The sequence below is a fragment of the Monodon monoceros genome, unplaced genomic scaffold (genome assembly GCF_005190385.1).
Source record: "Monodon monoceros isolate NGI ecotype Baffin Bay Population unplaced genomic scaffold, NGI_Narwhal_1 Super_Scaffold_11, whole genome shotgun sequence".
In the NCBI taxonomy this organism is placed as follows: Eukaryota; Metazoa; Chordata; class Mammalia; order Artiodactyla; family Monodontidae; genus Monodon; species Monodon monoceros.
In genome coordinates this window covers 24,095,899-24,240,077 of record NW_021703767.1, presented here as the reverse complement: position 1 = coordinate 24,240,077, position 144,179 = coordinate 24,095,899, and the positions used below count along the sequence as shown (strand labels likewise).

At 34.7% G+C, this 144,179-nt stretch overlaps 1 pseudogene; it reads right to left on the bottom strand.

Annotated features, from left to right (window-relative positions):
* Positions 1-61,537: 61,537 nt before the first annotated feature.
* On the bottom strand, positions 61,538-142,518 carry LOC114890227 (annotated as a pseudogene).
* Between the last annotated feature and the right edge of the window lie 1,661 nt (positions 142,519-144,179).

Genomic DNA, 144,179 nt, shown 5'->3' with positions numbered 1-144,179 from the left:
TTGCAATTCTAATGAAACCAGTATTGCCTAGTCGAGGGTCATTTCCATTGGCAAACTTATCAATTTATTATGTTTACTGCTGAGAAAGATATACTGATGTCTTAAATAATACTGATTAAGGCATTTAATAGTAGGGATTAAAATCTAGCATATTTTAAAGAAGAAAATTTATCTACAATATATTAATAGGATTTGGACATAATGGAATAGAAACTCTAAAATGCTAGGACATATACGAAGAAAAAATAACAACTGAAATTCAAAAATCGTCCAATTCTAAGAGATTAGACATACACAATTTTCTGATGAATACAGGTTTTTCACTTAAATTCTTAGGCATGAAACAGTAATTCCAAACTACTTGAGAATATACGTGTTTCATTAGAGCTGCCTGCAAACTGAATAAATAGCTAAGACATACATGTATGCTTATCTTTGAACATTCTCAAATCTTTATAAGATAAAATGTAAATCTGACCAATATCCTGCTGCATTTATGATGCTTTTATCTCAATCAATGTATACAGAAAGTATAGCTGCTAGTTAAGAAAAGATATGCAAGATAAATGACAAGAGATTATTTTGAAACAGGATACTTGGACACATGTTTTGTGTATAATTTGGAGGACGGGGATACACATTATAGAAGGTAACTGATTTGTAATGCAGTGGTCCATGTTTGAAAATAGAGCTGCTTTTTTAAGACATATATGTTAATGCATCAGAGAAATATCTTATTCAACAGTAAATTTTAAACTTTAAAAAAATTTCATTGATGTAATGTATCCTCATTGTTTTAAAAACATGTGTCTATGAGTCTTACAATGAAAACCTTTACTCACTTTCTCTATCTCTTCTCCATATTCATACATTTTCAAAGCAGCCATCCTTGATTCGAATGCTAACTTTCCATAGAACTTATCTCTATATTCTAGATTCCCCGATTGAAAGGCTATTTCGTGATTTATGTATTTTATACATAATCTCATGAGAGTTGCAAGGTAGATGAAATCTTCCTACCAACATTTTCATCCTTATCATCCCTCATACTTAAAGTATTTGGTTAAACAGATAATCTCTACAGTATGTCTACATAAACACTGATCAGTAATGAGTCTGAGAAATATAATATCAGCACAATAACTTTTCCTTTGCATCTCTTTTTCTTTAACTATTGTCTTATTATTTTGACTTACATGATTTTCTATGTGGTTATTATTAACTTTATACAAGTAAACAATTCTGCCACTTGCCTTTCAACAAAATAATTAAATGTTCAAACATGCCAGTTCTATTTGTTTTTCTTTTAAAGACCTCTATCTGGAATCCACCACCCTTGGACTGCTATTTGGATTGTATGCTCTCTGGGTCTGTAATATGGAAATCCAATTGTGGGTTCTTTATATAATCATTTTGGGATTTCCAGTGACATATCTCCTGCATAGATACACTGTCACAAGAATTCCTTGTTTTTATATTTGATTTACATTCTATTTTTCTGGAGCACATCTTTCATAGCTTCATTAGCTTCTTAAAAAGGGCTAGAGATTTATAAACTACTATTTAAAAAACATAAATCTGCATGTAAAAGCACATACAGGGCATTATCATAAAGCATTATAAGGACGAGAGAAAGGAATATTAGCAGTAAGTTAATCACTTCTTATTGTTAAATTCACCAAAAATGCTTCTCACATAGTTTTTGCACTTTGGGGGGAAATAAGTTCAATTTCTGTAGGAATAATACATTTAATATTATCTAGAGATAATATATGGTTGCCACTTTTAAGGTAGCTTGAAATATCTTACTAACAAGAGGCTAAACATTTTGTTAGGTTTTCTGTCATCATATTTTTATACATTATTATATATAATTAGCTTTATCTTATTTTGTGTCATTATTATTCAATTTGGTGAAGTCTTTGGTAATTATTTGCTAAAAAAGTGATAAGTGACTTATTAAAGGACTGTTTGAGGCTTATTTTCCTTATCTGTAACATAGTGGAAGGAATACATAACTTCTAGGATTGTATATGTTTTTTTTTAAATACACATGCAAATATAAACAATTAGAATTTGTTGAGCGCTTACTAAGTGTCAGGCACCTTTCTATATAATCTCGATTAAATAATTCAGTCCTTACAGTAACCTTATTACATTGGTACTGTTTACGTATTTGTAGATGAGGAACAGGCTTAGGTGCAGAGAAATTCAGTGCTTTGATCAAGGTCACAAATTCACAGCGATAGCCATGTACTTAATAGTTACTAGACAAATGATCATTTGTTAGTATTGGTACCAAAACATCTACTTAGCTTTTACAAACATACAAATTTGGTATAAGTGCCATTATTTTCCCCACAGTCATATTTATTAAAATATGTATTGCTTTCAAAAAGTAAAATCTACATTATTCTTACCTACATATTGCAATTCTATAGTGATACAGACAATAACATGTTTTATTTAAATTTGCATTACCTTAGTGTGAATATAAATCGTGTTAAGAGAATCATTCTGTCATTCTTTTGATCAAATATTCTGACCAATGGAATAATAATTTAGTAATTTTAAGTAGAGTTTAGCCTTGATTAGAATATGCTATTAATGTTAAATTTAATCTAACTTGTAAAGTAACTATAGTTATCTTGCATTTTCTTAAAAGCTGGTATAATTTCTCACAGTTACTTTCAGTCTCTTACTAATAAGGAGAAAGAAATGAGAAATGTTTTTAACAATATAGAGAACTCTCAAGGGAAATAAGAAAAATAAAATTTATATTCTGGGGCTTCCCTGATGGCGCAGTGGTTGAGAGTCCGCCTGCCGATGCAGGGGACATGGGTTCGTGCCCCAGTCTGGGAGGATCCCACATGCCGAGGAGCGGCTAGGCCCGTGAGCCATGGCCACTGAGCCTGCGCGTCTGGAGCCTGCACTCCGCAACAGGGGAGGCCACAACAGTGAGAGGCCCACGTACCACACACACACACAAAAATTCTATTTGTATAAAGTTATGGTATGTTTAATAATTGCATTACTTAAAATACATATGTATTTGTGGAAATGAATACATTACACAGGTAAATGAGATAGCAGTCTACTCTTTTGCATGCTATACTATTTCTGAAACCAAGTTTGTATTAATAGAAGGATAAAAACATTTTAATAAAGAAATAACTGGATTTTTGCCAGAAATTTGCAGTTTGCTCACCATACTCCTTCATTCATCTGACTGGATGTATGCATAATTGGGCCACACTTACCACATTTCCTTGTATTCAGTGTAACCATGTGACTGAGTTCCAGTTAACTGGATGAATATACTAATGACGTATCCAGGCCACTCATATACCAAAAAATTCCCATATGTAATCCTATTTCTTGTTTCTCATTTATTCATCTCAGTGGTTAAGACCTCAAGGTCATAAGGAAGGATAGAGCCAAAGGTGGATGGAATCTTGGTCTCTATAATGGGTTTTATATGAATAAAAATGACAATACCCATGTATAAGCCAATGAGATGTTTGTGTTGATTGTAACCACATATTGTGTACCCTGACTAAAGAAGTTCAAAGAAATCAATCCTTTCCCACTAAAATAAATATTCTCACGACTTCCTAAAATATCTACTAAGTCTACGTTAAAACTTTTCAGTATATCCACCAGACACTCACTATTCTAACAAAGAGAATTTTGAAGTGTTAAATTTTACTGAAATTTTCCAAGTCTGCAGATTTATTTCACTAAATAAACACTAATACATTGAAGTGTTTTACATTAAGTTGAAATTTCTGAAATCAAATTAGATCAATCCTCTATCTAAAGTATATAACCAATTTTTAAAGTATGAAATGTAGTTTATCAGATAGGGTTTATTATTTTAGGAAAAAAATGAAACTTGCATATGAGATATGAATTGACTAAATAAATAGCCACTCTCAAGAAAATTATAATCTCTACATTTCTCCTGTTTGATTTACTTATCTCCAAATAAGCTTGTTTTGTTTAATAGGAAACAGTATTTCATTGAATTCACAAAACTGTAGCTAGAAAATAAGTATCTTCTATAAATTGACTGGCATATTGGTAAGGAGGACAAGATAGTTTGTTTTAATATAGTTCTGTGTTCACTTGTTCCTTTCATTTAGTTCCCTTCATATGATAAATTTCAAATGATGCAAGATTGTTGATGTTTTTGAGATGTTATTGTGTTCCTGTCTTCAATTTGAATCATACAATAAATTTGTTTCAGCAACAAAATAACTCTAATAGATTTGTCTTTCAGTCTTACTTACCTGGCTTGATAAATTTCAGCTTAGACAATTATGTCATCTAGGCTAAGTGAATCAAGTGCATTTTTTTTGAATAGCAGAGCAAAATTTGTTTTAAAAACATAGTTCATCATAGATACATCATGAATGTGTAAAGGACAGATTTATGTGCATCGTCATCTTTATGGTCAGAAAAATCATGACTCGATTTTTGTTCAACGATCTTGAATTTTATATGCTTTCTGTATCATTACTGTTCACCTGGCTGCTCTTATGATTAATTCTAGAAAGAACAACAAATCTTGCAAAAAAAATACTTTAAGAGCCTCGGGGCACTTCCTTGGCTCCTCTGGAAATGAGATTCGAAAGGAATTTGCTCATGAATCATAGTATTTAAACAGATTAAAATAAGTTAGCAAATGGCATTAAATTCTGCTGTGCTTTTACTGAGAGACAAGAGGTATATTTTAAAGCCACAGTAACATTTTATACACTATGCTATTTATATATTTTTTTAAATCTATGCATACTGATAGGAGCTCAATAATCACACTTCAGTTCAATGGACAGGTGGTAAAAGAAATGTGTGTGTGTGGTGGGGGAAGGGGATTGTGTGTGCATGAAAGTCAGAAAAGTGGAAGGTCAGCTTTTGGCCTCAACAGTGTATCAGGGCCATGTATATAGGGCCATGGACATACAGTATTGAACAAAATAGAGTCCCTTTTAGATAAGACAGAGTTGAAATGAATACTTTTCAATTAATTTAAGTAACAAATATATAAAAGTGCTTAGAAATGAAAATCAAGTCTCTTATAACAAGAAGATACAACTAACCATGTAGGCCTCCATAAGAGAGAATATATAAAGGAGATAAAGCATAATTAAAGTTTAAAGGTACAAAAGGAATTAAAGAGTCAAGAAACTAAGAAAAGTTCATAAGTCAACAAAATGGTAAACATAGCACACTGAGAGTCAGCAGATGTGGTTAGAGAGAAAAATAGGGGCCAGATTATACTAACCCTAGTGTCTATTTGAAGGATGACAGAATTTGTTCTAAGAGCAATAGAATACATTTATTTATTTGAGTAGAATAAAATATATTTGTTAGATGCACAATGTTGTCTTCTCTATCATATTTCTATCTTATGCCACTAAAATTTTTGGCTGATAATTTGTCATCTTTATTGATGGTGTATTATTATCCTGATCCCAATTGTATGTTTTAGCTAACACTGAAATTGTATTAGTTGGCTGCTATGATGAGAATGCAGAACCAGAAAATTCCTCAGTCCATTCATTATTCTCCACTAAGAATTTTATACGTAACAACATTAGTCAATCATAATGGTAAATAAAGGTCTTTTTTCAAGGGCACAACAATTTTAGACTTTTAGATCTCAAGAACTATTTTTAAGAAAACTATAAATAAAATAATCTTTACCAGAAAGGGAAGAAAACAAATAGAAAGAAATTTGTAGGGTCTGTGGGCAAAGAATGACACTAATTTAAAATAAAGAGTTAAGAGAGTTGTCACTAAGGAAAACAGAACTGGTAAGTTATTTTGTGTGTTTTTTTTCTTGAAGGAGAGAAGTGTTCCAGTTTTACAGTTTTCAAATTAGTGAGTGTTTATATGCAAGGAAAAAATCTAATGGAATATATAAATTATTGATTCTGAGTAAACGAGAACATTATATAAGTTAGGAAATATAAATGACTTAGTTATTAATATTCATATAATAGAAGTTAAAAACACTGAATATTGTTTCAGATATAGTTTTTAGTATAAGGATATTGGAAGGATAGAAAAAGACAGTATCTTTGATGGGAGATGATATTATAAGACATCTAAATTTTCTTCTTCTATAAGATTTAGGCACTAGATAGCATTAAAAAGTTAAGAATTAAGAGATAACACGATAGGTACATTAAACAGATAAAAGCAAGTAGCATAAGAGAAACTTAAGGGTTAAAATTTGTTAGATCTGGTGATTCATGTGCATGTAAAAGAAACTCTGAATAAACCTCATAGTATCTTTTGACGAAACAGTATGCACTTAAGCATTTGATTTTCAAATTTAAACTAAAAAGAAAATTTATGGTACATATCAATTCTTCATTTGTTTAAGAGGTGAAGGGAACCACTTCCTTTACCTATCTACAAAATAAGAAACAGAGAAAACTTGCAAGGCTATGTTCCAGGTTGTATTAATCTTTCTTGATAGAAAAATCAAATGAGAAGAAAAGAAAAAAAACAGGCTTTGAGTGTCTTATTTAAGTTGTCCTCTGATTTTTTTAAAAGGACGTATTAATTGTTAAAACTGGATTAAAATGAGAGTTGCTGGGGTTTTTTCTCAAGATAGCATAGAATTATGGATTGTTGATGCAATACACTTAGGCAGACATACATACATATACATACACATATGCATATATATGTATATTATGTTTCTATTGATTTTGAATACATAGTAATAGAAAATATCTGCAAAAATGCTTATTGAAAATTTGTTTTTCTGTTGCTTTGCACCAGTTACCTTCATAACATGTGGGAATTTGATTAGTTTGTTGAAATGTTCTGATTGAGACACCTCAGGTGTAAATCAAAATTTACTTAATTTAATTTCCATTTGTGATTTGATTAGAATCATATTGCAGCTAAACTTATGCAGATGGGCTAGAATTGACAATTTTTTTTTATTACTTGAATTTCATTTTTGGAAAACTTAATCCCTGAAAAGTATTAAGTGACATTTAAAGAGCATAAGTTTCATACAGCTACTGACTTAACTACTTGGTTTATTTGGAGAATATTTTCTAATGCTTTCACTTTTTTTAGGTTTAATTTTTTTTTTTTTTTTTTTTGCAGTACGCTGGCCTCTCACTGTTGTGGCCTCTCCCATTGTGGAGCACAGGCTCCAGATGCGCAGGCTCAGTGGCCATGGCTCATGGGCCCAGCTGCTCTGCAGCATGCGGGACCTTCCCGGACTGGGGCACGAACCCGTGTCCCCTGCATCGGCAGGCGGACTCTCAACCACTGTGCCACCAGGGAAGCCGTAGGTTTAATTTTTTAGCGTTATATCTCTACATCCAATGTTCTAAGAATTTGTCATTTTTTGTTTCATAATTTTCAAAGTCTGTAGCTTCCAGTGCAAAAATGTTAAAATATTCATACTCCCAAGGAACTTAGACTAGAGATATGATTACTGTAAGAAATTACTCATTTAAGCATTGGGTTCTTGAGGGAACTTTTTTGCTAAACGGTGAGGGTTACATGTTTGTGGACACTGAAATATTAATTAGACGTTTCTGACAAAATCCTCCTATATTAGTTTTCTGTGGCTGCTATAATAAATAACCACAAACCTGGTGGCTTAAAACAATACAACTTTTTCTCACAGTTCTGCAGTACAAAGTCTGAAATCAGTATCATCGGGAGGAAATCAACATGTCAGCAAGGCCTGGCTCTTTTGGAGGCTCCTTCCTTGCCTCCTTCCAACTCCTGATGTCTCCTGGAATTCCTTGGCTTGTGGCTGCATCACTCTAATCATCAAGGTAAGATCTTTAAATTTCTTCCTGCTCCATCCTTACATAGAGTACTCCTATGTGTGTGTAAAGTCTCCCTCGGCCTCTTTCTTATAAAGATACGTATGATTTAGGGCCCACCAGGATAATCCAGGACAACCTTTCCATCTCAAAATCCTTAACTTAATCACAGTTCCAAAGACTCCCTTTGTGACATATAAGATGACAGAGTTTCCATGATTAAAATGTGAAAATCTTCTAGGGGGACACCTTTCAACCTCTTTTACAGTCAGTTGGGCCCTGAGTCTCTAATTTCTCTAGAGCAAATAGAGAGTCACTTAAAATTACAACCATTTAAAAATTGCACGTTTTGTCTCCCTGTCAGAAGCTATTCTGCTCTGATAATGTCTTGAATCTTGCTACTCAGCATGTAGTCTCTAGATTAGACCAGTAGCATCAGCATCATAAGAGACATGGTTAGAAATCCAGAATTGAGTGGATCCATCACAGACCTAATGCATCAGAGCTTGTTTGTTAACAGGGTGGCTCATATGTACAAGCTGTTCATATGCACTTTGGAGTTTGAGAAACACTGTGGTGTGTGTATGAACTTGTGTGTCTTTCTAGACGTAGTCTAAGAAAAAAAATCACAAACTTTTAAAAAAGGTGAAATGACTTACAGAAAAATATTAATGAATCAACATACGTTCCTGTCTCAGCAGTCTTCAGAAAAATGGAATCATAGATAATCATGCAAATAATTGGCAAAGTTATCATTGTAAATAAAAATAGTTTCATTGCCATTTCAGAATAAGTACTGAATAATTTTCTTAAACATACAGCTTCACTAATGAAAATGGGCTTTATTTGTATTTCAGATAACCTGTTATCCTTTGTATTATTTCTATTGTGAAATTTTTATCATAATTAGTTTTTCTTCAGGTCATGGTACGTTAATTTCCATCAGCATACCAAAATATATTTTGTTTTGACCAAAGTGGAACTAAGCTGCAAAATGTTTAGGAGAGCAAAAATCTTTGCTCAGTAGTACTAAATGTTCACACCATGCTTCTCATTTATGAAGATTATCCATAGGACAATTTGTATGTTACAACAATATGTTACTATTAATAAATCATCAATTTAAGCATTTTCCACCTACTAATATCATATTACTGACTTTTCTTAGATGAACAAATTACAAAGACCTGTAAAATATGGTGCCTTCACTTAAGTTTTAATCTAATAGGTGAAATATTGAAATTTGAACTAAGAAGTCATTAAGAAGTACAAAAGTTCAGATAAATATTACAAAAATGTAGAAAAGAAAATTTTCATGGGTATGTTAAAGTATGCTTAGTAGAAAAAGAATTCCAAATTATCTTTGTAAAAATGGAAACAAAAGTGAGTAACAAGATATTCAAGGTTCAGATACTGTTTGGAAAAAAGGCAAAGGAAAGAAAACGTAATATATTTAGGAGAGAATTAAGAAGACACAGAGTAATACATTTTCTATACTTTTATTATAATGTATGAATTAAATTCCAAATTATTTAACAAATATCTGCATATGTTTTACCTTCTTATAGGTGTGGTAACTTTTTATGCAGTATAATACCAAATGCATGGTCGAGTTAAATAAGTTAGTTAACAGCTTAAAAACAGTATGAAAATTTTTAATGATAAGTGTTTATAAAACTAATGTTGTATTAAAAGGGCAACACATTTTGAATTAGGAATCTTGAGGGTTTATTGTAGCTGAAGTATAGAATGGCACTTGGGAACTGTCAAAAATTTTAGACTGAAGAAAATGGAGGCCAGATATGAAGATTTCTTATGTACTAACCCAGGCTTCCAGAGTGCTTACTATACTTGACATTCCTTACAGCACTCTAGGGAAATTATTTAAAACTTCTGAAATACTATGATGTAGGTACAATATGAGCCTCATCTCACAGAAAGGAAGCCGAAAAACAAAATAGCAAAACATCAAGTTCTTAAAATGTTAACTAATGAATGAAATTACTGAGATTCAATCCCAGAAATTCTAGCTCCAGCAGCTATGTACTAAGCCACCATGTCATACTGATGTCTGTTATTAGAATGAAGTTCTACTAGTTGGAAAAACCTAGTTAGTACTGACTGATATGTTACTTGATTTAGAGTTAACAAAGCATCAACAACTGGTGGACAAGATCTTTTGTGTATCAGTATAGACAGTTATATCGACTTGGGTATTAGAATACAATTGTGGTGGCAGTAGTGTCGCTGTGTACATTTACCACTTGAATATCAACTGTCTAATTGACTCATTTTATCCAGTTATCAATCTGTAGTAAAAATTTTGTGAAATTTTTGTGGGACACAGTTTTTCAATCACGTAGTAAAATGAAATTGTATTTAAATTAAAATTTAATTTAAAATATCTACATTATCATAAAGAATAAAATAAATTTATTTTCATCCATGCAAAACCAAACTATAAGCAAACGTACAAGTGTAGGTTCAATATGTATTCAAGAAATCACATTATGTACTCATAGATTATAACTCAATATGAGTTAAGGATTTTTATAGGGGGCCTGAAAGTATTCTCAAACTTTGAAGTAGTCATCATAAAAGATCAATATTAAATTAACTTATAGACTATCTATGGATCCTATATATGCAAAAAAAGCACAAATGACACATCAGCATGTTGATCAACATGACAGCCTCAACTATGGAAAGCTTTATGATTCAGGGGAAGATAAATATATTAATATTTACTATAATTTTATTGTTTTCAAAGTAGTTTATCTCATGAACTCACCATGTGTTAACATTTCTTTGTTGTACAGGAAAATATGATGTCACCATATTTTGCTCTTAACCGGTAATGTAGAAATGAAAAATAGTTTTCACAGCCTTAATTTAACATATTAGGTTGGCCAAAAAGTGCTTTTGGGTTTGTTTTTTTTTTTTTACTTTTTGGCTGAGTTGGGTCTTCGTTGCTGCGTGTGGGCTTTCTCTAGTTGTGGCGAACTGGGGCTACTCTTCGCTGAGGTGCACAGGCTTCTCATTGCAGTGGCTTCTCGTGGAGCACAGGCTCTAGGCACACGGGCTTCCGTAGTTGCAGCACATGGGCTCAGTAGTTGCAGCACACGGGCTCTAGGGCGCACGGGCTTCAGTAGTTGTGGCTTGCGAGCTCTAGAGTGCAGGCTCAGTAGTTGTGGCGTGTGGGCTTAGTTGCTTCACGGCATGTAGGACCTTCCTGGACCAGGGATCGAACCCGCGTCCCCTGAAATCAGCAGGTGGATTCTTAACCACTGCGCCACCAGGGAAGTCCCTGCCTTTGGTTTTTAAGTAAAAATAAAAGACACATTTTTCAGTTTCACCAGGAACTTTATTGAACAACATATTCACCCTTTTGTTCCACTACCTTCTGCGATTTTCCAGGCAACTTCTTAATTCTATCTTCCCAAAACTTTTTATCTTTTTGAGCAAAGGACTGTTCCAGGTGCCTTTTACAGTCTTCCAGGGAATTGAAATTTTTTCCATTAAGAGAATTTTGTAAAGACTGAAATAAATGGAAATCCAAAGGTGCAGTGTCCCGTGCATACAGTGGATGAATCAGAACTTCCCAGCCAAGCTGTAACAGTTTTTGCCTGGTCATCAAAGAAACATGCGGTCTTATGTTATCCTGATGGAAGATTATGCGTTTTCTGTTGACTAATTCTGTACACTTTTCATCAAGTGTCGCTTTCACTTGGTCTAATTGTGAGCAGTACTTGTTGGAATTAATCGTTTGGTTTTCCCGGAAGGAGCTTATAATAGACGACTTACAATCCCACCATATACACAACATCACCTTCTTTGGATGAAGACCAGCCTTTGGTGTGGTTGGTGGTGGTTCATTTCACTTACCCCATGATCTCTTCCATTCCACATTATTGTACAGTGTCCATTTTTCATCGCCCCTCACAATTTGTTTTAAAAACAGAACATTTTCTTTACGTTTAAGAAGAGAATCGCACGCGGAAGTACTGTCAAAGAAGGTTTTTTTCACGTAACTTACGTGAAACCCAAACATCAAAGCGATTAACATAACCAGGCTGGTGCAAATCATCTTCAGTGCTTGATTTGGGTATTTTTTGAGTATGTCGGCTATCTTCTAAGTGGTATAATGTTGACTGTTCTCAGTTAATGTCTTGATTTGATTGCTATCAACTTCAGCTGGTCTGCCCGACTGTGGAGCATCCTCCAGTGAGAAATCTCTAGCACGAAACTTCGCAAAGCACTTTTGACCTGTTTGATCAGTCACAGCACCTTCTCCATACACTGTACAAATCATTTTTTGCATTTCAGTTGCGTTTTTACCTTTCTTGAAATAATAAAGCATGATAGGCCGAAAATGTTGCTTTTTTTCTTCCATCTTCAATATTAAAATGGCAACACAAAAGTTCACCAATTTTGATGTCTTTTTTTTAATTGCACACTAATATGACAGCTGTCACATACAATCTAACAAAATTGTTTTGAATGAATTTAAAGACATCTAAGTGCTACTAGAGCCATCTTATGGAAAAAACCAAAGCAAACCTTTTGGCCAACCCAATATTTAGTTAACTTGATGAAGGAAAGTATAGAAAAAAAAAAGTTTAAAAAAACTGAAGCAATGTTATATGGGGGAATTCTGCTCTAAAATTTCTATCACCACTTACATTTTTAGCAACTAGGTTACCACAGATCTTCATGTGGACCTTGAATAAAAGAATCATTCCTCAGCTTTAAAATTCTTAAAAAACATATGTAAAAATAAACTAGTCTGGCCAGATGCTGAATAATTTTGTCATAGAAGAGAGAGTAGCTTGTTATGATACAGAGAAGGTTTTGCATTCCAACTTCCTTTGTTAAGTTATCTGAGCCTCTCTTTTGCATCATATATCACTTGAGGACATTAATAACTTATTAGCCTGGTCAAAATAATTTCCTTGAAATTTCCATCAGATCAGATTTAGAATTTCTATTAAATTCTTCAACCAAATATGTTTTCTTAAAGTATGTCAATGATGTTGAAAATGATGAAAGTTTATGAAAGATAAGCTAGTCTTCATTGCAGAACATTTGAAATTCTTCACTGTGAAAATATATTTTATACATGCTGAATGTCCCAAGTTTTGTTTACTTCTTATTGCTATTCATATGTTGCATAACACAAACTGTAGATCTTAGGTTCGTCTAGAATATGATCTTTTATTTTGACCTTTCTCTTTAAGAATGGATATGAGGTAGATGAGCATTTTGAGCATTAATATGGTCAAATGATGGTAATGCATGAAATCTGGTGTTTTATTGTCCTTGGAATTATTTCCATTTGGAAGTTGGTAATGTGTACCATCATGGTTCAATGAAAGTTTTGCCTTTCAGAATCACAGTATGATCTATTACTTAGCAATAATTTTGTATATGTGTTTACTTAGGAACGATTCTTGACCTTAAAGTAAAACTCCTAAGACACTTCAGTTTTCAGTATAGTGGAGATTATCTGAATAATTTGAAGTTACCAGAAGGCAAGGAGAGGTGCATTTTTTTGGAATTCTTACTTATCCTGTTAGATCATAGGACAGAAATTAGGTATCCATAAATATAATATTGTAAGGACTATCAAGGAAGAAAATAATTTATTTGAATAAGATTATATATTCTAGACTATGAGAAAAAAGACTAAATAATATTGAAAGGCTTATATTGAGATGTTTTAAAAATTATTAATTTTTAGGGAAGTAGTTATATATATGCTTAGCTCTACAAGTTATTGGTCAGTATATTTTCTCAAAATCTCTTTAGAAGATTAAAGACATATTCTTCATGCAAATAAGGCACCAAATTTTTAAAAATATTTATTTATTTTTATAAATTTATTTTATTTATCTATCTTGGCTGTGTTGGGTATTCGTTGCTGCATGCGGGCTTTCTCTAGTTGTAGCAAGTGAGGGCTACTCTTTGTTGCAGTGTGTAGGCTTCTCATTGTGGTGGCTCCTCTTTGTTGTGGAGTCTGGGCTCTAGTCACGTGTGTTTCAGTAGTTGTGGCTCGTGGGCTCTAGAGCACAGGCTCAGTAGTTGTGGTGCACAGACTTAATTGCTCTGCGGCATGTGGGATCTTCCTGGACCAGGGCTCAAACCCGAGTCCCCTGCATTGGCGGGTGGATTCTTAGCCACTGTGCTACCAAGGAAGTCCCAAGCCACTGAATTCTGTTTCTCTCCATATAGGGCTCCTACTCAGATCTTTCAAGAGATTTTGTCTTCAAGATAAAATGTTGATCTATTTGTATTCTTTCCTAACAGAGCAACCACATGACCCATTCCCTAAGCGCCTTAACTAAAACAAGGCAACCTTTTTTTTTTCCAAAGAGGAAAATTTTACATTCAATGGCAGTGTTACCAGTGCTCATTTTGTATCTGTTTATGGCTTTTGCTTTCATTTTGTGATTATTTTTTGGTTGTTTATTTCAATGCGATTGTAATTCAGTTTCTAAGAAGATCAGCTAAGTCATTCAACAGTAAATCATTTTTATAGCAGGATATTGTAGATAAGAGTCATATAATTTTATCCAATTTATACATCCACCTATAGGTAGACTTATTTCCTTTATAATAGACAAAGCTACTCATGGAAAACATTTCCCTAAACTATCTACAAAATATCTCAATATCAAATTTTAACTTCATAAAATAGTTTAATGTCGAATTAAATAATTCTAGCAATTAAAATCAATTTGTTCTTTAATTTAGATTGAAGATATTTAATCAACAGTTCTTTCATGACACTTGAATGTTTTCCATAGGTCCATATTCAGAAAAATAAAATATGTTATTTGATTCTGCTATAAATGTTTACACGTTTTTATTAATTTATTAACTATAAGAAGTTACCCAGATCATTATATCTGATGACTATTGAAAGTTTAATCCTACTCTTATGTATAAAGTTCCCACTGAGATACCTGAAAAAAAGTTTCTACTAATCAGAACAGTAATCTAATTTAACTCAAACATTTGTAAGCAAGTTGGTCATGCTGTATCAAAGGGAATATTTTGGGTAAGCTAGTCCATTCGTTCATAAACCCATCCCAAGTTTCTAACATATATATATACACATATAATAAATATCTAACTAAATATAAAATATACATAAAATAAAAATTTGTAATAGTCCTAAATGTAAAAGGGAAGAGTCTAGCATGTACCTGATTCTGATCTCATGTAGTTATTATTATTTTTTTAATGTTTACTTATTTATTTATTTATTTTGGTTGTGCCAGGTCTTGGTTGCGGCAGGTGGGCTCCTTAGTTGCGGCTCACCAGCTCCTTAGTTGTGGCATGCAAACTCTTAGCTGCAGCATGCATGTGGGATCTAGTTCCCTGACCTGTGATTGAACCTGGGCGCCCTGCATTGGGAACTCAGAGTCTTATCCACTGCACCACCAGGGAAGTCCCTTATGTAGTTAGTTTTTGAACAACAGCAGGAGCCATGAAAACATCAGGACAAAGAAGAGAAGGTCTTGGACAATATTAACTCCCAACTTTATTTATGGGAGAGTAAAATGTCACTCACTTGGGTAAGAGGTTACTGGCAAGGATAAAAAATTTATTAGAATGTCCCACTTGGGTTCTACAACCAATAGTGTTCAGACTTAATTTAACTTCTGTATATCAGCCAGATTAAATTGTTACACTCTGGCTGTAAATAAGATAAACCACAATAGTTCATTAATCCATTTGCACATACTGTTATTTCAGTGTGAAGTACTGAGCATACAGATATAAAAAAGGCACAGACCTTGTCCTTGAGGATCTCAGGCTAACTGAATAGAGAGAGAGAGATCCTCAAGAGTATTTCAGTATTACAAGATGAATGAAATAATAAGAACATGCATATTATAGAGCAGAATAAAATGAGATATACTTAGAGCTAGATATGTGTTTGCTTTTTACTAAGGAGCTGTCAATTTGAGATATAAATATGGAAGTAATCATTAAATACTGGATAGTTAAAATCTGTTATACAGAAAAGCTAGGGGTGCTTAAAAATGTTTTAATATTATGGATAGTGAGAGGAAATGAACACTTAGTTCTCTTTGCTAAGTGCTTTAACTTTCAATGATGGACAAAAAATGGTTTAAATAAAAGATAACTATTTTTCATGTTATCCAGACATTAAATACGGCTATGAAACCAAATAAATAATTCCCCAAATATTTTAAATGGATTCCATACATTAATAGAGTGAAAAACTTGACCTACATAAGAATATCAGTGAACACAGCAGGTAGCATAGTCCTAATTGTGTCAGGTGCCTGAAAGCCGTGGTGCTGGTGCCTACAGAGTGAGGGGAGTTCCCATGGGACGTGTGCTGGACCTGGAGTCAGAAGTCTTGGATTGGATTTGGAAATCTGTTATCTGACATTACAGTGGCACTTAACCTTCTCTGAGCCTCTGTATCTATGTTTGAAACTATATGTTTCTCTCTTTCATATAACTGAGAATTAAAGATCACTATTTATTGAAAGCATTAAGCAAAGAGCTGTTACACAATGGCTACTTAGTAAGAGTATGTTGACTTGAATTATGGGTAATCTCTACTGTGTCTATATGTTTGCCTTTACAATTAAATAGAAAGACATTTTAAGTTAATGATATACATTTCAAGTAGCATTTATTCATTACTGTTAGGCATATGTGTTTGTTTAAAAGTGTAAAGCAGTTTAATTGTCATCTTATTTATTCTAATGCTGGAATAAGAGTTAGTAGAATTTTACAGTGTCTTATATTATGATTAGAATGTGGTTAGAGCATATGGTGTGAAAAAAGTATTGTAACTGTCACATGTGTTCCTTTTAAGACATGATTATTATCTTTTTGGAATTAGATGATAGGAAATATTATAGTCATTCTTCTTGGGTTTTTGTTTTCCTCAAAATTTCATGAGTTAACAGAAATTGTCAGGCTAGGGAAAATGAAACAAAAGTAATTTGTGTTTAGACATGTTTCCTGTTTTTCGGCCTTCACTGCAGAAGGTGTCACAAAGTCTTAACATATACAGTTGCTTGCCTGCAGTTGAAGCTGTAATAGGTCTCTCTGCTAAGCAAATTTCTGTGTGTCCTATGTCTTATCCTGCCCAGGTCAACAGATACACAACCATTGTAAAATTAATTTGTTGTATTTCAAGTGAAATTTTCTGAAAACCAGATATTTGCTGAGGTTGTTTTAGATTATTTGTTTTATATGAAATTTCAGTATTTTTGTCCTTAATACTTTGAATTTTCATTTGCACACCTTTCCTTGCTGTTTTCTTATTTTATAATAAATTAAACATATTAGAATTTATGTGACTGAAGTTTTTCAAATCAAGGTAGGTGCAAACTGCAGCAAGATGTGAATGTGTTTTTAATTCATTTTTGAATCAATTTTGAGATGTTGAACAACTGTTCTTTACAACATTATGCAACTTATTCTGAATTTTTCATTTCATGTCAGAGGTGAGTTCCATAATTTATCCATTTATATTTTCCTTAAAGTGTGTATGGATTATAGAAGGGAGTTCTGTAGTCTAAAATCAATTTCCTTGGCATTAACTTCTTGATTTATACATGAAATAAAGACTTTTGCTTTATCAAGAACGTCAGTGAAGTAGTAGAATAAAAGAATTAATCTGTGCATATTCCAAACACAGAATAATGAATTGGCCCTTTGAGAATTTCATGCTCGTTAAAATTTATCACCATGTGAATCCAGAATGCTCTCAGTAGCATACCCTAATCATATGAAAACCCTATACATTCTTTGCAAGACTCTTTAATTTTAACTCTTTCATAACTACCATAATATCTTTCTACATATTTTCATAGCCAATTTCACAAATGTTCATATGTTTTGATTCAGTTTTGTATAAACAATTCAATTTGTTTAATTTATATAACTTTTACCTCTTTATCAAAGTAATTTTTGTTTAAAAAATAAGTCCTTAGGTTTCATTTTATTTTTGTTTTTATTTTCATTACGCTAGGAGGAGGGTCAAAAAAGATCTTGCTACAATTTATGTCAAAGAGTGTTCTGCCTGTGTTTTCCTCTAAGAGTTTTATAGTCCCCGGTCTTACATTTAGGTCTGTAATCCATTTTGAGTTTATTTTTGTGTATGGTATTAGAGAGTGTTCTAATTTCATTCTTTTACAGGTACCTGTCCAGTTTTCCCAGCACCACTTATTGAAGAGGCTCTCTTTTCTCCATTTTGTGTTCTTGCCTCCTCTGACATAGATTAGGTGATCATAGGTGTTTGGGTTTATCTCTGGGCTTTCTATCCTGTTCTATTGATCTGTATTTCTGTTTTTGTGCTGGTACCATACTGTCTTGATTACTGTAGCTTTGTAGTGTAGTCTGAAGTCAGGGCTTCACAACAAGGGAAACATAAAAAGTTGAAAAGACAACCATCAGAATGGGAGAAAATACTTGCAAACGAAGCAACTGACAAAGGATTAATCTCCAAAATATACAAACAGCTCATGCAGCTCAATATAAATAAAAAACAAAAAACAAAAAACAACTCCATCAAAAAATGGGCAGAAGAGCTAAATAGACATTTCTCCAAAGAAGACATACTGATGGCCAACAAACACATGAAAAGCTGCTCAACATCACTAATTATTAGAGAAATGCAAATCAAAACTACAGTGAGGTATCACCTCACACCAGTCAGAATGGCCGTCATCAAAAAAATCTACAAACAGTAAATGCTGGAGATGGTGTGGAGAAAAGGGAACCCTTATGCACTGTTGGTTTGTAAATTGATACAGCCACTATGGAAAACAGGATGGAAATTCCTTAAAAAACTAAAAATAGAACTGCCATATGACACAGCAGTCCCACTACTGGGCATATACCCAGAGAAAACCATAATTCAAAAAGATACATGCACCCCAGTGTTCATTGCAACACTATTTACAGTAGCCAAGACATGGAAGCAACCTAAATGTCCATCAACAGAGGAATGGATAAAGAAGATGTGGTACATATATACAGTGGATTATTACTCAGCCATAAAAAGGAGCAAAATTGGGTCATTTGTAGAGATGTGGATGGACTTAGAGACTGTCATACAGAGTGAAGTCAGAAAGAGAAAAATAAATATCGTATATTAATGCATATATGTGGAATCTATAAAAATGGTATAGGTGATCCTATTTGCAAAGCAGAAATAGCGACACAGACAAAGAGAACAAATGTATGGATACCAAGGGGGAAAGAGGGGGTGGGAGGAATTGGGAGATTAGGATTGACACAAATTCACTATTGATACTATGTATAAAATAGATAACTAATGAGAACATACTGTATAGCACAGGGAACTCTACTTAATGTACTGTGGTGACCTGAATGGGAAGGAAGTCCAAAAGGGAGGGGATATATGTATATGTATAACTGATTCATTTTGCTGTACAATAGAAACTACCACAACATTGTAAAGCAACTATATTCCAATAAAAATTAATTTAAAATTGAAAAAGAAAATTAAAAATAAGCCCTCATAACAGATTTCTTCACACATGATATTATGTATAACACTCTTAATAACATGGAATGATTATTTAGTCACTCCATTATGATAATTATTCTCAGTCCTCCATGGGGCTGTGGAAAAATTAGGAAAGATAATTAGTTTGGTAAGGCTGAGAAAAATAAAAGTGTTTTTTAGTATACTGATGCATCTGAGTTTGGCTAAGAGGCTATCAATTTTCCCTGAATTTCCAGTCTACCAAAAAAGATAGAATAGTGTTTTTTATAATAGTACAGAGGAGTTTTGCTAAAATTTGAGTGATAATAGTTATAAAATTCACCAGTACTGTAAATACTATCTGTAATGACCTGCATATTTTTGTCTGCCCAAATTTGCATGTTGAAACCCTAATTCCCAATATGGTGGCATTAGGATGTGGGGATTTGGGGAAGTAATTAGATCATGAGGGTGGAACCCTCATGATGGGGGTGTCCTTATGAGAAGAAACAGGAGGGATTTGCTTCTCTTTCTGTTCTCCACCATGTGAATATCCAAGGGGAAGGCCGCCATCTGCAAGCTGGAAAGAGAGCCTTCACCAGATACCAGATCTGCGTGCACATTGAATTTGAACTTCCCAGCCTCCAGGACTATGTAAAATAATGTTCATTTATTTCTCTAGTTTATGGTAATTTGCTGTAGTAGCCAGAGCAAATTAATACACCACCAGAGGCTCAAAACAGTATTTCTTAGGAGTTGCAGAGTGAGAGGCTATAAAAAGGAAAGTTTGAAATGTGGGAGAGCAACATTCTTCTTCTTATATCCTTGAGTGTTATGATAAGTTGATTCTTCTGTAATAGATTAAAACATCTGCATTAAATACGAGTAAGAGATGAGTAGAGATGAGTAGTAAAGTTGTATTTTATTTACCACAAGACTCACCAGTAAGCTGGGAATGCAGTGTATTGGTGGATATGAACATTCCTGAAGGTCCTACATTTCCCAAGGAGGGGCATGACTGACAGCTCAGAAGTAATTGATTTATAGAACCATCTCCACTTGGGGATGGAGAATCACCGTGGAGTTCAGGAAAAAAAAAATGGAACTGCAGAAATTGGTAGAAGGGAATATGTGGCCCTTCGATGAGAACAAGTGGTTTCCCCACAGGTATGACTGCTTTATCTGGATATAGAGAAGAGAGCTTTTTAATGGGGTCTGGTACAGAGAACTACACTGCCTCATAATTGTGCTGTGGAAGCGGTTGGTCCCGTGGAGGGTGATGTGTGAAACTTGAGTATTTTGGTGAAGCTCCTAGAGCTATTTAGTGAACAGGTAACCTAGCACCCAAACTAGTACACTTTTTTTTTTAACTGAAGTATAGTTGATTTACAATGTTGTGTTAATTTCTACTGTACAGCAAAGTGATTCAGTTATACATATATATCTATATATATACTTTTGAATATTCTTTTCCATTATGGTTTATCACAGGATGTTGAATGTAGTTCCCTATGCTATACAGTAGGACCTTGTTGTTTATCCATTCTATGTAAAATAGTTTGCATCTGTTAATCCCAAACTCCCAATTCATCTGTTCCCCTTGGCAACCACAAGTCTGTTCTCTATGTCTGAGTCTGTTTCTGTTTCATAGATAAGTTCATTTGCGTCATATTTTAGATTCTGCATATAAATGATATCATATGGTATTTGCCTTTCTCTTTCTGACTTCACTTAGTATGAAATAATGTCTTTTGCAGCAACATGGATGGACATAGAGATTATCATACTAAGTGAAGTAAGTCACACTAGTACACTTTTGAGAGTAAAATGGGGAATTATTACTATTAATGATTATGCTAGGATAACCAGCATAAACCAGAACTAGGCTGGGCAAGCTGTAATCTCTATGCATTCTAAGTTTAGAATAAGATTTCTTTGCTCCAAGATGACAAATAATATTTAAGCAAAAGTAGAAAAATAGTCTTACTTAATTCAGTGTAAAACAATGTTCAACAAACAAGATCAGGAATCTCTTAGACATAGGATACATTTATTATTGACCCTAGAACCATATATCCCCAAATGAGGTAACATACCTGTGTTGATCAAATAATGTATTGGCTAGAACTCTGCATATCCTGTGTAAAATCAGGTTCCTTATATGGAGTTAGTTAATTTTTTTCTCTTTATGAGTGGCTTATTTGCATCTATGTGACCTAGGCACTATAGAATTCATTGCAAAATAGAGTGATTCAGTTGATGAGAATCCAAAAGACTGAGAGTACTTCTTCATTTAACAAAAGTTAAGATAATTTTCAGCATGGCCCTCAAACTGTGAGATTAAACAAAATTTTATTGAAACGCCAGGAACTCTTTGCTTGGAAAAATAACATATAGATTGCCTAGTTCACATTTTTGAAGGCAATAAGTTATGTCTCTGCATCTTCATATGTAGGAAAGAACCATGGCTCTCTATTATGTTTGGGAACAGAAGAGCATATTGGAGTATTCTCCCTAAAACAGAACATTTCCATTGGGTTTATTGTTTGCCTGCTATTGCAATTCACATGTATAGGAAAATAAATACTCTGATACCCAGATAATGGATAGAAATTGAGATTGGTATTCAAGCCTTGGTATGAAACTGGGAGCAGTTATGCTAACAGGCAGTGGGAAAGGACCCTAACATTTGATAATGGATAACAGAATAGCTTCCAGTTTAGAAATTACTGCAAGAAGATATTGGACCTACAAGGTAGTACATCAAGCCAACATTCTAAGCCCCTGGAAAACTAGAATGGAGTATTCCCTCAAAACAGAATGTTGAGTGTTAACAACATGATCACAGGAGTGTACCTTGTTTTCTTTGTCAGTGAAGAGCTGCTACTATTATTATTATCATCTTGCCTAAGGATAAAAATCATATAGACTGACAGGATAAAATTTGATAAAGAAATAACCAGAAGTGTCAATAACCTTTTTGTCCCATTGGCTGGCATGTACATGGTCTTTATTAACTGATTCTAAGATGTTTCTAATAGTGACATATACCTTCTCACCCTTTTATATGTTAAGGGATTATACAGCAAAAATGTGACACACAGGCAGTCAGACATAATATTTTATTTTCAATTTATTTTTTGAACATTAACACTGGTAAACATCACGAACATGAAGTTGGGGGGGTTCACGTTTCAAACATGGTATGAATGCTTGCCTGCTAAATACAGTGGGAATGCTGGATAAGTTGTTTAGTGTTAAGATATTTAAAGTACACCAGGTATTAAAATTCTAGAGTTTCATGTTCTAGCCTCAGCAAATATTTTCTGTAATGAATTTTAATACTTTGTAGGTCTCTTTCCTTCCTTAATTCACTTGTCTAGGGAGGTCATAATCTGTTTATAAATACATAGCCTCTTGTGCCTTTTCAGAATCATCAATGCATGAAGAAAAGCAAAAATGAAAACACAATTTAATTTATCAAGTACAGTTTTTTTTTACAACCCATGAATATTGAAAGAGAATTTCAATTTTATTTTAAAATAAATAACTGCAATTAATTTTCTCTTGTTTTAGTATTAATTAGGAATTTAATTAGGTATTTTCTGTGAAGTTATATTTAAAATTTGACTTCAGAAAAGTGTTTTCAATATATTTTACGTATTATAATAAAGTAAGAATTCAAGGCATTTTGGAAAACTGGAAAAACTAGCCAAATGGTGTCAACTTTCAGTTTATCCTTCTATAGAAAGAACTATCTCATATTCCATTTTGTGTTTCTTCATATTTCAAAGTTAAACTTATTTTATATTTTAACTTAGAAGTTTTTGACTGTAGAAAAAAATGGATTGTATCTGGTTCTAAAAGGCTTTTATTTATGTAACCTTAAAATTACTATTTTATTATTAAGATATGGCTGGTTTAATTTTAATATGAAAAACTTGTTTTTAATATACTCTCTTAGGAAAGCTGCAGTGATATCTTGGGTATTGTTGAAATGGAATAAATAAGATTTTGATTAAAAACCCTTATGTTTGGGGCTTCCCTGGTGGCGCAGTGGTTGAGAGTCCGCCTGCTGATGCAGGGGACACGGGTTCGTGCCCCGGTCCATGAAGATCCCACATGCCATGGAGCAGCTGGGCCCGTGAGCCATGGCCGCCGAGCCTGCGCGTCCGGAGCCTGTGCTCCACAACAGGAGAGGCCACAACAGTGAGAGGCCCGCGTACCGCAACAAAACAAAACAAAACAAAAAAACCCCTTATGTTTGAAGCTTATTTATTATATGTAATTTAAATTTTGTATAATTTAAATGATATATTTTTAAAGACATCAGTTACCACATTTGTGTTTTTTTTAAACTGGAAGTTTAAAAGTTTTCATATTGTAGACCTTGAAATATCTACAAATGGACCACCTCTCAAGTTCCTTTAGATAAACTTGATTGGATCATAATCGTCTCCATTTGGCTATTAAGTATGATATTTGTAATATGTTTGTAGAATCATTACAATGATTTTCCATTTGAATCACTTACTTTCTCTTTCTTGAGGCTTCCTCTTCTCTGGAGTCCTCCATCATCTTATTTAAGCTGTATGAACTTTTAAAAATACATTCTACCCGTCTCCTTGGATTATCTTAGGTTGGAATTTTTCCTGTTGTTGGAATTTCCTATCTGTGTAGTATGTAACTTTCTATTTCTATTTTTAAAGCAACCTCATAGTTAGCTTGAAAAAACCTACTTGGGTCCCTTATTTGCCAAGTTATCTATTTGCATCACTCTTCTTTCTTTCATTTATCTGATAAGAATGGGGCACTTAACAAGTATTCATGTATGATGAGAATATCATCCATATATGATATTCCATTTATGGAATATTCTTTAAATTCTTAAGTTAGGGCATGTGGTTACAATCAGGTCAGCCCTAGTTTACATGCTCGAAATTACATTGGAGTAGCTTTTCCAGTAACTATGGCTATCAGGAACTGGACTTAAGGTCTAGAAATCAAAAGTGTTTACTTTTTATTTAATCTGCTTTGCATTAGATTGGACTCTTACTTCCAAAGACATGTTTTTATGTTCTTTGAAAAAAGCCAACAGTCTCAATATGTTTCAAATAGTAGAAGATAATAGATATTTAAAGTGTAGGCAACTATAAAAAAGTTCTCATTTTATTTTTTTGGAATGACTGCAGTTTGAAATATTTTTTTGAAATTGTTTTGTAATAACAGATCTCTGTATTATGGAATTCATTTTTTCCTTACATTCTATAATACAATGATTCTGACAATATTTCTAAGTTTTGGACCAATGAGTCTTAAGTGTGTTCTTTGTATATCCATTTGACTATACGACCCAGAAATACAATATTTCAATACACCTTTAACAAAATCAATAAATATATGGCTACCTAGAGGATAATTTATCAAGGCTATTGCATTTTCAACTTTACATGAAGAATTTGCACAGGAGTTGGATCCATCACATTATGATAGAATACTCTATAAATGTATAGTAAATTAGATATTTCTGTTTTATTTTAGTTATGGCATTAATCCTTAATGTTTTTCCTGTAGGCAATAGGAACATTTTTAAGATTCAGAATACTACTTTTAAGATAATAAATTATATTTTAGCTTATTATTTAGCTTGTTTATTTAGCATATAATTTAATCACTACATTTTATTTCTACTTCCAACAACTATAGTTGATCATTTCAATAGGGAATGAGATTTTAACCACACTAATATTAATTTTACCAGCTGAAATTTTAACCCAGCTCAATGCTAAAATGTAAAACTGGATTGATTTTGACAGATGAAAATATGTGGTAGTTTACAAATTATTCTCAAACATTCAATGTCAAATAATCTTCCCTTTAAATGAAACATAGATTATATAGATGTATTTATACACAAAAGTAGTTTGGCAATGAAAAATTATTTTTTTCACATAACTGGTTATTGTGACAATATCCCATTATATGTATATATATGTATATGAAATTTCTATTACTAATCTAAATAATTGTATACTTGTGATGATTCATATGTTAAATTCCTTTACCTATTAAATGGTTTTTCTTTAGTTTTAAGAATTCCGTCTTGACAGTCACACATTGTTTTCTTATCTGTTGAATAAGAGCAGCTTAACAAAGAGCAGCTAATATCTCTTTCACAAGGACATCTAACCTAAGATCAAACTCAAGATCCTCAATTCCATCTTCCATTTGTTGACATGCACAGGTGGTGAATGAAGATGACCACTCATTTCTGAAACAACAGATTAACATTAAGTTGTCCAGGGCCTTTGACACCCAAATTTCCATACCAGGTATAAGATGACTAGACAACCATCAGCTAGTTGGCAAGGAATCCTTGACAAAGCTGTAAGTCTCTTAGGATTTTCCTCTGGTCAGTGCTGTTGCCAGAATCATGGCTACATTATCCTCTGTCCCATACTGTGTAATCTTATAGTACTCCTTAGCTTTTGAAGGTAACATAAATTGTTCTGAGACAAAGTCTTTCTTCATTATTATCTGTTCACTTATACAGGCAAATCTTAAGTGGTTAATATAAAGCACTGTCTCCCTTCTCTAAAACCTATCAGTAAAAATATTGGGTTGGCCAAAAAGGTCGTAAAATTTCTGAAAAACACGAACAAACTTTTTGGCCAACCCAATGTATTGGCGATGCCTGGGGAGGTGATACAACGTCTGCTTTGGTATATAGCTGCAAAGTTCTGACCTCAGACTAGAATTCATTGACCCAACATCATGACTACATCATCTCAAGCTATTCTCAAATTCTTAAAGCTCATTTGAGCATCTCTGAACTAGTTTCTTGCATATTCTAACCTTTTCTTTTTCTTGTGTAGGAATTAGAATATTTGGAAGGTCTTTAAACTTTAAAATGAACAAAGAACTGTACTTTTTGAAGAAAGACAGTGATTTGGCAAATCATATTTTAAATCAAAGCTAAATTTTTGATTGATGCAGATATGTGCTCAAACAAGAATGATCAAGTTTTGCATCATACAAATGAAGATTTGTATCATATGAGAAGAAAAATGTGTAGCTGACATGTCACAGAAAAAAATTAAAAGTATTTATTCATTTATACTGCTGCATGTTAAAAGCTCAAGCTATAATTTAAATGTTTTCAATGTGGACCGATTTCCTATTAACTGCAATAAGCCCTATTTTTTATTTGCAACTCTTTGTAAAGTCCTATGTGTTCAATTAAAAGAAAGAGTATTACCCTTAGATTAGAGAATGACAGGTTTTATACTGGTATAACTGGACTATCAATTGAGCCTTTGAAAGAAGGAGTCCAAAATAATCTACTGAGACATTTTTATGTCATATTTCAGTCTCAAATATGTGGTTTCATTAAATCATTTTAAATAGGTTCAACCTTAAACACAGTATCACACTTTTTTATTTGAGACATTATAAAAGTAAATACAATAAATTTTAACATATTTTTGTTTTAAGGGCATCTCAGTCCTTGTTTTAAAAATAATTTGTGACAAAGTATTCCAAAGAGTGAATAAGTTAGCAATGGATCACTGCTGCAGAAAGTTTGGAACTTGTTTTCTACTGACTGTCTTACCTATTTAACTTCAATTTCAATATAGTTATTATTGTTTGGGGAATGATATGCCACAACTATTTATTATTTTACCGTGTGTTATAGGGTTATTTCAATGTTTTCATTTTAATTCAACTTAAAAATATTAAAGATAGAATTTTAAAGAATTTTTATCCTCAAACTAGTTGGTCAATAATAAAAAATAATAGCATTGTGTGTTGTACTAAAGTTACAAGCATTATGCTATCCATATCTCTACACCAGATACAGTTTGATGTAGTATACTGTTGTACAAAAGATGACATAGCAAGAATGCAGCTCAGAAAAGCTAATTAGCTTGTCCATGGTCAAGCTTCTAATAACTAACAAAGTTGCTATTCATAGTCACATCTGTTTTACTCTGCATGTCTTATGGTGCCATGTCCTTTCATAATTTCATGGAATTATACTATCCAACATACCTTGAATAATCTGATCTACTGATATAATGTTTGTGGATTCTATTCTGTATTATAAAGCTTTAATATCCAACTCTTTCCACCACTGGGGTCTATACAAACATGAACATCCCCATTGAACCTACTGGTGGGAGATAAATGAAAATCCTATATGCTTTAGAGATTTCAGAATTTTAATACCAGATAAAGCAAAACTTTGCATAGTTTCATACAATATGTTACCAAAACTTTCTCACTCTCTCAGTTTTATATCTGGGATTCCCAGTCATTATATAACTCTCAAATAATGTATTTGCTTTTATAATTCTATAAAGCTCCTTCCTTTTATTTAAAGAATGGCATTATAAAATTTAAAATGATTGAATTATTTAATAATGTCTTAGGATTAGAGAAATTTTAGAGTAATTCAAACAGGTAGATGACAGAGACTTTTACTGCTGCCAAATTTCCATTTATTCCCTCTCCACTGATTCTCCATTCCTTTTAGATATAGTCATGTGATCAGTTGTGTCCAGTGGACATTGACAATAAGTGTGTTATTCCCAGGCAAAAGCATTTAAGATCTAGTGTGTGACCCTCCAGCTTTCTTTTCCTCTGCTTTGAAGAACTCTGAAATTGTATATTGACACACGAGACTTATGTATACACCCTGAAAATGAGCAATAACAGAGCTTAATAGTGTTATGCCATGGAGATTTCAGGGTTCATGTTTTACTGCTGCATAACTTAGCTTGTTGACTAATACAGATTTTTGTTTGTTTGTTTGTTTTTGTTTTTATAGATTATGTTATTGTTTAGGAGAGGAAGAACTATTTTACCTCTACCCAACTTAGGTTTATTGGCTGGGGCCCAGAGAATTGAAAAGGATTGACAAAAGACAGGTTAATAAGGGGGAAAAGAAAAAGAAGTTTATTAACATGTGCATCTTCATGCACGTGGGATTACCCAGTTGTGAGTAACTCAAAGGGGTGGCCAGCACTTGGGTTATATAGAATCTCAACCTAAGAATATTATGTCTTATTCTTAAACAGGGAGAAATTACACTGACGCAAGAGAAAATAAATCTCCCCTCATTACACAACAGTGATTTTCATTTTAAATCTATTAATCCTATTCATTTAAATTGGTCAGGAATTTTTAAGGCATGAAATAACTAGAATGTCCTAAGTTTAAAGGACTTCTTTATTTACCTACTTTTTGTCCAACTAATTATTTAATCCAATCAGTAGAATTTTTTTAACCATCGATTGAAGGTATATTTAACTGTATTATATGCAATATTTCCAGGTAAATTTTAACTTAGCTCTTCGTAAGTAAATATAGAGAGCTTCGTTTTATTTTCCGAGATATTTGAAGAAATTGAAAAACTATTCAGTTACTTGTAAACCATGCACATTTCTTATGAAAATAAAATATATATCATCATCTAAACAAATTTATTGTGAAGCTCATCCTTTAATGTGATGTGAAGATAATTGGAAGAAAAAGGATATGTTTATGAAGAGAGATACCAAAGGTGAGGTTAGACTAATGCTGAACTGTGCTTACAGCTCTTTTAAAAACTAAAACCCAAGTTAAAACTTTCATGTAGCTGCACTTAGAAAATTATTTTACAAATTATTCTATAAAGTTGGGCTTCCCTGGTGGCGCAGTGGTTGAGAGTCCGCCTGCCGATGCAGGGGACACAGGTTCGTGCCCCAGTCCAGGAAGATCCCACATGCTCTGGAGAGGCTAGTCCCGTGAGCCATGGCCGCTGATCCTGCGCGTCCGGAGCCTGTGCTCCGCAACGGGAGAGGCCACAACAGTAAGAGGCCCACATACCACAAAAAAAAAAAAAAAAAAAAAAAAATTATACAATGATCTAGTTAAAGATAAATTTCTAACTTTATGGCATCAAATACTCCCTTTTCTTAGAAAGAGAAAAAAGAGATGTTTTCACAGAAAAGTAGTCATAATCCCAGGAAAATTGAAAGTGTATTACTCATAACAGGAATGTTAATTTACTTAAGCTTGCTCCAAATAGTGGTATTTTGTCTTATTAAAGTAAATTATTAGTAATATTTATATTCTAGCTTATGTTCAATTAAACTGTCATTCTTAAATTACTGGTTATATTTTATAGGACTAAGAACCAGACCCACTTCTTAATTATTGTTAATTTTTTTGCTATGTAATCTTGTAAGATTTGTATGGTCATCTTTTGAATACAGCAACAAAACCCTTCCCTGTAATGCCATTTAGCATTGTGTTTTCACATTCCAATTTCATCATGAGGTCACAATCAACTGCTTCTCTGCATGCTGATGCAAACAGTCTTTCCTTGGATAATATAACTAGTACATGTCGGTATTAATATGAGCCCTTGCCCTATCATACTAAATAGTACTTCAGGTTTTCTTAAATGATCAATTTCAGACTAGGCTATTCTCCTAATCCATCATGACTTGGCCTTATAATTATAAGGCCTGATATGGCCTTATAATTATTGTGAGTAATCAGTCTTCCAGGAATGAACTCCCTACATAAAAGTTCAATGCACCTTTCATGCCATGCACTTCTTTTGGAAAAGGTATTAATACTCTAAAAGTCACGTAGGCACTGTTTGTTCTATACAACCACACAGTCGTTGCACATCATTTTTTTTTAACATCTTTATCGGAATATAATTGTAATAAAATGGTGTGTCAGTTTCTGCTTTATAACAAAGTGAATCAGCTATACATATATTTCCATATCTCCTCCCTCTTGCGTCTCCCTCCCACCCTCCCTATCCCACCCCTCTAGGTGGATACAAAGCATCAAGCTGATCTCCCTGTGCTATGCAGCTGCTTCCCACTAGCTTTCTATGTACATTTGGTAGTATATATAAGTCCATGCCACTCTCTCACTTTGTCACAGCTTACCCTTCCCCTTCCCCGTGTCCTCAAGTGCATGCTCTACATCTGCATCTTTATTCCTGTCTTCCCTTAGGTTCTTCATAACCTTTTTTTAAATTTTTTTTTTTAGATTCCAGATATATGTGTTAGCATACAGTATTTATTTTTCTCTTTCTGACTTACCTCACTCTGTGTGACAGACTCTAGGTTCATCCAACTCACTACAAATAACTCAATTTTGTTTCTTTTTATGGCTGAGTAATATTCCATTGTATATAAGTGCCACATCTTCTTTATCCATTCATTTGTCCATGTACACTTAGGTTGCTCCCATGTCCTGGCTATTGTAAACAGAGCTGCAATGAACATTGTGGTACTTGACTCTTTTTGAATTAAGGTTTTCTCAGGGTATACGCCCACTAGTGGGATTGCTGGGTCATATGGTAGTTCTATTTTTAGTTTCTTAAGGAACTTCCATACTGTTTTCCATAGTGGCTGAATCAATTTACATTCCCACCAACAGTGCAAGAGGGTTCCCTTTTCTCCACACCCTCTCCATCATTTATTGTTTGTAGATTTTTTGATGATGGCCATTCTGACTGGTGTGAGGTGATACCTTATTGTAGTTTTGATTTGCATTCCTCTAATAATTAGTGATGTTCAGCATTCTTTCATGTGTTTGTTGGCAATCTTCTTGGGAGAAATGTCTGTTTAGGTCTTCTGCCCATTTTTTGGTTTGGGTTGTTTGTTTTTTTGATCATGAGCTGCTTGTAAATTTTGGAGATTAATCCTTTGTCAGTTGCTTCATTTCCAAATATTTTCTCCCATTCTGAGGGTTGTCTTTTCACCTTCTTTATGGTTTCCTTTGCTGTGCAAAAGCTTTTAAGTGTCATTAGTCCCATTTGTTTATTTTTGTTTCTATTTCCGTTTCTCTAGGAGGTGGGTCAGAAAGGATTTTGCTGTGATTTATGTCATAGAGTGTTCTGCCTATGTTTTCCTCTAAGAGTTTTATAGTGTCTGGCCTTTCATTTACGTCTTTAATCCATTTTGAGTTTATTTTTGTGTATGGTGTTAGGTAGTGTTCTAATTTCATTATTTTACCTGTAGCTGTCCAGTTTTTCCAGCACCACTTATTGAAGAGGCTTTCTTTTCTCCACTGTATATTCTTTCTTCCTTTATCAAAGATAAGGTGTCCATATGTGCATGGGTTTATCTCTGGGCCTTCTATCCTGTTACATTGAGCTATATTTTGGTTGTTGTGCCAGTACCATACTGTCTTGATTACTGTAGCTTTGTAGTATAGTCTGAAGTCAGAGAGCCTGATTCCTCCAGCTCCATTTTTCTTTCTCAAGATTGATTTGGCTATTCAGGGTCTTTGGTGTTTCCATACAAATTGTGAATTTCTTTGTTCTAGTTCTGTGAAAAATGCCAGTGGTAGTTTGAAAGAGATTGCATTGAATCTGTCGATTGCTTTGGGGAATATAGTCATTTTCACAATGTTGATTCTTCCAATCCAAGAACATGGTATATCTCTCCATCTGTTTGTATCATCTAATTTCTTTCATCAGTGTCTTATAGTTTTCTGCATACAGGTCTTTTGTCTCTTTAGGTAGGTTTATTCCTAGGTATTTTATTCTTTTTCTTGCAGTGGTAAACGTGAGTGTTTCCTTAATTTATCTTTCAGATTTTTCATCATTCCTGTATAGGAATGCAAGAGATTTCTGAGCATTAATTTTGTATCCTGCTACTTTACCAGATTCATTGATAGGCTCTGGTAGTTTTCTGGCAGTGTCTTTAGGATTCTCTGTGTATAGTATCATGTCATCTGCCTACTGTCTGTTTATATTTTCTGTTTCCTCCTGGTTCAGTCTCGGAACGTTATGTTTTTCTAAGAATCTTTCCATTTCTTCCAGGTGTCCATTTTATTGGCGTATAATTGCTTGTAGTAATCCCTCATGATCCTTTGTATTTCTGCAGTGTCAGCTGTTACTTCTCCTTTTTCATTTCTAATTCTATTGATTTCAGTCTTCCTCCTTTTGTTCTTGATTAGTCTGGCTAATGGTTTATCAATTTTGTTTATCTTCTGAAAGAACCAGCTTTTAATTTTATTGATCTTTGCTCTTGTTTCCTTCATTTCTTTTTCATTTATTTCTGATCTGATCTTTATGATTTTTTTCCTTCTGCTAACTTTGGTTTTTTTTTGTTCTTCTTTCTCTAATTTCTTTATGTGCAAGGTTATGTTGTTTATTTGAGATGTTTCTTTTTTCTTGAGGTAGGATTGTATTGCTATAAACTTCCCTCTTAGAACTGCTTTTGCTGCATCCCATAGGTTTTGGGTTGTCATGTTTTCATTGTCATTTGTTTCTAGGTATTTTTTTTTATTTCCTCTTTGATTTCTCAAGTGTCTCTTGGTTATTCCACAGATGCAGGGTACATCAAGTTGATTGTGGAGATTTAATCTGCTGCTCCTGAGGCTGTGGGAGAGATTTCCCTTTCTCTTCTTTGTTTGCACAGCTCCTGGTGTTCAGCTTTGGATTTGGCCCTGCCTGTGTGTGTAGGTCTCCTGAGGGTGTCTGTTTCTGCCCACACAGGACAGGGTTAAAGTAGTAGCTGATAAGTGGGCTCTGGCTCACTGAGGCCAGGGGGAGGGGCAGAGGGAGGGGTATGGAATGCGGGGCGAGCCTGTTTCGGCAGAGGCCAACATGATGTTGCAACAGCGGCTGTGTGTTCTGCCTGAGAAGAGTCCCTGGTTCACAGGACCCTGGCAGTGGCGGGCTGCACTGGCTCCTGGGAGGGGAGGTGTGAAGAGTGACCTGTGCTTTCTCACAGGCTTCTTGGTGTTTGCAACAGCATCCTTAGCATCTCATGCCCATCTCTGGTGTCTGTGCTGATAGCTGTGGCTCCTGCCTGTCTCTGGAGCTCGTTCAGGCAGTGCTCTGAACCCCCTCTCCTCATGCACCCTGAAACAATGAGCTATTATCTCTTAGGCAGTTCCAGGCTTTTTCCTGGACTCCCTCCTGGCTAGCTGTGGTGCGCTAGCCCCCTTCAGGCTGTGTTCACGCAGCCAACTGCAGTCCTCTCACTGGGGTCTGACCTCTGAAGCCCAAGCTTCAGCTCCCAGTCCCCACCCATCCTGGTGGGTGAGCAGACGAGCCTCTCTGGCTGGTGAATGCTGGCCGCCACCGATCCTCTGTGCAGGAATCTCTCCACTTTGCCTCTGCACCCCTGTTGCTGTGCTCTCATCTGTGGCTCTGAAGTTTCCCCACCACCACCACCCCCACCGTCTCCACCAGTGAAGGGGCTTCCTAGTGTGTAGAAACTTTTCCTCCTTCACAGCTCCCTCCCACTGGTGCAGGTCCTGTCCCTATTCTTTTGTCTCTGTTTTTCCTTTTTTTCTTTTACCCTACCCAGGTACGTGGGGAGTTTCTTGCCTTTTGGGAGGTCTGAGGTCTTCTGCCAGCGTTCAGTAGGTGTTCTGTAGGAGTTGTTCCACGTGTAGATGTATTTCTGATGTATTTGTGGGGAGGAAGGTGATCTCTGCGTCTTACTCTTCTGCCATCTTGATGGTCTCTCCTCCCATTGCACTTCTTAATGCAAGTTTTTTCATGTAACATTAGGGTGAAATGAGGTCATAAATAAGCAAAGGGTGAGTTTTTTATAAGCTTGTGAGTTCTAGACATAAATGTCTTCTTTGTGCCCTGTTAGGTATCAAATTATTCCTTGAGACTAAAATATTGCCCTTACTGACCTTATTCTATGAACCTTATTTAGGACTTTTTAATTTCTCCAGACCAATAGGCCAGTGCTGTATACTTGAATACTCAATTAATTTCTCTGAGAGTGATTGCCATGCTTCCAACAGTACATGAAAACTTTGCATTCTGCTGCAGAAATAGGTATGCTTTTACAGCAGATTTACCTCCCCTATTTTGAATATTACAAGAATCAGTGAAGTCACAAACAGGAAAGGAATTTGCTAACGCTATGAGAAATTGAAGATTCTGTACACAAATATTTAATTTTTAAACATTGAGGAGCACTTTCAAACTGTTTTTATTGACAAAATTTTTTACATAGTTGAATTCCTCTAACTGAACAATGTATGGAATGGATTAATAAGGGGATATTTTAAAATGTGGATATTAAACCATCACACAAAACCTTTGAAATACAAAGAAAATATGGCCTATAAGAGGCCAGGAATGTTTTCCTCAGCCTTTCTACTCTATGTATAAGCAAATTCCTAATGTAGATAAATTTGGTTTAGAACGAAAGGAGTGAACAGTGATAATATTTTTCATGGCTTTCTAACCTTCAAAACAGTTTGAAAAATTATCATGTATAGAGTCATAGAATAAAGGTCTATTTGGTTTGTTTGACTTCATGCTACTTCTAAATAAGACACTCAAAGTAAATATAGCTCCATATTTTCCAAATCATCAAAGAGTTGCATCCAGTGTTGTGCTGGTGTTTCATAATCTAATTTCTAATGTAAATTTATTGAATTTTACCCTTTTCCATTTTATGTATATAAGTTCCCTCCCATGACCGATGTCATGCAACCAACTTGACGCCTCTTCAGAGTTGTGGCGAGATAACCTCAAATGGGCTCTCAGGATGTGAGAAACATCTGTACCAGCCCAACAGTGGATTCAGTCATGATGCAAATTCATTAGAATATCATTGTTGTGATGGCTAAAGTCGTAATTAAAAGATTTACATTTATTTTTTTCCAGTTTATGTTTTCTAAACCCCCATGTCAACATTAATTTGGGGTCTCCTCCATACTTATGTCTGTTAACTGTAACATACCTTTATTGCATTTATATTTAACAGTCTGTCCTATTGGGAAATGATACTACTATGCAACTGCCAAAAATGCATGGAGTGGAAAATACCTTTCCAGTAGCATTAGCAAATTTAAATGAATCAATCCACAATTTTAAATATATATGTGTGTGTATATATATATATATATATATATATATATATATATAGGGTTGGCCAGAAAGTTCGTTCGGGTTTTCCCGTAACATGGAATTTATATATACATATATATTTAGCTTGAAGTATTTTTCCCAATGCTGTATTCTTCCAAGCAATGGAGTGACTCACCTCATTCCAATGACTTCTTTCTGAATTGTAGTCTTTATAAAGTTTGGCTTTATAAAGTTCTGGTTCATTTTTACTTTTTAAATGTGTCCTCTGGGATTCCATCTGAGTTTTGTTTTTTGTATTTCATTTTTCTCTTTATTTATTTACTTGTTTGTTTGTTTAAATTCAGGACCACCCTCCTTTCAGAGTCCTAAATTTCAATTTTTGTTTCCTTAGCAACATATGACTGCTGAAAATTCTGCTTTACCTTTTTTTCTGTTACTTTTTACTTGGCTTTCTTCCCCATGTCCTTCTAAGTTCAGGAATCAGCAAATGTCTCTGGGAAATCCAAGTACCTGTCTCCCTTCTCTGCTTCTTTTTTCTATCCAAGACCTTGGATATTTATGTCCTAGCACTCTGGAAAGCCTGGAGTGCCACTTTTAATGTCCATGTGACTGTGATTAATCTTGTGATGTACTCTGCATATTAGCAGCTATCTCCTTTATAGCTTGTAAGACAAGAGTTGGCAAATTCTCCAAGAGGAAAAGCAGCGTGCAGAATACTGCGCTCAATTCAATAAGTTACTCTTGTTTGTTGGATCTTCCTTTAAAATACTGTGTGAACACATTGCTAGGACCCACTGAAAGATTCCACTGCAAGGAAAGAGTCTTGAAACTTAAGATTTATTAACTTCATAAACCCAGCTGTGATTGAAATAAATATTTTAGTAAATTTCCCAATGCTCCCTAAATGTTGATAGGTTCCATAAAATGCTATGGGGAAAAGGGTAATGATGCAAATTCAGAGTTCAGTAAGGGTTTTATATTAGAGGTCATATTTAATTTAAATGTTAAAAATCATTAACATATAGAGTTAAAGGAGTTTGAAAAGAGGGTTGAGTCTGAAAGAAATAGCAGCCTGTGTAAGCCTGAAGAGGTGTGAAGCAGTATGACCAGTTGCTCTATACAGCTGGAGAATAGAGTATGACTGGGAAATGGGTGGGAATGATAAACAATAATGATGGACAGTGAGCCCAGAAGGCAGATCACAAAGAACTTTGTATATTATGATAAAAGTGTGGTTCTTTAGCTGTTCTTAATATAATCATAATAGTAATAATAATAGTAGTAATAGTAGTAGTAGTAGTTATTATTATGAAGATATTTAAAAGTGTTAAGGGCAGGTAAAACTAGTGAATTCATTGTTTGTTTGTTTTTTTAAACAAAGATGAGATAATGCTGGAGGACATGGATATCACAGTTGATTATTTTGTTTTTAGTCATTTGAAATAAGGCAAGCTGTTTAATGTCTTTGAGATCTTGTTCCCTATCTAGGATAGTGTTATTTTTTCTTTCTCTATTCATCTCATCTCATCTCATTATATAATGTTCTATTATGGACTAAAAGAAATTAAAATATACCTAAGGAACCACATAAATGCAAGGCCTTAGAGAAATACGTTGGGCTGACTGCACAAAATTTGATTGCTTTTTTATTAGGGGCTAGACTCTCACTAAAAGACAGTGAGTTTATGGTAAGTGTTACTACGTTAGATTAATTGCAGAGGAACTCAATTCAGAATCACATATACTTGAGGATAATGTGCATACAGCAGTCAGAAATCATAGGATGTTTACATATTTAGCAAAGACAAGGTCCAAATTCATTTAAAATGCCTTGTCAGTGCTCAGATGCAATAATCCCTCATGCACATTGTAGGGAAGGTCATTGAAAAGAGTAGCTCCAATTGCCTTATTAAAATGGCAATGAAACCAGTCAATGTTGCCAGACAAATGAGAATTTGAAGAAGTGTTTAAACTTTCACTGGAGCATGTCCAGATGTTATGTGCCTACCTCAAATAGCTTGTGTTCTGATTTCATTTCATTGACCCTCGGGAATATTTTCACTTCGCCACAGCTCTTACATTTCAAAGTGGCACAATGTTAATTTGTACTTGACTCCAGTTAATTGTGTGGTTTCTGTCTCTTAAATCTCTCTCTCATCTATTATCTCTAATTCCTGCTTATATTGTTATCATCTTGCCCTTAATTTTTTTGATTCAGTAGATTATTTCTTGTCAAATATGTACTTTTTCAGGAAAAACATGCCACGTTGTGAAAAAATATATAGTTCTTCAATATATGAAAGAGGATATTTTTTCTTTGCTACTTGCTCTTTAAAAATTAAGTCATTGTGGTTTTTCTTCTCTATTGAAGCTCACCTTGTTAATTTCTGTATTTAAATTTCTATATTTACAAGTAAGATAATCTAGGCAAAATGATTTGCTATGAAATCTTCTCAGTGGACTAATAATGAATAGGCTAGTTGAACATCTATCTGATTTCAGAAAGTTGAAGGATGATTGGAGCATAAAACAAATTAAAAATATATATTGATAATCATACAATATAAATGTTTTAAAGTATTATTTTATGAAACAGTAATATAAAATGTAAACATTGTTTCTAAAATGAATCGTTTTCATAATTGTATCATGTAGTAAAAATTATAAAAACAAATAATGAGTAATCAATATTAGGCCTATAATTAACAAGGAGAGACAACAAGTTATCAAGAAAATGAGAAGAGGTCGTTCCAAAACAAATATGAGAAAAGGGAAAAATGGCTGATTATCTTCTGAAAACATATTTAACCTAACTAATAGTTTAAAAAATAAAATTATAACAACAGTGTGGTATTATTTTCAGTCCAAATCACCCAAACTTAGAGTCCCTTTGAAAATGATAACCCTCCACTTGGCTTTTTTACAGTAAAACGGTCATTTGTATGAAGCTAGTGGAAATTTAGATTTGCATAATCTACTTGGAATGATATTTGGCAAAGTACATTTTTTACTTCAAAGGCATGAAATAATTTATGGTACGTCTATTGGCTGCAATATAATTCAGCCATAAATATTATCCTCTGAAAAATGGTTGATTGACATGGGGAAATTATCACCACATGAAGTTTATTAAAATAATAGCTACATTATATTAAACATAACATGATCATAAATATATAAGAAGCCCTTGTTCATCTCTGTCTCTTCAGCCATCCATCCATTCATCTATTTGTCCTCCATCTGTCTGTCATCAAGATAGAAGAAGTAACCCCAAGGCATTCTTTTTTTCCAGATGGTCATGCTGCATTCCTTTTGTTGCATTTGTTTTTTCTAGAAAGGCATGTATTTTTATAGCTTTGTTTTTTTTCAGTTAAATTTTATTGTGGTAAAAATACTTAAAATGAGATCTACCTTCTTAGCTATGTTCAGTGCTGTTCAGCAGATCTATAGAACTTACACATTTGTGTGATTGGATTTTGTCCATTGATTAGCAAGTTCCCATTTCCCCATCCCCAAAAGCCCCAAACCACCATCCTATTCTCTAATCCTATGAGTTTCACTGTTTTGCATACCTTATATAAGTGGAACTGTGCAGTGTTTGTCCTTTTGTGACTGGCTTATTTTACTTAGTGTAATATATTCAGGGTTCATACATGTTGTCACATATTGCAGGATTGTATTCTTTTGGTAAGACTGAATAAATATATACATATATAAATATATATAAATCTCACCGTATTTTTTATTAATTTAGCCATTGATGTGCATTTACATTGTTTCCACATCTTGGCTATTGTGAATAGTGCTTAAATGAACATCTCTTTCAGATCCTGATTTCAGTTCTTTTTGGATAAATACCAAGAAGTAGGATTATTGGATAATATGATAGGTCCATTTTTAATACTTTGTAGGTATTTTTTAATTCAAAAAGAGATAACTGTACCCTAAACATGTTTAAAAGTTAAGCAGCAAAAATACATTTAAGAATCTTCCTCCTAAGCTAAAATTTCTAAAAGTGGAATTTCTGAAAAAAAGAGGTATTACAGTTTCAATTTAGAAAGATATTGGTTCTTTGCCATCCAGTGAAGCTTCACTAATTTAAACTCGTACAGTGTGCGCTTGTATCTACGTCTTATTACACTTGCTAACATTATTATCAAACTTTTGAACTTTTCTACTGTGGTAGGTAACATTTCTTAAATTCATTATGTCTTTAATAATGTATGAGGTTAAGCACTTCATGTTGTAAGGCTTTTGAATATATTTTTCTTACATAATGCCTATTCCTGTCTTTTACCACTTTCAAGTTGGCTGCTATTCTTTTAAAAAATTGATTTAAGAATTGATGACTCGAGGACTTCTTTCCAGCATGTGTTCTGTCTCTGCTCAATCATTAATTTCTCCTTCTCTACAGAATTAATACCAGTGGCATCTAATGTACTTTGGTATTTCTCTTCAAAAATATTTCCTCAACTTCACATTCCATCAGATTTACTTTCCCACCAGCCACCATGTTTATGGTGACATTTATAATAGGCATTTATAAATCCTGTCTTTGCCTTCCCATCACCCATTCTGTCCATATGTAATTCAATACTGTGTCTCATATCTTCCAGTCGACTGAAATATCCCCTGTCAATCAAACCAACTTTATCATGGCTTCTTTCTATATATCTTATTCACATTCAGTCTTCTTCTTAGAGGACCACTCATTCTTCCTAAACATTTTCTTAATTTGTGTTTAATAATATCATATTTTGTTGGTTTGCTTCCTACTCCCAAACCTTTCAGTCTCCTTTATTGGATCTTCCCTTTCAGACTAATCTCGAAATATTTCTTGATCAAGACTCAATTCTTATTTCATCTATTCTCTTTCTAGGTGATCCCTTCTACTGCCATGAGTTTAGTCTCCATCAATATGCTGATAATATCCAGGGTCCTCTGTCCATTGCTGACTTGATATCTCCACTAAGATGTCTAAAAAGCACCTTAAATTCAGCATTTCTGAAATAAAACTGACGCTGCATCCAAACATGCCCTAGTCTTCTCAAGCTGAGTTAGTAGAATTACCATATATTTGCTTGCTTAAGCCCCAGAGACAAAAAGCTATCCTTGAGTACTCTATTCATTCTCTAAGCCAAAATCATTACAATAACCTAAGAGTCCTAGCAGTATTTTTTCCAAAATATGATGTGACTTCAAGCCAAGAAACTACCATAGCTGACTGGTATCCTTGTGTTTTAGTCTGCTTGGGCTTCTGTAACTGAATGCCATAGACTGGGTCAATTAAAAAACAAATTTTTATTTTTCACAGTTCTGGAGGTTGAGAAGTCCAAGTTAGTATTAAGTGTCTGGTGAGAGTATTGCTTCCTAGTTCATAGACATCTGCTTTCTCACTGTAACCTCACATGGCCAAGCAAGATAGGGATCATCTCTATCATACCCTTTTTTATAAGGACATTAATCCCTTTAAAATGTCTCCATACTTATGATTTAATTACCTATCAAGTGTTCCACCTCCAAATACCATCACATTGGGTATTTGGAGTTCAACATATGAATTTGGGGAGGACACAGATATTCAGTCCATAGTGCCTTGCTTCTACTTCTAAACCCTGTAATAAACTCTTCATCATATAGCCTTTAAGTGGGTTTTGTACAACTTAAAAGAAGACAGCATAGCACAGTGATTATACATGCAGCATTTGGACACAGAGTGTGGTGTTCACTGAATACATTGCCCTTTCAGTTCCTTCTGTCAGGAACATTTTTCCATCAGTTCTTTGCATGGCTCTCTCCTTTCATTCAGGCCCCAGATGAAATGCCATTTCCTTGGGTGGTTAAGTCTTGACCTCCATTTCTAATAGTCATATCCCATGACACACTATTATTTTACACAGTTTCATGTGTAAAATAAATCATATTACCATCTACAGTTAACGCTTATTAATCTGGTGATTGTTTTTTGCCTGTGACCTCTAAGAGTCTAAACTCAAAAGACAGCAGGACTTGTCCACCATCTACATCATCTGTTCCCTGGACTAGAGTGGTGCATGTCATATTGTAGAACCACCATGGATTTTTGTTGAAAGAATTGATATATAAATGAATAGCTTGATGAATAAATAGATGAATAAATCTCCTCTACTAAAACCTTGAAATGAGCCTTTATGACCACCTTGTCCAGTTCTCTGAGATCATATTCCTTTATTCAGGGGTTCTGCTACACCCCACAGTTTCCCTTTTTCAACTGTTTAGAACCATGCCCACTTCTAAAGATGATTTACTGCGTGTATGAGAGATTTTATCTCTTTTGGTAAATTCCATGTTAGCAATATACCTATAAAATTATGCTATATGAACTTTAGAAAAGTACTATTGCTAAAATAACTAATTTACCAATCTATTTACTTGAACAGGAGTGTTTCAGATAATGGAAATAATTTTTAGATGCATTCTTTCTTCAATTACTAATTTGTTGTTTACAGAAAAGAAAGCCATCTATTTACAAAAAGAAGAACATAAAAATTCCGAGGAAAATACATTATGCTGTTGTAAATTAATGTTAATGTTTATTGGTACAAAAGGTCAGGTTTTATGCTGAGAGACAGTATACTTTTGTATAGAAAACATTTAAATATTCTACTTTCTAAAATATACAGAAATGTCAACTTTTGATTCAACAGGAATAAAAGGCTAAATATTTCTACTGGTTATGGTATTTATTCAAATGCTAATCTGTTAAAAAAATCTGTGTTTATGTATATACAGTTGTACAATAATTTCCTGTACAGGTTAGCCTTTTGGGGGTGGGGGTCTTATGTGCTTTACAGAGACTATTTTAGCATACCTAGGAGTTTCAAAGAGTATAAACAAAGAAAGAAAATGTGTTCTCTCTAAAGAAATTAAAATTCCCATAATCAAGTAGCTTTAGAAATAGACATGAGATTAATTTTGCTTACCATGAGATTGCTTTGCCAGGGTTCCAAAGGACACATGTCACTTTGCATAATAACTTAAGTTCAGAAACACTACAGAAAAGGTAGCACATTAGCAAACTTTCATGTTTACCTTTCTATAATGTTTCTCCATTTCTAACAGTAACTAGTTCTGGACTCCTGTCATACATTTAAGTTTTCAATAGAAATAATGCTCTGCAACTATGTCCTTTTCTGTTGTTCTCTATGCAGTATAACTTGCTTTACTAAGAAAAATAAGAGTTAATTATTTAAAAAGAATAACATATCTTTAGTATCTGGATTTGAAAACTAAAATATGATTATGTAATCTGTCAATATTCTTGGAAATCAATTTACTTAATAAGTTTCCAGTATTAAAAAATATAAAAGAATTACTGGCTTGCAAGAACAATATACTGAAGGTGTTGCTTAGTAATTTGAATTAATAAAATAGTGGGATGAGTTTTAAAATGGCATACTATGCTCTTGTGTTCACTAATTGTAGATATTCTGTTAAATTACTTTCTCTTTGTTTTAGGAATTTAAAATCAATAAAAGAAGTGTATTGAGGTTCTTTGTCAGGGGTACTATATTTTAAGGTTATAAGTGCTATCAAATCATATAGAACAAAGGATTTGTTTTTATATGTTTATGATTTTTACTGCTTGATTCATACTTTGAAACATCATGAAATGTTTTTAAAAAGAAATGATTGTCCAAAATATCCACGTTACTGCACTGTGACTATTTATGAAATAACAAATCATATAGACCCGACTGTTTTTCTGAAGTGCTTAGTTGGAAAGGAAATCAATGGCAAAAAAGTACTCATTCTATACAAAATTCATATTAAGCACGGTAATTTCACCACAATGTTGTGAGTTAGATGTCATTATTATACACATGTAAACATAGGGAAACTGAGGTACACTTGCCTAACTTTACCAGGATGATATAGCTTGAGTTTAAATAGAGTTGGAATCTGAGCACAGTCCTCAATGTGTATCTGGTATAAGCATATGATATAGATATATATTTTTTTATCTATTATATATATTTCTGTAAAATTGTACACATGCACATGCATTTTCTGGGATATATATATATATATATATATGAGAGAGAGAGAGAAGGAGGGAAACATAATTTTGAAATTATGTGTACATATTTAAAAATAAAGGCAAAAATAATTGTTATATTTTACAAAGTTTACAATGATTATTTAGTTATTACTCTACAGTGGAAGATAGAATATTATGGTTATAAGCTTCAAATTTAATTTTCAAATGAACTACAATTTAAATCAATTATTAAGCAATCTATTGATTAGCTTGTCAAATACTTATAAATTTTAACTGTCCATGATAATGCTATCTACCCTAGAGTAATGGCTTTTCAAATTACTGTATCAATCAGAAGTTAGCTGGCACAAATCATTTGGTGGGGCATTCTAACTGCTACTTTTCTTCCTTTTTTTAAGCTAGAAAGATTATTCAGCAAACCTATCTATACTGAATATGCTGGATGAAAAACTGAAAAGTTTTCTTTATATATGTATTATTTTATTACATAATTCAGCAATAATTATTAGTGATGGCAAGTAGAAAATAACAGATATTTTTTCTTTAAATACTTCACAGCCACATATGTTCCTTTTAAGCTTTTTCTATTTATATGTTTAGATTTGTTAATATTTCCTCTCAATCCCTTCCTTCTTTTCTTCCTTCCTTCTTTTCTTTCTATCCCTTTGTTTTGTGTTTCTACATACTTTGCATGTTTGGTTATAGTTCTTTCTTACAATTTGTTTTTAATTTAAAGAGAAGTATGTATTCTCTGAGTAGTATTTTAGATTTTGAAAGCACTGAAGCTTAGGGGTTAGTAATTTACAGGAAGAGAAGATACTGGAAATTATTTATCACATATATAGAGAATTAAAAAATACTCTGGGATCTTAGATATAATTCCAGTGAGTTTTTATTTTTTTATTATTTTTTATCAAAAAAATAATAACAAACATATTTTTAAAAGGTGCACTATAAAATGTTACTTTTGAAGTTTGATGATTTAGGAAATCCTTACAAATAATGTTAGATAAGCATGCAGATACAAATGTAAATGTACAAATTATACATAGTTTTATAAAATTATTTTACTTGCTTTAATTCTTGTCCCCAACCTGCCCCTAACCCATGCTCCCACTACCAAACATGACCCATTCATTCTCTTAATCCATAGAGGAAAAAAATCTTGATATAAACTAAACTGAAGATGCTAACAAACAGTGAATTTATTATAGGGATGATATTGAATTTAAATTTATTTTTTAATTTGCAATATGCTATAATTGTTAGCCATTACAATATGAAAGAAATTTAATGAAAATTAAGAAATGAGATATGATTGATTGATTTTAAACTGTGTTCTTATTCTAACAATATATTTAATGCTTCTCTCTTTTTTAAAGTAGTTTGTATGGTTTAAATGCATAATCAACACTGATACATTGTTACATAGTGTGTGTAATATCTAAGAACTCAAGCAAAATGATAAACAATCAAGTTACTATTATACTTATATAGTGCATTGTTGTCAAACAAGATACAAACAAAATAAAAATAATTGCTATCATTCTAAAGATTTCTATTTTGGAATACAGATAAAAATTATGGGTATATGAGAGTATTTTTAAAAATATATGTTACAGGAGCCCTTAAATATATTTGTTTCAGTAATGATTCATACACACACAAACACACACACATGCATATATGTGTGTTTTGTTTCTTTCAGATCTGACCTCGACGGTATAAAGACTACCAGTATAAATCAGATATATTTTTGGAACTCAAAGAAATTACATCCTAGTAAGAAATCACACAGTACCCCTATGAAAAAGAACATTAAATGTGCACGCACTCACACACACACGTACACTTTATTAACCACCTTGATGGTGCTTCCATGTTAAAAGCATGGTGTATCTCATGATTACACAGTAGGATCTTCTTCCATTATCACTCTCTTTAGTGCTGCTATGAGCTCGTATGTTATCTCTGGAGCAAAAGTCTCATCCCTTGCTTCTAGGACAGCCAGAGAGACTCTTGGTTTGGAGAGGCCCTTACATTTAAAGAAAAGCCATAGCTCCATGCCATGCCCAGGCACAGGCTTCATTTCAGGCACCCTGCTTCCTGAGTGTGCTGATGATGGCTTATTACTCAATACTTCCAGGACCTACTGTACTCCTGATTCTAATACTTTGTGAGATTATTAACTCCATGTTAATAAATATATAATTTTAATTTTAAAGAATTATTTTCAAAATGTTTCTTTGATATTATACAAATAAGTAGAGATGCAACTGCTTCATTTGGGTAAAATGATCTAACCACAGTATTTGACTTAGAAGCAACTGAAAAAGCTTCTTTATTTTGTTAATATGAATTTTAAAATGGAAGGGATAATTTAAAGTTAAAAAAACAACTGTTTCATAATCCAGTTTCCTAGATTGTTTTTAATCAGAATTTTGAAGGGCATTGGTTACAGTGAATGCTTATGTCCATTAGGATTTGCACTAGTATTTGTTCTAATTATACCTGAGGTTTCCTGTCATATCCTGAGCTTTCTCAGAGGAGAAAATTAGCAGATTGTCTTCTGGAACAGAAATTTGCTCAGCATTATTGTATTTTCCTAAATAATCATTAGGGAATATCCTAACGGTAGTTGGAAGGAATGGTAAACACAACTACCCAGTAGCATTGTCAGTGTCAGTATTTAATTAATTATTACACTGGAAGTTTCATTGGTCTTATGAAAAATATGCCTTATTAAAAAATAGAAAACTTTACATAAAGAAAGGATGCCATCATTCTTTCTCATCAAAATATCACCAATTTATTTTCTTATATTGGGTATTATACTGTGTTCTGTATAGTTTTTATAGGCTTAATGTTATTTAGATATAGTATATGAGTTTAACTTTATTATATATTATTTAAACCTTACAAGAAATTTTACTTTAAAAATTATTCATGGATCAAAGAAACTAAAGAAGTCAATCTTTTTTTAAAGAGTCACTTGTAGTCAGTTGCTAATTCACCTTTATATCATGTTTTTATAAATACATAATTTTTAGAATTATCCACTTCAGATTTTTCTTTGAAAATCTTTTGTTAATTGTCAGAATTTGATTTACTGTAAAGAAGCTGCCTATCAATTGGCATTGCTTGATTGATGAGACATAGGAATGATCTTAGTTGTTGCTTAAGGTAGTGGTATAATTTTCAGACTCCCTTAAGGTAACTAGAAAAAGAATAATGTAGCTCTCCACTTACATGAATGAGAAAGGATTGCTGGAATTGGTCTAGTATGTTGGCTTTTTTAGCATGTTTACGTGCTAGAATAATTTCACCATGATGTTACCTTTTCTTCCTGGAAAGGAAAATCATTGTATTTTACACCTCAAGTGACAGACTATAAAAATGGTTACTTCAAAAAGTAAGGGCTTAATGAAGGGGTAAATTATGTTTTTGAGCATGGAAACCAAATTTAATATTAGGCAGCAGGCATCTGTGAAATAAAATTTACTTTTATGTAATTTTACAAATGTACTTTGCCAGAGTTGTGCAGTCTGCCTTCTGTCACTAACTCAGGCCCTGTGAAGGCATATTCAATGTTGGAACAACAATTGCTCTCTTGACCTTTTTGTGCAGTTGCCCGTCCATCAGGAATCCTTCCCACTACCCCGTCCACCCCTGCTGTGTTCTTTCACTACCACCCACTCCTCAGAAGTGCATGTGCGTGATGTGCCAACCTGTTATCTAAGCAGGCAGGGAGCCCTGGTTCTCTTGGCAGAAGGTAGTTGAGTGAGGAGGTGTATGTGTCCTTTTCTTTGATAGTTAGCTGTTGTTCTACCAAGTTTTGGGGTGGGTGTGTTTTTCATTTCAAACTCAAATCATCATTTTACAAGTATCTTCAGTTTCCCCTGATATTAATATGTGTGAGTAAAAAATGGATCAAAATGAAATAGTAAACAGAATCAAGAATGGGAAATGGAAATTTAATTATGCAAAACTGTCGTCTTTAATTTCTTAGCTACACTGCTAACTGGGCCTTTGTGATCCCAGCAGTCACAAAGATTGCACAGGTTTTTGATACTATGCTGAATAAATACCCCTAAATAATCAGCGTGTGATCTTGAAACACTGTTTCTGTTAGATTATAAATTGTTAGCACTTTGACACAAGAGGTACTTGATATTTCAGTCAATGACCGGTTCACTGAAGACTGTATTTTTCATCTTGTCGTCATGTTGTAAACTGTTTACTAACTCAGGCAATAGTCGATCTCAGTAATGAGGCTATACACTTAACCATTGAGCAGCAACCAGAAGTGAGGGTATATTTCTGTTAAAACACTTGAATGTTGCTCATGGAGAAATGAGTCTTAATATCAGTTCCACCCTTGATGTAACAAGTGCTCTTTGGTGAGCTGAACTCCTTTAATGAGATTATTTGTAAGCATAATGGGGAGTATGGAAATGTGCCAATTGAAGAGTCAGTGGGAGAGGAAAATAGGGATAATGAGTGACAGGGAGAGAAACAGGCCAAGCAAATCAGGCACATTGAAAACCTGTAACATCAAGTGGGTGAATTATAGCTGTAAGAGGATGTCTAATGGTAATCATTGATGTATTTTATACTCAAGAGTGTGAAAGTCACTTTATGCATTCTATTTTTGATAATTAAGAGATTACTCTTATAGGTTTGCCACCTTTCCTTTTGCAAATGGCAAGCCTCCAGATCATTTCTGTACTATCACACTGTAGAGGGAAGTGGCAATAGAACAAGCTCTCAATAAGCACACTAAAATTCCTAAGTTATTGCTATTAAATAAATATTTTGTAAAATAACTCTGTTATATTTTTTCCAAATTAACATATTTCTTTTTAACAGAGACACTGAAGCTACATTTAAACAGAGTTGAAAGTGGTACAGGAGTGAATCCTGTAGCTATCCAGATATAGAGAAGAGCAAGTACAAAAGCCTGGAGGAGTGGGAGAGTGGTTAGCAGGTTTGAGGAACATCAAGGAGACCGGTATAGCCAGAGTGAATCAGTGAGCAAGGAGAAGAGTAGTGGAGAGCAAGTAGTAGGAAGGGGGCACAAAGCCAAGGCCTTCATCATAAGAACTTTGTCTTATACCCCAAATACATTGTGAAGCCATATTTCTTTATGAAAATATAAAGAGAAATCTAACATTAAGAGAATAGGGGAATGGATATCTGAAATAATAATTTTACTATATATATATATATATATATATATGTTTCTCTTCCTATCTCCTGGATGTCTATGCAAATATATTATTGAGAAATATTTATTGCAGCATCTCCTTAGCACTTGTATGTTTTCTAAATGGTTTTTCTTTAATTGTTGTTTGTCAAACTATGATTCCTTTCCCTTCCTACAACTCCAAATTATGGCATGTTTTAAGCTGTTGATAATTAATATAGTTTTATATTTTAAGCAGTAGACAGAGGAGGAGGTTTAATTGACAACAAGAATCAGGAATAAAGCATGTTAGTTGACTGCTGTTGAGAAAATATGGAAGATGTATCTAGGGTAGAGAAGCAATGCCGACGTGAAGGAAGATTTTGTCAGTTTATAATCTTCTCTAAATATTTGAGTACTTTCAATGGAGTCATATGTTAAAAGTTAAAATCCTGCTTCTGATATTATACTAGAACTTTAGATGAATGGCTTAATCTTCATGAACTTTACTTCCCTTTTCTTTAAAATGAAAATTATACCTATATTATAGATTTGATACTTGAATATAAAATGAGGTCCTTGACTTCCATCCTTCTCCATATACTTCCTTCTCTCTTGCCCTGCTTCGTGACCCGTCATGCAATGACCCTAAAGGAGATTGCCCATAACAATTTGACAGATGTCATCATCATTACCTGTGTCCCATGCTCTTACTGATCTTGATGCTCAATTTATAATAATGTATTTCTATCAACATGTAAAACATCACATTATAAAGGGATCAGCCAGCATAGACACACACACACACACACACACACACACACACATTCTCTTCTACATGTCTTTTTCAGAAAAAAAAGAAGTTTCTCTCTTTTTTTTTTTTTTTTAGTTAAGACCATTTTTAACTTTATTTAAATGGAGTTATAATCTATGTATTCTTTTGTGTTTGGTTTCTTTCTCCCAACATGGCATGTTTAAGATTCAGCCATTTTGTTGTGAGTAGCTAATAGTTCATTTATTTTATTGCTGAATAGAATTTTATTATAGGAATATGCTCAAATTTATTTTTTTGAATTTTATTTTTTTACACAGCAGGTTCTTATTAATTATCTATTTTATACATATTAGTGTATATATGTCAATCCCAATCTCCCAATTCATCCCACCACCACCACCCCCTGAAGTGTTTCTCTTAGAGTGTTTCACTTAATATCTTATTAAAAGCATAAGGATGTGATGATAAAAATGGAACAATACAGAATATGTGGAATAAATCTTACTCTAGGGTTCACAAGAACAATCTTGAAGTCAGGTGAGTCCCCATATGCAAATGACTCTTGTATTTTTTTGGTGGGGCCCTTACATTTGTTGCTGCTGTTACTTAAATCAAGTGCAAAGGCAGACCTTCTCAAATTTAGAGTTACAGTTTTCATTTGGAAGACAATTACATAAAATAAGACTTCAGTTTCTTAAGTTAGTATTTGAAAATTGGAAGTGGTAGACACCTGGGGGAACTACGTTTACATTTAGGGAATTTCAGAAATGTGTCCCTTTAAAATATCCAATATTATTAAAATACTCTATGCTATTCATGTTTGAAATATACTTCTCTAATTGGTTGCTTTTGAATAATGCCATTAAATATATGCTAGTTTCATTATAAATATTAGTAATCTGTATATACCACCTTAAGTAAAGTTAGTTTGTCCTGTTGCTGTTAAATTTGGATCACAGTTGCACTCCGTGTTTTTTTCCTCTTCTCTTTCAGTATTCAGCCCTCTCAAAGAATGAGTGTATGTCTGTTTGTTTTTAAAATGCCACCTGTAGACATTCATTTTCTTTCAAGATAGAGGTCAAATAGCCCAAAAGTATTTTAGTACAACAATTTAAGAAGTGTTTTAAATTAATAAAATTGGGAGGAGCACATGGCATCTTTATACATATAATATTTCCTATGTTTTAAAGATTAATTTCACATGTTTTACCACAAATTCAGTGTTTTAAACCCTATAAAATGATTTGCAATATAAATTAAAAACTAGAGTTGAACTTTCAGCTTTTGAAATAATACAAAATACTGTTATTGACAATGAAATGATAATATCATTTTTCTGTCTGTCCACGAAACATTTCGCCCATCTTTAAAAGTACTTGAGGGCTTCCCTGGTGGCGCAGTGGTTGAGAGTCCGCCTGCCGATGCAGGGGACACGGGTTCGTGCCCCGGTTCGGGAAGATACCACATGCCGCGGAGCGGCTGGGCCCGTGAGCCATGGCCGCTGAGCCTGCGCATCCACAGCCTGTGCTCCACAACGGGAGAGGCCACAACAGTGAGAGGCCTGCGGACCAAAAAAAAAAAAAAAGTACTTGAAATCTGAATGTAATAGTTTTAATTCAAAGGGATAGAGCATATTATTAAGTCTGGAAGACTGATTTATCATATGCAGTTATAACAAGCATATCAGATCATTTCATTCTTTCAACCTGTTCAAAACAATATTTTTCATAAGTTCATTATGCTTCCTTACATATTATTTTTCTGAACAGCCAGTGTGAGCTTAAATCTCAAAACAAACAAACAAACAACAAAACAAACAAGAATGTGGTGCCACAAAAGGCTGAAGGATATTTGAACTGTATCAGCTACATTATTTAAAAAGCCTTTAATTAAAATAATCTCTCAACTTTTGTAAATTTATCATTCTGAGCTTAAGTTAACATAAAATATGAGATCTTAATATTGAAAATTCTTTATCACATAAAAATGCCGTTTAAAACTTTTAAAGTGACATCAGAATCCTTATATATTCTCTGAGGAATAAAAAGGTCAAAACACCTATATCTTTTTTTCCATTGGCATATATTGCTATAAACTTTCCAATTAAATAAATCATTTATTTAACTATCATGTAAAGTCCATTACCTTAATTGTGGAAGAAAATGAAATTTTATTAAGGATTGGCATGATTGCAATGACTGGATATAATAATGAGACCATCAGAATAATTTGTCATGAAATGTCATCATCCACCTTCATGTTCCTATTTATTCCCCTTACCATTGCCTCTTGGTATATGTGGGAGGACAGTCCCTACATGTGGAAAATGCCAGTGTAGGTGGGCAATGGCTGCTTTACAGTTGCACAGAATCATTTCATCAAAGAAAATGATATAATCATTATATTTCAGTATAGTTAAGTGTAATATCTAAAATGCTTGTGTTCTTTTCATTTATTTATTCAGATAACTTATTCAAAATTATTTTCCTAAGCACTCTTGTAGATGTTTGATAGATAATCAGTAAACTGAGGCAAAATATCCATTTATATGGAACATCTGGTTGACTGCTGTTCACATGTATGCTCACTTATGTTATAAGAAGGAAAATCAATAAAATAGGTACTTTTTCTGACTTTATAATAATATAAGTTTTAAGGAGCATTAAATGAGTTTATTTAGATGGAGCATTTTAATTCCTTTCTTGGTACATGTTAGGTGTTAAAAAACAATGTTTTATATCATTATAAATATTCATCAAAGATTTCTTAGTGAAGGTAATGAATTATTTGACAATTTATTTTTGATAACCTGTTAATTTATTTCTACTATTTTTCTGCTTTTGATTTTCAAAAAGCAAAGTTGATTACCTAACTTTAGTCTAATACTCACCTTTACCATCACTCTTATGTGGGCAATTTTTTAAAAAAGACTCTTTTTCATCACAAAGAAAAGAGCTAGGAGTTTCAGATTCTCTTAGAGTAAATTGGATAATAAAAAAAAGCCATATCTACTCCAAAATGTTTAATCTTTTATACTTTGAACCTGAACCAAAATTCAGGGCACACTGTCCCAAATATTTATTTTCTTAAATGACTTCCTCAATATTTTTTCAGTTGGTGTTTTTCAAACTATTCAAAACCGAGCAAGTAAATCATAAATTGAATTAAAAAAATAAACAAACTCCAGCCACGGCAGCAACATCTTCACACGCACTCACTGACACACAAAGATTTGAAATGTAGAGATTCTACCATGACTGAATAACTTTATAGACATGCAATATCAATGCTAAGAAATGATAAAACCTGTTCTTCCTTCCTCATACAGTATGCATCTTAAAAAATGAAGTGGAAAACCGAGTATTTAGTCAGGCAATTTTATCAATAGCCTTAACCTAAGTAGATGACTCAGGCTTTAAAGAGCTCTTTTCAATAACAGATGGCCAGTTGTAGTCTGGGTGAAACAGTTAAATTCCCCAAGCAGTGCTCTTGGCTTAGCCAGTGTATAAACTGTCTTAGTTTCTTCACAAGAAAAATGTACCAAGTGCAATTTACAAGTCTACAGATAAGTGGATTTGCTAAGAATACCATATTTTCCTGATTGGATCCAGAGCAAGGAATCAGATAAAGCTATAGGGATGTTGCATATATAGTCCTAGTCCTTTATACTTCAGTTATCACCCAGGAGTTGTGTGACTTTATTTGGTCAAATTTGCCAACTTTGTGAGAACTTATCCATGGATTTCTACATGAAAGCAAGAGAAGGGAATTATTGGAATCACTTTATAAAGTTGTGACTTTTCCATAAGCAATATTATTTAAATGTAAGTGTAATTCTCCCTGGAGCCCTCATGAATCAATTATGGGTATGAAGGAGTTCAGATGAGAGCCAAGCATAAATGTACAAACCAAAGTATTAAGGTAAAGAAAAATTACCTGGGTCATAAAGAAAGGACAAGATTTAAGTTTGGGGACGTTTAAAATTTAAGAACAACTGTTAGAATGTTCAGAAACCATCTTGTCTTTAAATATAATATTTAATCTAGACATAATTCATGATAAAGTTTAGCATTGTCTTCTTAAGGTGGATAATATTTATATTTTCTTCTATTAAATAACTTTTTTTTTTTTTTTTTTTTTTTTGCGGTACGTGGGCCTCTCACTGTTGTGGCCTCTCCCGTTACGGAGCACAGGCTGTGGATGCGCAGGCTCAGCGGCCATGGCTCACGGGCCCAGCCGCTCCGCGGCATGTGGTATCTTCCCGAACCGGGGCACGAACCCGTGTCCCCTGCATCGGCAGGCGGACTCTCAACCATTGCGCCACCAGGGAAGCCCATAACTTTTGTTTTAAAATTTAAATTATGAGTACTAGAAAGTATGATAGTATTGCTCATTTCATTCTATATAGCAATTCCAGATAGTTAGATAGAAAAGATCAGGAAAGTTGATTTACAAAATGAAATACGTGGGAGAACAGGTGGAAGGATACATAAGTACAGTATGGATTTTAATGTTTTATGATAAGTTTTGTAAAGTGAGCTATCAATATTTTTACTTAGTTTGTATTCTAAACAAATGCTGTAGACAAAAGTGTAGGTTTCTACCAAAACGCTACTTATATTTTTGTTAAAGACCTGACAATATCAATTATTTTTTATGTTGGAAAGGAATTAAAACAACCTTCCCAGAGAAATTTGTTTTGCTTAATTCCTCTGAGTGGATATGCATGAGACCACTGAATATATAGTTCATCATCCAATTTATAGAGGGCCTGAACTGAGTAAAAAGGTAAAGGAAGAGTGGAAGTCTCACTTTCTCTTCTTAAGCTGAAACATCTACCTTCTCCTGCTCTTGGACATTGGAGGTCCTGGTTCTCAGACTTTTGACTCAGACTGAATTATACCACCAGCTTTTCTGGTTTCTCAGCTTGCAGGTGACATGTTGTAGCATATCTCAGCCTCCATAATTGCTTGAGCCAATTCCCATAATGAATCTCCTCTTACATGTTTCTGTATACCCTAATCATCCTGTTACTCTGGAAAACCTTGACTAATAAAGATATAGCTACTGAGAAGTGGGGATGCTGCTGTAACAAACACCTAAAAGTGTGGAAGCGGTTTTAAAACTAGGTAATGAGTAGAAGCTGGAAGAGTTTTGAAGTATATGCTAGAAAGAGTCTTTATTGCCATGAATGGACCAGTAAAAGCAGTTCTCATGAGATATCAGAAGGAAGAGAGCTACAGAGAAAACCTACATTTTAAAGAATACTTAAGTGTTTGTGAATAGAATGTTAGTAGAAATATGAACCGTAGAGGCTATTCGTACGAGATCTCAGGCAGAAATGAGGAACATGTTAATGAAAACTGGAGGAAAGGTGATCCTTTGCTATGAAGTGTCAGAGCCTGGCTGAATTATGTTTGTGACCTAGTATTTTATGGAAGGTAGAGCTTGTGAGAGATGAAATTGGCTATTTGGCTGAGAAAATAAGCAAAATGTTGAAGGAGCAGCTGGCTTCTCTTGAATGCTTATAGTAATGTGAGAAGAGAAACAATTTTAAGATGGAGTTGTTAATCAAAAAGGAAGCAGAACTTAAAATTTTGGAAGCATCTTGGCCTATCCATAGTAAAAGGAATTTAAAAAAAAAGCTTGTGAGTTAACATGAAGGTTGTAGCCAAATTTGATAAGAATCTTCTGGATTGGCCATCTTAACAGCAACTAGGAGCTACCTCAAGAGAGTGGGAGAGATTGGTCAGCCGTGTAAACAGAAGTCTGGGCCTATTGTCCAAGACAACGGAAAAATGGCCCCACAGGCATTTCAGAGATCACTGGGCTGCCCTTCCTGTCACAAGCCTAGAGTGCTGCAGGGGTTTATGGGCACAACGATTTTGAAGGAGGGGCTGCATCTATTTGATGCTTGCTTACATTGTGAACTCCACTCCCTGCATTCCAGCACCACACTCCTCGGCCACTGCAGGTGCAGCTCCAGCGAGTCCTGGTATGGCTTGCACTGTATCAAGCAAAGCATGGGGGACCTGACTGCCTTCACCTAGATTTCAAAGGTTGGAGCCACGTGGAGCCACTAACACATAGCTGAGGCAGAGGACCGCTGCAAGTGTGGGGCCATCACAGAGAATCCCCACTAGAGTAATACTAGTGGAGCCTTGCGGATGGGGCCACCCCCTCAGCCCCAGACCAGTAGAGCCACCAGTTAGTGATTCCATCCTGGGATAGCTGCAGAAATTCCACTCCAACCTGTGAGAGCTGAGGAGTAGACTGTACCCAGCAAAGCTGTGGGGATGGGAATGCCCAACCCCTGCCCAGTGTGTCCAGAAGGTGGGTCATTGAGCCAAAGAGCATTGTTCTCAAGCCTTGGGATTTAGTGTGGTTTGTCCCATTAGATTTTAGACTTACCTTAGACCTTTTACTCTTTTTTATTCCTTTCTGTTTCTCTTTTTTGGAATGAGAATGTGTATCCTCTGCCTGTCCCATCATTGTATTTTGGAAAGACACAGCATGTTTGATTTCACAGGTTCACAGCTGGAGAGCAATTTGCCTTAGACTCAATCATACCTTGAGTCTCACCCATATCTGATCTAGATGATATTTGGATGAGGCTTTGCACTTTAGACTTTTGAGCTAATGCTGGAACAAATTAAGGCTTTGGGGGCTATTGACATGGAATGAATATATTTTGCATATAAAAAGCATGAATTTTGGGGGCTAGGGGTAAAATATTATGGTCTGAATGTTTGTGTTCCCTTAATTTTAATTCCCAAAGTGATGATATTAAGAAGGGGGGCCTCTGGGAGCTAAATAGGTCATGAAGGGGGAGCCCCTCATGATTGAGATTAGTGCCCTTTAAAAGAGGCCCCACAGAGCTCCCTAGCCCTTTCTTCCATGTAAGGATACAGTAAGAAGTCTTCAACTTGAAGGATGGCCCTCACTGACCATGCTAACACCTTGACTTTAGACTTGCAGACTCCAGACTATGAGAAGTAAATTTCTGTCAGTTATAACCCACTAAGTCTGTGGTATTTTGTAATAGCAGCCCCGACTAAGAAACCAATTGGATCCATGTTTTTCTTAATACAGTCAGCCCTCTATATCTGCATATGCTAAATGCACAGATACAGAGGACCTATATATGTTACTTTATATCAGGACTTGAGCATCCATGAATTTTGGTGTCTGTGGGAGGTCCAGGAACCAATCACCCCCTGCAGATACCAAGGGGCGACTGTCCTACAATGTTTACCTATAGTAAAGGGCCAAAATATCTCAACTTACTCTTAGGATATATCTCTAAAAGATCATCACTATACCTAAGGTCATCTAGATTTTATCCTATGTTAGTCATAAAATAACTTGCCGGGATTTTTATTAGGATTGCGTTGTATCTATAGATCAAATTGGGAACAACTTGACATCGTGACTATATTGAGTCTTCCTGTCCACGGACATGGAATATCTCTCCATTTATTGGGTTCCTCTTTGACTTAGTTCATTAGAGTTTTGTACTTTATACAGCGTTTTATAAGAAAGTCCTGAATGTCATCAGTTTTATTTCATATCATGCAGTGGCCAATTGAAAACATAATACCAATATATTGTTTGGTGTTTTATTCTTACTTTTGTCTCTCCCTTTTCTCTCATTCATGCCAGGATTGCTTTGCCTAATAAAATACTAGAACATATACACATTTTTCTCAGGCTCTACTTTCTGGAGAACCCAAGCTCAGACAATTGATAACTAAGTATGGCCCTAGAAAGCAGACCCTCAGATTAAGAGCAAGGAGCTTAAATGCTTATAGTTCTGATAAAGACCACATTGCTGAGAGTAAATATAGTGATTATAACTCCTGGCATTCAGTAGCACCAAAAGTATTAATAATGCTTTGAACAAGTTACAGGTGGAATCTAGGGCATTAGGATATGTGATGTTTGTGGTGTTAGGACTGCACTGGGCTATGGCAGTTATATGAATGAGGGCACTCTCAACAGCTAACTCTTCCAGTACCTGGGCATCAAATACTACCTCATGGCATACTGTGAGTAGCTTCTATAAAGTTTTTCAGAAGCTGCAGTATCAGGACAGAGCCTAATTGTAAGGGTCTGTATAACATAATTAAGTGTGAAATCTCAACAAGTCTCATTTGTCAATGTTAGGACTTTGATAGGAGAAGAGTAGAACTGTGAAATTTATGATGAGGAATATGGATGAACAAGTCTGATATATTTGAATTCCCGAATTCCACTGAATTCATTATTTCAGCAGAAGCTGTCCCCATCCCCTTGTTAGAGGAAAACAGCCTCCCCTTGAATAGTGACTTTGAAATGACCTCACTTGAATCAGATGCTTACAGAGATGAAAATCGTTTCCATAAAATAAATTTCCCTGACTCCCTTCATTGACGCTAAGGCAATTACACACATCAGATTAAGCACGGTCCAAACAGGGAAATAAAATCCCTCTTCCATAAGGAAGAAATAAGGAAATAGTGTACACATTAAAGGAAGTAAAGAACCTAGCTAGTTTTTGCTGGCAGGAATTATTGGACAATATTTAGGCATAGATCTTGAGTATGCATCCAGGGGTTGGAAAATATGGTTTAGAAGGGGACAACTTAATTACTTTTGAGAGTTTATTTCCACTGTAAAATATCCTAATGACCTATTAATCTGGCTACTTAAATCCTGCACTCAATTACAGTAAATTGGGAATAAATGTTGTTACTTCTTTGACATAGTAGTGAGAATGAAATCAGAAGACTCAGAGAATATGGGAAGGTAAAATGGATTTAATATTTAAGAACCCAGAATAGCCTAGATAGTACTCTCTTCAATAAAGCAATAAGAAATGAATTTAGAGGGGGTGTTATGCACCTAGTATAGACTATTCTTTGCCCAGGGGGTAGGCACAAAGCATGTGGATCTTTATTTTCCATGATTGGAGCTGTCCATTTTGAGGTGTGTTTTAGTGTATTCATTTTGGCATAATGCCAGGTAGGATAGGAAGGGTTTATTGTGAACTTAGAATGTCACGGTAGAGACTTGTCTCAGGCAGATCAAATACATATTTAAATTACATGAACATGTAACCCTGCTGCCCAAGTTACCTGGCTCTGTACAAATGAATTTCCTTCAACTCATGCTATGAGTTGATGGGGGTTCCCTTTGACCAACTGATGGAGTAGGATAAATCTCAGCTTATTCACAGATGGATTATTGCAGTATGTTTGTGTTAGGTGAAAAGGGACTGTTGCCTCACTACAGCTTTGTATTACAAAGGGGTGGTACTAAAGTATAGTTATGAGGGACATTATTCCAGTGGGCCAAGATGTGTGAGGTCACCTTGTTGTCACTTTCTGTGGATGAGAAGTGGCCAGAAGTATGGGTATACATGAAATCTGGGACAGCAGTAAAAGGTCTGATTGATCTGGATTTGGAAATTAAAAAAAAAAAAAAAGAAGGAAGGAAGACTGGAAGGTAGAGTTCTGGGGAAGAGACATGTGGGTAGACACATGGGAGTGGGCACACAGCATAAGGATCTTTTTTTCCATGTTCGTGCGTACCAGAATGACTAATACTATGATTTTCATAAGCCTTTCTTATCCCACCCAAGTTTGGGCAGTAGTCCAGGAACAACAAAATTATGTAACTGATGAAATCAATGCATGGGAGTCATAATATATGCACTAGTGCTTGTAGGCTGATCTAGCTAATTGCTACTGCTGCACAACCACACTGCCATTAGCAGAGACCAATGATGGGTCTCAGGATGACATCATCCCTCAGAAAGACTAGTTATATGGTTAGTGCCATGTCACCTATCTTAAATATCTTCATGCTCTGAAAAGGGCAGCAGTACATACTCACTGGTATCTCTACTTACTCTGGATATGTATTCATCTTCTTATCTCATAGTCTCTCTGTCAGCACAAGCACACAACCTGATTATTAAAGTGCCCTCTTATTGGCTCTCCTTCTTTCTCTCCTGTCTTCTTTTTTTCCCTCAACCCAGAACCCTAGGACTGCACTACCTATAAAGTAGTAGCGCATAGCTTTTACTCAGGTTCTGTGTCCTGGGGAACCTAGAGTAAGACAATAAGTACATAATAATTTTAATCATTCTTTATCTGACATCCATATCAAAATCTTTTTTATGATATATATCAAAATCTTTTATTTAAAGCCACAGTTTTTCTCTTTTAAGTTATTTTGACAACCCTTCTCTGTAGTCTTTATTTTGCATTCAAATTTATCTTCCTATAACTCAGATGTGATAGTTATCCTGCTCAAAAAACTTAAAATCATTATATGATTGCTCATCACTGCAGGTTAAAATCCAAAGTTCACAGCAGAGCATGCATAGTCATCCAGCCTTCAGAACAAGTGCAAGTTAACCTCTCATACTCTTTTCCCCTGTCAGTGACTCTGAGCCTTACTCAGTTTTAAGCCTTGTCAGTGATACTACTCCCTTTGTCTAAAAAAAGCCTTTATACTTACAATTCCTGGTTTCCTACTCTGTGATTTTTCACAACTCAGATATAAGAAAAAAGAAGGAAGTGCTGAAAAGACCAAGTAACAAAATGTGACACAGACAAAGAGATTATAAATGAGGAAAATCACAGAAAGTTGAGAAGTGTAATATATACACTTCTCAGTATATAAATATATATACACTTCTCGATATATCTTATTGCCTTACAGATATTTCAAGACTGACCTAAGATTTGGAAGTACTTTAAATTAAGTATATCAAGGCTTACACTATGAGGTATATACTAATTATCTGTATAGGTCCCAGAGTGTTTAGTTCTGGTCTGATACATAAAATACTTTTTGAATGCCAAGATTTTAGTCAACTCAGTTTACAGAATAAAACTCAATGATAGTTATGTTAACTGTGTATTGGTTTCTGTAAAATTATATGTATAATTTAAATGTATTTATTGCATCATATATTTATGTGTGTGTGTGTAATATATATATATATATATATAAATAAAGAGAGAGTGAGAATATGGTAGAAGTTTTTTGCAAATAGGAAGCTATGTAAGAAAAATATGCATTGCCTCTCCTGATGGATAGCTCTAGGAGACCAGATAATCTCTCCATCTTCTGTCATGATTTGTTTGTGGCAAGAAGCCTGAGACATTTCTTTTTCAGACATACCTTCTGAATCAGTCTAACAAATAGAGTCTCACAGATTATGTGCACCAACCACTGGTCACTCTCAAAGAAAAGGAACTTGACAATACACATTACTAGAAACATTTACATCTTTCCTTTTAAAACAAACAAAACCAAAATAAAACCAAAGGCAAAACAAACAGACTCTTGAGCAAAATTTCAGAAATGAAGGCCTGATTGAAATAAAGAGATGTTTATTTGGGGTTTGTTAGGACTGTATCTCGAGAGACAGATTCAAGAAACATTTGAATTGTGTTCTGCCAGACTACAAAATGAATGAAGCTTACAAAGGCAAAAGCTGAAAGGCTGCAGTTAGCTACAAAAGTTGTTTGTCAAGAATTGTAATTGGAGCCACCAAGAAGCAAGGGTGCTTGTTAAGCAAGGATTGGTTGGGGTCTGAAATGGTTGCATAGCTACAAGGGGGAGCCTTGAGACCATAAAGTTGCAGCTGACAGATGTTCCAAAACACTTGGTGTTGTCCTTGGGTTTGATATAGTTCAGAGAAAATTCGAGTTCTCACTGGTGCAGGAACATGTCTGAGACCAGATCCTCAATGGCTACCATTTTTGTATGCCTGAACTACAATTACTTTATTATAATTTCAATTTGTCATCAAAACAAATGTCTATTTGAGCAATTCCAATACTTCACTCAGGAAATAAAATAACAACAACAATGATAACAGTAAGTAATGTTAGTAGTAGTCTCAGTAGCAGAGCCCACAAGAACAGTAGTATCTGAGGAGTGCTGCACCCACAGGCTGTGTGCTCAGGAGATAGGACTTGGGGAGTTGGACAAGGAAAAGGCCGGCGCCACCACGTCGTCTGCCTGCTCCCCACATGGAGGCCCCAGCCCAGTCAGCCACCCCGTGGTAGCCAGTGAGCATGGAGGTGAAAACCCGCCTGTTGTTCTGCTGCTCCAGGCCTCCGGTGTCTCCCCACCACCTGGAATGCAACCCACCCCGACCTTGGCCTTGAGCATCTGCAGCTCCCCAAAGGCCCCCAATACTCTTTAGCCCACAGCTGCCTGCAGACCTGCACCTGGCCTGTTTCCCCCCTCCTGGGGGCCTTTCTCACTCTCACCCTGGCTGGCTACCTGGCCTGGCCAACCCTCCCCACCCTTGGGAAGCCCCCCTGACCATCCAGGCCTCACTGGGTGTCACAGCCCCCTTGTCTTGGCCTCTTTGCTGGATGCTTGTTTGCTGCCCATGCCTTCCACTTCTTCTAGACTGAACCCCAAGGTGATGGCCAGAGCCGCCATGCTGTTACTCTCTCCAGTCTGTCTCCACGTGTGGCACACAGTAGGTGCCTAATAAATTTGTGTAGAAGAAGTAAAAACAAAAAACAAAAAACAGTAGTATTCATAGTAAGAATATAGTTAGTGGCAGTAAATTACTTATATGTGGAAGAAATTTTAGGTGTCTTACAAAATAGGAGATAATATTTCTTTCTGACCTCAGCACTCACCCATTTAGTGAGTGAGTGGGAGGAAAGGAATGATTATTTATAGTGGAGACATTTATTACAGAAGTTAATTGTCACAAATTAGTTCACAAAATATATTAATGGGTAAGCCCAAGAAATAAAAAAATCTCACAAATTGTTAAGTCAGATGCTTCAAGAATCTTTCCTCTCCATAGAATGAGTAGTTAGTGCTACATTTAAAAAAAAAAAAAAGGGAGAACAGTTAATCAGGTTATTAAATGGAGAATTTGGCTCTATTCAGTTTATTCTGAACAATCTACACTACATTAAATACCTTAATCTTGGTCGCTATTTAGCCCTGTTCCTGATTCTCCAGGCGTCCTACAGATCCATCAGTCAAAAAGTTATCAAGATTGCAAGTAAAATTAACTAGCAAATGTATTCAGTAGCTTCTTCCACATAATATTCAAATTGAATTCATAACTTGAAGAAACAATGCACTGAGGTTTTCACTTCAATTTTAAGATTGAAAGGAACTTGGCTAACCCCCTCTCTTTCTTTATGGGTAATCCATTCATACACTCTCATACAGTATTGAAGGAGTACTTATTTGTTTGCTTGTTTACTTATTTATATACTACTTTATGGACTTTTTCAACAGGCTTCTGTTCCCAACCCATTGATTGGGACACTGTGGATATGAATTAAAGTAATTTTTTATAAATGACTTAATCTGTAAAATACCTATACTATTTGCATGACACAATGATACAGGAACACTAAGGACACTCACAATGAGCATTCCCCAACTCCCTGTGTCTCAGTCAGAGACCAGATCTCATTTACTGAAGGTCAATTCATTTTTCTCAGCTTGGAGTACCTATTTCTCCATAATCACTTTCAGCTCTTTCAAGATCCTTTTAAATCCTGTTGATGTTGACTTAGAGAAACAAATTTCTTAGTGTCTACTCTTCAACCATAAGATTTTCCTTTTTGAATGGTCATATCACTTCAAATATTTAGGCTATGAAGTGAAATTATTCTATGAAGCAGCTGTACTATGGAGTAACATCTACGCTGTTTGAAATTTTGAATGATTCAGGCCAACTTCAGTGGGCTGATGCCAGTTCACTGACTCTTAATTGTGTTGGGTGAAGAAAGAGGCTAGAGAAGAGAAAGGGTCAAAATGCAATTCCCAGATTCTCTCAGGGGCTAAAATATAGCTCTCATTCTCCCATTTTGGCAGTTGTCAAAATAAATATCTGGAAGCATTTCTGGAGAGAACAGGGCGTTTTGTCTCCTAATCCCAAAGCACCAGAGAAAGCAAGTTGTATTTGCAGTTCTTCAAGGTACTTATGAAAGGTACATTTAAGAATAGCTTTGAGTTATCCAGGTGTGCTCACATGAGGTATGATTGTGAGCATATCACTAACTGATTCACAGGATGGGGTTAATACATTACTAATGACTGAAAACTCTTAAACAACCCTCAGAGTGTTTCGAGTCTTTCATCTGGAAGCATTTAAACATGAGATGAAATTTATTTGCAATTTTAGGTGACAAAAATTACATCAGTATTCTTTTGGAGAAGATGAGATACAGAAAGACTAATTATTAGAAGAAATGACAGGGGGGTGGGTAAGGGTGTTAGTAAGGGTAAGACCAAGGCCACCATAGTAGGCATAGGCAGCCGTATGTTTCAAATCACTCTGATGCCCTTGCTCCATGTTAATGCTTCTTACCTCAATAAAACCATAATAATGATAAAACTCATAAAAATGTTTTATCCTTTTCTGAAAATTATAAGTGAACTTGATTTAACTAATGTCCATGTTCTTTTTGTTGTGAAGAGATTATTGGGTAGCTGTAGCATAATTCACTCAACCCAGCGTTTGAAGAGGTTTATTTTCTTCATTTGGGCTGTAAAGTGAACATGGTGAAGGAACCTAGTGATATTCATTTGGAAAAGTAATGGGGATGTGCTCATTCCCTCTCTCAATGAAGTTTCAAATTTCAAGCTTCCTCAGAGATAGTTTAAAATAGCACTTCAATGAAATGATTTAGCAAACATTGCTGTAATATTTCATGGTTGACTAAAAATTTGAATTTGAAATGGAAATCAAGTTTATTCATGAAATCCTCTTACAGTAATAATATATCATTTTAATAGCAGAGTGTCTAGACACCTAATGTCAGATGAGATGATGATAATTTCGGTGCTTTATATCTGCCATATCCATCAGTATAATTATACTTTTTTGGCCATAATTGAGTATGTTAAAGAAGAAATCTGATGACTTAAAAGGAAATATTGGAAAGGGGCTCAGGTGAAAGACCAGTTTATAACCTCTATTTTAAGGAAATATTTTTAAAATCTGGAATAATACCTAAAATATTTTAACACACACTGATCTACCTAATATAATTTTAACAAGTGTTAGTTCATTTGCCATACTTTCTTCCGAGTGTATTTCCTAGTAAATAAAATAAAACTAACACAGTTGGAAGTCACCTTTGCATCCCATGCTGGTCCTGTTCTCCTTCCCTCTGCCTTAGAGTAACTGGTATTTAGACGTTGCTATTTATCTTTCCAGACCATTTATTTCAGTTCCACTATGTATGTATGTATGTCAATCAGAATATCAGAACCACCAGCAGGTGGTATGTGAGTGGGCTTTAACACAGGAAACAGGACAGCTGTGTGTGAAGAGCTAAAGCCAGGGAATCAGTGAAATAACCATTCCCTGTACCTTACCCTTGATTTTGCTGTGAACCTTAAACTTCTCTAAAAATAAAGTCTTTTTAAAATAAATTATTATTAAGTTAGCCTGAAGCACTGGCGTGAGAGTGGTGGTGGAGAAGTTGCCAGTCAAGGGAAAGACCTAGGGCAGCCTGAGATGTTGCTGGCCCTCCAGTGGTCACTGGGAACCATGTATGGACAATCTGAAACTACTGGTTACCACTTTACTTCCAGCTTAAAAATCAGTGAGCTCCTTTCTTTGGTAGACTTTAAGAGGACACATTAAGAGGGTTATTCTAGGAAATGTAGTCCCCAGGTTTCAATAACATGATGGTGGTGCCAGGTTGACAATGGAAAATACAGCACAAAGTGCATCCACAAAATAAATGCAACATGGTTTGTTTTAAACTTTTACATAATTGGTCTCATAATGTTCATCTTACTTTCTTTAGTTCTTTTTTAACATCTTCATTAGAGTATAATTGCTTTACAATGCTGTGTCAGTTTCTGCTATATAACAAACTGAATCATCTGTACATATACATATATCCCCATATCTCCTCCCTCTTGCATCTCCCTCCCACCCTCCCTATCCCACTCCTCTAGGTGGTCACAAAGCACCAAGCTGATCTCCCTGTGCTATGCGGCTGCTTCCCACTAGCTATCTATTTTACATTTGGTAGTGTATATATGTCCATGCCTCTCTGTCACTTCGTCCCAGCTTACCCTTCCCCTTCCCAGTTTCCTCAAGTCCATTCTCTACGTCTGCATCTTTATTCCTGTCCTGCCCCTAGGTTCTTCAAACACTTTTTTTTTTTTTTTTTTAGATTCCATATATATATATATGTTAGCATACGGTATCTGTTTTTCTCTTTCTGACTTCACTCTGTATGACAGACTCTAGGTCCATCCACCTCACTACAAATAACTCGATTTTGTTTCCTTTTATGGCTGAGTAATATTCCACTGTATATATGTGCCACATCTTCTTTACCCATTCATCTGTTGATGGACACTTAGGTTGCTTCCACGTCCTGGCTATTGTAAATAGAGCTGCAATGAACATTGTGGGACATGACTCTTTTTGAATTATTGTTTTCTCAAAGTATATGCCCAGTAGTGGAATTGCTGGTTCGTATGGTAATTCTTTTGTTAGTTTTTTAAGGAACCTCCATACTGTTCTCTGTAATGGCTGTATCAATTTCCATTCCAACCAACAGTGCAAGAGGGTTCCCTTTTCTCCACACCCTCTCTAGCATTTATTGTTTCTAGAATTTTTGATGATAGCCATTCTAAACAGTGTGAGGTGATGCCTCATTGTGGTTTTGATTTGCATTTCTCTAATGATTAGTGATGTTGAGCATTCTTTCACGTGTTTGTTGGAAATCTATATCTTCTTTGGAGAAATGTCTATTTAGGTCTTCTGCCTGTTTTTCTATTGGGTTGTTTCCTTTTTTGATATTGAGCTGCATGAGCTGCTTTTAAATTTTGGAGATTAATCCTTTGTCATTGCTTCATTTGCAAGTTTTTTCTCCCATTCTGAGGGTTGTCTTTTCATCTTGTTTATGGTTTCCTTTGTTGTGCAAAACCTTTTAAGTTTCATTAGGTCCCATTTGTTAATTTTTGTTTCTATTTCCATTTCTGTAGGAGGTGGGTCAAAAAGGATCTTGCTGTGATTTATGTCATAGAGTGTTCTGCCTATGTTTTCCTCTAAGAGTTTTATAGTGTCTGGCCTTACCTTTAGATCTTTAATCCATTTTGAGTTTCTTTTTGTGTATAGTGTTAGGGAGTGTTCTAATTTCATTGTTTTACATGTAGCTGTCCAGTTTTCCCAGCACCACTTATTGAAGAGTCTGTCTTTTATCCATTGTATATTCTTGCCTCCTGTATCAAATATAAGGTGACCATATGTGCGTGGGTTTATCTCTGGGCTTTCTATCCTGTTCCATTGATCTATATTTCTCGTTTGTCCATTTCTTTCAGGTTGTCCATTTTATTGGCATATAGTTGCTTGTAGTAATCTCTCATGATCCCTTGTATTTCTATAGTGTTATTTGTTACTTCTCCTTTTTCATTTCTAATTCTATTGATTTGAGTCATCTCCCTTATTTTCCTTGATGAGTCTTGCTAATGGTTTATCAATTTTGTTTATCTTCTCAAAGAACCAGCTTTCAGTTTTATTGATCTTTGCTCTTGTTTCCTTCATTTCTTTTTCATTTATTACTGATCTGATCTTTATGATTTCTTTCCTTCTGCTATCTTTGGGGTTTTTTTGTTCTTCTTTCTCTAGTTGCTTTAGGTGTAAGGTTAGGTTTTTTTATTTGAGATGTTTCTTGTTTCTTGAGGTAGGATTGTATTGCTCTAAACTTCCCTCTTAGAACTGCTTTTGCTGCATCCCATAGGTTTCAGGTCATCGTGTTTTCGTTGTTATTTGTTTCTAGGTATTTTTTTGATTTCCTCTTTGATTTCTTCAGTGATCTCTTGGTTACTGAGTAGTGTATTGTTAAGCCTCCGTGTGCTTGTATTATTTACAGATTTTTTTCCTGTAATTGATATGTAGTCTCATAGTGTTGGGGTTGGAAAAGATACTTGATACAATTTCAATTTTCTTAAATTTACCTGGGTTTGATTTGTGACCCAAGATATGATCTATCCTGAAGAATGTTCCATGAGCACCTGAGAAGAAAGTGTATTCTGTTGTCTTTGGGTGGAATGTCCTATAAATATCAATAAATCCATCTTGTTTAATGTAACATTTAAAGCTTGTGTTTCCTTATTTATTTTCATTTTGGATGATCTGTCCATTGGTGAAAGTGGGGTGTTAAAGTCCCCTACTATGATTGTGTTACTGTTGATTTCCCCTTTTATGGCTGTTAGCATTTGCCTTATGTAATGAGGTGCTCCTGTGTTGGGTGCATAAACATTTACAATTGTTATGTTTTCTTCTTGGATTGATACCTTGATCATTATGTAGTGTATTTCTTTGTCTCTTGTAATAGTGTTTATTTTAAAGTCTATTTTGTCTGGTATGAGAATTGCTACTCCAGCTTTCTTTTGATTTGCATTTGCATGGAATAGCTTTTTCCATCCCCTCATTTTCAGTCTGTATGTGTCCTTAGGTCTGAAGTGGGTCTCTTGTAGACAGCATATATACATGTCTTGTTTTTGTATCCATTCAGCCTGTCTGTGTCTTTTGGTTGGAGCATTTAATCCTTTATATTTAAGGTAAGTATCAATATGTATGTTCCTGTTACCCTTTTCTTAATTGTTTTGGGTTTGTTACTGTAGGTCTTTTCCTTCTCCTATGTTTCCTGCCTAGAGAAGTTCCTTAACATTTGTTGTAAAGCTGGTTTGGTGGTGCTGAATTCTCTTAGCTTTTGCTTGTCTGTAAAGGTTTTAATTTCTCTGTCAAATCTGAATGAGGTCCTTGCTGGGTAGAGAAATATTGGCTGTAGATTTTTCTCTTTCATCACTTTAAATATGTCCTGCCACTCCCTTCTGGCTTACAGAGTTTCTGCTGAAAGATCAGCTTTTAACCTAATGGGGATTCTCTTGTATGTGATTTGTTGTTTTTCCCTTGCTGCTTTTAATATTTTTTTCCTTGTATTTAATTTTTGATAGTTTGGTGAATATGTGTCTTGGCATGTTTCTCCTTGGTTTTATCCTGTATGAGACTCTCTGCGCTTCCTAGACTTGATTAACTATTTCCTTTCCCATATTAGGGAAGTTTTCAACTATAATCTCTTCAAATATTTTCTCAGTCCCTTTCTTTTTCTCTTCTTCTTCTGGGAACCCTGTAATTCGAATGTTGGTGTGTTTAATGTTGTCCCAGAGGTCTCTGAGACTGTCCTGAATTCTTTTCATTCTTTTTTCTTTATTCTGCTCTGCAGTAGTTATTTCCACTCTTTTATCTTCCAGGTCACTTATCTGTTCTTCTGCCTCAGTTATTCTGCAATTGGTTTCTTCTAGAGAAATTTTAATTTCATTTATTGTGTTGTTCACCATTGTTTGTTTGCTCTTTAGTTCTTCTAGGTCCTTGTTAAACGTTTCTTGTATTTTCTCCATTCTGTTTCCAAGATGTTAGATCATCTTTACTATCAGCACTCTGAATTCTTTTTCAGGTAGACTGCCTATTTCCTCTTCATTTGTTTGGTCTGGTGGGTTTTTACCTTGCTCCTTCATCTGCTGTGTGTTTCTCTGTCTTCTCATTTTGCTTAACTTACTCTGTTGGGGGGTCTCCTTTTCACAGGCTGCAGGTTTGTAGTTCCCATTGTTTTTGGTGTGTGCCCCCTGTGGCTTAGTTTGGTTGTGTGTTGTGTAGGTTTCTTGGTGGAGGGGACTAGTGCCTGTGTTCTGGTGGATGAGGCTTGATCTTGTCTTTCTTGTGGCAGGACTGTGTCCGGTGGTGTGTTTTGGGGTGTCTGTGACCTATTATGGTTTTAGGCAGCCTCTCTGCTAATGGGTGTGATTGTGTTCCTGTCTTGCTGGTTGTTTGGCATAGGGTGTCCAGCACTGTAGCTTGCTGGTCATTGACTGGAGCTGGGTCTTAGCGTTGAGATGGAGATCTGGGAGAGCTTTCGTTGTTTGATATTACATGGAGCCGGGAGGTCTCTGATGGACTAATGTCCTGAACTCGGCGCTCCCACCTCAGAAGCACAGGCCTGACACTGGCCAGAGCACCAAGACCCTGTCAGCCATATGGCTCAGAAGAAAAGGGAGAAAAAATGAAAGAAAGAAAAAAGTAAAGTAAAATTAAAAAATTAAAAAGTAATGAAAAGAAAGAAGAGAGCAACCAAAGCAAAAATCCACCAATGACAACAAGCACTAAAAACTATACTAAGACATAAATAAATAAAACGGACACTCAGAACCCCAGGACAAATGGTAAAAGCAGAGCTTTACAGGCAAAGTCACACAAATATTTGTACACATACACACTTACAAAAAGAGAAAAAAGAAAAAAATATATATATTGTTTCTCCAAAATCCACCACTTCAATGTTGGGATGATTCGTTGTCTATTCAGATATTCCAGAGATGCAGGGTACGTCAAGTTGATTGTACAGATTTAATCCACTGCTCTTGAGGCTGCTGAGAGAGACTTCCCTTTCTCTTCTTTGTTTGCACAGCTCCTGGCTTTCAGCTTTGAGTTTGGCCCACCTTTGCATGTAGGTCGCCTGAGGGCGTCTGTTCTTTGCTCAGACAAGATGGGGTTAAAGTAGCAGCTGATTAGGGTCCTCTGTCTCACTCAGGCTGGGGGGAGGGAGGGGTACGGAATGCAGGGTAAGCCTGAGGCGGCAGAGGCCAACGTGACATTGCACCAGCCTGAGGTGCGCCATGTGTTCTCCTGGGGAAGTTGTCCCTGGATCCCGGGACCCTGGCAGTGGCGGGCTGCACAGGCTCCCCGGAAGGGAGGTGTGGATAGTGACCTGTGCTCGCACACAGGCTTCTTGGTGGCGGCAGCAGCCGCCTTAGCGTTTTATGCCCGTCTCTGGGGTCCCCGCTTTTAGCCGCGGCTCGCGCCGGTCTCTGGAGCTCCTTTAAGCAGCGCTCTTAATCCCCTCTCCACGGGCACCAGGAAACAAAGAGGTAAGAAAAAGTCTCTTGCCTCTTAGGCAGGTCCAGACTTTTTCCCAGACTCCCTCCTGACTAGCTGTGGCGCACTAAGCCCCTTCAGGCTGTGTTCACGCAGCCAACCCCAGTCCTCTCCCTGGGATCCGACCGAAGCCCGAGCCTCAGCTCCCAGCCCCCGCCCGCCCCTGCGGGTGAGCAGACAAGCCTCTCGGGCTGGTGAGTGCCAGTCGGCACCAATCCTCTGTGTGGGAATCTCTCCGCTTTGCCCTCTGCACCCCTGTTGCTGCGCTCTCTTCCATGGGTCCGAAGCTCCCCCCTCCCATCACACCCGTCTCTGCTAATGAAGGGGCGTCCTAGTGTGTGGAAACTTTTCCTCCTTAACAGCTCCCTCCCAGAGGTGCAGGTCCCGTCCCTATTCTTTTGTCTCTGTTTTTTCTTTTTTCTTTTGCCCTACCCTGGTACGTGGGGAGTTTCTTGCCTTTTGGGAGGTCTGAGGTCTTCTGCCAGCGTTCAGTAGGTGTTCTGTAGGAGTTGTTCCACATGTAGATGCATTTCTTATGTATTTGTAGGGAGGAAGATTGATCTCCATGTCTTACTCTTCAGCCATCTTGAAGCTATCCTTGTCTTACTTAAAATATTTTCTGTAGAGTCTCTAAGAATTATCTGTATGCATTTTAACATTTGCCAACAAGAGTGTTTTTGCTTTATTTCTTTCAGTTTTTCTGCTTTTTTATTACTCTTCTTTTGTACTACCTAGTGTCTATATTATACTTTTGAATAAAGTACTTTATAGTAGCCCTTTTTTCATACATACTTATAAAGAAAATGCTTCTAATGTTTTTCTAGTGATTTATTTTGTGGAATTTATTACTTACCCATAGTAAAATGTTTAAAAATCTTTTAAAGTTATCTAAAATTATTTTATTATAGATTAGAGTAGAATAATGTCAAGTGTACATTTGTATCTATTGAGATAATTATTTTCTCCTGTAATTTATGCAGTGCATTATGTTAGCAGATGTTCTGATGATAAAACGTCATTGCTTTTTTTGGATAATCCTAATGATGAGAATATATATGGCACATGCACACACACACTAAACATATACATGCACACATGTTGAATTTATATTACACACACATGCACACATATATAATTCAATCATACGGATTTAGTTAGGGAGTATTTTTATCCAAGACATTTACGTTTTAATGAGATAAGTTTATATTTCTAAGTTCTTATACTATGTTGTTAGTATGGATGCTCTTATAGATTGCCCTCCTTTTCCATTTGGTAAGATAGACAGTATAAGATAGGTAATACATACTGCCTAAAGAGTTGTTGAATCATATGTCCGTTCCTTCGCTCTCTCTCTACTCTTTCATTTTCTGCTTAAATTGCCTTCGGGTGGTGCCCTTACTGTGCCTGAATTGTGGGAAAATTATGGACTTAGGTTTCATTTTCCTTAAGTTTTTCAGGTATATATGTTTTAGATAATTTTGGTAATTCATATTTTCCAAGATTGAGAATTTAGTATTTCTTTTAGAATATTGGAATAAATTTAGTGTATTACTTTATTCTCTTCCATATTGGTCATTTGTTTTCTTTTATAATTCCTCACATTATTTGTGTTTTCAATTTGCTGTTGAATATTCTTTCCTGAGGTTTTCTCTTGGTATTAATTTTTTTCAAAAAACTATTTCAGTTTTTTCTTTATTATCGCCATTATATCTTGTTCTTCTCTTTTTTCTCCTATTTGTTATTTTTGTTCAGTTTTGCCATTTGTCTGTTTTTTTAACTGAAATACCTTTTTCTGGAATTCAGAAAATATCTGGCTCCAAATTTTATATTGAACCTATAAATTTCCATCCATTTAGTATATTAACTGCAAATCATAATTAGGGAATGCAGTATTTCATATGCTGTTTAGTTTTAAATATTTTATAAACATGCAATGTGATTATCTCTGACTGTGGAGTAGCAGGCACTATATTTTCTAATTCTTGAAAAAATTAGATTTCTTTTAATGTTTTTGGTTTTGCTCTCTAATATTATTTTATTTTAATATGTTTAGAGAAATGTGACCATATATTATCATTTTGTATTTTCACATATATTTTATGTGAAAATAAATATTTTTATTTTTTTATTTTAAATATTTTTATTTTAATAAAAATATTTTAAATATTTTTATTTTTTTATTATATTTTACACATATATTTCTTTAGTATAGTTATTGATTAAGTTTTTTTAATGTATTATGTCTGCTAGAAAAAGTATGCTTTTAAGTGACTGTTGTACTAGACTAAGCTTATACTATGTTATTTGAATCATATGTCCGTTCCTTCGCTCTGTCTCTACTCTTTCATTTTCTGCTTAATACATCAGTCTACAGATTAAGTGAAATGTATAAACATTTATGGTGTTATTTTCTTAGTGATTTTTGTCACTTTTATGATTAAATAGTGACTATTTAGATCTCATAAAACATTTTTATTTTATAATCTGTTTTCTCTGATATTAATATTTTGACACCATCTTTTTGTCAGTTTGGAGTTTTGTTGTTAATTTTTATGCATTCATTTCCAGTTTTACTATATCATCATGTTTTTGGAGATGCTTATAGCTGCATTTAAAAATACCTAAACCAAGTCCTTACATATATCATAGTTACTGATCATTAGACTAATTACTGCAAACTTATTCTGAGTCTTCTAATTTTGTGGGTTTTTTCAGCTTCTACTTTCAATCATTTTTATATTTTGGGGGAGTCAATGTGGTTGTGGTTGTCTCTTCCCAATTTTTAAATTTCTTCCTGTTTGAATGGTTTACTTTTTACTTCTATATTTTTACACAGATTTCTGCCCTCCTGCCATCCCTAATGAAAAGAAGCTATTATTTTACTTCTACCTGTCTTTTAATTATTTTCTGCACTTAAATTAGTGTATGTAATTGTCAATGCTCAACACTTTTTTATCTTTATCATTCTGTTTGGCAGTGTCTTTGCTTACCTTTGCATCTTGCATCTCACTTCTTTTTTTCTCAGCTCAGTGTTCTTTTTACTGAAAGCTAAACCTCTGTTTCTTTCAGAAATCATCTTTAAATTCTAGGTCCTTTCATGATTTATCTAATTAATGTGTTCTTACTTCATCTTCCTGATTTTTAAATAATTTTTATGTGTAGGACAATCTACTAAGGCACTTGGCTCTGTGTATAATCTCTTTTCCAATTCCTAGCCTCTCCTAAATCATAGATTTTATCTTGTTTTTTTGACGGTATTAATCCCCCCCTCCTTTTTTCAAAGTTCATATTTTAATCTTTTACGTTCACTGAAAAACTGAGATTTGAATTCCTACTTGATATTTCCCTTTTATTTACATTTTGTTCTTGAAATGTAGCAAATTCCCTCATTTTAAGATTTAGTATTAAATTTTGAAACCAGAGTAACTTTTCCCATGTTTCTAGCTGTTTGAAAGGTAAAGAATCCTAACATAGCTTCATATTCACCAGAGGTTTCAATTCCTCATTCTTTCACCCTGCTCTTATACTTCCACCCAGTTCTTATATTAATTTTAAGACTTTCCACTTTAATTTTATAAGGCAGCAGTCCTTATCTTGAATTAACTTGGGAAACGAATAAATTATTTTTGTCCAATTATCAGAATGTAGTTGAATCTACCTTTTCTTTGTGGATAGTTGTCAACTAGAAATGATACATGTTTTATCTAATGTTAACTTCTACTTGTTGTTCATCTTAAATTTTAACATCAGCATAGAAGATAACATACAAATGAAATACTTATGAAAATACTTTATTATTTGAATTTATTTTGTTAGCTTTGTTTTTTTTAAATTATGAAATAAATATAAACCCCACCTAAACTACTTGTTGAATTAAGGGTTTAATTAATTAAACCCTTATTCACTACGTTTTAATGCAGTAAATACAGGAGCTCAAATTATAATCTTAAGATCTGGTTTCTCTCTAACTCTTGGCTCTACTCTTATCCAAAGTGGTTTATTCTCAGGTCTGTGTAGTGGCCCAATAGCTGCCAGCAGACTCAGCCCCATATCTTCCAACATTCAAGTCCAGTTAAAAAAAAAAATGGTATCCACCAAAAGCCATCCTTTGCTTACCCAATATTTTTATCCTCATTTCATTCTATACATAGATTTTTTAAGATAGCCCAAATGAATGACTAAAGCACATTCCAGGCAATAGAAGTAGAAAGTACCAAGGATGTGAGGAACAGGTTTCCCTTGACTGTCAAGAGCTTGGAACAGAAGAAAGAGTAGGAAGTTGGAGGAAAGGACAGTGATGTAATGTAGGTCCAGAATATGTATGTTTTTGGAACCATTTAAATGGCATTGGTTTTTATCCAGAGTGAAACATGAAGCTGCTGGAGGGATTTAAGTAATGTGATCATAGTATTCTAAAAGCATTTTATTCTGGCTGCTTTCTTGAATATAGACCATTGGAAAGGGTAGGATCAGGGAGGTCAGTTAGGAGGCTTTGGCTTCTAGGCAGGAGAGAATGGTGTCTGTAATTGGAAAAGGTCTTAAATTCTGGATATTATTTAGGACTAAAATGACTTTGCAACGTATTGAATGTGTGATGCAGGAGAAAAAAAAGAAAAAGAATTCTACTTCAGGACGTTTTGAGTGAGTTGGAGTCACCATTAACTGAGATGGGAAAGATTGTCCACAGGCAAGTTTTAAAGGAAGGTACTTTTGATATCCTAAGTATTATGCCATTTTGACTGTAGCTCAATCTGCTAACGGAAGCATGGTTAATTGAGTTTAGCAAGTTTATAAATTATCAGGAACAGCATCTCTGTAAGAGGCACTACAGTATTGAAAAGAGCCTTAGAGTAAGCACAAAAATAATGGCGAAGAAGATCTATGGATTCAGACCACAACAAAAGTATGTTCTTTGTCTCCTACTCAAGAAAATAAATTTAAACTAGGAAACTGGATTTTAAGTGTCAATAAACGTGACAGCCTATTTCTTTAAATTTTTTTCTAGGTTTGATTTTGAATATTAGTAATGGGACTATCTTGTGTCTTAATTTTATAAAATAACTTTTTTATATTTAACAGCGTGTAACACTTGCCTTTCCACCCAAATCAGACACAAAATTTTCTATAATATTTTGTATAACTTCTATTCATAAAATCTCTCGTAAAAATGATTATGATGATGTTAATGATAACACCCTTCTAGATACTTATCTAGTTAATTATTAATGTGAACTTAAACTAGCAATTTGTTAAATGTGTCTTCTTATGTTCTGATTTACTGGTAAATCCCACAATGTAGAAGGACTAACTATATAGCTTTTATAAGCCAATGATTGGCCCACTTATTTTAAGCCTAAATTCCCATGATGCACTTGGACTGGTCTGTCTCACCCCTTTGGGACAAATGGAACTTCTGAGAATACAAAGTTAATGCTGCTTCTATGTCATAACAAAGTTCTTTGTAGTTGAACCAGGAATGTCATGTTTTTTCTCCATATCCACGAATCTTTGGCAGGCTAACTTGAAGCATAATATCTCAGATGCTTAAAACTTCTTGACATTGCATACATAATATTTCACCTAATACAAATACCCTTATTTTTCTCTGAGGAAAGACTTTTCCCCATCAATTTGTTTATATATTCTTCAGGTGAAAAAATTCTATGCAGCTAAACAGAAAACATACATCTCAGCTGTGGAAATTTAGAGTATTATTTAACATAGAAGTTAAACTAATGATAGAATTATGACACAATTTGGATTGTTGAAAATGACATTTAAGACTTCTGTTTAGGGCTTCCCTGGTGGCGCAGTGGTTGAGAGTCCGCCTGCCAATGCAGGGGACACGGGTTCATGCCCCAGTCTGGGAGGATCCCACATGCTGTGGAGCAGTTGGGCCCGTGAGCCATGGCCGCTGAGCCTGCGCATCTGGAGCCTGTGCTGTGCAAAGGGAGAGGCCACAACAGTGAGAGGTCTGCGTACTGCAAAAGAAAAAAAAAAAAACACTTCTGTTTAAATACTTTTAATTTTTTCTATTAGGTCTTTATTAATTGTAGCTATTATGAGGCACCTTAATATCTATGCATTTATTTATTTATCTGTAAAATAAGGATACTATTAGTTTCTATTTCATGGAATAACAGCAAAAATGAAATGAGTTAATTCATGTAAATTCCTTACAGTGTTGTCTGGCACATTGAAAGCATTCAAAGATTGACTATTACAATTGTAATTGTACTTCTGAGAATATGAGCCAAGAGTAGTTGGCAGCTACCAAGATACCACATGGAGAATGAGAATGAATCCAGAACAGAATAGTATTAGAGAAGAATTTGTCCTGGGGAAACTATCTGAATCTCAGATTTCACTTCTGCTTGAAGCTCAGGGATTGTGAGTTATGTATACCAATAAATTCCACCCACTTTTTTTCAAAGTACGTTTGGCTTAGATTTTCTGTCACTTCAATCCAAAAAATTCAGTACTAAGGCAAAAAATGGAAATAACCATTCTAACAATTCAGAATAAACCGAGTAAAAGTATGGTGAATTAAAGTAAGAACCCCTGTATCCTGGTCTGGAATAGTGAGAAATGTGGAACTTCTCTGATTTTCATTTTAGCAGTTCTATCAGCTATCATTCACCTAGCAAACAACTCCAAAATCTAAGTGGCTTATAATGACACATTTCTTGTTCACATTATAGATGATCAAACATGAGCTTTGACTCAGTTTAGCTCAAATTGTCTCCATTCCAAGATTCAACCTGAAGAGCACCCCCTTTTTGTGGCAAAGGGAAAGAAATTAAGAGGGTGAGTTAAACCGTGCAATTCCAGTGATACCTTCTGCTCTAATTTAACATATAACTATGGCATAAAGCTTAATGACTCAAATCTCATGGGCTAAAGCAAGTCACAAGACTGAGATGTCATCAGTTAGACAGAGGAGTATAATTATTCACCAAAAGCACAAGTAAGCCATTTATAGGTGGTGGTGTGCGTGATCCTCTAGAGCAGCGGTCCCCAACCTTTTTGGCACCACGGTCCGGTTTCGTGGAAGATAATTTTTCCACGGACTGGGGATGGGGAGGATGGTTTTAGATGATTCAAGTGCATTACATTTATTGTGTACTTTATTTCTATTGTTATTACATTGTAATATATAATGGAATAATTATACAACTCACCATAATGCAGAATCATTGGGAGCCCTGAGCATTTTTCCTTCAACTAGATGGTCCCATCTGGGGGTGGTGGGAGACAGTGACATCCAAAGTGTGTTGCTTATGTCCAGTCTACTCCGTGATCTCGTTTTGGTTGCTGTCACTGCAGAAAACCCTGCCTCACAAAGATAGGATGCTGGAAATGGAAGCAGGCTTTTCAGTGCTTTTGTGACAATCTCAGGATATTCCGCCTTGACTTTAATCCAGAACGTATGGAGGTCTGAAGTTGTCTCAAACATACTTTTAAGGCCACCGTCATTTGCAATCTCAAGCACTTGATCCTCTTCTAGCACAAAGTTGATTCACCTGGCTTATTCACAAATGGGTCATGGACCCATTCCTTCCCAGTTCAGGGGACTTTTGTGGTTGGGAAGTAATGCTCAAACTCTCGAAAGCTGAGATAGGTGATCATGCACCACCTGGAAGAAAGAAAACCCTGGCTCAGTCTCTTTCAAAATCTCTGCTAATGTTTGAAACATGTCAAAAATCCCAATGTTCACTCGTCACCCCCATAATTCCAGTCTGGCTTTGAATGCAGCCACTTTATCTGCCGACTTGAACACAGTTGTCATTCTCCCCTGAAGTGACAGATTGAGGTCGTTGAGCAGGTTGAATATGTCACACAAGTAAGCAAGTTTTTTGACCCATTCTTTGTCACTGAAATGTGCTGCCAGTGGTGACTGCTCTTCTAATAGAAATCTCTGGAGTGGCTCTCGTAACTCAGAAACTCTGGCCAGTGATCTACCTTTAGAAAGCCATCTCACTTCTGTGTGTAAGAGAAGACGTGTGTGCTCTGGGTCCATCTCCTCATAGAGCTACACGAACAGACGTGAGTTAAGGGCATGTACTTTAATGTGGTTGATAAGTTTAATGACATCCTGGAAAATGTTAAGTTCAGATGACATTTTTCGGCTAGCCGGCATTTCTCTATGGATGACACAGTGCGTAGACTCACATTCAGAAGCGACCTCTTTGACCCAAGTGGTGAAACCAAAAAGCCATCCAGTTATGGCAGCCGCTCCACCCAGGCATATACTGATACAAAATGACCAATTCAGTTTTCTTGCTATGTGATCATTCAAAGACTTGAATAGTTCTGCAGCTGTGGTGTTGGTTGGCAACAAAAGTGCACATAACATATCCTCATGCACATCTTCCTGAAGAATATATCACACAAAAACAAGCATTGTTGCCTGTTGTCAACATCAGTAGATGTGTCAACCTGGATTGTGTACCATGGTGACTCATTAATCCTCTCTAATAATTGTGCCTCAATATCCTCTGCTATTTAATCAATTCGTCTAGTTATGATGCTAGCCAAAAGAGGAACATGTGCCACCTTTTGAACTGCGGCCTCTCCTAAAAGTTCACAACAAATGTCCTTAGCAGCAGGCAGGATCAACCCTTCACCAATAGTAAAGGTCTTCTTAGCTTTAGCAATGTGGTTAGCCACTAAGAATGATGCTCTCAGTGCAGACACGTTTGATGAAGTGGTGGCCTTCAGTAATTGCTTCTGTTCTTCGTGTTCACGTTTTTTCTTTTGAAAAACTCCAAAGGCTTGTCTTTTAATGCAGGGTGCTTGGTCTCCACATGGCAAAGCAGTTTTGAAGGTTTCATGGCTTCGTTGGATAGCTGGTTGCCACATATTATACAAAGTGGGCTTGGAGAATGTCAATCACTGGTTGCAATGAACTCATAATTAAATAGGACTCAGTATTTTCTTTTAAATGCAGCTTCCTTTTTTGTTGGCAGTCTTAGAGTCTTCTGCTGCCTCGTCATTGGGTCTTTCCCCCTTTTTAAAGAAGCTCTCCAGCGACATTTGTTTTGTACTCATTTTGTCTGGGGTTAGCTTGTGCGCTTACCAAAACTGTGACTGAGACAAGTGCATAGTGCGGGAAAGAGGCGTGGATGGAAAATAATCGGTGGGCCACGCACGGACTAAAATAAGTGTCGGATTCTGACTTACAGCCTGCCACCAGATGCAGCTGTACAGTTGAAGTACACCAACTCACTTGCCACTATAAAGCCTGCCACCAGATGCAGCTTAATTGTCACTTGCCACTCACTGACAGGGTTTTGATATGCGTCTGCAAGCAATTGATTTATTACGGTCTCTGTGCAGTCAAACCTCTCTGCTAATGATATTCTGTATTTGCAGCTGCTTCCCAGCGCTAGCGTCACCCCGTCAGCTCCACCGCAGATCATCAGGCATTAGATTCTCATAAGGAGCACGCAACCTAGATCCCCCGCATGCGCAGATCACAGAAGGGTTCTCGCTCCTATGAGAATCTAATGCCCCCGCTGATCTGACGGGTGGTGGAGCTCAGGCGGTAATGCAAGCTATGGGCAGTAGCTGTAAATACAGATAGAGCTTCGTTCACTTGCCCGACACTCACCTCCTGCTGTGTCCCAATTCTTGGCCCTGGGGTTGGGGACTCCTGCTCTAGAGAGGTATAGGGAATGAAAATCTGGCTCAATAACATCTGGAACATTAAAGTACTTATTAGGAAAGAAGATTTTTGGTGTAATGGTTTTTACTTTCAGTTTCAATAGCATTATATTAGAAAGATATTATATCAGACTTCAGGTATCCTCTTCAGACGTGGATTGGTTTGATGGGAATTCCTTTCTACCTATTGCCTGAAATTTAAAATGGATGGGATAATGGTTTTCTAGATGGAGTTTAGTTTTAACTGTAGTAGGGAAATAAAACTGGGGTAGATTGGAACCTAGAAGAAATTTTTCCTTTTTTGTACTTTGAAGCTTCTCTTTTAAACACACTTTCTATGTTGAGAAAGGAATACTTTTCTCTGTTTTAAGAGGCAGCCATGAGGCAAGGGCCAGATTGAATTTGCTTCCTCACAGTCATTTTTATGAATTCCCCAGAGGTAGAAGCCAGGTAAGACCTAGTAGAATGATCAGTCTAATAGCTAATGGTTATTGGGCATTTAATATTTGTCAGACAGTACACTGTTCTAAACACTTGATACGCATTAAATAATATATTTAGTACTGCAACTCTATAAGGTAGGCACTACTAATATCCTCCTTGCGTGGATAAGGAAAATTAGAAACAGCTTGTTTAAGTAACTTGTTCAAACGTACCCAGCTGGTAACTGGTGGTGCTAAGATTCGAGCCTACAGGCTGGCTCCTAATCTAAGTTATTAACCAGTGAATGCACTACTATCTTTCAGGATGAAGAAAGTATCAGTAACTTTGATTGTTGGGGAAGAAGAAATTTTCATTCTACCTCTCTTGAGTTCTTGTGGCTGGACTTGTAATAAAATTGACACAAGACAGATTAACAGGAGAAAAATAGACTTAAATAAATGATACAAATAACAGTTGAATTCAAGTTCACTTAGACGAAACAGATTAATTTACTTGTATAATAAGGAAAACATTAGTCCTAAAGCCTAGAGAATGAGAAGCATAATCTTCTTTGTCTTTTAAAAAAATGTCATTACTATTTCAAGTCCTCATTTTACTGGAGTATTGAAATCTTAATTTGCCTAAAATCACTATTCCCAGTTTTCTTAGGGCTCTCTTTTAGGGCCAGCATAGCTTTGCTCTCCATTGCATTGCTTTTTTAATCTGATAGCTTTTCAGTTGCCCCTCGTCCTCTGGAGGACATGGGATTTACTGTGATCACTGAGGTCAGGATGTGGTTCAGGAAACCACCATCTCTCTAAGGTTGCATATCTACATGTCATCTCTGTCCCCTTCCCCAACCTACTACTCCTCTGAATCGTCCCTTCTCCCGTCAGATGTGGAGAGGATGGTGAGAGAGAGGAGAGCACACTGGGAGGCCTTGCTCTTATTGATCATTTACCTTTCCACATCTTTTTAAAAAGTTTTTTGTTGTTGTTCTGAAAGAATCTAGACCTCTGAAGAGCAAAATCCAGGCTACACCTGATTTTTCCCTCTTTAATATCTTGTCACATCATTTCTCTGAAAAAGGAAGCTCAGAATAGCCTAATGGAGATCAACAATGGAAACTAAATACTGGAGAAGGATAATTGTTAATGTTTCAAAATATACTTTTCTGTCACACACATTTGTTACAGTTTGAAAATCAAAGCAGCAGATTAAAGAACAAATAAACAAAACCATGCCAAGATGGTCTGAGAAAAATATGGATGTTCTATTTTTTTTTCTTATGGACTATTTTTAAAGTCTTTATTGAATTTGTTACAATATTGCTTCTGTTTTATGTTTTGGTTTTTTGTCCGCAAGGCATGTGGGATCTTAACTTCCCGACCAGGGATTGAACCTGCACCCCCTGCATTGGAAGGTGAAGTCTTAACTACTGCACTGCCAGGGAAGTCCCCTGGATGTTCTATTTTAGAGAAAGAAATATATGAGAAATAAGTCTTAGAGTCACTGAATACACCATCTTGTTGACACTGGATATGGTATAGGGAATAAACTGTTCAAAATCACTACAAATTATTCTCTTAGAAGATTAGGTGTGGGATAAAGATCAGAAAAGTAGAAATTTTCTGTAAAATCTGTATGTACTAACACAAGAAAGTTTTCATAAAACATTAAATTAAAAACAAATTAAAAGAGGTTGAAAAACAATATAAATTTATCTCACTTTTATGTTAGTGAAGTATTTTGCTATATAAGTTGTGAATTTTATTTTTAAAGAAAAAGTATTAGCGATGTGAGTTTTAAAACTTTATGTAAAAACTTGCTAATGAGATAAAAAGAGTTAACACATGAAATCTAGTATAAATGTCGGCCCTGATCTATACCTTTGAGGTTATTAAGACTTTCTTCCATAATATATTTGTAAGCATTTAATAAATATAAAATATTTTAGTACCTATAAAACTCCCTTAATCACTCCTGGCTAGACACACCTGGCTAGGTACCTTAGAGAATAGAGGAGAGTAGGAGTAGTCATGTAAGTTTTATAGTCTTTTGTTTTGGGTACCTCCTGGGTCTTTAATTTTTTATTAGCCTTTTACAATGAATCATTCAATGAAGCTGTTTTGGAATCTTGAAGCCTTTTGACAGCTTCTGCATGCCAATTAAAATAGGTATACCATTCTGTTAGATTTGGAAGCCCTTGCTTTTAAGTATACTTCTTAAATGAACAATCTTGTCTAATTGGAACATTCCCATAGTGGCTGTTGTAATTCTAGGTTATTTTAGTAAGACTTTGTCATTTCTGTAGATACCTGCAGCTTCCACACCACAGTTCTGAAAGTGCACAGAAAGTGGTGCACTCAGTTCTTTGAAACTTGAGGATTCCATTTCTTTAGCTAAGCCTTGGGCCTCTTGGAGCCAAATGAATACCTAAGAGAGATGTGCTGCTGGATGGCGGTTTTGTGGGATTTTGCAGTGTACCTCCTTGCACAGACATTTTCGTGAGGTTGGCAGGTGACCTAGTGTGAAACTAACCTGTTCTGTGACCAACTTATCCTAGCAAGAGAGTCTTAGCATTAGATGGTGAGTGCTCTAACAGCTTTTAAGTGCTTGATCCCTGCCCATCAATTTTGTGGCTTTGGTTTGCGAGATTCCCATTAGCAGTAGGTTGAAATATATACCTCCAAAGCGTTAAGAATCACTGTTTCATGGCTTGAACTTTGGTGTATTTCCCATTATTTATATGACAATCTACATTAAAAACTATTAGAAATTTAGCTAATTGGTCTGTTACATGTATAGAGGTGCTCCTATAAAGGTACTCCTATCATCTGGTGCTTTTAATTGAAACTACAAATGGTAGTGAATCAGCATTTCTTTTAGACTAATGGTGGGGCTTCCAGACTAAGAAAATCATTTCCAAGAGGGACTTGCAAAGTCCATTCAGGCATAAAGAAATCTAACAGCTATATATTTACAATTTATTCTTTGAGAAATGTGTATATTTGCAAATTTGTATCTACTATCCATCTGAAAAAAGTAATTTATCTATATTGTGCATACAAGACTGTATCTCGCAGAATTAAAGCAGTTTCCAAAGTCTGATAGCTCAGTGACGTCAGATAGTTAATATAATTTATCCTATACTCCACTGATAAACTGGGGGCTCAAATATAAGAACTGGAGTGCAAATTCAATAAGAGACTACTAATTTTCTTCCTCTTTGCAGTAAAGTTTGTTACTACTAAAAGATAAGTTTGAACTGCATGTACGTTTTCTTATTTTCCCAGTACTACCCTCTTTTTCATGTTTCTTCCTAGAATAGTTGACAGACTCTGAAGAACTATCCATCCAGTATCCAGGCCATTTTCTTAGAAACATTCTAAGAAAAAAAAGAATAGGTGTCTCAGGTGAGAAATATATTCCTTTCTCATTGGGAGTGCCTCCCCTTTTTATCATATTAGATAAGAAATAGTTCCTTGCCATTTTTAAGAAATTGCTTAGTGCAGTTCCACTAAGACCTGTATTTATGCAGGGTTTGGATCTCAGACAGCTTTCTTCAGACTCTCATGCTCTTCCCTTAACAGTCTGGCTGGCACTGTATACTTCTGCCACAAACAAGGGTTCTCAAGACTCTTGCTCTGCCACAATCTCCCTTCTGAGCAATTGGCAGTGGCCACAGAAGAGTTAATGATATATAAAAACAGCCTTTAATTATGAAACTTCCAGAGATTTTAAACTGCTTTGTCTCCCCACACTTGGCTTATTCGAATTCATTAAAATTCCAGCTGAAAAGAAAAGGAAATATAGAAATACACAGAACCTTCACAGTTTAAGACAAAACCATATGTTGATTTTAATTCATGGAATAAAATAGAGTAGAATTAATGTGTAATTTGCCTTAAATTATTAAGCCTTTCTATATGTCTTCACAGTATGTGTGGTATAAACTTGTTACTTTTTCAGTGAAAATACATTTGATCGTATCTTATAAGGCAAAACATTTCTTTGAAATGTATAAATCTCTAAGAAATCAAACATGAGTTAGCAGTTTTGTAGCTAACAGAAAGTTTGTTTTATGTATTACTGTTCTTATTGCACTGTTAGTTGATTCTGTTCTCTTAAGCAAACTTCATAAATTCTGTGAGTTTTATCTCAAGGAAAATAATTTATTTTGTCAGTGTTTAAAAAGATATTATTAGACTTGCTCTTTTCTTTTCATTTCCTTGTATAAGTAGGTAAGAGATGTGTTACAAAACTGTTGTGTAATAAAACAGTCACCCTTATCCATTCTTATGAAAGGAAGAACTCTCTTCAGGAATTCCATTGTCATATCTTTAAATGCTTAACATTATCCCTTCCAAATGTTGCTAATCAATTTGGAGATGTATGAAAAATAATTAGTTCAAATATCAAGCATTGGTGGATTTCTATTAAACCAATAGGAACTTAGAGGATATAAGTATCTTGTCCTAAATGTGCAAATATGCCTCTCTTTCACCTTTAGCCTTCTCTGGATTATTAGCGGTAATATTAATATTATTGTTAAGGATGAGTGTTAGATGCTATTAGTGATATGTTTTATGTTTATATGCTTATTTTATGCTCTTAAATTGTAATGCTGTTACTATCAGCTTGTAGTGGCAAGAGTGGCATCTCAGTTACTGCAGAGTTGTATCTAAACATGGATAATAAAGTAGAGTATAAGGTAAATAGGTTGCTATTCTTCAATGTGTTTAAAGCATTAGTTAATAAACACAAAAATTTTAATGCAGCTCAGGTTCCTTTTATGAGTAGTCCCCTGAAGTAAACAATAACAAAAAGTTACATGGATGGCAATTGACAATAGTAATTATAATACTATTAAATACAGTTAAAAATTTCTACCACATTCATGATTTTATTTACTACATTTTGGATAATAAGTTCAGTTGATTGAGAATTACATTATGAAAGTAAACAGTCCTAGTTTTTCCATAATTGGAATTAATTTTGTCTTGTTGTCTTGATAGCTCATTGAAAACATGAGACCAGAAATTAAGTGTACATAAGAAAGAACAGAATAAACATGAGGAGGCCACTTTTTTCTCTACCTTTACCATGTTAGTTTCGAAAAGTCATACCATGTTTTCCTTCACTGTATTTGCTCTATGTTTGTTCTTCACTGTATTTGCTCTATCTGTTCTGTGGTGATTGGTTTACTCTTTATTGGTGGACTACTTAGACTTTGTCTACCTGGCGTAGAGAACTCTGGGAACATTATTAGTGGAAGAGCTGGATACTGTAGATAATTGAGTGCCCTTCAGAATGTGTCTGAAATACCTCATTGAAGAATCCTGGGCCCCACCTCACATTTTCTGAGTAAGCATTTACAGTGATGCATTTTTTAACAAGAAGCAAGAAAATTATTTTAGATATATGTGTCTAATACTGGGTGCCTGGTGTACAATGAGCTGAGAGCAAGCTGGGGATGGATCAAGATGATAAATAGACATGGATAAGCTAACAAGGGATGTGTGGCTGTGATCTTATTTCTTTGGCGACAAGAGAGCACATGTTACTTGTGTCCTTAGAATTTTAAGAGTAATTCTAAATAGTGCATTTGAGATCATTCAAGGATACTGAAATCCCAAAAAAATCAATGTTGGCCCCTCATAGTTTAGACAGTTACATAGAACAAGGTGCTATTAAATGGCTAAATCCTTCATCTAATTTCCATTTGCAAATAAATAGAGATTTTGTTTGAAGAAATACTAGAATATGACATTTAGGAAACTACACAGTGACCATCTATTACAACTAGTAGAGGGGAAAACAAATCACAAAGTAGGTATGTGGCTAGAAAATATGTTAAAAATTTTTAAAAATTGAACAGATACAATAGCTACAGAATTTAAGAGAGATTTCTTTTGCATGTACTGATTGAGCTTGGTTAAAAAGATAATTTAGAAAAGTGATTGGGCTGTTTTCTGTAATTTATTGTGAAGAAATATTACAACGGTTATCATTATTTTTCTTTATGATCATAATTAGTAGCCACATAATATATGAGAAAAATAAATGCAATAAGAAATACAGATGAAAATATTACAGAATGACATTTTATAAGATAAAGTCTATCTTTAGAAAATATATATGTAAAGAGAGAACTTTTTGAGAGGAAATACTGAGTTGAAGTTGGAATTTGAGAGTGGGAGCACTGATCTATGATAAAGGAGAGGACGGCACAAAAAAGTTACATTTAAAAGAAACTGGAAAAGACATGCAGATTTTGATGAGAGAGAATTAGACCTCAATGGGGTGAGATAAAGAAAAAACAAAAAGAAAAAGGCATAGTTTTAGACTGGTTTTCATGTTTTTAAATATCCCGAGAGCAGATAAACCTATTATCACAGGATGAATCTGACCAAGTGGAGTTAAGGTCTGTAAAAAAATTATACTATAACACTACTGTCTATAATGATGGCATTTTAATCTGAAAAACTACAGACAACTGGTGTGACCTGTATCACACGATTAAGGAAAATGTAAGGAACTAGGGGAGTAGAGGATGAGTCAGAAAAAAAGGTAAGGAAATAAGAAAAAAATAATTTGAGTTGTGTGTAAAATAGTAACCTTGCCCAGACTACTCCAAAGCTTTGCATCCCTGAATAAACGGTATTTTTATGATAATTTTCATGTCAAACTTTCTTGATTCAGAGCACCTTAGTGTTTCGGTAATTTTTTCACATGTCTCGTGGGCAAAAAACAAAATTATAACTGAAAGACATTAGGTAACTTAAACACTGTAATATGCATAGTTTCAAAAAATATCACTGTGATTCTCTCAAAAATTTAAAATAGCCTGTGACTCTTCTGTGACGTCCTAGGGTGCCTTGGCACATAGTTTGAGAACCATGTGCGCAGTTACTTAATCTGGTAGTCGTCTATACATGTCGGCTTACCTATTTTATTCATTAATATTGATGTCTCAAACAGATCATTGGTTGTAGCCCTCTGTGATTTGACCAAAGTTTGGAGCAATCCGGTAACTTGCCTTTTTTGAACTCTTGCTCTACTGAGTGTTTCAGCCTTAACACAGCAGTGGATTCATGATTATGGCCAAACCTTTAGGATATCCAGAGTTGATGATATGAAGTAATTTACAAGGAGATAAAACGTTACAGAAAATGTTCATGACACTCATGTAATTCTTTGTTTTATAAGAGATACATGTTTGGATATAAGATGTAACATGAAAAGAACACCTTAAACCTACATGGTGTTGCACTTTGTGATTGCATTTTCTCATTTAATTCTTTAATTATTCAAAGAAGGTTACATTGTTCCAATTTTTCAGATAAGGAAACTAGCTTAGAGAGGCTATGAAAACCTTGTAAAGTAAGACAGGTGATATGAGATTTACATCAAAGTTTTCTGATTCCAAATTTCATAAGTTTTCTTTCCAAGTATAAACACACACACAGACACACATATAGTATATGTGTTAGTGTTATAAACAGTAAAGGTTTAGGTTAAGAATATGGTAACAAATTCTTTACAGAAATTTTGAAATTTCAGAAAGAACAGATAAGGTTATAAATTAAAGGAAAATATCAATAATTATATAATTATATGTGTATGTGGATAGATATAGATAGAGATAGTTAGATGGTAGGTAAATAGATAGATGATTGATAAATTATGGATAAATGAGGAATGAGAGGGAGAGAGACTTCTTGTTCCTGGAATGTTTTCTCTGCTATTGTTATAAAATTAGTATTATCGGAATGTTCATTTCCATAGCCTGACAATATGGTTCTAAGGTTTATTATAGAAAGAAAAATTAGGTTTTTAATAACTTCATGAGTTCTGAGGTGAGAGGCAGAAAAATGAGAACATAAAAATCTCCAAGTTAACCCTTTAATCCCTTACTCTGAGAGTGTAAGAAAGTCTAAACCAAGGGCTTCCCTGGTGGCACAGTGGTTGAGAGTCTGCCTGCCGATGCAGGGGACACGGGTTCGTGCTCCGGTCCGGGAAGATCCCACATGCCGCGGAGCGGCTGCGCCCGTGAGCCATGGCCGCTGAGCCTGCGCGTCCGGAGCCTGTGCTCCGCAACGGGAGAGGCCACAACAGTGAGAGGCCCGCGTACCGCAAAAAAAAAAAAAAAGAAAGCCTAAACCAGAGAAAGCAGTTGCTCCCTGTGTTCCATTTTCTCCCAAGGGACAGGGCTCCAGTGGAGAGTCCGGTAAATCAACACAGACATGAGGTTGTCTCACTGTTGAGGGAGCCCCAAATAAAAGGCTGTGGCAGTTTTACAGCCAGGACCCTGAGTTGAGAGAAGGCAGGGGAGTAGGACTAGAAGTAGAAACAGGGTTTTCTCTCATTCCCTTTTCCCCTCCCCCAACCCCAGGAGCTCTTGGCGAAGGCAAGGCACCTAAAGTGGACCTCAGATAAAGAGATTTAGGAGTGAAGGCCGTTGGGCTAGGAATGCAGATTTGTGAAGAGCACCACTGTGACTGGTGGGGAGGAGGTGGGGGAGAGGGGGTGGTTCTGAGTCCTAGACCACAACTTCCTTCAAAGACTGCAAGGCATTAGCTGTTCACCAGGTCACTGTGGGGAGGGCAGCTTTCCCCCATTGGGGCCTGCCAGGAAAGGACTTTTTGTAATTGCCTAGTCAGGCCTGAAAAACTACACATTGATTTTTAACTAGGAGCCCAGCCTCCTCCAGAGGAGAAGCAGCAAATATGTATCGATAGTTCCAGAAACTTTTAGTGATAGAAGTTACAGCTCTTAACAGTGCTTTGCACCCATCTGGGTGAGACAACCAAGATATATGGAGCACTATGCACATGTTATCTCACTTAATCCTCACAAGAATTGGTGAAATTAATGTTATTAGACTTACTTTGGTAACGAGGAAGCTAGAACTGAGAGATTAAGGAATTTCACCAATTCTATATAGTTCTTTCTACTACATAATGAAAAAGGAGAAGCTTTTTTCTATGTAAAGATATTATTAATATTCAAAGGATACACTGTTACATGACTTTCTATTATTTCTTTTCAGTAGATGTGTTTTTTTTTAATAAAACCGATGTAGAAAACTATATTGAGTTTTAAATTCTCAAGTGACCACAGTTATCAATATTTGTGTTGAGTTTTGCTTTTCATAAATTGTCTAATAACTTCTTTGCAAATACAAATGCAGAAATAAGCTATATTATTTAATTTTTACTTTTATTTTAAATAGTTTTAAAACTTTGTTTTTCAAATACACAATTAAAATGCAGTTTGAATTTATGACTGTTAGACAGTAGGATTCCAACAGTAGGATCGTTGTCCCATTGTGATTTAATGTAGAGTCTGTTTTTCTCCTTCTAATGTATAAGACTTACTATGTCATATACCAAATGTCCATTTGTGCCTGAATCTACTTAGAGGCATTTTATAATTAAATATAAAAATAAAGACTGAATAGCTATATGTAAAATTATTGATAGTAATTGTTTCTGGTAAGAAAAGAATATAAAAGTTTGAGAGATTCAAGCAAAGTGGACATAAATTTTACCTGTAAAGATTGATCTGTTAATAGTTGAAGAGAGATAATGGAAACGTTATGAGTTAATACTGGATGGTTGTTTCACAGTTGTTGGAAACATTATTCTCCATACATTCCTGTGTCATTTTTTTCACTATAAAATACTTTGTAATAAAATCTTAGTATTTAATTTTCCTTTGTGTCATAATGGGAAAATTTTTTGGCTCTTTACTAATAAGGAGGTTTTAGACAATAATAATTGCATTACTAAATTGAACTTGAGTGATTTCTATTAAATACATTCCTGAAAATGACTTCCAACTTCCAGTAACTGCTTTTGCTATTTGCTTCATCTTAGGAGTGAACTTAATAAGTAGGCAGGACTCAGAAACCATCTATATGGTGCTATTTTTTGGGCACCAGGAAGGCAAATTACCCAAAATTTATACCCTGCAGCATGTTTTGGTTTCTGAACTCAATTAGTTGAGATGTATTCCTGTGTTTCTCAGACCCTTTTCCGTCTTCTGAAACACTTTCAGGATGCAAATAGCCCTCAGATTGTAAACTCTGAAACCACAGCATTTACTTAAAAAAAAAAAAAAAAAAAAACTGATTTAATTCAGAATTCTTTTCCAATTATGATAACTGAATGTAAGTAATGTAACTAGTGATTGTATCTAGATCAAACCCAAGACTCCTGATTCTCAGTCTGGACCTCTTGTTTTACAGTATATCAGTTTCTACCAGATATAGCCAAAGGTTTTATACATTTTTCTGCAGGAACATCTCTTTTACATGATTCTCTCTCTAAAATCTACAAATCAACTCTCCTTGAATAGAAATAAAATAATGGAAATGAAACACAAATTTGTTTTAAATGTATTTTGCATTCTTCTGCATGCTCTTACAATATCAAGGAGATATATATATATCATATATATTATAAGATATATATCTTATAATATCAAGAAGAAGGCTCACACAAGCATCTCTTTGACTTCTTAACCATCTTCTATTTCCTTTCAATAAAATCTACAAAACAAAACAAAAAACAAGAAAATAATTTTTTATTTATTAAAAGGTGTTAAAATAACAGAAAACCGATGATGCAATTATTTGCTATTTATCATTCATTTGCTAAGAAACAGCAAATAAATTTATCCCTTAAATGTGGTACATATTTCAGTTCCTCTTCTCTTCACTTCAAACTTCCTATTTATTTAGTAATCTTATATGATAAAAATAAGATATGTTACATAACAAAAAATCCTTATGTATGTTTAGCAGCCACTAATGACTTCAGAATAAAGTGTCTTACAGTTTCAAGAGGGCATTTTTCCTTTTCTACATCATACTGGGCTTAAGATTCATGACTATGGTTGTCTACCGTGGTTCCTGATAACACCTCACCCCACTGCCTCATTCAAAAATGTCTGTCTCATGTCTTATTGCTTACAAGACATTAACCACTGATATTTATTTCTTCTTTCATATGAATTTTCTATTGATAATATATTTTTACAATCAGGTTTCCAAGCAATTTTCACAAGCCTTCCCCATTACTTACTTAATATCTTGTAGTGGCTGGTACAGTCAACCTTCATTTATTATGGCATCTTGGTGCTTTCAATCTACATTCCTCATGCTTCTCACTCTACAGGTGACAAAGAGATCATATCTTGCACATATGATTCATTTGTGGGGAGAATGTGTTGGGACCTGATCTGAGACCACATGTCTGAGGCAGCAGGGTAGACACTGGAAAGAGAAGGAATGACACAAAGTTGTGATTCTGCTATCTCAGATTGAATCTTGCTTTAAACTTTACTCTTACTCCTTCTACAGAAGACTCAATTCTCTCCTCCACTGTGTATCCATTTCACTTTGTGTTTATCTCTGATTCAAAATTTGATATTGTATCATAATTCATGGTTTGAGTGTCTGTCCTAGTAAACGTTTAGCTCACTAAGCAAATAGTGTTATTAATTTTTATATTTTCACCGCCCAAGAAGGTGTATAGCATAAAGCATGGGCTCAATAAGTATGTTGAAAGAAAGAATGAAAAAAATGGAATTATATTAAATTAATTTTTATGTAGTAAAAAATCATTAATTTGAATGATAGAACGAAAGTGCAGCATCCATCTGAGGATCAGCAAATCTTAGGGTGTTCAGGTTGAGAATGCCTAGAAAATGCAAGTGTGTGTAGAAATTAAAAATGAGTCAAACACTAAAAAATTGTGTATGTTTACATATTTTTAAGTAGAAATATTGTTCAAGTGACAGTTTCTGTGTCAAGAATCATTAGCAAAAGAAATGGATGGCTGAATTAATAGATGAACCTTTGAGATTATATATATCAGGTATGGAAAGGAAAAGAAGCTTTAGAATATTACCTCAGTTTGCAGTTTTTAGTGAATTCTTCATGCTAAGTGAATTTAACAGTACAATTTGGTATGTTGTATTATTAATGATCCTAGAAAATAACATTTTGGCTTTAAAAAGTTAACAGTGTAGAAAGAATAGTACCAATTACAGACATAATATATAGTGAGAATCTATTTTCTGAAAGTCAGCTTTTTGCATTGAAATCAAGACTGTGAATTATAAATATAAGTGCATCTAAAATGCATTAACTGTGATTTCTTTTTAAGGGCATAATTCTATATATTTAAATATTAAATACTTTTTTTGATTTTTATCCATCTGCTGTTGCTTCATTTTTTTTCTTCACTCAATTTTCTAGTTAGATTGTTGTTAGTATTTTGATAAGAAACACTGAACTGAGTATAATCTTTCTTAAAGTAAATATGATTTTACTTCAGCTCCAATAAGAATGCTGAAAACTGAATAGGTATATCTAAATCCTTTAAGGGAACTCATTCAATGTGAAATTGAATAGATGTTCTGATAACTAACAAAACATATCCTCTCAGAAACTGAATTCAGTGTATCCAGACTTGAACCTCTTCTCCAAATCTTCATCCCTGTCAATGGCAAGAGTATTTATCTGATACCATATAGACCTTATTCTAGAAAACTATTTTATTCCTTCTTTTCTTTTTCTTGCATATCTGAGTCTCAGTTTCCTTATCTGAAGTAATAAGATACTAGAAATAAAGCACTGTATAAAACCGACTAACATCATTTGCATGTGGTAGATATTGATAAATGTCAGTCTTCAATATCAATATCACTTTCACCATCATCAGCTAGAACCTTCCTATTCAACACATGTCCATTTGCACAGACTGATTTGTCCAGCTTATTTTAATTTCCTGTCTGGATTTTTGCTACTACATATGAGTTAATAAACTCTTACATCTGTCTTTTTCATTTTCATTGTACATCAACTTTACAAGACAATATGTCTCTCACTTTTATATGTTTTATATTTATATCATATAAGTCAGAAACCTAGCAGCAAAATCTAAATTTATAAACCTGACATTAAACACCTTGCATTAATTCACCCACCATACCTACATTATCTTTTTTTATTCACAAAATTATTTTACCTTATTTTAATTGGAATTTACTTAGAAACTACTCTGAGATTGTTAAAACCTGATATAGTTTACATTGAAATTGGAAATGAAAATATTATGACTAGAAATCAATTTGCCAATGCTTAGTAAAACTGAAAATTTGAACATCTGCATTTTACCTAAACCACTCCTAGGAAATGTGTTCTTGGCTATTCATTGGAGAATTGTTTGTAATAGGAAATAAATATGGATATATTCATACAATTACAGGTTATAAGGAAATATCACCATGTAGTATCTATACTGCAGCATTGTTTTGGGAAGTGCCTTGGAAGCTGCAGTGAGCTGCAGAATTGGTGTCCACCCCCCCCCAAATTCATATGTTGAAACCCTAAACCTAATGTGACAGTATTTGGAGGTGGGACCTTTGGGAAATGAGTTAGGTCACGAAGGTGGAGCTTTCATGAATAGTATTAATACCCTTACAAGAAAAGGCCAGAGAGCTAGCTAGCTTGTTCTGCTATGTGAGGATACAAGGAGAAGTCAGCTGTCTGCAACCCAGAAGAGGGCTTTCATTAGAACCTGACCATGCTGGCACTCTAATCTTGGACTTTCAGCCTCCAGAGCTGTGAAAATTAAATTTCTGTATATAAGCCACTCAGAATATAGTTATATTATTTTAATAATCCAAAATGAGTATGTGAGGGATATAAGCAAACATAGTGTAGAGTCACCTACTCTGTGAGTCTGACTTTAGGATTATTGGAATGGAAAGAAAGAATTCCCACAGTAGATTAGAGTAGATTAGGAAGTAGCAGAAGTTGGATGGTCTTAGTGGCAACACGAAGATTAAAGAGCCTATGACAGTTCATGGGTAAATTTTCTGGGCACTAGGGAAGGCATCAGACATGTAGATATACCATGAGCAGTCAGGGTACCTTGTATCAAATGAAGAAGTAAGATAAAGTGCCAATTTTAGACACTCAAGGATTTATTCTTCAAACCTACAACCTGCCATGACAATAGTGCTACTTACTTCTTTTTCCAGTCCTACTGTACATCAGATATTATCATGGAAGAAAGTTGTTGATACATGGTAACATATCATATATAGTTGATATCATGATAAATAACAGAATTTATTAAATAATATATAAAAGTAATGACCAAATTTAAAAATAATGATATCACAAATTGCTAAAATTTATTGAGAGTTGTTGCAGACTGAATATTTGTGTCCACCCCCCCAGCTTTGTTTGTTGAAAACTAATTACCAATGTGATGGTTTTAGAAGGTGGCTTTTAGGAAGTCATTAGTTTATGAGAACAGAGCCCTCATGAAGGTGTTAGTGCCCTTATAAAAGAGACCCCAGAGGGATCCCTTGAGGGATCTGCCATATGAGGTTAAAGTGAAAAGATGGACATCTAGGAAACGAGCTCTCACCAGATACCAAAACTGCCCACACATTGATCTTGGACTTTGCAGCCTCCAGAACTATGAGAAATACATTTATGTAAATCATTTATAAGTTACTCAGTTTATGGTATTTTTGTTATAGCAGCCCAAACTGACTACGGTGAGGGTTTACTATGTGTCAAACACTGTTCTTGTCTCATTTATTGAAATCAATACATTCAGTCCTCAAAACAACCATAAGAGAAAGGTATTCTAAAAATTACTATTTTACAGGTGAGATAATGGAAGTTTAGAAAAGTTGAACAATTTTTCCAAGATAATACAACTTGGTGGTGGTGGATTTAACCTGTAATTTCAAATCTGTCTGCCTTGAGACCATGGATTTAAATATGATTCAAATCAAATTTCTATGTAATTCTACTTTCAGAAGCTATATATTTTTATGTATTTACTTATAAGTATTTATGTGTATATGTTTTGTGTCACTTAAATTCAAAATAATGGTAATAATGATATTTGATTGTTTCATTAACAGTGAAGTGACAGAGGTTAAGGAATAGCAAATTAGAGAAGATGGGGGGATAGCATCAGATGAGTTCAATACCATCCAGATGTCTAAAGAAAAATTGAGTACCAGTACCCTCCTTGCTTCTAACTTTCTACTCACATCAGGGTTTTTTTATATATGTTAATGAGATGTACTTAAATTTTACATATGGATATTTGAAATGAGAATAGCAGTATTTGATGTACTTCTTGATTTTGAGATATCTGATGTTACTATACCTTATATATAATTTAACTTAAATCTTTTTAATCTTTATGAGGTTGGTTATTTAATTTTTTTAGTTTTTTGTTTGTTTTCCTGCTAGATTAACTGTGAATGAATTGTCTATTCTGCCTAAAATATATCTTCTTATGTGTTCAGGTCTACTCTATGGGTCCACGTTTGAAACAGTTTACTTGTTTCTGGGTCAATGAGCACTTATCTCATGCCAAAGCCCTACCTATATATTGGCCCCCGGCTTGTTCAGACTTACCAAAAAGTCTCAGTCAGTCCTCATCCCTAGTTTGTAAATGTTTTCTTGTTTATTTACTTCTTAGTCTAAGCATATGAACCTAGCAGTGTAATCTGTTTGCCTGTGTTTGTTCGTTCCATTAAACTGCCTTTTAAGGGCAAGGAGCAAATAAAAACTGTAAATCTCAAACCACTTGTTTCAATGTCAGGCACCTGAGAATGAACGATAAATATGAGTGGACGACAAATAGTGGAGAGTCAAGAAGCATAAATAAAGACAAGGAGAGTGGAAATCTAGTACCACGCAACTCTTAGGCAACTTGTCTTGCCCTGAAAAACCTTTAGAGATAAGGTCAAAACGTCACCAAGTTTTGCATAGATAAGCTCTATCCTATCCACTCTCCCTTTTACAGAGCAGGGAGCATAATGCTTAGTATTGACTTTACTCTGATGATTGCTTAACAAGCACAGTTTTGCCTAAGTGACCGATGAGACAAATGACCTGCCAAAGTGGCAATAGGAGAAAAAAAAAAAAAAAGTATCCACTGTAAAGGTAAAACAATTAGAATGAAATATACTGACCAGGCTTTGCCAGTGTTGACTTGCTAGTCAAACTTTAAGTATGTCTTTTCTTAATAGGAGGAGGAGAATGAATTACATATGGATATAGGCATAGCTTTGCAGAGTATCTGTTTGATTTCTGAATTTGGTTCCAAAATAATTATACTGAGTATTCTTGCATAGTGAGATTGCAATCATTTACCTTATATGGCATGATCATCATTATGTTATTAAAAGTTCTGCCTTACTGAAACATTTTTTAAAAATTAAGAAAAATAGTCTCTGTATTAGACAAAAGAACAGTTATGTTTTTGCCCCAGAGTGATATTTGGGCATTTAAATCTATTTTTTTCTTAACAAATGTGACACACACAGCAGTGTCACTAACTCTGGTGACATACAAAAGCATTTGAGAAAGTTTCCATTCTCTATAAGGAATAATCTTCAGTTATCTGGGTGTTTTCATATCAAGCTGTCCTTCACTACATCTTATTATATCCTGGAAACACATGTGAAAAGTGACTAACGTACCGTATTCTTTTGCCTGGGATTTTTATACCATTTCAGTTTTATCTTGTGCTATCATTAAACCCTCTTTTCTATAAAGGCTCAAACTAAAATTGAAAAATAATTAAAGTCCAAGTTCAGCTTACTTGGGTGATTAAATAAATTGCATGGCTAGAAAGAAAATGACTAAAGTAAAGGATAACTGCAAAACTTAGCCCAATGTGGAAGATTTATATTAGCAGTAGTCTCTACATTTTCTGAATTTCATTTTCAAACTTTAAAGTTCAAGTTGGTATTATCCATTATTTCATCCATGATGCCTTTAAACATTTATTAATTTTAACCTACAGCCAGCTAACTTATGACCTGCAACTACTGAAATGACTTTTAGGGAAATTTAATATTTACTTTGGAAAGTGCACAAGAGCAGGTTCAAATAAGAATACGGTTGATATTTTTCATTGTTTGGTATTATCAAAATTAATTGGGCTCAATCAAATTACCTTGACAATTGAGAAGAGCTAAAGTAGGTGCCAGTGTTTGTTACCTGTAGTTTCCATTACTTACGGAAAGTTCTATGGTATGCCTGGCCAGAAAGAACATCCTGGTTACACAGAAAACAGAATGTGAAATTCAGGAGTTATAATTATTTAAAAAATAGTAATAATAATTGGACTTCCATGCTAAGGACAGGGGATAAGCCATGCAACTGTCCAGTACTTCGTTTGACAAATAAGCGTTTTTAATTACCGTGCACCTGGCAATGGGCAAAAGAGAGACAGTGAGACTCGTGATCAGAAGAAGGAAACAAGTAAAACAAAAACAAGTAAACTGAGAAAAGAATGAGAAATTAAATGTTACAGTATTGAACTCATGAATGCAGGGCTTTCTTTCAGAGTTGAGTCGTACTGTGTGTAGTGTGGAATAATGTTAAAACAACAGAAATGGGTTGAAAATCAGTCATGTCGATTACGATTACTCGTTTTCCCAGTTTACTAACTCACCTTCATTTTTTCCCTTTCTTTGTTGCGAGTAGTTGGAGAGCATTTTCATTTGCAGAAAAAGAGATGATCAACATTAGAATAACCAATATGAGTTAATTATTATGTGTGTCAGGCAATCCGATATTCCTGTGATATGTTCAAACTGAGAGGGCAATGGGCAAATGCAATAGCCAGGAGACTTAAGTCAAGAAAGTTCACTCCCCTCATCTCTCTTTACTGACAGCTCACTGATTTCCTTTTTTTTTTTTTTTTCATGAAACCAGGTGGAAATATTAGCAAAAACTATGGAAAAGTACAAATTTTTCACTTCTTTTCAAACAAAAATAGTTATTTTGGTTTTATCATATGTATAGAGCACTAGTCAGAACCACAATATCATTAGATGGTAGTCAACTTTGGGTCATTCAGCAGGAAAGGAGTAAAGCTCCTGTTACTTCAGGAAATGACAGTTCATTTCTTCTGTCTGTAGCCACTGAAATGGTGGAAAGCAAACATAAAAATGCTTCTCACATGAGAATGTCATCTATTAGTATGTTAAAAAACATTTGAGTGTGTTTATATAAGAAAAACAAACATACATAGCACCTGCATACAGACACACCTATGCACACACCACAGCTCTGTACAAATTCCTGTAAATTGCACAGCAAAATATCTTCAGATGATTTTTTGCTTTCCTTTTTTGCCCTTATAAAATAAACTGCACTTCCAGTTGCTCGCTACTTCCCCACTTCTTGTTGATTTAAAACAAAAACAAAACTATATATATATGGAATATATATATATATATATATTCACAAACGTGAAAGTATAGTAAAACAAACCTTATAGGATAACACATACAGTGAACTGAAGTAGCTGGTAGACGTTTGAGTTGTGTGCATTTTTATTTTCCTACACAGTTTGGTTCAGCTGAGTGCAATTTTCTGTCTTCACCTACTTATTTCTCACCAGTTAAATCATGCATAATCAAGCACAGGATTCCCATTGCATTCAGAGTTTTCACTAATATATCAATCATGTGGGAAAAAAAATTGTGGTTTCAAAAAGAGCATTTTTGTCAAACTGACTGTATTTGTGTATCTCGATTCCTTCCATGTAGCCTCAAGTATTGCATTTCTAAAGCAATTCTCAGCTTAGTACATTTCTTATTTGCTTTTGAAATTCTCTTATTCATAACCTTTATGAAAGGTGGGAATTAATGGTGATGGAGACAGAATGAGAGAGAGATGGTTCTGAAATAATTACTACAAATATTTCATTGTTCATGAAGCCTCTATGCATGCAGTTGAAAATCTTCCCTCATTCTTGAATGCAGTTTACAACATTAAATTATTATAATAAATGTATGAGCAGCTCCTAGTTGGCAACATCCAGTTATTTAGAATTTAGGCAAAACACAAACACACACACACACGCACGCATGCAGTAAAAGTCAGCATCCTTCCTAAAAGTATTCTCCATGAGGCAAGTTCCTGGGTGACCCCCAAAATGTCCTTGATGTCAACAACCACAGATGATGAATCTCCACTTTGAAGTCACTTCTGACAATGTCCATGGAAAAGGTTTAGGGTGTTGACCCAAAGGTTATTGGACCACTTCAAGCATGTTAGAGATTGAAAGCAGAAATACATTTTAAAAAGATTAAAATGAGGAAAGAAAAATAAAGAAAAATAGCAAAAAGAGAATGGTGTACTGTTATAAATCTGAGGTCTCAGAAGTAGAGACTTATAGAGTACCTCAAACTCAAAACTATTTGCATAATGATACTGAGACATTATTCACACTCATTATCTCAAGAGAAAAAATAAGGTTTTCTAGAGGTTCTGCATGACTTGTGACATTTCAAAGTTAAAGTGGAATAGATTTGATAATCCGATTGTTTGCTATTAAGCCAGACGATGTGAAAATGTAAAGTGATGTCACTCTGTTCATGAATATTTGTATTGGGAAATATAATAATTTGCATATATATACATTATTTATATTAACATGTAATAATTGTATTACTATTATTTGTTAAAGTAATATGTAAATATTTTATAAATTTTAATTTTTATATGGTAAATAGTGATAAACATAATCCATATAAAAAGTTATTCTATGCCTTCAAATTTTTAAAAATTAAAAATTTTCTTGACCCACAAGTTTGATAAACAATGTTATTAATTAATCTAAAAAGTCTATTGTAGAAAATAAATAGCTAGAAAAATACTTTTGACACAAAATTTCTAAAGGTAATTTGATTAATGTCTATATCATAAAGTTTATAATCTCATAAAGTGATCTATTTAGTAATGATGGGTGGATATTTCCTGCTTTTTATTTTAAAATGTACCTGTTCTGTGTCACAATTAAAATGAATTTCTCTAAAACTAAATGATAAAATCACGCAGAAATTATTATCTGTTGCTATTGTTAAATACATCAAATCAAACTGCTGGGTTCATAAACAATTTTAACTTTATCAAATAAGGAAACACTGAATTTAAATGAAAACTTCACAAAAGCAAAACACTTTAAAATCTGAAGTGATAACACATATGGGTCACATTCTGAAAAATAAGATGTGTTAATTAAAGAACCACTAGTTGTTTAAAAACAACAATGGCTTCTCCCCTGAATTTCAGACTCATATATCCAACTATCCACTTAACTTCTCATGTTGTTCTTTACTAGGCATCCTTAACTTGACATGGACAAAATAAAGCTCTTTGCTTTTTCACAAACCTGGATGACCTCTATGTAAAACAATCTAAATTTTACCACCATGAACTGAGTAGCTCAGGGAAAAAAAATTTAGATGACAAGCTAGATTTGGCCTACAGGCTGCAGTATGCCAACTTTTCTATCTCCTAATGTTATATGATCTCAAAAACCACCCCCCAAAATGGAGGATCTGAATTATTAATCCATTATCACTAAGTAAATTCCATAGAAGAAGTAACAAGTGTTTTGGAAGTGGTGTTTCTGGTTGTTTTTGAATCATCTTTTGTTTGTGCAGATACTGTAATCAATCAGTTCTTTGTTTTACTTGGTTTGTTTGAGTTGTTATATATCGGTTTGTTTTATTGGAGGTATTCATGGAAGTGATATCGCCTGAGTTCTTTAATTCTTGAGAACATTTTCATTTGATTACTGTATGAATGAGGATACAAATTGAGTAAAAAATCCTCTGGCATTTTAAAGGCTTCAGAAAGGAGCTAAAATCAGAGGTATTTCACTCTATTGATCCTTTCAATCTTGCTAAGCACTTGTGGACTTGATTTGGTCCATTGAACTTTCAAACCAAAAACTTTGGTTTAGTTGATGTTTTTCCTCCAGGATTTTGTTTTGAACAATTATCTCCAATATAAGATTAAATTCTCCTGTTGTTAACTTCTCTGATCTGCCACCCCCTTTCACACCTCCAAAACTGGGCTGGTTAGTCTATCAATCAGTGATTCTAACAGAAAACTCTTGGCTCTTGCTTTATAGTAGATGAGCACAATTTGTCTCATTGGCTTTCTCTACTCTTCTTAGAAGTTCTGAGTATGGTCCTTTGATAAGATATAATAAAATAAAATAAAGAATTATAATCTACAGATCTTAATGTGTTCTGACATTGAATGTTATTTTTGAGAACTCTGAAGCTAGCATTTTACTTCATGGGTAATCCACCTATGAAGGTGATTTTATTTTCTTTCCCTATGCAGATGAGCAATATCAGTTCTTTAGAATTGTTATTAATATGTGTATCTTTTTAAAAAGTATAATTGAGTGTTCCCTATGAATATTTAATTCAGTCTTCCTTTCAAGAGTGTTTTCTTTTAATATTTCTTCAGTATAAATTTTCTTATATTTGTAATCATTTCTTCTTCAGGGACAGCACTCCTTTTTCTCTTTTGTTTCTTTCCCATATCATATCTTTCAGCTTCTTTCAAATCAGTTTCTATTTACCTTTTTCTGTATTTTGATTTATACAGTTTTCTGTCAGATTACTGATTTTGTTACCAGTCAGCTTTTGTCTCATCTTTTTGTTGCTTCTAATTAAAGTTAGTTTCTGTAATGGAAATTTGTTGTCTTCTATATTATCTTTCTTTCTTTAGCTCTATCAGTTACTTTGCACTACCTCTGTACTTTTATGCACTCATCTTTATTTTTGATATCATTTGACCAGCATAAATTTCTTTGAGACCATGTACAAAATAGGAATGATAGCTAATATTTATTGAACACATGCACTATTTCATCAAACATAAATGAAACCATTTCACTATTCTTGGAAAGTTTCTTTTTCTTTCTTTCTTTCTTTCTTTTGTTGCACAGAGTCTCAAGTTGCAGTAGGCAGGCTCATTAATTGTGGCATGCAAACTCTTAGTTGCAGCATGCATGTGGGATCTAGTTCCCTGACCAGGGATGGAACCCAGGGCCCCTGCCTCTGGAAGCACAGAGTCTTAACCACTGTGCCACAAGGGAAGTCCCTCTTGGACAGTTTCTGATTCATAAATATTAAGAGTATATCTGGGATTTAATAACAAATACAATTATATACTAGCTACTCTGTTAGAAAATTTATTTGTCTCATTCAATTCGTAACACTGCTCTGAAATATTTATTTTATGTATATAGATGAGGAAACTAGGAATTATATAGTTGAAGAAAAATAATAAAAATTACAGTAAAGACATGGAAGATGAGGTGCTAGATGTTAAAGCACATGATGGCTAATCTTCTTAGGTGGGAGAGAAAGTAACTCTCCTTCTCCAGCCTGTCCAGAAGCTGGTATAATCATGTTCTAAAGAAGTCAAGTCTCAGCTTTATAGGTCTGTGAGATACTTATATCTGCTTAGAAAAAATCAATTCTAATGTCAAAAGATGCTGAAGAATGTTGAAGAATAATAAAGGTATTTTCAGTATCGCTGAAGAATGTTGAAGAATAATAAAGGTATTTTCAGTATCTCAAAAGTGAAAAGACCTAGGTATATGATTCCCATGTGCCTCTGTGCTAGGAACAGTGAAGACCAGAACCAAATATTAAAAGCTATTCTAGACCCCAGTGATCTCTCAGAAAAAATACATTTTTGGATAATTGATAACCTGTGAGACTGAGGAAAGAGAGAAGCTAATGTATATGTATGAAAAATGAAAAATAAATTGAGGTTTTAGTGACATAAGCAGTCCTAGCATTAATGGGAAATTAGTTTACTGTAAATTAGGTGATTTTCAGTGATGGAAATTAACTCTGAATTATTCAGAAAATGAATGTAAGGTTTTAAACCTACTTTTAGATTGTGTAATTAGCGCTGGAAGACTTTTACAGCTTCCTGTTATTCATGCAAACTAGATATGATGTATGTGCACTATTTCAAACTACGTATCTTTGATCCAAAATGATACTTTTCATGTCCCCCCCATATCAAGGTTAGATAGTACCGTTAAAGTTTGATTTACTACAAAAATCTTGTTTTCTTTACTTAATTATTTTATACTGAATTCAGAGTTTTTATAATTTATTTTAGTTAAAATAATACTGTTTTAAGAGACAATATGACTAATTAATACACTGATCTTTCAACAGGTCCTGTATAATGGGTAACGTAAGAAAGAAAAGGCTAGTAGCGCAAAATGAATATTGAAATAAAGGCATGGAATTGTTGAATTTATGAATCAGGAAGAATTAATTATCACTTTTTTCAAGTGCTCAGTTGAAATGATGTGGATTGAGTTCATGGTCTTTACTATTATTTGTCCAAAGTCTCAGGGAATTACAGGGAGGCAGTTTAGCAGAGAGTGACAGAGGAATGGCTTTGAAAGCAAGTGGGACCAAGTCTGGACATTGTAATTTATATCTGGGAGTACCAAGCAACTTGACTTATGTATGATATAAATCATTATATGTCATTTAAATAGTCATTTAAATATTATACATAATTTGGAGAAACCTTCAAGATGGCAGAGAAGTAAGACGTGGAGATCACCTTCCTCCCCACAAATACATCAAAAATACATCTACATGTGGAACAACTACAGAATACCTACTGAAAGCTGGAAGAAGACCTCTGAGTTCCCAAAAGCCAAGAAACTCCCGACGTACCTGGGTAGGGCAAAAGAAAAAAGAAAAAACAGAGACAAGAGAATACAGATGGGACCTGCACCTCTGGGAGGGAGCTGTGAAGGAGGAAAAGTTTCCACACACTAGGAAGACCCTTCACTGATGGGGACAGGGGGTAGGCAGAGGGGAAACTACAGAACCACGGAGGAGAGCACAGCAACAGGGGTGCAGAGGGCAAAGTGGAGAGATTCCCGCACAGAGGATCAGTGCCAACCAGCACTCACCAACCTGAGAGGTTTGTCTGCTCACCCACTGTGGTGGATGGAGGCTGGGAGCTGAGGCTTGAGCTTCAGAGTTCAGACCCCAGGGAGAGGACTGGGGTTGGCTGCATGAACACAGCCTGAAGGGGGCTAGTGCGCCACAGCTAGCTGGGAGGGAGCCAGGGAAAAAGTCTAGACCTGCTGAAGAGGTGAGAGACCATTGTTTTGGGGTGCATGAGGAGAGGGGATTCCTGCTCCATGTGTCCACAGAAGGCAGAGCACCGCCTAAGCGAGCTCCAGAGATGGGTGCAAGCCATGGCTATCAGCTTGGACCCCCAGAGACTGGCATGAAATGCTAACGGTGACACTGCTGCCACCAAGAATCCTGTGTGCAGGCGCAGGTCGCTACCCACACCCCCCCGGGAGCCTGTGCAGTCCACCACTGCCAGGGTCCCAAGATCCAGGGACAACTTCCCTGGGAGAATGCACAGTGCGCTTCAGGCTGTTACAATGTTAGGCTTGCCTCTGCTACCATAGGCTCGCCTTGCATTCCAATTATGACTACATTACACCTCCCTCTCCCCGGCCTGAGTGAGCAAGAGCACCCTAATCAGCTGCTGCTTTAACCCCCTCCTGTCTGGGCAGGGAACAGACAACTGAGGGCGGCCTACACACAGAGAAGGGGTCAAAACCAAAGCTGAATCCCAGGAGCTGTGCAAACAAAGAGGAAGGGAAATTTCTCTGTGAAGCCTCAGGAGCAGCATATTAAACCCCCACAATGAACTTGATGAACCTGCATCTGGAGAATATCTGAATAGACAACGAATGTTCCCAAAATTGAGGCGATGGACTTTGGGAGCACCTGTAGACTTGGGGTTTGCTTTCTGTGTCTGAATTGTTCCTGGTTTTTATGTTTATCTTAGTTTAGGTTTTAGTGCTTGTTATCATTGCTGGATTTGTTTACTAGTTTAGTTGCTCTCTTTTTTTAAATTATTATTTTTAATTTTTTATTTTATTTTTAAATTTTATTATTTAAATTTCTTTTATTATTTTTTCCTTTTTTCTCTTTTTGTCAGTGTGTGTGTGTACATTTCTTTGTGTGATTTTGTCTGTTTAGGTTGTGCTTTTACTATTTGTCCTTGGGTTCTGCCTGTTCGTTTTCTTTCTTTTTTGTTGTTGTTTCTTTGTTTTCTTTTTATGGGTGTGTGTATGTTTATTTGTGTGATTTTGTATGTTTAGCTTTGCTTTTACCATTTGTTTTGGGGTTCTATCTGTTCACTTTTTTTTTTTTTTTCCTTCTGAGCCGTATGGCTGGCAGGGTCTTGTTTGGCCAGGTGTCAGGCCTGAGCTTCCGAGGTGGGAGGGCTGAGTCCAAGACATTGGACCACCAGAGACCTCCTGGCCCCACAAAATATCAGCGAGAGCTCTCCCAGAGTTCTCCATCTCAACATGAAGACCCAGCTCCATTCAATGGCCAGCAAGCTCCAGTGCTGGACACCCCATGCCAAACAACTAGCAAGACAGGAACACAACCCCACCCATTAGTAGAGAGGCTGCCTAAAGTCATACTATGTTCACAGAGATTGCAAAACACACCACCAGTCGCAGCCCTCCCCACCAGAGGAAAAAGATCCAGCCCCACCAACCAAAACACAGGCACCAGTCCCCTACACAAGCCGCTGAACCAACCTCACCGACTGGGGGCACACCCAAAAACAACAGGAACTATGAACCTGCAGCCTGCAAAAAGGAGACCCCAAACACAGTAAGTTAAACAAAACGAGAAGACATAGAAATATGCAGCAGATGAAGGAGCAAGGTAAAAACCCACCAGACCAAACAAATGAAGAGGAAATGGGCAGTCTACCTGAAAAGAATTCAGAGTAATGATAGTAAAGATGACCCAAAATCTTGGAAATAGATTGGAGAAAATACAAGAAACGTTTCACAAGGACCTAGAAAAACTAAAGAACAAATGAACAATGATGAACTATACAATAAATTGAAATTTCTCTAGAAGGGATCAATAGCAGAATAACTGAGGAAGCAGAATGGATAAGTGACCTGAAGATAAAATAGTGGAAATAAGTACCACAGAGCAGAATAAAGAAAAAGAATGAAAACAATTGAGGACAGTCTCAGAGACCTCTCGGACAACATTAAATGCACCAACATTCGAATTATAGGGGCCCAAGGAGAAGAAAAAAATAAAGGGATTGGGAAAATATTTGAAGAGATTATAGTTGAAAACTTCCCTAACATGGGAAAGGAAATAGTCAGTGAAGTCCAGGAAGTGCAAGAGTCCCATACAGGATAAATCCAAGGAGAAACATGCCAAGACACATATTCATCAAACTATCAAAAATTATATACAAATAAAAAATAAAAGCAGCAAGAGAAAAGCAATGAATAACATACAAGGGAATCCCCGTAAGGTTAACAGCTGATCTTTCAGCAGAAATTCTGCAAGCCAGAAGGGAGTGGCAACATATTTTAAAGTGATGAAAGGAAAAACCTACAACCAGTACGGATCTTATTCAGATTCTATGGAGAAATTAAAACCTTTACAGACAAGGAAAAGCTAAGAGAATTCAGCACCACCAAACCAGCTTTACAACAAAAGCTAAAGGAACTTCTCTAGGCAGGAAACACAAGAGGAGGAAAAGACCTACATAACAAACCCGACACAAAAAAAAAAATAGGAACATACATATCAATAATTATCTTGAATGTAAATGGATTAAATGTTGCAACCAAAAAACACAGACTAGCTGAATGGGTACAAAAACAAGACCTGTATATATGCTGTCTACAAGGGACCCTCTTCAGACCTAGGGACACAAACAGACTGAAAGTGAGGGAATGCAAAAAGATATTCCATGCAAATGGAAATTAAAAGAAAGCTGCAGTAGCAATTCTCATATCAGGCAAAATAGACTTTAAAATAAAGACTATTACAGGACACAGGGAAGGACAATCCATAATGATCAAGGGATCAATCCAAGAAGAAGATATAACAATTGTAAATATTTATGCACCCAACATAGGAGCACCTCAATACATAAGGCAAATGCTAACAGCAAAAAGGGGAAATTGACAGTAACACAATCATAGTAGGGGACTTTAACACCCCACTTTCTCCAATGGAAAGATCATACAAAATGGAAATAAATAAGAAAACAGAAGCTTTAAATGACACATTAGGCCACATGGACTTAATTGATATTTATAGGACATTCCAATGAAAAGCAACAGAATACCTTTCTTCTCAAGTTCTCATGGAACATTATCCAGGATATATCATATCTTGGGTCACAAATCAAGCCTTGGTAAATTTAAGAAAATTGAAATTGTATCAAGTATCTTTTCTGACCACAATGCCATGAGACTAGATATCAATTACAAGAAAAAACTGTAAAAACTACAAATCTATGGAGGCTAAACAATATGCTACTGAATAACCAAGAGATCACTGAAGAAATCAAAGAGGAAATCAAAAAATTACCTAGAAACAAATGACAATGAAAACACAGTGTCCCCAAACCTTATGGGATGCCACAGAAGCAGTTCTAAGAGGGAGGTTTATAGCAATACAATCCTACCTCAAGAAACAAGAAATATCTCAAATAAACAACCTAACCTTACACCTAAAGCAATTAGAGAAAGAAAAATAGAAAAGAAAACCACAGTTAGCAGAAGGAAAGAAATCATAAAAATCAGGTCAGCAATAAATGAAAAAGAAATGAAACAGTAGTGAAGATCAATAAAAGTAAAAGCTGGTTCTTTGAGAACATAAACAACATTGATAAAACTCATCAGGAAATAAAGGGAGAAGGCTCAAATCAACAGAATTAGAAATGAAAAGGGAGAAGTAACAACTGACACTGCAGAAATACAAAGGATCATGAGAGATTACTGCAAGTAACTATATGCTAATAAAATGGACAATCTGAAAGAAATGGAGAAATTCTTAGAAAAGTACAACCTTCCGAGACTGAACCAGGTAGAATTAGAAAATATGAACAGACCAATCACAAGCACTGAAATTGAAACTGTGGTTTAAAATCTTCCAACAAGCAGAAGCCCTGGACTAGATGGCTTCACAGGTGAATTCTATCAAACCTTTAGAGAAGAGCTAATGCCTATCCTTCTCAAACTCTTCCAAAATATAGCAGAGGGAGGCACACTCTCATTCTCCGAGGCCATCATCACCCTGATACCAAAACGAGACAAAGATGTCTCGAAAAAAAGAAAACTACAGAACAATATCACTGATGAACATAGTTGCAAAGGCCCTCAACAAAATACCAGCAAACAGAATCCAACAGCACATTAAAAGGATCATACACCATGATCGAGTGGTGTTTATCCCAGGAATGCAAGGATTCTTCAATATATACAGATCAATCAATGTGATATACCATATTAACAGATTGAAGGAGAAAAACCATATAATCATCTCAATTGATGCAGAATAAGCTTTTGACAAAATTCAGCACCATTTATGATAAAAACTCTCCAGAAATTAGGCATAGAGGGAACCTACCTCAACAAAATAAAGGCCATATATGGCACACACACAGCTAACATTGTTCTCGGTGGTGAAAAGCTGAAACCATTTCTTCTAAAATCAGGAAGAAGACAACGTTGCCCACTCTCACCACTATTATTCAACATAGTTTTGGAAGTCTTAGCCACAGCAATCAGAGAAGAAAAAGAAATAAAAGGAATCCAAATCGGAAAAGAAGTAAAACTGTCACTGTTTGCAGATGACATCATACTATACATAGAGAATCCCAAAGGTGCTACCAGATAAGTACTAGAGCTAATCAATGAATTTGGTAAAGTAGCAGGATACAAAATTAATGCACAGAAATCTCTTGCATCCCTATACACTAATGATGAAAAATCTGGAAGAGAAATTAAGGAAACACTCCCATTTACCATTGCAACAAAAAGAATAAAATACCTAGGAATAAACCTACCTAAGGAGACAAAAAACCTGTATGCAGATAACTATAAGATACCGATGAAAGAAATTAAAGATGATACAAACAGATGGAAAGATATACCATGTTTTGAATTGGAAGAGTCAACATTGTGAAAATGAGTCTACTGCCAAAAGCAATCTACATATTCAATGCAATCCCTATCAAACTACCACTGGCATTTTTTTTTTTTTTTTTTTTTGCCGTACGCAGGCCTCTCACTGTTGTGGCCTCTCCCGTTGCGGAGCACAGGCTCCGGATGCGCAGGCTCAGCAGCCACGGCTCACAGGCCCGGCTGCTCCACGGCATGTGGGATCTTCCCGGACCGGGGCACGAACCTGTGTCCCCTGCATCGGCAGGCAGACTCTCAACCACTGCGCCACCAGGGAAGCCCCCACTGGCATTTTTCACAGAACCAAAACAAAAAATTTCACAATTTGTATGTAAAGACAAAAGACCCCAAATAACCAAAGCAGTCTTGAGAAAGAAATATGCATCTGGAGAAATCAGGCTCCCTGACTTCAGACTATACTACAAAACTACAGTAATCAAGACAGTATGGTACTGGCACAAAAACAGAAATATAGATCGGTGGAACAGGATAGAAAGCCCACGCACATATGGCCACCTTATTTTTGATAAAGGAGACAAAAATATACAATGGAGAAAAGACAGCCTCTTTAATAAGTGGTGCTGGAAAAACTGGACAGCTACGTGGAAAAGAATGAAATTAGAACACTTCCTAATACCATACACAAAAATAAACTCAAAATGTAATAAAGACTTAAATGTATGGGCAGACACTATAAAAACTTAGAGGAAAACATAGGCAGAACATTCTGTGACATAAATCACAGCAAGATCCTTTTTGACCCACCTCCTACAGAAATGGAAATAAAAACAAAAATAAACAAATGGGACCTAATGAAACTTAAAAGCTTTTGCACAACAAAGAAAACTATAAACAAGATGTAAAGACAACCCTCAGGATGGGAGAAAATATTTGCAAATGAAGCAACTGACAAAGGATTAATCTCCAAAATATAGAAGCAACTCATGCAGCTCAATATCAAAAACAGAAACAACCCAGTCCAAAAAGGGGTGAAAGACCTAAATAGACAGTTCTCCAAAGAAGACTTACAGATTGCCAACAAACACATGAAAGGATGCTCAACATCACTAATTATTAGAGAAATGCAAATCAAAACCACAATGAGGTATCACCTCACACCTGTCAGAATGGCCATCATCAAAAAATCTACAAACAGTAAATGCTGGAGAGGGTGTGGAGAAAAGGGAACCCTCTTGCACTGTCGCTGGGAATGTAAATTGATACATGGAGAACAGTTTGGAGGTTCCTTAAAAACTAAAAATAGAACTACCCTATGACCCAGCAATCCCACTACTGGGCATATACTCTGAGAAACCATAATTCAAATAAAGTCATGTACCACAATGTTCATCGCAGCACTATTTACAATAGCCAGGACATGGAACTAACCTAAATGTCAATCGAGAAATGAGTGGATAATGAAAATGTGGCATATGTATACAATGGAATGTTACTCAGCCACAAAAAGAAACAAAATTGAGTTATTTGTAGTGAGGTGAATGGACCTCTAGTCTGTCATACAGAGTGAAGTAAGTCAGAAAGAGAAAAACAAATATCATATGCTCATACATGTTTATGGAATCTAAAAAAAAGTGGTCTGATGAACCTAGGGGCAGGGCAAGAATAAAGTCACAGACATAGAGAATGGACTTGAGGACACGGGGATGGGGAGGGGAAGCTGGACGAAGTGAGAGAGTAGCGTTGACATATATACACTACCAAATGTAAAATAGATAGCTAGTGGGAAGCAGCTGCGTAGCACAGGGAGATCAGCTTGGTGCTTTGTGACCACCTAGAGGGGTGGAATAGGGAGGGTGGGAGGGAGGTGCAAGAGGGAATGTATATGGAGATATATGTATATACATTGCTGATTCAGTTTGTTATAAAGCAGAAACTAACACACCATTGTAAAGCAATTATACTCCAATAAAGATGTTAAAAAAAATTAATATACATAATTTAAAGCTTTCTGTCGAAATTAAGTGAGATTATAAATGCAAGGTATTTAGGCTGGCACATAGTGTTTAGTATATATTAGTTTTCTTTTATTGATTATTTGCTTACTTTTCTATTATTTGCATGTTAATATATGGCTGATCATATTGGCAAACATTAAAAAGAAGATATTAAGGTTTTCCTTTTACTTTAGTTAATGGCAAGCTCTGTGATACAAAAGAACAGCTTTGCATCATTTTTTAAGAGTTGATTCCTTGAGTGTGTCATTGTTTTGGAACATGCTTTCCTTGCCTTAGACTCATTCAGTTTTCTTTTGCTAGAGTATGTATTGCATATTGCCTCCACATTTACTATCTAATGGAGAGATCTGATAGTGCAACTTCAGTACTCAAAAAACTCACCCCAGTTTCTTGGGGCATGTAATTTGAAGTTTAAATGTTTGTTAGATCGAATTTAATTATCTTCCCAACTTGGCCCTCATTTAGCATGCTTTAGATTCTACTACAGCACTCCTGCCCCCAGGTTTTCATAATAAGAAATTTATTTCTTCTCTTAACATATGGACAGTAGAATTTTAGTGGTTGATTTGGGAAGATTTAATTTGTTTAATATAAAAGTGTCAATGAACATGCTCAACAGTAGAGCCTATGAATAAATATCCCTGATTGTTTAGAAAAATGTAATTGTATCATATTTTGTAAGCTGTCGAAATATCAATTGTTACAAAAAATTTTATCATTTTATTTCATGGGTATTATCCTCTAAAATTATAATGAAAATCCATGCACTTAGTTATTAAATAGTTCTTAATCCCACTCAGAATCTTTCTATAGTTATCATGTAAGGCTGGATTATAACTAAAACAAATTGATTTAATGTGTGATTTAATGTATGTAATATGTCTTCAAAATATTAATATTTAAATCTAAATAATAATTGGCAACTTTGTATCCTAAAGTAGAGCCAATTTTATTAGTCCATAAGGTCTTTAGTTACTTAATTTTGTCAGCCAAGAGAAAGAAATTCATGGTGTCACATAAGTTAAAATGGGAATCTGAGTTTGATATTTACATAACAATCTCTCATTACCGTATCTCCTATAAATTATTGAAATTCCTAAAGATCTGGAAACTATATACTTTCTGAAAATTCTGGAAATTTTTGATATGTGTCATAAAATTACATTTATTCATATCAAAGATCCTACAGTCAGGACAGGATTATGAAAACAAATATCCAATTTATGTTAAAAAACATGAACAATAAAGCACAACTTGCTTGGTGAAAAATAAGTAAATTGATTAGCAGAATTTAAATAAAACACTCTGCCACTGTGCAGAAATGGACTGAAGACAGAAATGGGGTAGAGAGCAAGTGATGGCACAAATATCCAGTGGTAGCCCCTGGAATTTGCACACACAGATAGATTTTGCAGTATGGGAATATATTGTGGAGCCAGTGGGGTGCCCCTAGAGTAGACTATGTGTTGAAAAGAATGAGAGAACCTCAGATGGAGCTTCCAGGGATGGTAATTGTGCAAATAGAGATATGAGCCTCTACTCAAATAACTCTCACTATCACAGTAAGTCTAGCAAATAAATATCACTGGATAAGTGAGGTACATCATTATTACAGGTGCATAAATATTTACATATACATACTTTCCCTAATAAATATACATGTAATTTAACTTAAGTATACTTAAGTAAACTTAATTTAACTTAAGTAATTTTAACTTAAGTATACTTACTTTAATAACTGTACATAGTTTACATCAAGTAAATCATCTTGTATCAGATATTAAAATTTATAATATTTAATTTATATGTTGCTTTACAAGCTGACCATTCCTATGTATATTATATACATAAAAATATACAAATAAGTGCATATTTAATATCTAGTATCACAAATATCTTTTTTCCTTCTTCCGAAATCAAAGTGTCAAAATGTGCTCGTTCTGTAAATGTAAGTACCCAAGAATGTATTGTATTCTAAAAATCAGTGATAAATTCTAGAGCTAAACTTTATGAATAATCTATTTCATAGAAGTTATTTCTTCTAGAAGTAACTGGAATTTTTTATCACGGAAAAGCTCTGAGTCAAGCAGCATTATCTGTAAACATCTTTCATTCTCTAAAGAGGAAATTTCTGAAATTTTAAGACCTCATTGTTTGGTATCCTTTTAAAAAGTGTTAGAAATTTTAAAAATAGCTTAGCAATTATTTTAATTTATTGTTCTTTAAATTATGAATGTATTTTCTTTTAAATGTTATTTTCACAGTTCAGTATATGCTGAAAATTGTTCAACAAAGATGGGGAATGGCAGGGTAAAGGAAGAGAGTGCCCTCTCTGTAGCATTCCACCAAAGGCAAAAGAAAGAGAGGGTGTTTTAGTTTAAAAAAAAAAATCTTTTGTGGTAGAAACCAACACAATCATCCTTCTATTGTTAGATGTTGAATTGATGACAATTTTCAAGTGTCAGTAAGCATGGACACAAAGTCATCTATAGCCCTCTTTGGTGTTTACAGGTACTATAGTCTCTAGGGACTCCATAACTGCGCCTAAGGCTATTACTTCTTCCATTATGATTTTTCCTTTTTTTATTATGTTTGGGCTTTGACTGAGTTTTCATCAAAGGTCAAAGTATAAGTTTATTGCCTGAAGGCCTGCTTTTTGAGTCCAAAGAAAGTGTCAGCTAAAATAAAGGATCTTCCACTAACATATCCTCTTCTACCCTCAAGTTCACCAGTACTTTTACAATGATACTAAAGGTAAATAAATTCCCTAGATGGGAAGAGTAAAATACAAGGCTAAATTAATTGTTCCTATGTTTACAATGATATAATAATTGATTAAAATGATTTTAAACCACTACCATATGTACAAATCATTACGTGAAGAGCCTTAAGCTCTGTTGCCATAAGAATTTATGTTATTTCCCTTTCAAATATAGTAAATTTTGTTGCAGCATACTGCCTATTATTCAGCTGAGATCAAACCAGATAGTTTTAAAGGCAGGGCTGGTGCAGTTTGATCAAGATAGCAGGGGTACCATCTTCTCTCTCCAGGTTGAGGAAATGCTTCAAATCTAAGTCCACAGAAAAAAAGAAACAAAAGGAACTAAAGTTACAAGCAATGTGCTCATCAATTTCCATACACATTCTCTTTTTTTGTTGTTGTTGTGGTAAGAACACTTAAGATGATATCCACCTTCGTAATAATTTTTAATTGCATGATACAGTATTGTTAACAATAGGCATAATGTACAGCAGATTTCTAGATCTTATTCGTCTTGCATAATTGAAACATACAGTTTAACAGCAACTCAATTTCCCCTTTCTCCATCCCTCCAGCCTCTGGCAACCACCATTCTACTCTCTGATTCTAGGAGTTTGATTATTTTAGACCCTCATATAAGTAGAATCATGCAGTATTTGTCCGTCTGTGACTGGCTTATTTTGCTTAGCATAATGTCCTCAAGGTCCAACCATGTTGTCGCATATGACAGGATTTCCTTTTTTAAGGCTTTATAATATTCCACTGTATGTATAAGTATATACCACATTTTTTATCCGATTATTTGTTGATGGGCATTTAGGTTGTTTCCACATCTTAGCTAACGTGAATAGTGCCTCAGAAAGTGGGACCAGAAACACTTGTTGACTGAGTCAGTCTGCCCAAGATTATCAACTGAGGTTCAGAAATAAGCCAGTATCCTCATGAAAAAATTATCATAAGAAATAAATGTAAGAGAGTAGAGCAGAGAAGCCAGTCAGACAGCTTGGACACCATCAGTTTGGGTAACAGAGAGAGGTTGTTCCCTGATGATCATAAAAGCATCCCAGGGAGATAAATGTTTCTGAAAGACTTATAGGCACTATTGTGGGGGCAAGTATGAACAACAAAATCAGTAACAACAACCATAAGCAATCCACATTGCCCAAATTCCTGGAGATTTAGAGAAAACACAAAACTGAAATGAAAAGATCTCAACTAAAATTTTGCTCCGTCTCTTAGTAGCAATGTCATATGAAACATAGGTCTATAACAGTTATAATTATTACATGCTATTATGGATAGTAGTCTATAGTTTGCTAAGTCATGTTCTAGAAGATAGTAAATGAGGAAAACTGTTAGGAGACAAAGTTGGAAAGACATGGTGATAGAATCTTTCTCGAATACTTCAAACTCTTACATATCCTGCTGCCTTCTCCACATTTTCATTTGGATGTATGATAGTCATATCAACTATAACATCTGCAAACTGGAGTTCCAGAACTCCTCCCCAAAACCTGCTCCTTGACAGACTTTCTCAATTATTGATAACCCCACATTTCCAGGTGCTCAGGCCAAAAACCCTGAGGTCCACCGGAATTTAAATGTATGTCCTTAGAAAGATTTCAGCTGATGGCAGATACTTTTTACTTGAAAGTGAAAAATTGTAAGATCTCTTAAGAACTAGGCTGAAAACTGGCACCCTGTCAGACTTGTCTCATTTTAATAGCCCAAGCTGCATACCAAGTTGAACTGCCTTTTTCTAAGGAGGGTCTACATGGTATCATGGCAAAGAGTGGTTGCAGGAAGGTAAATAAGTGAAGATAATAATGCAGTCCACTAAAGGAATAATTTCACTTTCCCCTTATGTACTTGTATTTATTCATGGAACAGGATATACCAAGTGTCCACTCTGTGCCAGATTTATGTATAGGCAGTGGAGAGATATTCTTCCTCCCTTCTTTTATAAAGATATGTTTAGGTGGAAAAGATGAAGAATCAAACAAAAAGTAAGGATAATATAAGAAAAGTACAGTTCATGATGAGTATTATGAAAAAATAGGAAGGGTATTGTGATTTGTTTAGCCAGGTAGGTGACATTTAAGTTGCGATGTATAAAGAGAGGATGTATAAGAAAGACCCAGAGATAATTTGAGGCAGAACAGTGCAAGTACGTGTATACTTGTATACATGTATGTCTGTGTATGTATTGGTTAAAGCATAGGTTATGGAATGAAATACTGAATTCAGATTCTAACCCCAACTCGCCAAATGTGTGACATGGGGATGCCGTAACAGATACATAATAAAATAACACTGAGAGCAGACACCTACTTGGGCAGGAAAGGACAGCTTCAAATGAATTTTTAAAATGATAATAGGCTTAAACATTCAGAATTTGTACTTTATACATTACAATAATGTTAACATATTGAATACTTATTTACATGAAAATTTACTTTATACATTATAAATAACAATAACTAACATTTTTGAATATTTGTTTTATATTATATTCTTCCCATGATTTACTGATTTAATATCCAGGTCATCTGTTTGAGAAAAGTGTGATTATTATCTTTATTCTGTAGTTGAGAAAACAGATTTAAAGATGCTGTTTGCCTGCAGAAACAAGGCTAAGACAGTTGAAACTGGAATTTATGTCTGTTCAGTCTGAGTCTAAAACTGAATGCTTAACTACTGTAGTCAGTGCCATTGTGCAATGTGTTAGAACATTTTAAAACCCTTTTGTATTTGTGTTAACACAAGTAGCAGGTAAATTTAAAAAGAAAACCATACAGAATCATTGTTCTTAGTTTTGTTTCTCCACATTTAAAATATTCCCTTAGACACCCCCACTTCCATTTCCCTACTCAGAGGTAGCAACCCATAACAGCTCAGTGTATACCTTTAAAATTTTTTGTTTTAATTTTTAAGACTTTATTTTTAAAGCAGTTTTAGGTTTACTATAAAATTGAGAGTAAGGTACAGAGATTTACCATATACCTCCTTCCCCCACACATGCAAAGCTTCCTGTTACCAGCATCACTCACCAGAAAGGTACATTTTTTACCAAGGAATAATCCCATATTGGCACATCATAATCACCCAAAGTCCATATTTTCCCAAAGTCAGGGTTCACTCTTGGTGTTGTATAGTCTAAGGGTTTGGGTAAGTGTAAAATGACATATACTTTCCATTATAATATCATACAGGGTATTTTCACTGCCCTAAAGCACATCTGTGCTCTGCCTATTCATCCATCCCCCAACCGCTGGCAACCACTGATCTTTTTGTCTCCTCCATAGTTTTGCCTTTCCTAGATGATGATCTACAGTAACTTCAACAAGGCTAACAGAGTGGCAATCGCTTTTCCTGCTAAAAACTTCTTAATTCTCAATTTTCTATCCAGTTAAAAATATAAGTGCTGATCCTATTACCCAATTTTAGAGTTACCAACTCACAATTATTCTTTTCTATCTATAATGCCATTTTCTGCCTGACAATTTCCTACTGATAGCAATCTGCCATTTATTACTTTGAACACTTATTAGTATTGCCGTATTCGTAGGCCTTTCTTCCGTTTTTTTCTGACTCCTGTTTCTTCCGCAGATGGTACCCTTGCCACAGATGTGATCATTTTATTTCTACGATTAATGTTTTTTGATGATATCCACTTTTAAATGCTTACTGGTCAGCAAACAAATAAAACACCCTAATATATGATACATGACTCCCAAACTTTCTTTCCTGAAAATTCATACCGTGTATTTTCTAGTTTAACACTAAAATCAATTGCTGTTAATTGTCCTAGTGAATTATTACACACATCAAATTCTTTTATCCTTCCAACCATTTATACATCTTGTTAGAAATTAACCTTTTAAAAATGAGTGTATATTTGTGATTTTATTTACTAGATGTCAAGATTTTTCTATCAATAAAATATTTTTTGTAAAATTGAGCTTTTTCCTAATATTATTGAACATCTTCAACAGAGGCTTCAAATTACCTGGCTCACATTTCAAGTCAAGTTTTGTTTAGATATTTTCATTTGTATGAATATTATCACAATTTTGCTCTGCTTTGCAGTCTATTATTTCAATAAATAATGGAGCTATCTAAGGGGATGATTAACAACATTTATTTAAGAGTAAATGTCATGGCATTAACTAAACTATAGCTTCTCGAAACTCTTTGAATGGCTGCGTTAATATTTACACGTTTATATTCATACATTTTAGTTATTTCTGTACATAAAGTATGTGTGTGTATGTTTGTGAGATAATGGGTCGTTATATTTTATGTATGAGACATCAGTCTAATGGTAAATGTTCTGGTACAAGTCCTTTGCTGGCCAGTTTAACTTTCATATATTGGCATGAATATTCATAATATGTAGCAATTTTACAAATGTGCTTGAGTAGGCAGCAATAATTGCTTCAATATGTAGAGAGTTAAATTAACTGAAGAAAACAAAAGTGGCAGAACTAATTAAAAATCTGGAACAAGAATGAATGGGGATTTTTTTCCAGTGGCTTATAAAATGTTTTGTAGCCAATTCATTTGTGGAAAAAAAAAACATATTCTAATTAAGAGATTATTTTTGTTCAGGATGCATTGAATATTTGTTATATTTTTACTAATTATTTTGTCATTAACAAACATACAAAAATAATTAATTGAAACAAAGATCTCTCTGATATGCCTGGAAAAATTCTGCTTTTAGGGAAGAATAATTAATAAGCATTTTTATTGTATACCTACCATGCATAAATAAATATAGTAAATGATGTGTGGGATTAACAACTAGCTAAAATACAATACTTGACCTAAGGAATAATACAATTTATTAGGAAAGATCTGATGCATACAAAAATAAATTTCAATTAATCTGTTACAAGTATCAAGTTAGATTTATGAAAGTGATGAGGTTGGATAATATAAGGGGAAGATTTAGGAGGAAGCATATTTTATGGAGAGAACATATGAACATGGCATTGTGGTACAAATGCAGTGTGTTCACAGAAATCACATTCTTACTCTTCCTTGGTACCCAGCAAGAGTACAGCACACTTCAGCCTCCTTGGCAGTTGAGTGTATCCATATTACTGAGTTTTAGCCTGGGGAACATATCCAGGCCCTTGCATAAAACTGTCCTTCTACTTTCCTTCAAGTTCTTGCTGGAAGCGAAAGTTTCAAAGCTGTAGAGACTGTGGAACTGTGTAATGGAAAGACCCTGATTACATGATGCTTCTGCTTGGAAAACACCATTTAGTGAATATCCATGATGGACAGTTATATGAGTGAGACATAATCTGTGTGTGTGTTAAACCTTTGATATTTGAGATATAATCTGTTGTAGCATCAGATGTTGTTCAACTCTAGTAAAGGGAGCATATTCAATTTTACTCCAATTTTCACACATCATAGGTAAGATGGAGGAGTATAGGAAAAGTAAAAGTAGGAAAGTGGGAAAGCAGGATGAAAGCTGATTATGAAGAGAACCAAATTCAGGAAAAGATAATTTTTGTATTTATTTTGCAGAGGACAAGATAAGGTGAGATGAGGTAGGATAAGATGAGATAAACAGTACTGGTGTAAGCAAGATTACTCTGGCAACAAAATAAATGATAGAAGATGAAAGAAGAGGAGATCACCAAGCAGATCACTCTTAGAAGAACGAACCTAGTTTAATTCCACAAAATGGAAGGATAGGTATAACGTAATTTTAAGGGTAAAATTAACAGGCTTTTATAAAGGAACTTCATAAGTTAGACAAAAAGAAAATCAGTCTGGCAAAGACTCAAGGCAGAACTTGAGAAAAAGGTAGAGAAGCTTGATGTAATAAATCACATTCAAGGTTGAAATCTAGTTTTGCTAAGGAATGGCCTAATGAAGACATTGACCTTTGATTTTCCCAGGCTTATTGTAGACTCTCAGAAATATTTTCATCGTGACAAAATTATGTCCATTGAATAGTCCAATGTCAATCTTGCTTCAGTGTTTTGTATAAAATAACTACTGATAAATATTTGCCAATGAAAGCTATCTTGTTTGCCTTTAAAAAAAAAAAAAAGAGATGTGTTAGGGTCATTTGGGGCCAGTTACTTGTGTATGATGAATTGGTAACATGTGGCCAGAACCTCAAGTGTAGGGTGACTAAGAGAGTGACCCTGGCTAGAATACCATGCATGGGACATCTTTATTTTGAAAAATGGGCTTTTTCTGATGGGAACGATTGAATCTGGATAGCATGGAACGTTTGAATTCTGATTATCTAAAGTCTGGTTTGAGTCAAAATCTTTGAATATTCATATAACAGCATTAAAAATATATTGTGTCTTTTGACAGTTCCCTATCAATCTCATCATCATGCGGTAGGAAATCTGCATAGAGAAAAGAATAAACAGAAAATTAGGACAATGAAGATGTTCGTAAGAAACAATGGAAAATCTGTTATTCTGTTTTCTAGTTTAATTGAAGATACTAGGACAGACAAGTTTTGTCTTCTAATTGGAATATATAATTCATTGACATACATTGTTATCTTTCTTATATTTGGATTTATGTCTACTGTCTTACATTTTATTTTCCATTTGTCTTGACTTTTTGCCTTCTTTCTCCCCTATATTAACTTCTTTGGGATTAATCAAGATTTTTAAAACTCTATTTTCCCTTCTACTAGTACTAATGTACACTCTTTACTCTTTGAGTGTTACCCTAGCAATGTGAATTCTTGACATATTAGATCCTCATTTAAATGAGGAATTTTACCACTTTTCAGATAATATTATTACCTTAAAACATTTTACCCCCTCAACATTTATGTGATTGTTTTAATTAATTCTGTATCTATATATATTTAAACTGTATACAACATTAACTTGGTTTTAAGTGAATATTAACTTAATTGTGTAGTTACATTCCTGTTGCTCTTCATTTATTTCTACATTACTGTGTTTCCCTCTGGGACCATATTTCTTCTGCCTGAAGCACCACTTTATTATATTTTTAAAACAGGTCTGCTAGAGCATTGCTCAACATTGTACTCTTCTATACTACAAGATTTATGAAGGGGCAGGGTTCTTTCCTCTTTTGGGGAAAGACCAACATTTAACAGATTACAGGTGAATATTGAAAATTAAACAGGAAACATAATTGCTAGTACCTTACTTTTTTTTCTTCAATATTCTTTGTTCTCCTCAAACAACCAAGAGCTCCTCTTTTATACCACTCTTGGTTGATAAACTTGTTTTTAATTTACTGATGAAAAGTTAAGCAACAAGAGGAGAAATAGTAGAAATAATTTAATTGTAACTATGCATTTACTAGCATTTACCCATAAAGGTAAAAATTTAACATAAAGGTGTTACACTTTGACCTTGGTTGTTCTTAGAGAATTCTTTGGCCTTCTTTGGATTGCTGTCATATAGAGAGGTGACTAAGTTTTGACATAGTGTGGGTCTTGATTTTGGTCTGCTATAGAGAGGGACCTATTCCAAAGTCATGTAGGCCTTAGCAATGGCTTGAAGGCCAGATGAGTGACTGTAGTAGATGATGGCTGTGTAGAGTATATGAAGCTAACATTCTTGACATCGTTTTGTTCTTGGAAGCAAGCTATTTGCAGAGAAAATACATTCTGCTGATCTTTCAGGAAAATTCTTCCTCTGAAGGGTTGGAAATTGAAGAGTATAGAGAGGTTGAATTCCATCCAGGTCCAGTGTTGTATTTCCTGGGGAAAAAAGTCTTTCTTTTATAATAAACTACAAAGACAAATTAGATAATTATCAGTAATAAAGGTAATACCTTAGACTATTTTTGCAAGGCTGCAAAGGAATGGAGAGTCAGCCAATGTTTGCCTTATTTCCCAGTTAATTTAGAACCTGACCAGTTACAGTTACCAAAATATATGTTGTGTGTTGGTGGATACATAGAGTGAAAGGAGAATAAGGGATGAGATTCATTTTATTTGAAGTGTTAAGATAGGGGAAAAATATTCAGAGGAAATTATGTCTTATTGCTATTTTATAAAATAAATAGGAGTTTTTAAGGAGGAAAAGGATAAATGCAGAGGAATTATGGCCAAAGAAATAAAAATATGAAACAGACCTAGATGAAATTTGGTGTTATGTGTATCTCAAGGCAGCTATGCCTTCTCTCTGCAAGAAAGTCCATTTTCTACCCCCATTCTCAAATCAGAAAGTGTATACTTTTTCAAAAAAATATATTTAATGATTTTATTTCTGAAAGGTTTTTTATTTTTATTTTTTTTTAATGATAAGAAATCTCTTGTCCTCTTTTATATATACCTGAAGCACTTTCTTTTCTCATTTCTAACAGGACCTTTCTCCAAATGTCGGTTTACATTTGTCTTGTGTCTTGAACTTCATTCTCTGTATGGTCACTTTAGTCATTTAAATTATGCAGGAGTATCACTTTTCACAATACATGTGTACAAACAGATAAGCTACCCTCTCCTTAGTCTGGCAACTTGTCTATCTCCCTGCTTACCCTCACACTCACACTTCTAGAAAGACTACTTTATACTTGCCGCCTCTAATTCCTCAGATACAGAAACTGGTCAATGCATTGTTTTTTTTTATCTTTTTGTTCTATTAAGTTGCTCTGCAAATATATCCAATATCATACCAGTAGCAAAATAAAAATGGAGATTTTCCTGTCCTTATATAATTGTACTCTTCTAGAATTAAACACTATTAGCCATTTGTAGAACTTTATTTAACATGTCTATTTCCTTTCCAGGTATCCTGCCCTTCTCCCTTCACTTGCTATGTTTTATATATTTTTTAATAATAGTGTTCTCTTTTACAGTTTTTCAAATGCTGTAATTTTCAATATTCTATCATTAGTCAATTTATATCCCCAATACCCATTCTACTTCACTCTTATAATGGTAACTACAACATAAGCCTTGTGAATCAAAATCAATTTTAAGGGCTTTTATCTTTTGTGAATTTTGTGTCCATGAAATTAATTCAAATTCATATGGGTATTTATGCTTGGATTTGTTGTATACATACCCAAAATTAAACTTTTTGTCTACCTGGTTTGCCTTGCTTTTCCTACTTCTATATCTGTAAATGGCACAAATTTCTTACATGTTGTGACAACTTCATTCAAATAGTTTCTGTATGCAAGAGGGAAGAGATATGGGGACATATGTATATGTATAACTGATTCACTTTGTTATAAAGCAGAAACTAACACACCATTGTAAAGCAATTATACTCCAATAAAGATGTTAAAAAAATAGTTTCTATATATAAAATATATAGACATATATAGTATTATAATGTGTATATATATATAATGTGTATATATTATATAACATAATTTTATATATATGCATATATATGTAATATGTATATAACACACACACACATATATCAGTAACACTTTGGGTCCATTCCTATGTCTATATTTATTATGGAGAGATCAAGTACTATCAGAATGTACTGGTTCATTTTCACTCTATTCTCTCTTACCTTCCACAAACTCCATTCAGTACACACATGTTACTGTCAAATAGAAATTCTTGATATTGTTAGGGACAAGGAAATAGGAAAAGAATAATCACATTGCATTAAAATATTCCCTGGTAATAGTGTTGTAATAAAGTATATCTGTTGTTAGATATAGAAAGGTAATGCAGAATAAAAGCAAAATTCTTGTATTAACAGTCACATTGTCTTATATTGTGTAATAGTTTTAATTGATGCTCTTGAGACTGAAAAACAAATACTTCCTTTTAACTGTAACTAAAATAATTTAGTTGTGTTTGCAAATGAATTTTCCTTTTCTCTTATAATTTGAAATAGTCCATTAGAATAAGAACTTCCAATTGAGGAAAGGAATGTACACATTGTCCATTGAAATACAGTTGTACATTCAGCCATCTCTAGACATAAAATGCTGGGAAATGAAGATCTAAGAACCTCATAGACATAAGACCTATCACCTTCCAGAATGCTCTAAAATTTAGTCAATCATTATGTTTATTATTATTTTATGTTCTCTTACAGTAATGTAAGCTCTGTGACTTTGAGAATTTCTGTTTTGTTCTCTGATGTAAAACTACTGTTTTACAGAACAGTGGTGGATACGTAGTGTATGTGTAACTTTTTCGAAAATTATTCAGTTATTGCAAACTGTACTTTTTAAATAGTTTGTTGATAAAAAAGAGGATAATTTACAAAGTAGACATAAATTTTTCTTAAATATATCTCAGGATTTTTCATTTACAGTTATTTAATGTTAAGACTCATTCTGACTGTCTTATTTTAAATTTTCCATTTTATTATCTAAACAGAAATTTACAAATGTTAAATAAACCATTCGTGTATTGGTCCTCACTTCTTTTTTTTTTTTTTTTTTTGCGGTACTTGGGCCTCTCACTGTTGTGGCCTCTCCCGTTGCGGAGCACAGGCTCCAGACGTGCAGGCTCAGCGGCCATGGCTCACAGGCCTAGCTGCTCTGCGGCATGTGGGATCTTCCCTGACCGGGGCACGAACCCGTATCCCCTGTATCAGCAGGAGGACTCTCAACCAGTGCGCCACCAGGGAAACCCTACCACATGTCTTTTGAATGTATTTTCTTGTAGTATATGGTTTGTCTTCTCATTCTCTTTGTCTTTCACAGAGCAAAACACTTTCATTTTAACAAAGTCCAACCTATCAATTCTTTCATTCATGGATAATGCCTTTGAGGTTGTAACTAAAAAAGTTATCATCATGCTCAAGATTGTTTGTATTTTCTTCTGTGTGTTATTTTCTAAGAGTTGTATAGTTTTGTGTTATACAGTTATGTCTGTGATCCATTTTGAGTTAATTTTTGAGGAGAATGTAAAGTCTGTGTTTAGACTCTGTTTATATTGACCATTTCTTTATTGAGAAGAAATATATAAATTAATAGATTTTAAATAGACTTTAAGACAATAACTGCTTAATTTAGGGGGAACATTTTTAGTCAGATAAAGTCCTGGCATGTAGGGTGGCTGTACTAGAAAAATAAATAAAACTTCTTTGTTTAACTGTTTTGCTACATGTTATATTTATACAGAATGATCTACAATATTGAAAATGAGCATTTGGGACAGATGTTTAATAAACCAACACACTGTCAAAGTAAAAATTATAATGTTAGTTGATTAAATTCTAATCTTTTAAAGTGACATTTATATAAGTGACTAAATAAAAAGATAGTATTTTCATGTGATTTTAAGGCCTAGCAATTGTTTCACTTTGTTAGGGCTGCCATGACAAAGTAGCACACAATGGGTGACGTAGCCAAAATTTATGTTCTCACTATTTTGGAGGCTAGAAATCTCAGATTAAGGTGTTGGCAGGATTGTTTCCTTCTGAGGACTGTTTTAAAAATTTTGTTCCATGCCTCTCTCTTAGCTTCTGGTGGTTTTCTGACAGTCTTTGGTATTCCTTGGCTTCTGCTACATCAGACCAGTCTCTGCCTTCATCTCCACATGGCATTGTGTGAAGCCTAATGTCCCCTTTTTATAAACACACCATGTATACTGGATTAAAGTCCCATCCTAATCCTGTATGACCTCATCTTTGCTTAGCTAACCATATCTGCAGCAACCCAATTCCTAAATAAGTTCCCATCCTGGGGTATAGGACTTCAACATCTGAATTTTTGAAGGACATAATTCAACTCATTGTGACGATAAGGACAACTTTGCCCCAGATACTCTCCTTACAAATCCTTGTGTAAAGTTGTGGTTAGAATATGAAATGGGGCTAAAACATATCTTTTGAACATGATAAACTGAAAAGGTCTGCAGTTCATCACATTAATTCTTTAAGGAGAAAATAAAGATGTTAAGGCATTAAAGAGCAAAAAATACAATATACTTGGTTTCATTCAATTGAATATATTTCTTTTAAAATTAATAGTGTATTTAAAATATATTGTGTCAGTGTACCACCTGAAAACCGAACAGTGCTGAAGAGTTTGTATTTCTTGCTGATAGTAGCCAATGATAATAAGTATTAAAAAAGCAATATAGGGGAAATGGTGTTTTGTGCTAGAAGTGAAAAAGGAATAATGCAGAGGACTTCTGTAGACAGAGTTGAATTAAGAATGTCTCCCAGGAAAGTGGTTTCAACCTCAAAGTGAAGGAGGAAACTAGCAATTGAATGAAAATGACATTTTATCACAGATATCTACTGCTAAATGATGGCTCAGTTTTTATAGAGAAAGAGTACAAATCATCAAAACAGTTATCAAAAGTGGCTGCTGGAATAGAACTTAATAAAAGTAGAGTGAAAGAGGAATTTGGAAAGAGGAACTTAATGTCTTAAAATTCTACAAAGTTAATGTAATGACTATTAAGTAAGATATTATTATCACATTTAAATTCAACATTAAGAAATTTGATTTTCCAGTTAAATTTAGTAATCTGCAGTTACGTACCTTGTCTAAGTTTTCTTGAATTCACTACTTGCAAGTCTATCTAAAACCATTTCTGAAAACAGAGTTAAACTTTTCAAAAAGTTGTTTTTATTTTAGAGTAATATTTCAATATGTAAAAACATTTTATGTAAATGTTTTATTGTTTATTTTATTTTTATTTGCAATTTCTAGGTAAATTATTTGCTCTATATTCTCTCCATATCAAATATATTCAAACACAAGACAGTATTTCCATAAAAATGCTGGTGAAAAATGTGTCTATTTTTATAGTCTATTCATTCAGCATTGTTGCTTATTCATATTCATTTATATGTTACTTTCCTGCATTTTCTGTAGTGGTTATCATGTCTCAAACCAACAGCTTCCAAAATTAATATTGAGTCCAATTCTTTTTTGTGGACTTAGGTGGAATTGATTGTCATCCCCTTCAATGGTCAGGGTTTTTTTCCTGAATAAAATGCACATAAGCAAAATATCTAATACCTGTGCATATAGGGCTAAATAAAGAATAGACGCTTAAGAAGTTTATAAGATAACTGAGTGTGGCATGGAATGAGTTAAGAATTTTAAGAATTAAGAAATAAGAGAGCAAATAAAAGGATGAATGTAGGAATCAGTGAATAACGTATACAAGGCCACCTAACCACAAATTATGAATATTTTCATGTGGACTTACCAATTTTTATCGACTGGAATCATTACAGTGTATACTAATGAGGTGATTTTTAATGTGTGTATTGTTTAATTACTCAGACTATTACTCTTGAAGAAGTTAACATAAAGGATAATATCAGGAGAGCAAGACCATTTTCAAATATGAAAACTCAGAGATCATTGTGATCTATCCCTCAGTCAAAATATGAAAAAATTATACAGGAATGAGTTTATTTTATTTTAAAGATAAAAAAGATTTATATTTAATTAGCTTTTTGAATCACACCTAAGCAAATGTTTGATTCTTGCCTAAGATCAAGTCTCCAGTTTTTTAGAGTAAATTCTTCCTAATACTTTCCGTTTTGTAAACTTTTCAATGAGTAGACACACATTATAAAATGTGTTGTAATTCAAATTCTTTATAGCTTGATAGATCCATCCTTTCTAAACTACTTCAAAGGTGAATTATTAGAGATTTACATATTTCAATGGTATCTGATGCATATTTCAGTAAAAATTATATGGCCTTTTTATTTTGTCTGATATAACTGTTTGGGTTTTTTTTTGTATATTGTGATGACTTCTAGTTTAATTCTTGAGCAAATGCCTTTTATTTCCTGGTTGTTTTTATTTCTTATTTCTGCTTTACTTGTTTATTTTTCAAATTTTATCTTGATAATTTACCTGAAACAAATCACACTTGAATAACATATTATTTAATTGGTAAATGAAGTTTCCTAATTGCTTTATGCAAAAAAAAATTTTTACAAACAAACAAATTTCATAGTTTTCATTAAGAAATAGCCACTTTTCTTTTTTGGTTCATTTTTACAGTATTACTTATAGTTAATGGTTTTATGATGTGTGGATTACAGAACCTTCTTAATTCCTTAAATATTGCCCTTCGTAGTATTTATTTATTTATTTGTTTGTTTATTTATTTATTTCCCTGAAAAGAAATCAACCCAATGTTGGAGAGATAGCTCTATGGGGGAAAAAAAGGGAAACCCTAAGTTTTATCACGTGACAATTTTTAATGTTTTGTTTTTTTTTAATCTGGGAAATAACATTCATTTGGAAAACATTAGTGAGTAAAAGAAGAAATAGAAGCAGAAAAACACCAGAATGCAGAATTTTATTATCTAATGTTAGAATAATTAAGGACATGTGTAACGATGTTGTTAATGATATTGAAGATTTTTTAATATTTTGAATCCTACTGTAAAGACTTTTTCCATTATATACTATTTGTTTTATTAAATCATGATGACATTATTGATTTCATTTTAATTCTTCTTATTATTCACAATAGATAAATTATACCCTTGAGTGGTCAAAATGATGTTGTAATATTAAATCATTTAGAAATAATTTAAACTCACCAAATTTTATATATGTAACCAATATTAAGTATTAAGTTCCATAGGCAAAGTTAGATTTTTACTTGCACAAAATGTAGAATGTTAGTGAATTAGAAAATTATCTTATTATGAAAAATATAATGATGGTTTCAAGAAAAGAAGTATATTAATGGCAATTCAAGCATTTTATTTTTTACAATTTTTATAAGCAATGACTCTAAGGCTCTCTTTCAAGTATGAGTATATTTATAATAGACTATTTGTATGAAAATTATTTTCCCTATTCTGATATTTCCTGAATGATATTTCAATGGCTTGGCTGAGTCAAATATAAAACTCAAAAATATTTATCTAGATCTCTTCCTACTTATGTTTATGTTGCCTTAGGCTAGAATTTGTCAGTGTTGTTGTGAGTCAGAGACAACTAAGTGAACTCCAATAAAGGTGTTCCCCTTTATATGGTAAGAAAACTCTTTAGCTGTAAATATAACCACCAACGATTAGAAATACATAGTATTCAGTCTGTCTTCATGAGATCTCGCCTGTGAGTAAGTTCTAGCAAATTAGAAGTGATAGAAAGTGTCACAAGGAAATTTCTAAGAACACTCCATGAAAGACAGTTCAAATGAAGACTTTATTTTCTTTTCTTCCTATTGCCTGGAGCTGTGGACAGCATCTTTAATGAGGGATGAATTGTTGAGCACAAAGGAACCTCAGTCTCTAAAGGCTTCTGGACTTAGACATGTTATCACCACTAGGCTGTCTAGGTCTTGCCTATTATGAGGGAAAAATAACTCTGTCTTGTTGAAGTCACATATTTTAGATATATGCAACTGAGGAAAAAACCTAACTTTAGCTGCTACACACTTGGAGTACACAATCTTTGTTATAGTTTACTATAATATATCTAACAAATATAATAGTAATTTCTGTTTCTAATTTATAAAAAAATGTTAACAATTAGAATCTTAGATGAAACGATCATGGCAGATACTGGATAGTGGATACAGGGTATTTCTATTAATGGCGCTTCTCTGTAGATAGCCTCAGGGTACTTCACCATTCCTGCTTATACTTTTATAAACCATCTCTTCATTAAGGTATTTTAAATTACTCCTGAGTACACTGCCTGTTTCTTATCAGATACTTGTCTAGCGCACATGGATAACCTCTATGCCAGGAGTAAATGGAACACTGGTAGTGGCAGCATTGATACAAAAAACATCACTACTATCGGCATGGAATGGAGTGTAGGTGGAGGCAAGGAGTTAAAAGAAGCAGTAGTTGTGGCAGTTATAAACATTCTACATGGTCTAGCTTATTTTAACTTTCCTAAAGGGAGTGGAAGAGAATCAGTATAAAGGTCTTGAATACAAAATTTAAAACACATATGAAAAATCAGAAAACTTGTTAATTGCAGCTATGAACCAAACCAAGAGACTTATTTTCAGGGATGCAGAATTGATAGTCCATTAAACTCACATTTGAATATAAATAAATAGGAGAAAGAGTAGAATACTGAGATACTGGATAAAAACATTTGGGCAGACACAGATGAAGGTGATAATTTTGATCTCCAAAATAACTCAGTGTTTCTTGTCTTAGAAATAGTTTACCCTTCTCTGTCTGAGGAAATTGACTTTTTCTTCATAAAATCCTTCCAGTGACTTCACAAGAGAGAGTTTCTTCATGAGGAGTTGCTTAGTCTACTCAAAATTCACAACTATAACTATTCATTCTGCCGTCGGCCTTTAAGACCTTTAAGAATTGGAACCCCAGCATAGCCCAAATGGAAAAGTACAAGAAGTAGTCTGGGACAAAGTAGACTACACACTAAAAGAATAACATGGCCTTTCCAATTTGTACCAGCAGGAGTTACGGGAACATATATGGGGGTGGGCTAAGAGATGTTTGACCAAAGAGGACAAAATATGAGACTAGGCAGGCCAAATGTATTGATGTGGATACACCAAATCAGTATTAGGGATGGGTTTAAGCAGCAGGTAATTGTGTGAACTAAGTTGGTTAATTACATCCTGAACTCCAATATGACCTTTAGTCAATGAGAAAGATACTATAAAATATTTCTGGAGTATTGAAGAAGAAATCCAAAGACTCAGGGAGAATAGAAATTTTATAGTGGTTATTTATGAGTAATCTGTGGACATCTGTGTGCCCTTTTCCGTAGGTGCTCTAATTTTTACACTGTGGGTCCATGTACAAACTGACCATGGTGGTAAAGACAGAGGCAGTTCATTAGCACTAAAACATGGATTTCTCCTCGCCATAAATGATCTGTTTACCATCACTAATAAGTGCCTAAACTACTAACATGCAGCCACGATAGAGGATCTTTCCTCAGGGGTAATAGCCAGCCACCTGCAAGAAAGCTGAATATATTGGACTGTTTTATCATGAAGGGAGTACAGGTTTGTTCTCATGGGTTTAGATATATTCTGAATATTAAATCCCCTTCCTGTCTGCAGTGCTTCGGCCATCATCATCATTCATGATCTTACAAAGAGCTTTATCCATCAACATGTAATCCCATAGAATATCTCTGCTTAGTTATGGGAAAGTGAGTACAACAATGAGGTCAACATGTACCGGATTCATTAGTTTGAATACACAGTTAGAAGAAGCAGGTTTAATAGAATAATGGAATACACTAAAGACTTAGTAATAGGACCCATGCCTAATAGGTTAGATGTGATAACATCTACTCCTTAGCGAAACAACATGGGTCCAAGAACCAGGCAGAAGACAGAGATGTGGTCCCTTTCACTGTTACAACTAATTATCTACTTAAGATATTTTTCTTCCAAATCCTGAATCAAATTGATTGGAGTATTTGGATGTTTTTGTGCTCAATGAACAACTATTTCCCTTAGGAAAAGTTTCATATCTCCAGTGGTTTAGAAACTGATGCTGACTCCTCACTCACTCACTAACATTTTTGAAATCTCATACCACTGAACCAACAGGCAGAAAAAGGGGTCATTGTACTTACTAGCCAAGGTGAATAATTCTGATTACCAAGCATGAACTGGGATGCTGCTTGTTGAGAAAGGTCATCAAAAAGACACGACCTTCAGTTTGACCTGCAAGCTGGACCAGAGCATTTGGAGGCTGTTCATACCACCATCCCCATGCCCCACCTTTTAGTGTGTGCTCTGCTTGTCTTCCCCAAGCTGGAAGCTACCCAAGGACACAGCTTTGAAATAATGGTAATATGGTGTTGAGACCATCTGGACTGTGTACGTGATTGAACCCAATTAAAGCGTCTGTATAAACTTTTAAGATTTGGTAGGCAGGTGCAAAAGTTACTGGTCTTGCAGCTGCCCAAGACAAGCCTTGAAAGTTCCTTTGCTTCTTAAAGCTGCCACCTACCAATCTAGAGTGGGCTGCCTCTTTCTTAGGTCTCTCCCTGCCTTTCATGTACAGGGCAGGTTTCAGATTACACAAGGGAAGCTCCTGAGGAGGTTACAAAATGGGAGCAAAGAGGACAAGTAGAAATCCACTAGAATTCTTAATATTCCTTTGCTCAGTAGACTTGGCCAATGGAAAATTACTTCTATTAAGGCAGTAATGAATTAGACCTAGATAATTCAGAAAAACATGATTTTCGGTCACCCTTGCCGCAAGAAATAACCCATTTTATCAGGTTTCCAGCAAAGAATTAAAAAAATGGAATAGATGGTTAAAAAAAATAAAACTATAGTTATCAAATTAAGTCAGGTTAAGCTACAGATGTGTAGTTATGAGGAGTGGAAGAGTTAAAAATGCCAGCTATATTTTGAGTTAATTGTCTTTGTTCTTCCTTTTCCCAAAGATTTAGAAGTCTTTGGAAACATGACAAAATTGTGTCAGCTTCACAAGGATAAGTAAGCTATGGTGCTTTATGCATCCTATTTTGAATATAGACACATATACAATATATATAATATATATTTCTATATACAGATGATATATAGCACAAATGTATGTGTATATATATATATATTCCATATATATTTATATAATATTTTAGTTCAATGTTTAACCTAAACTCTAAAATACAACAATAAAATGAGGGCTCTGGCTACCTAATTTTCTTTCTTCACTAAAAAATGTTTTATATAACTCACTTTAGGAAAAAGTATAATACTAAGAGAGATTTTAACCACAAGAATAAAACAATATATATACACTATTATATTTTACTGAAATTAAAATAAAACTCTTAAGTTCAAATGAATAATGTTTTCATCTAAATGCCAACTCTGAATTTTTTATATTTATTTCTGTAGTATTATGTTAAGAAAACTTTTAAAATTACAACTAGGCTTATCATCAAAATATGAAAATTAGTATTAGTCATTGGTGATGGATAAAGCAAAGGCATTTACATTTTTACAGGTATTTTTGATTCCTGTCTTTAAGTTTATTTAAATATTCATAGTTATGTGATTTTTTTTACCCAAAACTGAATCTAAGTATAAATATCCTAATGTACAAACAGATCTGAGTATACTTTCTGTTGTCCCAAATAGTGGGAACAACAGAAATGGCTTAAACAACTTTCAAATAAAACATGTTAAAGATACAATAGGGGGTTGAAAGGTAAAAAAGTTTAAAAATTAAAAAAAATAGACAACAAAATCTCATCAATGAGTCCAGAAATTGTATTTGAAACCTAAGCATATTTCCCATAATCTAAGAACCACAGGGAAGTTTTCAGTGGATATATATAGAGAGTACATGCACTGAGATGAAAAACATACTTTAGTAAATGAATGTATGTTAGTTTCCCAATATTTAAAAGCATTGTTTCTTTGTAGCCAAAAAGTGAATTCATTAAAAAATGATACAAGATAAAGGAGTGAAAAAATTTGAAGAACTCATGTGTGAAATTGTATGTTTTTTATTCCATTGTTTCTTGCAACTAAAGCACAAAAATTATTTAAAAAGAAATGTCATATATTGTTTTACATGTTTGTTCATCTTTTTATTAAAAACAAATTCATTCATTTTAAACAGATTTATTCTTCAACCGAATATATAGAAATATGTCATTTATCCTGTGATTCTTTTGTAAGTGATTTTGGATATTACAGTAGATAGTAACTTTCCATTATTTTAAGTAATTCTTATTGAAATATAACATTAATACAGAAACTGAACAAAAATCATAAATATACAGGTGGATGGATTTTTATAAAATGAATTCTCTATATAACCAGCAGTTAGTTCATGAAATAACACATCATGAGCTCCCAGAAGCCACTCCCAGCCTCCCTCCCAATCACTAACAATTCTCCACCAAGATAATAATCTCTCTGATGTTTAACACCATAAATAGTTTGGTCTGTTTTTGTATGTTGTACAAATGGAATTTTACTATATATATTCTTTTGTGTCTGGCATCTTTTACTCAAACTTCTTTGTGAGATGCATCCAAACAATATTTATTTTATCTCCTTATTATGATATACTTTATATAAATCTACAAAAACATATATATACATATATAAATATGCAAATATGTATACATATATAAATACATACAATCACACTTAATGGGCTTTTTAAAGTTTTTATCTATTTCAAGCAGTGCTGCTACAGCACATGCTGGGGAATGGAATTGTCGAATAATTAGTTCTAGTAGAGGATGCCAAAGAGTTTTCCAAACCAGTTGGACTGACTTAAACTACCATTATCAGCATATAAGACTTCCAATCTGATGTCAATATTATCAGTCTTTTCCATTTCATCCATTTTAGTGGTGGTATACTGAAATTTAATTTTATTTTGCAGGTTTCTGCTGACTAAATAGTTGAGTACTTTTTCACATTTATTAGCTGACTCATAAGAATCTCTTCCAGTGTTTACATGTTTTACATGTTTTGATCTATTGGGTTGTCTGTTTTGCTTTGAATTGTGTCCTGCAGAAATTCATATGTTGAAGACCTAACTCCTAGTACCTCAGAATGTGTCCTTGTTTGGAAATACGATTCTTGCAGATGTAATTAGGTGAGATGAGGTCCTACTGGTTTAGGGTGGACCTTAATCTAATATGCCTGCTGTCCTTATAAAAAGGGGGAAATTTAGACATACATACAAGGGAAAATTTCCATGTGAAGATGAAGATTGACAGCAAAGCATTAGAAGCTAGGAGAATGATATGGAACAGAATTCTCCCTCACAGCCCTTAGGAAGATGCAGCCCTACTGACACCTAGATCTAGGATTTCTAGCCTCCAGAACTGAGGTGACATTTTTCTGTTATTTAGACCATCAGTTTATGGTACTTTGTTTCAGCAGCCCTAGCAAATTAATACACTGTCTCATTGATTTGAAAGAGTACAATATATACTCTGGGTTTTAGTTGTCAGTAATATGAACTGTAAGTTAGTCTATAACTTGCCTATTCATTCTCTTAATATCTTTTGATGAATAAAAGTTGGTTAGATTAATGTACATCAAATTATCTTTTTTAGTCCATATAATGCATATTTCCTTACCTCAATATCATGAAGATCTTAGATATCAAGATATATATTCTTCTAGATAATATGTTATATCTTTAAGCCTACAATGCACCTAGAATAGATTTTGTGAATGCAGTGAGTAATTAGGTATACATTATCCAGGTTATAAAAGTGATCTTATTTATTTTATATACTTCTCTAATTCAGAATACTTTTCATTACATTTTACTATATTGAAAATTTGGCATGTATGCATCTATTTCAGTGCCTTAAAATATTTTGAAAGCAATATTTTGCTAATGGTTAATGAACTTTTTTTTTTTGGCCACGCTGCAGGGCATGTGGGATTTTATTTCCCTGACCAGGGGTTGAACCCGTGCCCCCTGCATTGGAAGCACAGAGTCTTAACCACTGAACCACCAGGGAAGTCCCAAACTTTCTCTTAAGGATGAAGTATTTAAAAGGATCTGTGAAATAACTTACACTTGTTTGTTATAAAATAGTTACATACAGGTGCATTTGTTACTTTACTTTGGTAAAGTCATTCAGTTTGAGAAGCAACAAACACTATTAGGTGCCTTTAGTTTGCTAGGTACTTTAACCAATGTTTCTTTCATTTAATACTTAGAAATGTTTATATCTGATATTTTGATAGGTACCAAGTTTTATATTTTTTTAAAGATATTTTTGATGTGGACCATTGCACCCCCTGAATTGGAAGGTGAATTCCCAACCACTGGACCACCAGGGAAGCCCCAAGTTTTATATTTTTAAGTGACTAAATCTAATAAAATGAAACAGATTTACTAAAACAGGTCAAAAGATAAGACAGGAGATAAGGTATAAAACCAAAGCACGAGGACTGCTCATCATTTACACCTGATAATGTACACCCAAGGGCTGAGAATCTCACATCTCCTTCAAATTCAAACTTCACACTTTGTTTTTGTCGCTGTTGTTGCTTAAGGTTTTTAATAAGCTAACCCCAGGAGTGTGGTGGGTCTGCCTTGCACTGGATAGTGCGTGCCGCCAGCCTGTGTCAAGCTGGGACCCAGCATCGCCAACTACCTCTGCCACATCTGGGCTCCTCCTGCGCTGTCCCTTCTCAGCATGTAATTAACTTACTTGACAGCGTAGGCAAGGCTGCAAACTCAACAATAACAAACAAGGTCACCAGGGCGCCTTCCAGGACCTTGGTGCAGATTGGCCTGCTTTAGCCCAGCAAGGTTAGGCCCACCCAACCACATGGAAGAGCTGAAGCACCTTCTGGCCATGGTGTGTGTCCCTCTCTGGAACTGTGTCTTGGAAGGGGAAAGTCTGGGGTCTGCTGCTGAGTTCGTCTTGTGCTATATGTTTTTAATTTCCTATATGACTTCAGCAGTAATTCAAAAAAGACGTTGTCTTTTAGTTAAACATTAAACTTTGTGCTGCTGGTTGTCTTTTGCTGAAGTCCTATGTTTCTGTACTGCCCAGGCAGGATGGTGGAGATGGACTAGGCTAGGTTGTCTGTGGGGAAATCCATGATGAAAAGACTCAGCTTTGTATTGCACTTGAACTTTCCATTGGGAGTTGTATAAATACTAGGAGGTTTAGAAGAAAATTCTCTGGAAAAAAATTAGTTGTCCATGATAATAACTACTTTCACAAGGAGTCATCTCAGGACTTTGGCGCATATACAGTACTCCTTTGGTATCTGCCAAGGATTGGTTCCAAAACCCCACAGAATCAGAGGATGCTCAAGTTCCTTATTTAAAATGGGGTAATGTTTGCATATAACCTATCAACACCCTCCCCTATACTTCAAGTCATCCCTAGATTATTTATAATACCTAATAACGATATAAATACTTTGTAACTAGTTGTAAATACAATGTAAATACTATATAAATAGTTGCCCCCATGGTGACAAATTCAAGTTCTGCTTTTTGGAATTCTCTGGAATATTTTCCCCAGTATTTTTCATTTGTAGTTGTTTGAATCTGCCGTGCATAACCTTATGGATGCAGCTGAACTGTAGTGCCATTCAAGAATATTGGAAAGGAGGAGCTCAGCACACATGTAAGGTACCAGTCTTTCTAAATTGGAAGATAGTCCTGTTTCAGTCTCTGGGTTGCTGTTTTTGGAGCTCTCTTATTGCTGTATTGCTCTCTTTGCTCATCTCACTCCATTGCCACTGTGCTCAGGCTGTCAGTGGTAGGGCTTGGAACAGGGCCCCAGCTGGAGAGCCACACAGTGCTGGGACCAAGTCCAAAGCACCACTGCAGTGCTGCCACCTCCAGATTCATAGTTTTGCAAATGGGTATCCAATGGACCCACTACACTACCAAAGCCAAATTCTTCCCCATTTCACTGTATATCAAATTTTTAATGTCAGATTTCTGGGCACTTTATTGGATTCTTCTTGTCTGTTTCTGAGCTAATTGTGTTACAGAACAAAATTTGGTTCTCATGCCTGCACACAATAAAGCCAGTCTACTGACACTGGGTTGTGCTGAAGGAAAGTGCAGCATTTATTACAGGGTGCCAATCAAGGAGTGGAGGCAGCTAATGCTTAAAAGACCAGAACTCCCTGATGGCTTTCAGGGAAAGGTTTTTAACCAGGGTGAGGGAGGGGGTTGTGGGGCGCATGATCAACTTGTGGACATTTTTCTGATTGGTTGGTGGTGAGGTAGTCAGGAACCAACATCATCAACCTTCTGGTTCCAACCAGTCTGGGGTCTTTGTGCTTGTGGTCAGAATACAGTTAACTTCTTCCACCTGGTGGGGGTTTCAGTATCTGTAAAACAGCTCAAAGGCTATTGCTCAGAATATTATCTATAGCCCTTGAGAAGGAACTAAAGGCCCTTGACTTTGTATAGTGGCTAAACTATTATTATTTTGTCTTGCTTGACTGTTTTCCTTTGCTTCTGCATTTTCTCACTTCTCCAATTAAATTTATTCTTTGGAACTTGAGGAATGCCTGGGGGCTAAAGTTTTTCTACAAATAAGAGGCAGGTGGAGGACATGGGTTGGGGGGTGGGATCTGTCCTGGGAGGGCCCCATAGGGTCCTGCTTGTTTACAATTGTATTCTGTCATATTTGTTATATATTTATAATTCATCTGTATATCTGAGAACAAAAGTTCCTCAGATTGTTTTAATGTTTTAATACTTTTGCAAGATTGCCTAAGCTCTTCTTGACTTTTATTTTTCATGTAATTTTGGAAACAGCTAACCAAGTTTTGCTAAGACACCTGTGGGGATTTTTATTGGGGTTGCTTTGAGTCAGTATATTAATTGGGAGAGAATTTACATGTCCACAGTATTGTTTTTTCCAAACCTTGAACCTGGAATATCTCTATTTTTGTTGTTCTTAGGGGAGGGCTAATGTTCCTCTTCTGCTAGATTTATTGCTGTGCATCTTTCTTATGCTCTCAGAAATGTTATCTTTTATTTCCTGATTGCTTTTCCTCATATTTAGAACTTGGTTTTTATAAATTGCATTGCTAAATTCTGTTATTTTGATTTGTCTAATTGTAGTTCATATATATATTAGTTGTAAAAGAAATACACTTTTATTTGTTATTTGTAAAAGAAATACACTTTTATTTATTACCATCCAAGTCTCCAATTTTTATACCACATTTTTAAAAAATGTCTTTCCTTATTACACTGGTTGTGACCTCCAGTATGATAACGACAGATCACAATATCATTTGTTACATACCTGTAACATGTTCTCAGATGAAAAATCCATATAATTATTTTTAATAAGCATTCTCTCATTTTCTTTCTTTCATAGTGGAGTCACTCAAAATAGCACACTTATTATCCCTTGTTCCTCACTTCTCTGTCATTTTACAACTGAACGCATACTGATTTCCTCCATCCTCCTTCTATGACACTGTATATGCCATTGGTCACTCCCTCAAATTGTATAATTTTCACTTCACTCCTCTGTTGTATCTATAATTCTTTTGAGAGTCTTTCTTCATTGCCTTTTGTGAAGCCACACTTTTATAATGCTTGTCAAGTTTAGTTATTAGAGAGGAATTTTAAAATCAGGAAAGTCTTATTTGTGTCTATCAAGAGTAACTTATTTTACCATTTTAAATTCTCTAAGCTTAATTTCTTTATCTTGACATGAGATAATATCTATTTATAATAATTTTGTAGGAAAAAAATACGTGTGAAAGGCCTAGTACATGGCCAGGCACAGGATAAATTAGTGTGTACTTTTGTATTCTTTGAAGTGTCTGCTTCTGTTCTTGTACTCCTTAAAATTAGGTTTTCCTACAGGTGTCATTTAGAGCTTTGTTCTCATTCCAATCACTGGTCTTGAGTGATGTGATCTTATTATTGTCTTTTAAAATTCAGCTTGAGCTTTACCTCCTTTAGTCTTCCCGACCAAATCTAACATATTTTCTTTGTGTTCTGATGGTATTCTCACATATCAGTTGCTGTACTCTGATAGCAAACACTTCCTATTATCTCTAGCTTGAATGTTACTTTGTTTTTTGAAGGAAATTTGTGTTTCATTTCTTTATCTGAGAATCTGGGGACTTGAGGTTTCATGAAGCCATTCAGCTTTTCATTTGTAGATATATTTTTCAGATTATTACGTATGTATATGGCTTCTTAAATTCATTACAAGATGTTCACTATTATTATTTACTTTTAAGTATATTATGAAATACATAAATTATCCAGAAAAGTATAAAGGTAGAATAGTGTACACACAGATTATGGGATTATCATTTATGTATATTTCCTATCCATCCTTCTCCATTTCTAACAAGAATTCTTCCAAACTTGCCTTTTCAAGCAATGATACATGGGATCTTTGTTTCCTTATGACACTCTTGATGAGTGTAGAGAATGAACACTAAATCTTACCATATAGTAAAGAAATGGTCTCTTAAATAAATAGAAAATTTACAATCCCACCAGCAGTTTATTATTACTTCTTTTCTGTTTTCCCACATCCTGGCCAATGCATGGGATTTTGAGAGTATCTAATATTTACTAACTTAATAGAATAAAATATTTTCAGGGTTATAGATAAATTAGTATGTTCATTAGCCTTTGGTTTCCTCTTATGTTGATTATCGTTTTTGATATTGGCTTTTTGTTGTTTTTTGTCTTACTGGCATGTTTGTCTTTTGGGGGCAGGGGGTTACATAGTTATTGTTTTTTTAATTTTGTATTTAAATTAGCATTTTTTGTCCTATATGTGAATATCTTTCCCAGTTCTTTTTAACAGTTTTAGATTACTCATTATGCTTTTGACATCACAGAGACTTTAAAATTTTGAGTCAAAATTTTATATGCAATTAGATTTAGCAAATTTCTCCATTAACTTGTGAAAACTTTTTGTAGCTTCATATAATATATTGATTTGCTTGTCAGGTTCAATGATACTTTTTCTTGTTTTTTTGTATATATTAATTCTTTGTTATTGCTGATTTGTTTGAATGCTATTATTTTCATATTTTGATACAGTTACTCTGCTAAGTACATCTTAGCTATGGAGGAGTTAATATTTATTTTCTTAGATTTTTAGCATCATTATGTGATTTTTAAGAAAGTTATTTTTTTTTTCATTTTCCACTTTTTTCCCTCAACTTTTTGGTTATATTTCTTTGGCTAGGACTTCCAGTACCCTACTGATTATGAGCTATATAAGTGAGCAAGCTGGCATTTTGCTTACAGTAAAGAAAATGACTATGTTCTTCCCTCTCAAGTATGATATTGCTTTGATTCTTGGCAGAGCAGTTTATCAAGTTGCTAGGATTTATCATAATTGTTATTTTTATTAGATATATTTTTAGGATCTACTGAGAGTTTTTCTTTTTTTCTTTAATTGGTTAATGTGATTTACAGTGATAATTTTTTAAAAAATAGCAATCCATTCTTGCATTCCTAGGGCAAATTATACTAGGTAATGAGTTTAACAGCTTTTAATTTTTACTCTTTGTCCAAATTTGTATATGTGGGATTATCACTATTTCAGATATTTTTTCTAAAATTATACTTTAATAATACATGAAACACCTATGTTTTCAGAGGGAAAATTTTTCACTTTTTGATTTGGTTTGTAAAAGGCATTTATTTATTAGGGTTTTCTATTATTCTTAAAGCACTCCTGCACTCTTGGGTAATTGTATTAGTTTTCTATTGCTGCATAACAAATTACCAAAAATTTACTGGGTTAAAATGTCTCGTATTTTTATCTCACTTTCCATTGGTCAAGAATCTGGGTACAGCTCACCTGGGTCCTCTGCCATGGCATCCAAAGGCTGCAGTCAAGGTGTCTGCAGAGGTACATTCTCCTCAGAGGTTCTACTGGGTAAAGGTTAGCTTTCAAGCTTCCTTGGGTTGTTGGCCAAAGCCATTTCCTTGTCGATGAAGAACTTACAGCAGCTGTCTTCTTCAGTGTCAGTTGGAGAGTCTCCCACCTCAGTGAGGTTCCCAGTCCTTTCTTCAAGAATTTTAACCTGTTTTAAATCAGGCTTATCCACTATAATCTCCTTTTGATGAACTCAGAGTCAACAAATTTGGGACTTTAATGACATCTGCAAAATCCTTTTACTGTTTCCATTGTCAGGAACTGTGTCAAGGCAAGTTTTCCCTAAGTTTTTTTAGGAGCTTTACAGTTTTATGTCTTACCAGATCCATTTAAAATTAATATTTATACATGCTTATAATGTTAAAAAATGCCAATTCCTAAGGGAAATAAAAAGTACTGTACCCTATAAATTATATGTTTTCTCCTATACACACATTCCCATGAAAAAAATTAATTTATAAATTAGGCACAGTAAGAGATTAACAATGGTAACTAATATTAAAATAAAACAATTATAACAGTATACTGTAATGAAAGTTATGTGAATGTGATTGTGCTCTCTCTTTCCACTCTGTCTCTCTGCCTTTCTCAGAATATCTTATTGTACAAATTTAATTCCTTTTCCATCTTAACTACGTACTTATGCACTGTGGCCATACCTTTGCAGTTTGAGGTGTGACAGCAAAACTAGTACAGATTTACTTTTCTGTTTTTACAATTTCATGGATAGAAGATTCATTCTTACTGTAGGTCTTAGCAACCTCAGCACATGATTTTTTCTTTCCTTATTAAGTAAGAACTTTCACCTTTTCGCTTAACGGAAGCACTTTACAGCTTCTCTTTGGCATATCCGAATTGCCACCGTTACTACTTTAGCATGTGGGGGCTATTATTAAGTAAAATAAGGTTACTTGAATACAAGCATTGTGATACTGTGGCAGTCAACCTGATTGATAATCAAGACGGCTACTATGTAACTAAGGGGCATGATACACTGGACAAAGGGAAGATTCACATCCATGAAGGGACTGAGCAGGAGTCCTGGAGATTTCATCACACTACTCAGAACTGAATGTAATTTTAAACCTATGAATTTTTCTTTCTAGAATGTTCCATTTAATATTTTTGGACCACTGTTGACTGTGGGTAACTAAACCTCAGAAAGCAAAATCACAAATAAGCAGGGACTACTATACTTTCTGCTTCACTTTCTGAAGTCTATAAAATAGACTTTTTTTTTTACATAAAATAGCAGTTCTACTTACCTTGTACAACCTACCTCTATTTTCTTGCTTTATCTTTTCTTCATAGCAGTTATCTGTTACTGTTTCTTTGCTGTTGTTCTGTGGGTTAGCCTGGTTGCTCTGAGATACAGACATCAGGACAGAATTAGTCATTCAAGAACTCTGTAAGGGACAATGCCTGTGAGGAAAAATAGCAGGGATCTGGGGGAGTCTGAAAAGTTGTCAGATCTTAATGTTAGTTGGCTCTGGGTAAAGGAGAGAGAGAAGGAAAGAGAGAAGGAAGGAAGGAAGGAAAGGAAGGAAGGAAGGAAGGAAGGAAGGAAGGAAGAAAGGAAGGAAGGAAGGAAGGAAGGAAGGAGGAAGGAGGGAGGAAGGGAGGGAGGGAGGGAGGGAGGGGAGGGGAGGGGAGGGGAGGAGTGAAATACCTGAGATTTCTATACAGACCTAAGAGAATTTGGCAAGGCTACTATAGAGTCCTAGAGCCAAAGCATCCCATGAGAGCAGTACCAAATCTCCCAGCAATGGGCGAGCCTGAATATCCCAGCCACACTCAGTCATTGGCAGGGAAATGCACACAGAAAGCATGTCCTCATATATCACAAATCTAGTGATAGATTTTATAATGCAACAGCTGTACTGGTTGTCAATTACACTCTTGGCAAATAGAGTCCTGAGTGAGATCTGAGAAGCATATTTCAAGGATGCCACAGACTGTCTCTACCTATTCAAGCACAGGTTTTCTTCCCTATCTGCATCACCTACAACAGTACCTGGGTCATAGTAGTAGTCAATAAATGCATATGAATAAGTGAATTGTCTCTGGAAAAAAATAGATGTTTATATCTCCTGAAGTATCTTCCTGCACATTAACCTTCTGCTAAGTGCTACTGGCAATCTTGCACTAAAGACTAATGACCTGAGAAGATACCTGAATCCTCATTCAAACTTCACAAAAGGGCAAGTAAAAACTTTTAAAGGCACCATTTGTCAGTGAACCAGAGAAGTGCCCTTGCAGCAAGTACACAAATTGTCCTTATCTCTAGTTACTGAAAAGTAATTTCATGGGATTTCAATGACCAATGAAACAGGATCAGTATTGTTGAGTTTCAGAATGAGGTGTGGGTTATCTGGAGTTCAGAATCCTCACGGTGCCTAAGTTCTCTTTCATTAAATGTAACCATAGTTTCAAACAATTATATTACTGAAGTGCAATGTTTGTCATCTCTATCATTGAAGAACATTCAATTCTGCTGAAGATGATAAAAATATTTAGAAAAGTGAAAACTTATATAGGGTCTGTTTAGCATAGAGGGAGAGTAAGCACGTAGCTTGTAAGACAAAGAATTCATGAAGTGTGTATGAATAGAAAATAATGTGAAGTGAAAGAGAATAATGGTCTATATACAGGCAAACAAAGAGTGGCATAAATAGAAAAGGATGAAAAGAACAAGTAAATCGGAAATATGCATAAGCACAAATCCTACAACCTCCAGTTTGACAGTCAGTCATCCCTGAATCAGACACCCATAGGTGACATTCCTATGGCTCGATTTGGATTCATGTGTGCTCTACCCCAGGAATGCAGTTAATATATTAGCACAGCTCAGCAAATCATAGAAAAACTGTAGTTATTGGCCAGGTATACTTTTTTTTTTTTTTTTTTTGCTGTACGCGGGCCTCTCACTGTTGTGGCCTCTCCCGTTGCAGAGCACAGGCTCTGGACGTGCAGGCTCAGTGGCCATGGCTCACGGGCCCAGCCGCTCCGCGGCATGTGGGATCTTCCCAGACCGGGGCAC